Consider the following 144,179-nt stretch of genomic DNA (forward strand, 5'->3'; position numbering starts at 1 on the left):
GGAATGCAGAGGTGTGAAAAAAAGGAGGCAAAAGTAAACAGAGGGCAGAAGCACTGAAAGACACTAACACAAACAGACAAGCATTTTCTCGCTGTTTCAGTGCTGTGGATACCAGCTCATGCAGGAATCAGGAGTTTCTACTTTGTAATCATTATTCACCTGCAGAATGTGAGTTAAATTATTTCACTGCTCTTTAAGAATGTTAATGTTGTTTTGAGTACATTTTTATTTTTATTTATTCATTTATTATTGTATTTTTTTTACAAGAAATAGTATTAAAAAATGTCTTCAATTTTTATGTATAAAAAGTTACATGAGCACCATTTTATCTGAAAAAAATAATAAAATAAATGAAATAAAAAAATATTTTGTAATGTACTGTAAGCTTTTCCCATGAGTGGTTCTTTTTATTATAAGCAAGTGCTAAAATATAGATGATATTATTATGTTGTTACATTTTTAGGCTACAATGGGCTGACATAAACCATGGAACATAAAAGAAACATCTCAGTATTTTTTGTTCATGCAGTGAAAGTCACCTTTCAAAGTACCTTCTTTTATGTTGTGCAAAAGAAAGTAAGTGTTTCAGGTTTGAAACAACATGAAGGTGAATAATGACAGAATTTGTTTATTAATTATTTTATTTTTGGTGAACTATACCTTTAATGTTTTTAATGTATTATTTAATGTAATATTATTATTATTATTATTATTATTATTATTTATAAAAAAATTATACTGTAAAGAAGAAACTAAAACTACCAGAAGGTGGTGGAAAAAAAAAGACTTTATTCATTCAAACTGATTCCTTTAAATGGCTGATTCATACAGAAATAAAGTAAACAGCTCTATCTGTCACAAATGACACCCTAAACCCTCACGGTCTTCTGCCTTGTCCAAATACCCACACTTGCAGTCTTGGCCACTTGAGAGCACGTGTAATGACAGGAAACGAATGTGCAAGACTGTACCAGATCTTTAAAATGGCAAAGCGCACTTTCCTTAACACACACTAAATCTTGAATACCACCCCAGAGCACTATTCAAAGCTAAGTGTATCCCATCATGCAACATGTTCTGGAAATAAATTGTGATACTTTTTGCCGAGTTTTGCATGAGAGCTCACAGAAACCTTTTCAATGTAAGTTAAATATTAAAATAACAGTAAAATATTGCTTATAATTTGGTAGAAAAAAAGTTTTTATGTGTTATTGGCACAAGAGATGAGAAGTGACTGCCGGGTAGAAGTCGGCTGCGTAGCTCACAGGCTTGCTGGCTCAGCAGAAGTGTGCATCGAGGGTGCATAGTGGCCACAAAGGGGTGATCTTGATGTAAGCACCCTTCTGAAAGCTAAAATGACAAACGGGAAACCCTACGATCAATTATAAAGCAAAAGCATGGGCTGACCTGATTAAGTGCAAAGATTTGTCATTGTGAAAAGCACAGTGAATCACATAAGCAAACCCAAGCAGATCTGTTTAATATAAGCAAGTGATAAAATATAGATGTTAGTGTTTGTCCTACATTTTGGAAAATCTGCAGACTGCCACCTGGTCATTTATTTGGGATTCCAAGCAAAGCAGCTAAACACTGACAAAGGTGGCCAGGTGGTACAGTGTGCAGAAATAATTATTAGTTCTCATCATTGTTTAAAGATAGATAAGTTATCATTATCATCTGTTCAGGCTTCACGTCAGCCAACTGAGACTGCACACCTTTAGAAAATGTCCAGCGGTATCATGGCTATAATTTTTTATCACGCTTCAGGCAATGAATATCCTGTGTGTTTATATTTTTAGTTAAGCTTTTTTGTGTAATAGACAGTTTGTTAGTTATTTTGGTGGCTGACAAGATTGACAGCGGGAGTGCAGACTCTCAGCTGCTAATTGCAGCTCCAAGAGTTTGATTCACTGTTAATTTCGGGGAGAATATTGTCATCAACCTCATACTTGCACTCAATTATTTGAGCATGATTCACCACGTGAATATGCAGTGCATGAGCACAGATTTCTGTGCGTGTGATCCTCTCTCAGTAGAGGTTGAAAGAAGGACTTGTATAATGTAATAGATCCAGCTGACCAGTTAATGTTCATGATGTTTAAGGAAGTAAAAGGTCTTTATCAGGTCTAACAGGACAAGAGACAAGTGTATAACTTGCTTGGAATTTTGTCATGGAAACATATTTCAGCTCATGTTTCTACACTGCAGAGAATGCTGAATGAAAGCGCCTTAATTGTGCCGTTGCTATCAGCCGTCTCTCACCTGCATTTATGTTTATGTGCATTCCTTGCAATCTGCCGTTTTTCAGACCTCTGCCATAAAGGTGTGAAATGAAAATGCTTGTTCTTGTGTAAATATGTTCCTGTGGTAACAAACGCGTGGTTAAAAGAGGGAGAGAGATTACAGTCTTAACTACAGGGAGATGCCAAATCAAATATACGCAGAAGAAATTATACAGAGCAAATTGATATTGCCTTATCTTTAGTCACACTTGTATTCAATTTATCTACCTTTGACTAAAAGACATCCTTCCATTACAGATTTCTCCTTCACCTACAACCATATTTTATGTTTGCATGATCATGCATGCATGTTTGATACATTTCTCACATCCTGTTCAACCACTTTGTGCTGTTAACTTCCGTTTAAAAGGGGTCATATGATGTGATTTCAATTTTTCCTTTCTCTGTGGAGTGTAACAAACTCGTGGTGCATAAATAGATCTGTAAAGTCGCAAAGACTAAAGTATCAAATTCAAAAATATATTCTTTATAAAAGTTAAGAGTCAACCACTCCCCCCTAAAACGGCTTGTTCTAACACGCCACCACATCTCTGTCACTATGTGGGAAGATTTGCATAACACCACTCAGATGTTCACGCAAAGAAAGAAGGCACAATTAATTCTCTCTGTTGCCGCTGCTGCCATGTCGTGGAGTCATTGCATGTTTTGTTGTGAAAGCAAAACTATGTGTTTGACCTTCCAAAAGAGGATACTACTAGAAATCAGTGGTTAAGTTGTATTTCAACACTGTTCCAGAACAGTCCAACCCAAATATTGAGATGTGTGCTGCGCATTTTATGGAGGATAAGGACTGTTTCCTGATCAAGTAGCCTGCGATGCATCTGTGGCACAATGGTTGTTTCTATAAAGTTAGGCAGTTCAAACGTTGCAAGGACAGTCTGGTGCTTCTGACTCACAGCTTGTAAGTACGTCATTTATACAGTATTTAAATTATTTGCCAATGATGATTAAAACGCAAGTTTTGAGCAGTGTAGAGTAGGCTTGTTTCTTGTTTCTCAGATCACAAATGCAGACATGGTTTTATGTTTAAGCAGCGCGATACTCAATGCAATGCTTAAAAAGACAGTCATTATAATCAGTAATTATGTCCCAACTGGATGCAACAAATGCCTTGTTTGTAATGGGTTTTATTGTTTTTTTCTCGTTTAGTGATGTCTGGATCGCAGACTAATCTTTTATTTAACCGGAGCCTCTTAGTGAACCGGTCAAAACCAGTTCATCAAATCAAACTTAATCGTTTGAAATGGTTTATGTCTCCAGTATGCACTAATCCACAAATTACTTAAGTTATTAGGTTTATAAACATGCCTTACACTCCCTCTGACAAATAAACCAATAAAATAAGCCAATATCCCGAATTATTCAGTTACTCCTAACATGACGGGATGAAAATGACCCAAATGGAAAAGAGCTTGCACTCTTCCCAGGAAACTAGAAATCAGTATTCAGAACAAATATACTTTTCTTTTTTCTAATCACACAATTACTAATAAAGATATAAATTTGATTTGATGGTAGTACTAATGTACAAACATCCCAGAGTTTTTACATGAATATCAAAGGAATATGAAATTGTATGGTCTGCTTATTGTTTCTTTCTTTCTTGTGCAAACATGTCAGTTGCTGTAAAAATCTACATGAACACCAATGACACAGTGATAATGTGCTTTTCTCTTTTTGTAAGTATCTGTGTGACCCACTGTCATCTCTTACTGTGATTTTATCTCAACAGTGTTCATCAGTGGCATCTAATGCAGCTTTGAATGCAAAATAAAATAAAAATTAATCAACATCCAAGCACCGCTGTGACTTAAATTCAAAATGAATGTAAAAAAAAAACAAGAGAGAAAAGAAAAAAATAAGCTACAAATGAAAGAGATGACTTATTCTCTGATATCTTGAATAACTCAGGCCTTTTTGTCCTTGGAGTAAACAGGGGCCAAAGTTTTGCATTAAATTTGCATTCAATTTAGATTCAGATTTGCATTACATTTTTTTTTTTTTTGGTGACCTTCCAGAAGACATAATGCCACAGAAAATCAGACAAGCGCATTCATTAACATTTCTTTGTGCCAACACATAAGTTGCAAATTATGTATGGCAAAGAATAACCCAACCCAGACTCATGGAAACACATGCCTGTGGCGACATTTCCTCAAAATGATAATACATTGCTTCTTGCAACAGTTTCAAAGTAAAATGTCCAGTGAGTGAAGTTAAAAGCACATATGAATCTGGCAATGTTCTATCACATTTTATTGTTATAAATAACATGGCAGTTCGGAAAATAAATATCTGGTGTGTGGCATATATATATATATATATATATATATATATATATATATATATATATATATATATGTATATATATATATATATATATATATATATGTATATATATATATATATATATATATATATATATATATATATATATATATATATATATATATATATATGTATATATATATATATATATATATATATATATATATATATATATATATATATATATATATATATATATATATATATATATATATATATATATATATATATATATATATATATATATATATATATATATATATATACATTACAGACCAAAAGTTTGGACACACCTTATCATTCAAAGAGTTTTCTTTATTTTCATGACTATGTAAATTGTAGAGTCACACTGAAGGCATCAAGAGCTATTTGAGCAAGAAGGAGAGTGATGGGGTGCAGCACCAGATGACCTGGCCTCCACAGTCACCGGACCTGAACCCAATCGAGATGGTTTAGGGGTGAGCTGGACCGCAGACTGAAGGCAAAAGGGACAACAAGTGCTAAGCATCTCTCGGGGAACTCCTTCAAGACTGTTGGAAGACCATTTCAGGTGACTACCTCTTGAATCTCATCAAGAGAATGCCAAGAGTGTGCAAAACAGTAATCAATGCAAAAGGTGGCTACTTTGAAGAACCTAGAATATGACATATTTTCAGTTGTTTCGCACTTGTTTTGATGCCGTCAGTGTGAATCTACAATTTTCACAGTAATGAAAATAAAGAAAACTCTTTGAATGAGAAGGTGTGTCTAAACTTTTGGTCTGTATATATATATAATTTATCTTATTTTTTTCTGTAAAAGGGAATCAAAGTTGTTGGTTTTGAATTGTTGTATTGGTTATTCCAGCACTTTTTTTTTTTTTACATCGACCTAGGTTGCTAAAACATCTGATTAATAGGTCTATCATCTAAATTGTCTAAAAATAATGATTGTTTTCAAAAATGGTCTCCAAACAATGCCACCATCTCCTATTGGTAAGTCAAATTTGAGGCTAATCTCAAGCAAATGAGTTTCACATTTCCTAAAGGTTATAAATTATTTATCCAAATTACTGCTTATCAGATTATTATTATTTATATATTTTTTCTGTAACCATGTTCTTTTCTTGTAGGAATGAACATGAGCTGATGACTACAGATGCTAATATTATGGCAGTTTTATAGTACCCAATAGCTGTGACAGACTTGCTGCTAGGTTTGCTGGTACCTCTGGTCACTGCCATGCAGGAATTACGCAATGGGAGATGGCCTCTCTGGGGTTATTTTTGTAACATATACATCTCTCTGGATGTGATGCTCTGCAGTGCTTCAATCCTCACCCTACTGGCCATTAGTGTAGATAGTCACCTTGCCATTTCTAAGCCTCTGTTCTGTCCCAGGAGGGTCACACCTTGTCGGGTGGTGATCACTCTGACTGTGATCTGGACGTGCTCTCTAGCCGTGTCCTTTGTGTCTATTAATCTAGGCTGGAACACACCTGACTTTGGAGTACAGAACCTGGACTGGGACATGTGGGATGAAGGAGAGGAAGGCAGGGCTTGACCTTCCATATGAATGGATTAATAATAATAATAATGTGCTGAAAGCCTTTCTTATCTTCTACCTCCCTCTGCTGGTCATATGTGGAATCGTACATTCTGTGTTGCACGTGAACAAGTATGTTTCTCCATTAAGTCAATGACATGACAATGATTGTGAGGTAGGTAAATTAATAAATAAATACATTAATTAAATTTAGAATGAGGTTTATTATTATCTCATCTGTTCACCCACTACACCTTTTCCCTCAGAAAAGGAAAGATGCAATGTTCCCTTTGTGATTTGTGAAGACTGCAAACACTGTTGCCACTGCACAGGAACACAAAGCCAAGGCTGCAGTGCTTGCTGCCTTTGTCAGTTGCTGGTTTGCCTATTTCACCTTAACACCCAAACAACTGATCCACTCTATTGTTTTTTTGGTTGGGATATTTCAACTGTGATTTCCGTCTGGGATGTGGACAGCTGCTCTTAGACGTGGCAATCAGTTGGAGCTGCCGATTGTCCATCCCTTTTAAATGAACAGATTCAAATCTTTTGCACCAATAATGAAAATTCACCTGGACTCACATAAAAAAACAACGATAAGAATGGCCTGCTGGAGATTGAGCAGTTTTAATGAATAGCAATATCAGACTTAACAATATACAAATGTAACTTAAAATTCCAAAATGTATCATGGGTCAAAATACATAATGCTTTTCTAATAATCTTCAGGACATGACATTTCATTAACCTTTTGAATCTATGGCTATATCATTCTATGTGATGCTTACAAAGTATGTACTGTAAGTAAGGATGTAAAACCATCAGTTTTCAGTTTGAGAATGTCCCTGTTATAATAATGCTATCTATAGAGTATAATTAAATGGTTGCAAATGGTTTGTAAACAGATTACTGTTTATTAAATATAACATTTCCTTGAAAAAGAAAGAAAGTTTGCAGGGAAGTTGTGGCCTAGTGGTTAGAGTTTGACTCCTAACGCTAGGATTGTGGGTTCGAGTCTTGGGCCGGCAATGACTGTGGTGCCCTCCTCAGTGCCCTCCTCCTAAGGCACCAAAATTCCCCAGGCGCTGCAGCATAAATGGCTAACCACTGGTGTGTGTGTGTGCGTGTGTGTGTGTGTGTGTGTGTGCGCGCGTGCGTGTGTGCATGCGTGCATGCTCATTCGTTCACTGCTGTGTGTGTGCACTTTGGATGGGTTAAATGCAGAGCACAAATTCTGAGTATGGGTAACCATACTTTGCTGTATGTCACTTAAGGTTATGTGGAGAAGCCATGGAAGGACTGTTTAAAATAGATCATATATATATATATATATATATATATATATATATATATATATATATATACAGTATTGTTCAAAATAATAGCAGTACAATGTGACTAACCAGAATAATCAAGGTTTTTAGTATATTTTTTATTGCTACGTGGCAAACAAGTTACCAGTAGGTTCAGTAGATTGTCAGAAAACAAACAAGACCCAGCATTCATGATATGCACGCTCTTAAGGCTGTGCAATTGGGCAATTAGTTGAAAGCGGTGTGTTCAAAAAAATAGCAGTGTCTACCTTTGACTGTACAAACTCAAAACTATTTTGTACAAACATTTTTTTTTTTCTGGGATTTAGCAATCCTGTGAATCACTAAACTAATATTTAGTTGTATGACCACAGTTTTTTAAAACTGCTTGACATCTGGGTGGCATGGAGTCAACCAACTTGTGGCACCTCTCAGCTGTTATTCCACTCCATGATTCTTTAACAACATTCCACAATTCATTCACATTTCTTGGTTTTGCTTCAGAAACAGCATTTTTGATATCACCCCACAAGTTCTCAATTGGATTAAGGTCTGGAGATTGGGCTGGCCACTCCATAACATTAATTTTGTTGGTTTGGAACCAAGACTTTGCCCGTTTACTAGTGTGTTTTGGGTCATTGTCTTGTTGAAACAACCATTTCAAGGGCATGTCCTCTTCAGCATAGGGCAACATGACCTCTTCAAGTATTTTAACATATGCAAACTGATCCATGATCCCTGGTATGCGATAAATAGGCCCAACACCATAGTAGGAGAAACATGCCCATATCATGATGCTTGCACCTCCATGCTTCACTGTCTTCACTGTGTACTGTGGCTTGAATTCAGAGTTTGGGGGTCATCTCACAAACTGCCTGTGGCCCTTGGACCCAAAAAGAACAATTTTACTCTCATCAGTCCACAAAATGTTCCTCCATTTCTCTTTAGTCCAGTTGATGTGTTCTTTGGCAAATTGTAACCTCTTCTGCACATGCCTTTTTTTTTAACAGAGGGACTTTGCGGGGGATTCTCGAAAATAGATTAGCTTCACACAGACGTCTTCTAACTGTCACAGTACTTACAGGTAACTCCAGACTGTCTTTGATCATCCTGGAGGTGATCATTGGCTGAGCCTTTGCCATTCTGGTTATTCTTCTATCCATTTTGATGGTTGTCTTCCGTTTTCTTCCACGTCTCTCTGGTTTTGCTCTCCATTTTAAGGCATTGGAGATCATTTTAGCTGAACAGCCTATCATTTTTTGCACCTCTTTATAGGTTTTCCCCTCTCTAATCAACTTTTTAATCAAAGTACGCTGTTCTTCTGAACAATGTCTTGAACGACCCATTTTCCTCAGCTTTCAAATGCATGTTCAACAAGTGTTGGCTTCATCCTTAAATAGGGGCCACCTGATTCACACCTGTTTCTTCACAAAATTGATGACCTCAGTGATTAAATGCCACACTGCTATTTTTTTGAACACACCCCTTTCAACTAATTCAACTAATTGCCCAATTGCACAGCCTTAAGAGCGTGCATATCATGAATGCTGGGTCTCATTTGTTTTCTGAGAATCTACTGAACCTACTGGTAACTTGTTTGCCACGTAGCAATAAAAAAATATACGAAAAACCTTGATTATTCTGGTTAGTCACATTGTACTGCTATTATTTTGAACAATACTGTATATATATATATATATATATAAATACAGTATAGACCAAAAGTTTGGACACACCTTCTCATTCAAAGAGTTTTCTTTATTTTCATGACTATGAAAATTGTAGATTCACACTGAAGGCATCAAAACTATGAATTAACACATGTGGAATTATATATGGAATTATATACATAAAAAAGTGAAAAATATGTCATATTCTAGGTTCTTCAAAGTAGCCACCTTTTGCTTTGATTACTGCGTTGCACACTCTTGGCGATCTCTTGATGAGATTCAAGAGGTAGTCACCTGAAATGGTCTTCCAACAGTCTTGAAGGAGTTCCCGAGAGATGCTTAGCACTTGTTGGCCCTTTTGCCTTCCCTCTGTGGTCCAGCTCACCCCTAAACCATCTTGATTGTGTTCAGGTCCAGTGACTGTGGAGGTCAGGTCATCTGGCGCGGCACCCCATCACTCTCCATCTTGGTCAAATAGCCCTTGATGCCTTCAGTGTGACTCTACGATTTTCATAGTCATGGAAATAAAGAAAACTCTTTGAATGAGAAGGTGTGTCCAAACTTTTGGTCTGTACTGTATATATATTTTATATATTTATGTACATGTACATCTCAGATGCCCTGTGGGTAAGCAGATAAACATCATACTTTCATTTTTACGTGAACTATCTCTTTAAGATTTGGCAAACCAAGTGAACCCAGTAAATTAAAATTTGTCAAATGAAAAGTCACCAACTTACTCACCTCAGCCATTGAAATTCCCACCACTAAAGAGAAAAAAATATTGTTGTTCTGATGTCACTAAAGGATATGGCATTAAAGGGGCGTACTCTATTAAATATATATATATATATATATATAATATATAAATATATAAAATATATATACAGTACAGACCAAAAGTTTGGACACACCTTCTCATTCAAAGAGTTTTCTTTATTTTCATGACTATGAAAATCGTAGAGTCACACTGAACAACCTTGATTATTCTGGTTAGTCACATTGTACTGCTATTATTTTGAACAATACTGTAGGTGACTTTGTTTCTTCAGTAGAACACAAACAGAGATGTTTAGCACAAACTGTTGCAGTCTGTCATTTTTATAATGTAAGTGGATAGGAATCAGGGCTAAAAATGTGTCTGTGCAGGAGCAAGGTTGCAACGCGAATACAATGTGATTCACAATTACACTATCCTTTCTAGACTGGCTTCTAATTGTTTCATTATGTAATTGGCAGGATACAATTTTATCTGACTAACAGTACATTGTTATATTTGATTTATCCTAAACTCTCCTGAAATCATTATGACTATTAGACTGTGAGGAGGCTTTTGCTATCGCAGATTTATGGCTAGGATAGGTCAAACTGAAGGCTCGCTCGAGAATGATATGAGCAGTAGACACATCATCTGAGACCTGATTTCTGTCTATCGCTGATGTTAGCAAGTTGTACAGGAAAAGACTAAATAAACTACACTTTTTGTCATAAGCAAACAGTAAGCGGCAGGCAAAACATGTATTAGTCTACCTACATCCTGTGACTAGCATCAGACTGGATAGTTTGGGATCATAAGATCCACATGAAGCAAGCGTGAGACTTAAAAGAGACATTAGGTCCCCAGTGAATGGATAATTGAAAGTATAGTGAGTCCAGAATAATCTAATATCTAAATTTATACATAGTCAACCTTTTGTGAAGAGTCAGATTGAACACGGAGCTAGACTAAAATTCAAACTAAATCCTGATAAATTCAGAAGTGCAAGTAAAAGACCAAATTCACATTAAACCCTCAACCAGGCTGCTGGATTCCGCTTTTTGGGCCGACAGGTGGACCCTTGCATAAGATAATACGCTAATTGAAGCTGAAAATGTCCACCCTGTCATTGTTCCAAAATGTCCACCCCGTCGGCTTCTTAGACTCATGACACATCTTTAAAAACACATGGTTTACATAAAATATTTTATATATTTATAATTTGAAAGCAACAAATAACCCTGTTTAGGAAAGGGACATCATACCTTTCAGAAAATACAACTTGATGCATACTGTCAAACCAAAATACATTTAACACAAATGTGTGCATTTTATGTGTTTTCTGTTACTACTAGGGGTTTTCCTGGTTAGATGTTTTAGCTTAGAATCTATTAATAAAACTTTAAGGAGTCACACTCACATACATACATAGATATAATACAGTCAGCCTTTTACTGAGTAACTCGGGTCCACATCAAAATATGTACCATTCCCATACATGGCTCCTAAAAACAGGAATAATTCTGTTAATCCTAAATACAAAAAACACTTTTTTTATTCTGAAAAGATTATGGAATGTTAGCTATACCATTTTTGCCAGCGAAGCTGCGATTGAACCCCTGATTGTTGATCTGATCGGTTGTATCAGGGCCAGTGCCATGGAAGAGACGCTTTTCGTTGTTTTTGTGCTTGTTTTTGTCTTCCAGTTCCTCCTTTTTGATCACATAGTTTCTCCAAATTGCGCAGTTCTGGACTCTTTCAATCTGTGCAAAATGCTTGACACAAATTAGTTGGGTCAAATATAAATGTAATAGATGTACTTTAATGATGTTGTTGGATAGTCCAGTTTTTTCCCCAACTCTTTTTCCACATCTGTAAATTCCTGTGAGTCTGCTTTGAGTTCTATAATAACTACTTGCTGTCCTTCCATGTCCTCCCAGTTTAAAGGTAAAGAAGCTGAAAAAATAAAACTAAATATATATTTTTAGTGATCTTTGAATCTATTCATAACTATGATGTTTCATATGCATTTGTATTTCTCACCTTTCAGATGTACTCTCTTCAGTTAGGGGCCAAGTACCGAAGGTGCAAGGCACCTATTGTATCCGTTAGCGTAATTTTTTTCTTCGCCACAAGTCTATGGCAACTCATAGAACCGATTGCGGGAAAGTTGTATAATTTGGCACACTGATAGAGGACATTCCCAACATTAACTATAGCACATTTGAAGTCTCTGACTCCGACTCTCTAGCGCTACCACTTGTCCAAAATTTCAATATTTTTATGCTAAAAAAAAATACTATTTTCAATTTTTCGAAAAAACCTACTTTTTTGAACTCGTCCTAGATGGTTAGTCTGATTTTCACGAAAATTGGCTCAGATCATCTTCAGACCATGCTGACAAAAAAGTTATGGTTGATTTGTCCAACTGTTCTCAAATGAAACGTGATCAAATTTGATGAAAACCACGCAAAAATGCATGTGAGGCTATATCTCGGCAACGGTTTGGCATATTGAGACCAAACTTGGAGTGTGATATAATAACCATGACCTGAGATTACCTGCAGTGTTTCGACATAGCACCACCTAGTGGTCAGGAGATATGAAAAATGCATACTTTGGCTCATAACTTCTGAATGGTTTGGCCAAAAATCACACAAATGGTCTCTTTAGATTCAGTGAGTCATGTTGAGTCAAATGATATCCAGATTTCCTGTGTCAGCCATTTTAGGTGTCGGCCATTTTGAATTATGTTCTAAAATGCTGTATTTTTTTAATGTTATCATATCATTATGAAAATAATTTAAAAATATAAATCTCCGTGCCCTGAAGGTACTCAAAAATTTGGTGGCAGTTATAATGAAATATCTAAAAAAATGCTAATAACTTTTGAATCGATTAGACTATTGAAATGTAAATAGTCTCCCTATATTCTTCGAGTCCTGCCGAGAACATCGATTCCATTTATGCCAAAATTGGCCATACTTCCTGCACGCCATTTTGATTAATGTTGAAAATCTACTTTTTCGAACTCCTCCTTGACCGTTAGTCTGATTTCCACCGAATTTGACGCAGATCATCTGCACACCCCACTGGCCAAAAGTTATGGATTTCGTGTCGATATACGAAACGGTTCTCGTTTAGCGCATCATCAAATTTGCTGGAAAGATGCCAAAATGCATTTGAGGCTGTATCTCACAAAGCTTCGACATATTTGCACCCAACTTTGTACGTGTCATCGTTACCTCACACTGACCATGCCACATCAATTTGGTAACAGCACCACCTATTGGACAAGAGTAATTAACCATTCATTAACCTTCAATTATGAAATTTCCAAAAATGCTAATAACTTTTGATTGCATTAGGCTATTGTAATGAAACTGATCTCAAAAATATTCCTTACTTAGATTGTGCCAACAATAGACCTACTAATTTTTTAGTAGGAAATCTGAACTCCCTGTCCGCCATTTTGATTAATGGTTAGTCCGATTTTCACCAAATTTGACGTGGATCATCTTCAGACCATGCTGGAAAAAATTATGGATTTTGTGTCGGTATACAAAACGGTTCCCAATTAGCACATCAACGAATTTGCTGGAAGGGTGCCAAAATGCATTTGAGGCTGTATCTCTGCAAAGCTTTGACATATCTGCACCAAACATTGTATGTTTCACCTCACACTGACCCTGCCGCATAAATTTGGTAACACCACCTATTAGTCAAGAGTAATAAACCATTCATTAACCATGAATAGTTACACTTATAAAAATGCTAATAACTTTTTACTGCATTTGCCTATTGCAATGAAACTGGTCTCATAATATTCTCTGCCATGTTGTTTTATGTTGTAAACCTACTTTTTCGAACTCCTCGTCAACTGATAGTCTTATTTTCACCAAAATTGAATCAGATGATCTTTAGACTATGCTGACAAAATGTTATGGATTTTGTATCAATACACAAAACCGTTTTTGCATAACACTGCAACGAAAATGAGGCATCATGCCAAAATGACACTTCAGGCTGTATCTCTGCAATGCTTTAACATACTGACACTAAACGTTTTGTATGTTATTGTCATATCACACAGAACACACCGAAATGATTTGATTACAGCGCCACCTGTTGGTCAAAAGTGATAGGCCATTTAATCGTATTACAAGTGGTTGTATGTATGATTATTTTAGCCATTTCAATTACAATCATCCTAAAATTGGTTTAATTGCTCATTGATGCACTTCATGTGATCCTCCATGCCATGTTTAGCTCCTCAACTTTCCGCTGGAGTGCTTGGCCCCGTAATTGCTGCTTGCAGCTATATTTCAACTTGTTTTCCTCCTCTTGTTGCCTTTTTGCAAACTATGTCTACATTATACACTTCACTGTTAATCTTGATTAGCACAGAAGTATTTTGGAGGTTGAAGGCTTCTTCCAAGTCGCAGTTGGTGTAAGGATCAAATGGTTTACATTTACGACCACTTCATTATTGCCACTCAACTGTGCTGCTGTTCAATATTGCCACCCTTTTTCGGTTTTCAATCTTTTCCACTTTGCGGATAATGTGCGGAATGCGACTTTCTGCAGTGTAAACAATTGATGTCATGCCCTTTACAGTGATGAAGGAGTCTTGTTCTTTCTTCTCAATTATGACATTTACTTTGACCTCCTTTTTCATTTTCTTTAGCATTTTTAATTCCTTTTTGCTGAAACGAGCAATGGCTGGATCACGGATTGTTTAATTCATTTGCTTCTTGTTAATCATGTCGTTGATGATGGTACTGGCCTTACTCAAACACTCTGTTGTCTCACTACATAGCTGAAACACAGCAGGCTGGATTTCTTTAAACACAATGTTTTCACCTTTTGTTCAAAATAAATAAATATTAGATAAATATTAGATCTTAATAAAAAACATTTCATATTAATTTCTTTTTTATTTACTGACCTTTAATTCTGCTGCTCAAGCTTTTCTTTGACTTGGTGATTTTTAGCATGCTTTGATGAAAGTCAGCCAACATACTTGATTGGAATATAAGGAACTCCACATTTTTGACATGATCAGTTTTTTTGCTTGCAAATTCAACTACTGCGCTGATCATTGCTTCTGCAACATCAGCTGGATTAAGACCACCTTGACCTTAAGGATCAATTAAAAAAAAATAGTGATTTGAATTTCTCACACTGAAACAGATTTAAATTATATTAAATATTAATTACAGCAAGATGTCCACAAGCACAACATTTAGCTAGGTATAATAAAAATTAAAAAAAAGCATCACCTGTGCCTAGAGCAGGGAAGGCAACAGAGGTCAATTTCCGATTCTCACATAGCATCAGAACGGACAAAACTTTTAGCTGAATATCAGCTGGACTTCTACTTCCAACAATGTGTATGATTTCTTCACATGGGAGATTGCCAGAAGAGGTCACAATCTCTCTTTGCTGATCATTTGCTTTTCCAGCTGTGGAAAAATACACATACTAATGATCACATGTTTAATAGACCACTCTTGAGCAATGTATTGAAACATTAAAAGTTTGTAAATTAGGCGAATAGTTGACGCACACTTTTCTAATAATTCCTGTTCTACTTGTAATCCAGCACCATCTAAAATTGCCTTGGATACCCCTAGATAGCAAAAAAAAAAACATGGGCAGTTGCAGTAGTGTCCCAGTAAAAGCATGGTTATAAATAATTTGAATTCATAGTAAATTCTCAATTGAACTTAAATTAACTGAAATTAATATATTAAGTTGGTTTAACCTGATTTTAAAGTAAATTCCTTATTTGAGGAGTTGACAATTGCATCTGTGTTTTCTTTGGTTATGTCCCCCGATGAAACATTCAGAGTCAGATGATGTATTTGCATAGTGTACACCTTGAAACAGGAACTGGAGACTCCACTCTCTGACTCTAAATATAAAGCAACAAAGATAGATCTCAGTTTTTTTTTTCTTTTGTCAATACTGCCAAAACATCTGGTTTTATAGATTTAATGATTTTTTTTTTTTTTTTTTTTTTTTTTTTTGTGTAGTCAGTATGTGTACCTTGAGCAATCTCATCCTTCTCCTCTTCCAGCATGCCATCATCCTGGAGCACTGCCACAAATCCATTTTCCCTCGCAAACCTTGAGAGCATCATTTTACCCTGCTCCATGAAGTACTTCTGTGCTCCTGCCTTTTTAATGATCAGTGTGTCCGTATAGAGATCATCTGCCAAACTTTTAAAGAAAGTCACAGCTGACTGGACTACTGCACGCTCTCCAGACAGTTTGATCAAGGGTTTCTTTGGGTCAAAACTCACTTTCACCTCATCAGACTTCATAAAATCCTGCCAGTCTTGGGATTTTCTGTCTTTTATAAATTGAGCCACTGCATGTGATTTGACATGCACATTTTCTTCAGTTGTGGTTTGTGATTTATTGCTTTTTTTCAATCTGTTTAAAATTTTACAAAATATTAATTAGTCAAAACACTAAACAAGACCACTGACAGATATTTTACCAAAAAAAAAAAAAAAAAAATGTTGCACTGATAATATGTATAACTGTATGGGCACAACAATGCACCTCAAGCTATCAAATTCATCTGCACCGTATGGCAGAACAAATGTCATGTTATTACCGAAACAATGTTCCCATACAAGCTTCTATGCTTCAATCACCAAAAGTTACATAGTTTAAAAGATTTGTGCAAATCACCAAATAAGTGAGCAGACCTGGAATGTGTTTCCCAGACAATGACATAACTCACTCCTCAGTACAATGCATCATTGGAACAAATTAGAAATGACTGTGTGTGTGTGTGATCTACAGTATATCTATCTATCTATCTATCTATCTATCTATCTATCTATCTATCTATCTATCTATATATATATATATATATATATATATATATATATATATATATATATATATATATATATATATATCCTCCATTGACAAGGAATTTTCGAATCTTGCTGATATCAAGCAAGACAAGTCAAGTCAGACATCCTACAGTCATAATAATTACTGATGTTAACACACTAGGAAAATGTGTAACAAATGCCTCGCAGATACAAACGGGTAAATAATGTTTTTATGTTTTGATTAAAAGATAGTTAACACTAAACGTCAGCTAAACCCTAAAAATACACAATTTTTACAATAGTGCTCTCATTAGCCTATAACATTAGTCTAAAATGTTAGCAGTTAATATTCTGCATTTCTGTTTTAAAGCTGCGCGTGCTGAAGATGACCAGTACAGTGACATATTTGATAGCAAGCTTTTAATCAATGAGATTCAACTCATAATTTCATGTAGAATACACTTAGTTATTTATACAACATAACGATAATATTAAGACTTATAGGCTATCTGCAGAGCCCAAATGCACATAAACATATCTGCATGGCTCTGAATGAACGCATTTTGTGGACACGTTCTTCACGAAACAATGTGCAGAAAAACAGCAGCTTAACTCTAAAAATGCACAGCCTTTTAATATAATGGTGTTCTCATTATAATGGTATGGGTGTGACAGTCCAGTTATAGTTATTAATACTCTGCATTGTAGTTTGACTTGCCTCATTGACGAACATATTTCGTCTCGTCTTGTCTGACGAAATTAACACTAATACACCAGCTGAAATGTTTTGAAATCACTTGTACCCTAGCTGTTCGAAAACATCCAGTCTGTACCTGTGTCAGTTTGAGTCTTTAAATCCCTGCCGCCAAGATGCTCCTTTGTCGGCCACATATTATGGAAAGTGAAACATAAATCTTTAGGGGTGATTGGATTTATTCACGCACTTTAAAATATAAATTTGAAGCTTATTTCTTTTCAGATTCGTACAGCTTTATCATAATAGGCTGCATATTAACTTATTTGGAGAAAACTGCAAGTTCTATATGAAATTAGACATTTGAGCCCCCCATATAGTCAGAATGGCATAATCATAACAGCCCGCGAATATTCTACTGTGAGATTGGTAGTCAAATCAGGCTCCTCGAGTCGAAGCATCGAATAGTCGACTATTTGGGGTCACCCCTAATATATATATATATATATATATATATATATATATATATATATATATATATATATATATATATATATATATATATATATATATAAATGACCACTTCCAGTCTAAACCAATGAGTTCACAACAGACCAGTATATATTCTACCCATGGACGTTCTTTCAGTCAGTAGAGTGTTCGATGTCAGAGCAGGAAAAGCTGCCAGATTATCAAAGTTTGATAAAAGTCAAATTGTGATGGCACACTGCCTCAGGACTTCAATCTTGGAAATGGTGTGCCTTGTGTGTTGTTTACATGCAGCTAGGGAGTACGTATCAAAAGTGGTGCACGGATCTCCAAATAATGAACTGTCATCCAACCGTGTTTCGCCTGCAGCTCACTGATGCCAGAGAGGAGCACATACTGGGCCACTCTGCAACAAATCACTACCAGCTACAACTGTGGTAACCATGGCAATGTGTCACATCAAACAGCTCATCACAGCCTTCTACGTATGTGTCTGCATAGCTGATGCCCATGCAAACTGTCTGCCATTGCCAGTAATGCATGAAATGAGCAAAAGATCATTGAGATTGGACCATGGATAATTGGAAGAAAGTGGTCAGTTCTGACGAATAAAGATTCCTGGTGCATCACATTGACAAACAAGCATCAGATGTGTAAAGTACTTGAGTAATTTTACTTGATTACTGTACTTAAGTATTATTTTGGGGGATTTGTACTTTACTCAACTATAATTTTAAATGACTACTTGTAATTTTATTTGATTACATTTCATAAGACAATTTGTTACTTTTTACTCCTTATAATTGTATTTATTCTTGAAAAGTACACTATATTTTTTTTATTTTATCTCATGCACATTAAATATGTTAAACAGAAGCTCAAACATGTGCCTGACATGAGAACTAATGATCATTGTTTTCATGCATCAAACACACACATTTCTACTTCAATTATGACTTGCATCAGGTAAATGTCTAGGTTCAAAAGTTCACCGTCAAATCTGAGGAAGCATATTGAGCAAAGTTGCATTTTCCCGCCCAAAAAAGTTTGTTCATTATTTGTTCTGTTTTGATAGAGCCATTGGCTATGTAATATATTAGCTGAATGCACAAAATTGTGTGCAAATAAAACCAGTGATGAGATTTTAAATACAATTAATTTCTTTGTTGCATTTTTTTTATTTTATTACATGTTACAAATCTCCCAAAAAGTGTTTAAATAAACATATATGCTAAATTAATTGTAATTAATGTTTAGTGATGTTCTTACCAGGTGGTGGATATTATTATTAGTATTAATATAATAGGATAGTATTATATTAATGTGTCATTATATGAATCATTAAGAAGGAATTAAGACTGTCAGTGAATAAAAAAAAAAAAAAAAAAAAAAAAAAACTTAATAATTGCATGCTTTCCTCATTAATTAATCTAATTAGTTACAAATAATTATCAATATTTGCTAAGAAACAAACTCTAAATGCCCCAAATAAACATTTAAAAGATTAATTGTTCTTTTAGACATTGACGTTAAATAGACAACACAAATAAAGTGGCCTTTAAAAACATTATCGTTTTATGTTTTAATTCCATGACTCTCCTCATTAATTCAACACATTCTTGTATTTAGTCTGGAATATATTTCTAGCCTCTCCAACACATCTTGCTCTTCAAAGGGATAGTTCACCCAAAACTGAAAATTATCTCACCGTTTACTGAACCTCTGTCTTCACAGATGTTTATGACTTTCTTTCTTCACATGAACACAAGCAAAGATTTTTAGTCCATACATATAATGCAAGGGAATAGGACCACTTCAGAAACCACACAAAGTGAACATGACGGTGTCAGGGTTCTGTAACTTCAGTCTAGCGTTATTCATGGTTTTGTGACAGAGCCCTGACACTCTCCTCATGTCATTGTTTTCATGTGAGCGTGCGGCTTCGAGACTGCTCGAGCCGTGCACTCTTGTCTGCATGTCCTGTTTCATGTTGGAGCGTGGTGTTCGGTACTCATGTTTTGCTGAGTTTCGATTTCGTGTCGGGGACTGGACACTCGCGCTCCATGTTCTGTCTTGTTGTAGTAGCGTGCAGTCTCAAGTGTTGTCTTGTATTGTTGCACGCAGCTCGAGTTATCGGCTGCGTGCAACAGCACAAGACAAAATAGACAAAATAGAACACAGCATAAGACAAAATAGAACAAGAAAGCACGCAGCCGATAACTTAGTTTTCGCTGGCTGCGTGCTGTCTTGTGTGAACACTCTGGCTTATGATTTTGTTCATTAGCTGCAAGTTTGTCTAATTCAAGCACATGGCTTGTGATTGGTTTGCTGGCCATGTGCTTGTGTTTTTGTTTTGTGTGAGCACATGGCTTTTGTCTTAGTTCCAATGTGCCATGTGCTTTTGTCAATTGTCTTGATCCCACCCATCTTGTTACCTGATTATTGATGTAATATTCCCCACGTGTTCCCTCGTTACCCTCCTCGTTAGCTCCCTATTTATTGTCCTTGTGTTGGCATTTTGGTTGCTAGTTCGTTGGAACTATAAGACATACTGTTGACATTATGATTACAGATACCCCGTGTGATGAATCAGCTTATGTATTAATTCATGATTTACATAAGTACACGTCATAACAAGAAACTATGCTTCGAACCACTGGTTTAGGGTTGTATTTCCAACCATGCAGGCTTGCAATGCTATTTGCGGATGTTTGTTTGAACTATAGTTTTGGGAAAAACCGAATCATTGATCAATGTTGGTACGACAGAATTATTTTGCAATCCCACCGGTCCTGGATTATCACTTGATATGAATTATAGTCAAGTAAAGTCACTTTTTTTATTTTACACTTTATATAAACTGGCTGTTTCAAAGCATCTTTACAGTGATAAACAGGAAAGGAATTCTGCTGTAAAGCAGCTCCAAAATGACAAAAGTAAAAACATTTTTCAGTTGAAATCATTTGTTTATATGAAACCGTTTAAGTAATACAGTTATTATTTTTGAAAACCTTTCTCAATAATTCTGTGGAATGCATAATAATTACAATTATGTATTCATTATGATTTATTAAATTGATGAATACAAGTATTAATATCTTTCTTTAAAAAGAAATATTGTATTTTAAAAATTGTACTCACCCCAAACACTGGAACATTGTGTATATAAAAACAACTCTCGTCTCTCTGAATAGTCTACTAAAGTTTATGAGGAAGTGTCACTGGTGCACCCTCACAGAAAGCTTTTGTACACCAAGACCTGTTGGACAGGATTTCAGTCAGTCATTTGGAACTCTTTCCTTAGAATTATTTTTGATAAAAAAATAAAATAAAATAAAAACTTTTGAGTTTCTATCCTATCACCATCCCTTTTAAGAGACAAACTTCAAGTTTCTCTATACAAATATATAGGAGTTTTAGTTGGTACTGCATAAAAACAGTTAATTTGAGTATAAAAAGATAAATTAATCTACCATATAAATATATATATATATATATATATATTAACTCATATTCTGTCTTTCATCCTTATGTTTTTATACTGCAGTGTAACAACCCACCATATATAGATGCTCCCACTAAGTATCTTAATACAATTTATTATGAAATAATATACTACATGTGATCTATAACATAGATCAGTGGTTGAGGTGACACTCTCCAAAATAACCTGATTTAAAATTCCCAGTTGCAGGCCACACACACTCTCTTATGTCTGCGATATTTATCGATATTCATGTATGCCTCGCCCACAAAATTACAGGGAATGTAACTGAAAGTGTCATAACACTGGAACCCCTGGAACTTTACCACAGTACTAGACTGATCTGAACATGAGAATATGATAAAAAATAAAGTCATATTTACTTTGAAAGAGAAGACTATATCCTGTAAGATTATGTTCAAATAATAAGTACAGTAAAAATCAAGTACAGACAATAGTTGTTTAAAGGGATAGGTCACCCAAAGATAAAAATTTGATGTTTATCTGCTTAACCCCAGGGCAGTTTGATCGCGTTGATCACAGCGTGAGTATAAGAAGGCAGCAGGTGCAATGCATACCAGGTTTTTGCTGAGGAGCCAAGCCAGAGACCTGGCAGCTCAGCGGCGGTACAGCAACTGTGTTGATCAGATGTGACCGCTCCGTTTCCTCCTACAGGGAACGAGGGTTACCATAAGTAACCAAGTGATTCCCTTTCAATTAGTAACTCTCGACGTCAGGTCAGTGACCAACGAATTGGGATTCCTACCAAAGTAGCATGGGTGCTGCCCCTTCCAGTGCCGTGAGTGCCCATGATTTCAGGAGTAAATAATGGGTAGTGTTATGTTTAGGGGTAGGGATTGGGTTACGTCTATATTTTTAGACAATAATGTTGATCCAGGATCATCAAAATATTTGATTCAGGAACATGTCTTACTTGGCAAAATCAAAGTGACTACATAAGTACACAAGTCACAATAACAAGAAACTGTGCTTCTAACCACAGGTTTAGAGCTGTAGTTCCAACCATGTAGGCTTGCTATACTGGGGTTTTGGGAAATACTAAATCATTGATCGAAGTTGGTATGATAGAATTTTGCAATCCCACAGGTACTGGATTATCACTTAAGATGAATAGTAGTCAAGTCATATCACTTTATTTATTTATTTTATTATTTATTTTTATTTTTTATTTTTACAAAATTATAAGTGTTAGGTGTTTATTAATTATAATTTATTTAATTGATGAATAAAAGTATTAATTATTTTCATTAAAAAATAGATTGTACTACCTCCAAACATTGGAACATGGTGTATATAAAAACAACTCTTGACTTAGTCTCTCTGAATGGGTGTAGACAATTTTTATTAATGAAAAGATGAATTAATCAAGTATAATCAAAGTGAATCTAGCATCTATATATCCAAATGTTGTTCCAATTTAATCATACAGGCTTGTGTGTAAAAGGCAGAAAGAGCCCACCTGGCAGAAATGTACAGACCCTCAGATAAGAAGCATCAGGAGAAACACAAGTGGGCCTTGTTATTTACCATAACAAGTCTTGGGGGCCCCTTCTCTCTAGGAAGGAATGGAATTGTATGTATATGGAAACCTAAATGATACATAAACACGCCTTATCTTGTGTAAAAAGAAAAACTCTATAAAAAGAAAAGCAGAATAACAAACAAGGTATATTCTTTGCAAAGAACTCTTGGCTTTATTCTCCTTAAAATAAAGTCTTCTGGAAACAAAACCCCTATTCTGAGTGTGATTCGTCAGATCAGCATCAGATGACACTACATAAAGTAGGCTACTAAGGTTTATGAGGAAGTGTCACTGGTGCACCCTCAGCAGATTACTTTTGTACACCAAGACCTGTTGGACAGGATTTCAGTGAGTCATTTGGAATGTTTATTTAGAATGTTTTTGATAAAAAAAAAAAAAATCGCTATCAGTATCAAACTTCAAGTTTGTCTGTACAAATATAAAGGAGTTTTGCTTGGTACTACATTAAAAACGGGTAATTTGATTATAAAAAGATAAATGAATCATTAACATTAACACACACACACACACACACACATTATTTCTCCACTATCAAATCACTTAACTTTCAAATCAAATAAAATTATATAATTTATATATAACAATTAGATGGTACCATTAAATATCTTAAATAACTATTTTCTGTACTTGATTATCGCAGTACTTATTGTTATTTGAGAATCTTTTAGGAAGTAGTATTCTCATTAAAAACAAATAAGAAGGATATTTCTAACCATATTCAGGTTAGTTTAGCCTGTGTCGCCTCAACCACTGATCTATGTTGTAGATCGCATTTAGTATATTATTTCATAGAAGTAACAGAAGAAAAACTTATGTCTGTGTACATTGTCATAACAATTTATAATGTTTTATTAACATGCATGTTATGTATAGTATATGATTGAATGACAGGTATTAAATCTGTCTACTGTTAGGTTACAACAGAGTTACCTGAAACTGAAACTACATTCATTTCAGTTCGTTTTTGCAACCACTGTGAAACATCAGTCATTTCATTTTGTTAATATCTCTGCTGCTACATGTGGAGTCTGTGCTGATACATAAATAACTGTCATCTGCATATACTGTAACTGACATTTAGTTTCCTTACAACAATTAAATCGTAAAATACTAAAAAAAAAAAAAAAAATAGTAAACTACAAAAAAAATTAATGTTAATTTTTTTTCCACCAGACATTATAATGGTTTAGATCATATTGGCAAAACCACCATCTAAAGCTTCTATAATAAATTCTGTGAAATAACAGTTTGCTATTTCTGTTAAATACTTGGGTCTAAAACAAAACTGATTAGAGTGAAGTAAATATTTTTTTCTCTAGATAATGGATAAGTTGTTCTGCCACCAACTTTTGATATTACAGGGAGTTTAGCAATTGGTCTATAATTGTGAACCTCATTAAATTGGTCCAGCCTTAAAATTTGGATTTACAATAGAGGTTTTCCAATATGATGGGACTCTATTTTCTTTAATAGACAGATTTATCAAATTGACCAATGGCATAAAAAATGTAGCACTATATACACACACATACAAACCTGATTCCAAAAAAGTTGGGACACTGTACAAATTGTGAATAAAAACAGAATGCAATGTGGAAGTTTCAAATTTCAATATTTTATTCAGAATAGAACAGATGACATATCAAAATGTTTAAACTGAGAATTAAAAAAAAATTTTTGTTAAGGGAAATTGATTTTAAAGTTCATGGCATCAACGTATCTCAAAAAAGTTTGGACAAGGCCATGTTTACCACTGTGTGGCATCCCCTCTTCTTTTTATAACAGTCAGCAAACATCTGTGGACTGAGGAGACAAGTTGCTCACCTTTAGGAATAGGAATGTTGTCCCTTTCTTGTCTAATACAGGCTTCTAGTTGGTCAACTGTCTCTTTGTCACATATTTCTTTATGATGCACCAAATGTTCTCTATGGATGAAAGATCTGGACTGCAGGCTGGCCATTTCAGTACCCGGATCCTACACAGCCATTATGTTGTAATGGATGCAGTATGTGGTTTGGCATTGTCATGTTGGAAAATGCAAGGTCTTCTCTGAAAGAGACGATGTCTGAATGGGAGCATATGTTGTTCTAGAACTTGGATATACCTTTCAGCATTGATGGTGCCTTTCCAGATGTGTAAGCTGCCCATGCAACTCATGCAACCCCATACCATCATAGATTCAGGCTTCTGAACTGAGAGCTGATTGTTCTTGTCCTCTTTAGTCCGGATGACATGGCATCCCAGTTTTCCAAAAAGAACTTGATTCATCTGACCACGTAACAGTTTTCTACTTTGCCACAGTCCATTTTAAATGAGCCTTGGCCCAGAGAAAACACCTGCGCTTCTGGATCACCTTTAGATATGGCTTCTTTTTTTACTTCTTCTTTTACTTCTTCTTTTTTTTACCTGAGTTTTAGCCGGCAACAGCAAATGGCACACTGGATTGTGTTCACTGACATTCCTGTATGTGATACAGCACCGTCTAAGGGCCTGAAGATCAGGTGGAGCATAAGTAATGTAATGTCATCTTGCTTAGAGAATCAATGCCAAAATGGCATGCCTAGCGAGACTGATTTGATTTAATAGGGATTAAATAATAAGGAGTGGTAGGCATTTTATCACTTTAGGGTGGTTGTGTTCACACTGCCAACAAATGCTTATGGCCAAATACCATTTAAAAGAGGATTTTGCATAATAAGTGCCCTTTAAAATTTGAGTTTTATTAGTTGTTATCATGTGTTGAATACATGACTGAAATAAACTGAACAACTGCTTTGCTTTTTGAATTGTTCAAAAACTGTTTCAATGTGTTTCTCAAACAGAAGGAAATAAATGAGTGGTTTTACAATTATGATCAACCAAAAGGCAATAGAAACAGTTTGTTATTTTACATTTTAAGTGTTATTTTGGATTCTCAATTAAAATTTGATGTGGATGTAAAGAGGCGTTAGTCAAAAAGGCTTAAATATAATCATGTAAAATATAAGGCCATAAAAAGTCTTAAATCATACACGAGTGACTTAAATTTTTGAGGCAAAGACAATAATTGCGGTACGGCTTAATGTGACAATTAAACTGTAAAAGTCTATAATTCATTGAATATGAGCACTGCGCACTCCGGATTCTAGAGAGCATTTGAGAGAAGATTTGATGAGAATGTACGCTGTGACATCCAAAAAAAACTGTTGAGCCATTTTGGCGTAAGTGATGAACTCAGTTACCTCACTAAATACAGTAATTTGTAACTTTGCTGTATTTTTCAAATGGCTGTGCAAATAGTATATAGTGCTGTCTTGAGAATTTTCAGGTATCACCAAGATCTGACTTTTTTTGCATTGGAAAACATTGACAGAGTAAACTGTCATAATAAAAACATGACAAAACCATTTGACTATCTTGTTCATAAACAATGGTGTCAGGACTTTTCATCTTGATGACACTGACACTTTCATTGACATGAATACTTGCTTTTGAGGAATGACTTATCCATTTTGAGCAAGTGACACACTTTTTTGCAGCTTATCAACTAGGTTTTGCCGTTTGTACTAATTGTTTTGAGCACTGCATTATCTGTTGTGCAAATGTAAATAGTTATGTGGGAAATGCACCAAAGCGACTGAGAAAAACTATAATAATGTGCTGCTGAAAGCCTTTCTAATCTTCTACCTCCCTCTGCTGGTAATGTGTGGAATATACCTTCGTATATTCTGTGCTGCACATGAACAGGAACGTTTCTTACGACGGCGTTTGCCACGTTGAAAATAATAATAATAATAATAATAATAATAATAATAATAATAATAATAATAATAATAATAATAATAATATCACGAGATTAAATTCGTAATATTTCGAGAATAAAGTCAATATTACGTGAGTAAAGTCGAAATATTACCAGAATAAAGTCGAAATGTTTCGAGAATAAAGTCGAAATGTTTCGAGAATAAAGTCGTTACTACGAGAAAAAAATTCGAATAGGCCTACTACGAGAATAAAGTCGAAATATTACGAGAATAAAGTCGAAATATTACGAGATAAAAGTCAAAATATTAGGAAAAAAGTAATTTTCACATAGCCAATTTGGAATTTTTACAAAGAAAACAGTTTAATTTAATGAATTGTTTCACATAAATACAGCGATCTGATAATTAAAGTGTTTAAAAACCACATTATTTTAAAACACATAATTTGTGTTTCGCTATAAAACTGATTTTGAAAGCTGAGACATTAAAAGTAGTTCTATCAAAAGCACGAATCTTATTGCTATTGGGTGGCTGTCGCACTACAAATAACGAATGCAATGGAAGATACGAAATATTATTTCCAAGCAAACTGTCCCAGCTGGTATGACACATGGTATGAGTTCTGCTAATAATCCCACATATATTTGTAGTTTATAAAAATAAAAAATTAAAATATAAAAAAATAAATTAAAATTAAAGCTGCAAGCAGCGATGAACGGGCCCTCGCACCCGGGCTCACCGCTATCGTGTGGCTTTAGTAAAAAGGTGAACGTTGAGAAATATGCATTTAAACTCATAAATATAAGTGCAATATCAAAGTTTATTCCATATGTGTGCCAATCTTCCTGTTGCCAGCAGGTGGCGCTATCGTTATAATGGAATATTGGCCTTCAGATGTGTTCAAGCCAGGACCCTTGTCACACATGTGAAGTTTGGGCAAGATCTGACATTTTATGCCGGAGTTATAACATCTTTTATTCCCATGGCGAGACATCGAACTTCGTCATGGCGCCATGGACACGCCTTTTAACAAAAACTCAAGATCTTCACAACTAAACATCACACTGGTCTTTAGATTAGACTGACCACAAAAAGACATTGATGTCATAAAATTTCTAGGAGTAGTTTGTCACAGTGTAAAATATGTCACTTCCTGTTTCCAATAGGTGGCGCTATGACTATAACTGAATATTGGCATGTAGATCTGTTCAGGTCAAGAGTCTTATCAAACATGTGAAGTTTGGGTCAGATTGGACATTGTATGTCTGAGTTATAGCACCATCATTTTTCATGGCGAATCATCAAAATTTGTCAGGCCGCCAAGGACACGCCCTTTAACGAAACCTCAATTCCTTCGCAATTTAACATCGCAAAGGGCTTTAGATTACACTGACCAAGTTTGGTGCTGATCTGAATAAATCTCTAGGAGGAGTTCATTAAAATACAACCCCTGAAAATGACAAAAACAACACCAATTTTGCAGGGAAAATTAAAAATAACCGACTTCCTGTTTGGATTCGGATTTTGTACCAAGAGACTTTTTTGTAGGTATTGGTGAGTTACATGTGTGTACCAATTTTTGTACATGTAGGTGAAACATAGCTTGAGGCGCACTCCGTTGAAAGGGTATAGGTGGCGCTATTGAGCCATTCTGCCACACACGGTGGAATATTGGCCTGCAGATCTGTTCAGGTCAGGACTCTTATCACACATGTGAAGTTTGGGGAAGATCGGACATTTTATGCCTGAGTTATAACATCTTTTATTCCAATGGCGAGACATCGAACATCGTCATGGCGCCATGGATACGCCTTTTAACAAAAACTCAAGATCTTCACAACTGAACATCGCACAGGCCTTTAGACTAGACTGGCCTCAAAAAAGACATTGATGTCAAAAAATTTCTAGGAGTAGTTCGTCGCAGCGTAAAATATGTCACTTCCTGTTGCCAATAGGTGGCGCTATGATTATAACTGAATATGGGCATGTCAATCTGTTTAGGTTCGGAATCTCATCAAACATGTGAAGTTTGGGGCAGATTGGACATTGTATGTGTGAGTTATAGCAACTTCATTTTTCATGGCGAATCATCGAAATTCGCCAGACCGCCACGGACACGCCCTTCAACGAAAACTCAAGATCTTCGCAATTTAACATCGCAAAGGCCTTTAGATTAGGCATACCAAATTTGGTGTTGATTTGAAGAAATCTCTAGGAGGAGTTCGTTAAAATACAACACATGGAAATGACCAAAATTACACAAAATATGCTCATAATATTAAAAATAACCGACTTCCTGTTGGGTTTAGAATTTCGCTCCAAGAGTCTTTTTTGTAGGTATTGGTGTGTTACATATGTATGCCAATTTTCATGCATGTACGTGAAACATAGCTGGAAGGCTGTTGATTTTCTTGGTATAGGTGGCGCTGTCGAGCCATTTTGCCACACCCTCTTCTGAATCCTATATCAGACGAAAATTTTCACCAGGTTTGACGCGTGTGCAAAGTTTCATGACTTTTTGAGCATGTTAAAGCCCTCAAAAATGCGATTCATTCGGGAGAAGAAGAAGAAGAAGAATAATAATAAATATAGCTGCAAGCAGCGATGTCGGGCTCAAGCCATCAGTGCAACGCCACCCCGGTGGCATCAGGATAACTGTGCCCAGCGGGCATAAGCATTTACAGTAACCCTCTGACAATCAGTTTTAAGGGATGCGGCAGTTAAAGGGTTAATCCGACCAATCTAGACTTTGAAATCACATACACAGAACAATATATATAACTTTAGTAACACTTTATTTTAATATTTATAAAAAATGTATAAGGTGTGCATTGTAGCTGACACCTATATGAACACATTACAATTGCTTTGTGACTGCAAGTCTTTCTTCTCAAATGCTATTGAGCTTCAAATTTGCATTTGAGCCCATGTGAAAAAGTTGCATAATTTACATATGACTTACAGTTTGTTGTAATAAATATCAAACATTCAATTTAATTGTGCATTATAGCTGTCACCTAGATGAACAATTACAGTTGTTTTTATGACTGTAAGTCATTCTCTTCAAATGCTACTGACGTTAGAAAAGTGTATAACAATATCACATGTAACTTTAGAGACCTTCCCTAAATTTGAGACTCTAGAAAGTCCAATGTCAAGACAACTTTATGCCTGTTTTATTTTCTTTAGTTTTCTTTTCTCTGTGCCGGATTGCTGATGTCCTATACCCAGGCATAGATGTCCATCCATCAATTACGAACATTCAGCCGCAAACATGAGGTGTGAGCGGTCGCGAGCGCGGACGGGAGAATGACGCATGTTTTTTTTTTTTTTTTTTTTTTTTTTGAGCAACTGGGATGGTGCCCCCTCTGGGAGTTGGTGCCCTACGAAGACTGCATACTATGTTATACTGCATAATGTTAACAAATTAGACATTATTTTACAGTGTTACCAAATCCTTAAATAATGTATTAGTGTTTTGTAATGATTTTAATGACCTATAAGCATTTGTGAAATAGTTTTGCTTGCATTACAGCTTTATCTGTCAGTTGAAGAGTTTTACTGTTACATCCATGAGATTAATAAATGTCATGTCACGTCACAGGTTGTCATAGGTCAGTATCAAATGAGTTTGAAATTATTATTTGCAGCACAAATTAGGGTTCTTAGGATGTTTTTAAATCCCTAAAACTGTCAGAAAAGGATAAGGCCTAAGAGATTTCTTAACCTGTAATGAAAGGAAAAAACACCACCATTAGCAACAACAAAAACAATAACAATTTAAAATACAGATTTTTTTTTTCCTGATTATTAAAGGGATGATTAGGTCTCTCTGTCTCTCTCTCTGCCAGACAGCCCCTCCCTACAGTCCACACACACTGTCACAGTCACCAACCCCCTCACACTCCCCCTCCCTCTCCCCCTCCCTTCCCTCACACAGACAGGGTGGCCAGAGTGAGATCATGTCAGTTGAGAAGTCTGACAGTTTTTTAATTTTCTTTTATCCATACAGTGTTGTAAAGTCGTGAAACTATGCATATTTCCTCAAAATGATTTGATCTTTGTATAAAAAAATGCTTTGAAGTGTTTGGAAGCTGCAATTTAAACATACAAGGCAATTAATGTTTCCCTTTTTACTGTCATTTCAAAAATTCACCACGACAAAACCGTTCAAGCTAACCAAAATCCGTTCGCAATTTAAGTTCCTCAATGGTTTTTCTTCATGTAGACAAAGTTTGGTGTGTATAGTGTACTTCCCCTGTGAGGAGTATGCATTAAATCAGAGCTCAATTTAAATATTCAAATCAAAATAGCCGACTTCCTGTTGGTCGTAGCTGATGACTGTGAATTAGAAAGTTGTCCGTCTTGAAAAGAACAATTTATGTACCAAGTTTGGTGTCTGTAGCTAAAACTAACCCCCCCACTTTTGACAAAAGGTGGCGCTATAGAGTGCCTCCTTCACGCCCTTTTAAAAGCTTTTGCCATTGTCTAGCTATCACTAATACTGATATGTGTTTTGAGTTTTATGTAAATCTGAGCTTGTTGTCTGCCTCAAACTCACCATAACAGAACATTCAAGTTTGACACGTTGCCATGGCAACACTATATCAGATATCAATATCCCCACAACAGATTTACATCGGCCGTGTTTTGTCATTATTCTGATGAAGTTTTAAGTAAATAGAGTAAAAATAAGATGCTGAATTCAAAGCATTTGGAAAATGGCACACTTCCTGCTGCCAGTTGGTGGCGCTATAATGTTGACTCTTAATAGTCACATATATACGATCAGTATCATACAACGAACAAACCAATGAAGTTTGATCAAATTCAGGAAATGTATGTGGATGTTATTAGACATTTCCTGTTTCTCATATCTCGCCATAATTTCAACGCCTCGCCACGGGCAAACCGTTCGAGATATCAAAAATCCCCTCGCAATTTTCCATCCCCAATGTCTTGAGATCATGTTGACCGAGTTTGGTGGCAATCAAGTAAAAGACCTATGACAAGTATATCAAATTCCAGAGCATGCTTTTTATAAACAGCCCTAAATAGCTGACTTCCTGTTGGGCGGAGCCTATGACATAGAGTGCGAAAGTTGCTCGGCTCAATGAGATCTATAAGTGTACTGAGTTTCATATAAATACATGAAAGTGTGTGTGAGCTATGGTTCAAGATTTCTGACTGTGTTCCAGGGGGCGCTGTAGAGTCCCTGTGCCACGCCCGGGGCCCAGTCTCTGTGGCGTCCTGATGGCCGCAGATTCCAATGTGTGTGCCAATTTTCAAGAGTTTTTGAGCATGTTAAGGCCTCCAAAAACCCCCGGAAGGTTTAATAAAAAATAAAAAAAATAATAATAAATATAGCTGCAAGCAGCGATGGCGGGCTCAAGCCACCAATGCCATAGCCACCCCGGTGGCATCAGGTAAACTGTACCCAGCAGGCACATGCATTCACAATATCCCTCTGGCAGTGAGGTTTTAAAGGATACGGCAGTTAAAGGGTTAATCCGAATCATCTAGACTTTAAAATCACATTCACAGAACAATATATATATATATAACTTTAGTAACACTTTACAATAAGATTTCATTTATAAACATTATGTTAACATGAACAATATTTATATAGCATTCATTCATGTCAGTTAATATTCCAAACTTAAACATTAAAACATTGTTTTATTGTGATTTTTTTCCAAGCACATTTTACCAATTCCAAACCATATCAATCTTAATAACTACCATTATTTTTTATTTAATCATTTATGAGTGCTATACAATAGTCCAGGAAAGCTGGAAGAGAAAAACTCCTTATATTCATGTGTGCAGAATTATTGGGCATGTTTTCTTTTGCAGATGAAATGCGCTAAAAAAGAGTTTTAACTCAAACTGTAAAGCCCATGAGAAATATCAAACACAAATGCAATACAGAAATGGATAAGTTAAGACTTGACCATTGTACAAAAAATGCTGACTGGGTCATGAGGTCAGAAAAGAAGAAGAAAAAAACAGGTCAAGAAGAACTGACAAAAAGAATTGCAAAATAATTAGGAATTAATGTGAAGATTAATTTTTAGTCAATTCTGCAAGACAGACTTTCAGGAAAGGAGGTGGAATAAAAAAGAGCTCCTAAATCTTAATCCCGGATTCTGGAAGATATATTCTTTAAACCATTGGACAAGAGGAGGTGGTGCTGGTCCTTCACGAGTCACTCTAATCTGTTCATGAAGCCTATATATAAAGTCTTAATATATAGTATTTCACAATACTTCATGGTATTCTAATTAAATCATTTTTTTGAATCTTAGATATCTCAGAACCTGACACAGAGTAATTCTGGAGACTCCAGGAAAGTGGCAGTTCTGTAAAATGTTGGCGCTGGAGACTAAATGCTCCCTGATAGTTTCACACCTAATTCACTTACACACACACACACACACACACATTACCCACAGTGACAGAGGGACAGAGTTACATCCGATGTTTGATAGTTTTTTAATTTTCTATCATCCATATAGTGTTGTATAGTCATGAAACTATGCATATTTCCTCAGAATGACTTGTCTTCTATGTGTACATTTTTTTGAAGTGTTTAGAAGCTGCACTTTAAAAAAATAAAAAGACATTTACTGGTTACTTTTTTACTGTTATTTCAATAAATCACCACGACAAAACCATTCAAGCTATCCAAAATTCATTCGCACCTGTTCTGTAAGATAAATTCTTTAAACAGTGGTAAAAGAGGATGTGGGGCTGAACCTTCAAGAGTCACTCAAAACTTATCTGTCCATAAAGCCTATAAAGAATTATTTCTTAATATACAGTTCACAATACTTCAGCTTGTTATTCTAATTAAGTGAGGGTCATTTTATCAGTAAATACATAAAATTCATATTATTTTTCTTTGAAAGATTTCTATAAATGATTTAAATCATACTCGTTTCTACAATAATTATTTAAAAGTAATCATATAGCTCCATCTGGTGGCCATTATTGGTACTAAGAATTGCAAGCTTGATTTATAAGTTATGATAGTTTTAATTTTATGCTGGCTCTTGAAAATGATAAAGCTATGAAACTTACTGTGCTTCCTTCAAATGATGACTTCTACATATATAAAAAAATTATGAAGAGTTGAAATGAAAAATTTTAAAGATATCGTAAAATAACTATTGTATTTTTTTATGTTACTTTAATAAATCGCTTTAAACATCTTCAGTATATTAGCATCATGTTGAAAAAGTTTGGTGTGAACTACTTATGTCTTCTCGGAGGAGTATGAATTCATTTTTACATGCTGATTTTATCATAAATCCACAATAAAATTTCTGAGTTCTGTATCAATCTGTGTTGTTGTTTGTTTATTTTTATTTTTTTTATCTTTCATAGGAAGATAACTGAAAAGATTACTCTCCTTTTTAATAAATGTGCTTATAAACCAAGAACAAGCTATTTATAGCTGTATTTATAAACTGCTTACTACTGACTATTAATATTGGGACAAGGCTTTATAAAGCATAAACTGACTATTTACTAATGAGTGCAGTTATTATAAAGTGTTACCAATGCATTTACTAATGTTAACAAATTAGACATTATTTTACAGTGTTATTAAATCCTTTAATGACTTATAAGCATTTGTGAAAGAAGCTTAGTCTTGATCTGTGAACTGAACAGTTTTACTGTTACATCCATGAGATTTTAAAAATGTAGATACATGTCATGTCACTGGATGGAATAGGTCAGTATCAAATGAGTTGAAATTATTATTTGCAGCACAAATAAGTATTTTTAGAATTTTGTTTTTAATTCCTGAAACTGTCAGAAAAGGATAAGGCCTAAGAGATTTCTTAAGCTGTAATGAAAACAGCAATGTTAGCAACAGCAACAAAAAATAACAATTTAAAATACATTTTTTTTCTGGTGATTAAACAGATGATTAAGTCTCTCTCTCTCTCTCTCATTGTGTCTGCCACTCAGCTCATGCCCATCCCCCACTCACACACACACACTCACACACACACATGCACTCAGTCAGCACACATACATTGCTCAAACAGAGGGACAGAGTGAGTTGAGATGTCTGACAGTTTTTTTTAATTTTCTTTTAATCATACAGTGTTGTAAGGTCATGAAACTATGCATATGTCCTCAGAATGATTTGATCTCTGTATGAAGATGTATTTTTTTTAAGTGTTTGGAAGCTGCAATTTAAAAATACAAGACAATTAATGATTCCCTTTTTACTGTCATTTCAAAAAATCACCACGACAAAACGGTTCAAGCTAACCAAAATCCGTTCGCAATTTAAGTTCCTCAATGTTTTTTCAACATGTAGACAAAGTTTGGTGAGTATAGTGAACATTTCCTCTGAGGAGAATGCATTAAATCAGAGCTCAATTTAAATATTCAAATCAAAATAGCCGACTTCCTGTTGGTCGTAGCTGATGACTGTGAATTAGAAAGTTGTCCGTCTTGATAAGAACAATTTATGTACCAAGTTTGGTGTCTGTAGCTAAAATTAAACCCCCCACTTTTGACAAAAGGTGGCGCTATAGCATGCCTCCTTCACGCCCTTTTAAAAGCTTTTCCCATTGTCTAGCTATCACTAATACTGATATGTGTTTTTAGTTTCATGTAAATCTGAGGTTGGTGTCTGCCTCAAACTCATCATAACAGAACATTCAAGTTTGACACGTTGCCATGGCAACGCCATATCAGATATCAATATCCCCACAACAGATTTACATCGGCCGTGTTTTGTCATTATTCTGATGAAGTTTTATGTAAATCGAGTAAAAATAAGATGCTGAATTCAAAACATTTTGAAAATGACTCACTTCCTGCTGCCAGTTGGTGGCGCTATAACGTTGACTCTTAATAGTCACATATATACGATCGGTATCATACAACGAACAAACCAATGAAGTTTGATCAAATTCAGGAAATGTATGTGGATGTTATTAGACATTTCCTGTTTCTCATTTCTCGCCATAATTTCCACGCCTCGCTACGGGCAAACCGTTCAAGATATCAAAAATCCCCTCGCAATTTTTCGTCCCCAATGTCTTGAGATCATGTTCACCGAGTTTCGTGGCGAACGGGTTGAAAACCTCAGAGGAGTATTTCAAATTCCAGAGCATGCTTTTTTTAAACAGCCCTGAATAGCTGACTTCCTGTTGGGCGGAGCCTATGACATAAAGTGTGAAAGTTGTTCGGCTCAATGAGATCTATAAGTGTACCGAGTTTCATATAAATACATGTAAGTCTGTGTGAGCTATGGTTCAAGATTTCTGAAGGTGTTCCAGGGGGCGCTGTAGAGTCCCTGTGCCACGCCCGGGTCCCAGCCTCTGCGGCATCCTGATGGCCGCAGATTCCAATGTGTGTGCCAATTTTCAAGAGTTTTTGAGCATGTTAAGGCCCCTAAAAACCCCCGGAAGGTTAAATAAAAAATAAAAAAAATAATAAGAAATATAGCTGCAAGAAGCGATGGCGGGCTCAAGCCGTCAGTGCAACACCACCCCGGTGGCATCGGGAAAACTGTGCCCAGTGGGCATAAGCATTTACAGTAACCCTCTGGCAATCAAATTTTAAGGGATATGGCAGTTAAAGGGTTAATCCGACCCGTCTAGACTTTGAAATCACATACACAGAACAATATATATAACTTTAGTAACACTTTATTTTAATATATATAAAAAATGTATAAGTTGTGCATCGTAGCTGACACCTAAATGAACACATTACAATTGGTTTATGACTGCAAGTCTTTCTCCTCAAATGCTATTGAGCTTCAAATTTGCTTTTGAGCCCATGTGAAAAAGTAGCATAATTTACATATGACTTACAGTTTGTTTTAATAAATATCAAACATTCAATTTAATGGTGCATTATAGCTGTCACCTAGATGAACAATTACAGTTGTTTTTATGACTGTAAGTCATTCTCTTCAAATGCTACTGACGTTAGAAAAGTGTATAACAATATCACATGTAACTTTAGAGACGGCCCCTAAATTTGAGACTCTCGAATGTCCAATGCCAAGCCAACTTTATGCCTGTTTTTGTTTTGTTTTTTACTTTATTTTTCTTTTCTCTGTGCCGGATTGCTGATATCTTTTACCCGGGCATAGATGTCCATCCATCAATTACGAACATTCATCCGCAAATGTCCGAGCGGTCGCGAGCGCGGATGGGAGAATGGCGCATGTTTTATTTTTTTTTAGCTACTGGGATGGTGCCCCCTCTGGGAGTTGGTGCCCTACGAAGACTGCGTATTCTGCATATAGGGAGCGGCGGTACTATCTGGAAAATATATTCCTCAAACCGTCGTACAAGAGGAGGTGATGCTAGTACTTCAAGAATCTCTCAAAACCTATCTGTTCATAAAGCCTATATATAAAGTCTTAATATAGTATTCCACAATATGTTGTGCTATTCTAATATTATTGTGTTTTTTTACTGACATTGTTATTTGCTGTTATTTTTTGTTTTAATATTGTTACTGTTGTTACTTTTTGTACGGTGACCTTGAGTGGTTTGAAAGGCGCCTTAAATAAAATGCATTATTATTATTATTATTATTATTAGCTGTACACTTGATAAAAAAAAAAAAAAAAACTTATGCAATTGTATATATATATATATATATATATATATAGTGTACAGTTTTCTTTTATTGCATCTTGAAATAAATGTTTCTGAGTTCTGTGTTTGTTTGTTTTTTTTTTTTTTTTTGTTTTTTTTTTTAGGAAGATTACAGCCTTTAATCTCCTCAAAATAAATATGCATATAAACCATGAACAATTTAATTATAGCTGTATTTATAAAATGCTTACTAATGACTATTAATTTTGGGAGTAGGCTAGCAACAGTTGATGTTGAGGCCTAAGATATTTCTTAAGCTGTAATGATGAAAAAACAACAACAACACAAAATTGCTTTTTTTTCTGCTGGTGATTAAAGAGATGATTAAGTCTCCCTCCCTCTCTCTCTCTCTCTCTCTCTCTCTCTCTGACACCAAGCCCATCCCCTCTCCCACACATTCACACAAACTCAGCACACACACTTAACACACACACACTTAACACACAAAAAAACACACACACACACACACACACATTACCCAGAGGGACAGAGTGACATCAGATGTATGGTAGTTTTTTTAATTTTCTATCATCCATATAGTGTTGTATAGTCATGAAACTATGCATATTTCCTCAGAATGACTTGTCTTCTATGTGTACATTTTGTTGAAGTGTTTAGAAGCTGCACTTAAAAAAATAAAAGACATTTACTGGTTCCTTTTTTACTGTTATTTCAAAAAATCACCATGACAAAACCATTCAAGCTATCCAAAATTCATTCGCACCTGTTCTGTAAGATAAATTCTTTAAGCAGTGGTAAAAGAGGATGTGGTGCTGATCCTTCAAGAGTCACTCCAAACTTATCTGTCCATAAAGCCTATAAAGAATTATTCTTAATACACAGTATTTCACAATACTTCAGCATATTATTCTAATTAAGTGAGGGTCATTTTATCAGTAAAATACATATTATTTTTCTTTGAAAGATTTCTATAAATGATTTAAATCATACGTGTTTCTACAATAATTATTTAAAAGTAATCATATATCGCCATCTGGTGGCCATTATTGGTACTAAGAATTGCAAGCTTGATTTATATGTTATGATAGTTTTAATTTTAAGCTGGCTCTTGAAAATGATAAAGCTATGAAACTTGCTGTGCTTCTTTCAAATGATGACTTCTACGTATATAAAAAATTATGAAGAGTTGGAATGAAGAATGTTAAAGATATAGTAAAATAACTATTGTATTTTTTTATGTTACTTTAATAAATCGGTATGGCCACACCATTTAAGGTATCCTAAACCCATTCACAATTTAACATCTTCAGTATATTGGCATCATGTTGAAAAAGTTTGGTGTGAACTACTTGTGTCTTCTTGGAGGAGTATGATTCATTTACAGGCTGAGTTTATCATAAATCCACAATAAAATTTCTGAGTTCTGTATCAATCTGTGTTGTTGTTTTTTTATTTTTATTTTTTTATTTTTCATAGGAAGATAACTGACCCTTTGCTCTCCTTTTTAATAAATGTGCTTATAAACCAAGAACAAGCTATTTATAGCTGTATTTATAAACTGCTTACTACTGACTATTAATATTGGGACAAGGCTTTATAAAGCATGAACTGACTATTTACTAATGAGTGCAGTTATTATAAAGTGTTACCAATGCATTTACTAATGTTAACAAATTAGACATTATTTTACAGTGTTATAAAATCCTTTAATGACTTATAAGCATTTGTGAAAGTTCTGCTTGCATTACAGCTTAGTCTTCATCTGTGAGCTGAACAGTTTTACTGTTACATCCATGAGATTATGTAAATTAAGATAAATGTCATGTCACAGGATGGAATAGGTCAGTATCAAATGAGATTTAAATTATTATTTGCAGCACAAATAAGTATTTTTAGAATTCTGTTTTTAATTCCTGAAACTGTCAGAAAAGGATAAGGCCTAAGAGATTTCTTAAGCTGTAATGAAAACAGCAATGTTAGCAAAAGCAACAAAAAATAACAATTTAAAATATTTTTTTTTCTGGTGATTAAAGAGATGATTAAGTCTCTCTCTCTCTCTCTTTCTCTCTCTCATTGTGTCTGCCACTCAGCTCATGCCCATCCCCCAATCACAGACACACACACACACACACTCAGTCAGCACACATACATTCCTCAAACAGAGGGACAGAGTGAGTTGAGATGTCTGACAGTTTTTTAATTTTCTTTTAATCATACAGTGTTGTAAAGTCATGAAACTATGCATATGTCCTCAGAATGATTTGATCTCTGTATGATTTTTTTTTTAAGTGTTTGGAAGCTGCAATTTAAAAATACAAGACAATTAATGATTCCCTTTTTACTGTCATTTCAAAAAATCACCACGACAAAACCGTTCAAGCTAACCAAAATCCGTTCGCAATTTAAGTTCCTCAATGTTTTTTCAACATGTAGACAAAGTTTGGTGAGTATAGTGAACATTTCCTGTGAGGAGTATGCATTAAATCAGAGCTCAATTTAAATATTCAAATCAAAATAGCCGACTTCCTGTTGGTCGTAGCTGATGACTGTGAATTAGAAAGTTGTCCGTCTTGAAAAGAACAATTTATGTACCAAGTTTGGTGTCTGTAGCTAAAACTAACCCCCCCACTTTTGACAAAAGGTGGCGCTATAGAGTGCCTCCTTCACGCCCTTTTAAAAGCTTTTGCCATTGTCTAGCTATCACTAATACTGATATGTGTTTTGAGTTTCATGTAAATCTGAGCTTGCTGTCTGCCTCAAACTCACCATAACAGAACATTCAAGTTTGACACGTTGCCATGGCAACACTATATCAGAAATCAATATCCCCACAACAGATTTACATCGGCCGTGTTTTGTCATTATTCTGATGAAGTTTTAAGTAAATAGAGTAAAAATAAGATGCTGAATTCAAAGCATTTGGAAAATGACACACTTCCTGCTGCCAGTTGGTGGCGCTATAATGTTGACTCTTAATAGTCACATATATACGATCGGTATCATACAACGAACAAACCAATGAAGTTTGATCAAATTCAGGAAATGTATGTGGATGTTATTAGACACTTTCTGTTTCTCATTTCTCGCCATAATTTCAACGCCTCGCCACGGGCAAACCGTTCGAGATATCAAAAATCCCCTCGCAATTTTCCATCCCCAATGTCTTGAGATCATGTTGACCGAGTTTGGTGGCAATCAAGTAAAAGACCTATGACAAGTACATCAAATTCCAGAGCATGCTTTTTATAAACAGCCCTAAATAGCTGACTTCCTGTTGGGCGGAGCCTATGACATAGAGTGCGAAAGTTGTTCGGCTCAATGAGATCTATAAGTGTACTGAGTTTCATATAAATACATGAAAGTGTGTGTGAGCTATGGTTCAAGATTTCTGACTGTGTTCCAGGGGGCGCTGTAGAGTCCCTGTGCCACGCCCGGGTCCCAGTCTCTGTGGCGTCCTGATGGCCGCAGATTCCAATGTGTGTGCCAATTTTCAAGAGTTTTTGAGCATGTTAAGGCTTCCAAAAACCCCCGGAAGGTTTAATAAAAAATAAAAAAAATAATAATAAGAAGAAGAAATATAGCTGCAAGCAGCGATGGCGGGCTCAAGCCGTCAGTGCAACGCCACCCCCGGTGGCATCGGGAAAACTGTGCACAGCGGGCATAAGCATTTACAATAACCCTCTGACAATCAAGTTTTAAGGGATGCGGCAGTTAAAGGGTTAATCTGACCAATCTAGACTTTGAAATCACATACACAGAACAATATATATAACTTTAGTAACACTTTATTTTAATATATATATAAATGTATAAGGTGTGCATTGTAGCTGACACCTAAATTAACACATTAAAATTGTTTTATGACTGCAAGTCTTTCTCCTCAAATGCTATTGAGTCCATGTGAAAAAGTAGCATAATTTATATATGACTTACAGTTTGTTTTAATAAATATCAAACATTCAATTTAATTGTGCATTATAGCTGTCACGTAGATGAACAATTACAGTTGTTTTTATGACTGTAAGTAATTCTCTTCAAATGCTACTGATGTTAGAAAAGTGTATAACAATATCACATGTAACTTTAGAGAAGGTCCCTAAAATTGAGACTCTCGAATGTCCAATGTCAAGCCAAATTTATGCCTGTTTTTGTTTTGTTTTTTACTTTATTTTTCTTTTCTCTGTGCCGGATTGCTGATGTCTTTTACCCGGGCATAGATGTCCATCCATCAATTACAAACATTCATCCGCAAATGTCCGAGCGGTCGGGAGCGCGGATGGGAGAATGGCGCATGTTTTATTTTTTTTTGAGCTACTGGGATGGTGCCCCCTCTGGGAGTTGGTGCCCTACGAAGACTGCGTATTCTGCATATAGGGAGCGGCGGTACTATCTGGAAGATATTTTCCTCAAACCGTCGTACAAGAGGAGGTGATGCTAGTACTTCAAGAATCTCTCAAAACCTATCTGTTCATAAAGCCTATATATAAAGTCTTAATATAGTATTCCACAATATGTTGTGCTATTCTAATATTATTGCGGTTTTTTATTGACATTTTTATTTGCTGTTATTTTTTGTTTTAATATTGTTACTGTTGTTACTTGTTGTACTGTACGGTGACCCTGAGTGGTTTGAAAGGCTCCTTAAATAAAATGCATTATTATTATTATTATAATTATTATTATTATTATTATTATTAGCTGTACACTTGATAAAAAAATTAATATAAACTTATGCAATTGTATATATATATATATATATATATATATATATATATATATATATATATATATATATATATATATATATATATATAGTGTACAGTTTTCTTTTATTGCATCTTGAAATAAATGTTTCTGAGTTCTGTGTTTATTTATTTATTTATTTTATTATTATTTTTTTAGTTAGATTACAGCCTTTAATCTCCTCAAAATAAATGTGCATATAAACCATGAACAATTTAATTATAGCTGTATTTATTAAATGCTTACTAATGACTATTAATTTTGGGAGAAGGCTATATAAAGCAGCAACAGTTGATGTTGAGGCCTAAGATATTTCTTAAGCTGTAATGATGAAAAAACAACAACAACAACAACAACACAAAATTGCTTATTTTTTTTCTGCTGGTGATTAAAGAGATGATTAAGTCTCCCTCCCTCTCTCTCTCTCTCTCTCTCTCTCTCTCTCTCTGACACCAAGCCCATCCCCTCTCCCACACATTCACACAAACTCAGCACACACACTTAACACACACACACTTAACACACAAACACTTAACACACAAACACACACACACACACATTACAGTGACAGAGGGACAGAGTGACATCAGATGTATGGTAGTTTTTTAATTTTCTCTCATCCATATAGTTTTGTATAGTCATGAAACTATGCATATTTCCTCAGCATGACTTGTCTTCTATGTGTACATTTTGTTGAAGTGTTTAGAAGCTGCACTTAAAAAAAATAAAAGACATTTACTGGTTCCTTTTTTACTGTTATTTCAAAAAATCACCATCCAAAATTCATTCGCACCTGTTCTGTAAGATAAATTATTTAAACAGTGGTAAAAGAGGATGTGGTACTGATCCTTCAAGAGTCACTCGAAACTTATCTGTCCATAAAGCCTATAAAGAATTATTCTTAATACACAGTATTTCACAATACTTCAGCATATTATTCTAATTAAGTGAGGGTAATTTTATCAGTAAAATACATATTTTTCTTTGAAAGATTTCTATAAATGATTTAAATCATATTCGTTTCTACAATAATTATTTAAAAGTAATCCTATAGCTCCATCTGGTGGCCATTATTGGTACTAAGAATTGCAAGCTTGATTTATATGTTATGATAGTTTTAATTTTATGCTGGCTCCTGGACATGATAAAGCTATGAAACTTACTGTGCTTCTTTCAAATGATGACTTCTACGTATATAAAAAATTATGAAGAGTTGGAATGAAGAATGTTAAAGATATAGTAAAATAACTATTGTATTTTTTTATGTTACTTTAATAAATCGGTATGGCCACACCATTTAAGGTATCTTAAACCCATTCGCAATTTAACATCTTCAGTATATTGGCATCATGTTGAAAAAGTTTGGTGTGAACTACTTGTGTCTTCTTGGAGGAGTATGATTCATTTACAGGCTGATTTGATCATAAATCCACAATAACATTTCTGAGTTCTGTATCAATCTGTGTTGTTGTTTGTTTATTTTCATTTTTTTATTTTTCATAGGAAGATAACTGACCCTTTACTCTCCTTTTTAATAAATGTGCTTATAAACCAAGATCAAGCTATTTATAGCTGTATTTATAAGCTGCTTATTAATGACCATTTAAGTTGGGACAAGACTTTATAAAGCATGAACTGACTATTTACTAATGAGTGCAGTTATTATAAAGTGTTACCAATGCATTTACTAATGTTAACAAATTAGACATTATTTTACAGTGTTATCAAATCCCTTAAATGATTAACAAGCATTTGTGAAAGTTCTGCTTGCATTACAGCTTAGTCTTCATCTGCGAGCTGAACAGTTTTACTGTTACATCCATGAGATTATGTAAATTAAGATAAATGTCATGTCACAGGATGGAATAGGTCAGTATCAAATGAGATTGAAATTATTATTTGCAGCACAAATAAGTATTTTTAGAATTTTGTTTTTAATTCCTGAAACTGTCAGAAAAGGATAAGGCCTAAGAGATTTCTTAAGCTGTAATGAAAACAGCAATGTTAGCAACAGCAACAAAAAATAATTTAAAATACTTTTTTTTTTTCTGGTGATTAAAGAGATGATTAAGTCTCTCTCTCTATCGCTTTCTCTCTCTCATTGTGTCTGCCACTCAGCTCATGCCCATCCCCCATTCACAGACACACACACACACACACACACACACACACACTCATTCAGCACACATACATTCCTCAAACAGAGGGACAGAGTGAGTTGAGATGTCTGACAGTTTTTTAATTTTCTTTTAATCATACAGTGTTGTAAAGTCATGAAACTATGCATATGTCCTCAGAATGATCTGATCTCTGTATGAATTTTTTTTTTTTTTAAGTGTTTGGAAGCTGCAATTTAAAAATACAAGACAATTAATGATTCCCTTTTTACTGTCATTTAAAAAAATCACCACGACAAAACCGTTCAAGCTAACCAAAATCCGTTCGCAATTTAAGTTCCTCAATGTTTTTTCAACATGTAGACAAAGTTTGGTGAGTATAGTGAACATTTCCTGTGAGGAGTATGCATTAAATCAGAGCTCAATTTAAATATTCAAATCAAAATAGCCGACTTCCTGTTGGTCGTAGCTGATGACTGTGAATTAGAAAGTTGTCCGTCTTGAAAAGAACAATTTATGTACCAAGTTTGGCGTCTGTAGCTAAAACTAACCCCCCCACTTTTGACAAAAGGTGGCGCTATAGAGTGCCTCCTTCACGCCCTTTTAAAAGCTTTTGCCATTGTCTAGCTATCACTAATACTGATATGTGTTTTGAGTTTCATGTAAATCTGAGCTTGTTGTCTGCCTCAAACTCACCATAACAGAATATTCAAGTTTGACATGTTGCTATGGCAACACTATTTTAGATATCAATATCCCCACAACAGATTTTCATCGGCCGTGTTTTGTCATTATTCTGATGAAGTTTGCAGCAAATCGAGTAAAAATAAGATGCTGAATTCAAAGCATTTGGAAAATGACACACTTCCTGTTGCCAGTTGGTGGCGCTATAACGTTGACTCTTAATAGTCACATATATACGATTGGTATTATACAACGAACAAACCAATGAAGTTTGATCAAACTCAGGCAATGTATGTGGATGTTATTAGGCATTTCCTGTTTCTCATTTATTGCTCTAATTTCAACGCCTCGCCACGAGCAAACCGTTCGAGATATCAAAAATCCCCTCGCAATTTTTCATCCCCAATGTCTTGAGATCATGTTGACCGAGTTTCGTGGCAATCAAGTAAAAAACCTATGACAAGTATATTAAATTCCAGAGCATGCTTTTTTTAAACAGCCCTGAATAGCTGACTTCCTGTTGGGCGGAGCCTATGACATAGAGCGCGAAAGTTGTTCGGCTCAATGAGATCTAGAAGTGTACTGAGTTTCATATAAATACATGCAAGTGTGTGTGAGCTATGGTTCAAGATTTCTGAAGGTGTTCCAGGGGGCGCTGTAGAGCCCCTGTGCCACGCCCGGGTCCCAGTCTCTGTGGCGTCCTGATGGCCGCAGATTCCAATGTGTGTGCCAATTTTCAAGAGTTTTTGAGCATGTTAAGGCCCCCAAAAATGCCCGGAAGGTTTAAAAAAAAATAAAAAAAATAATAATAAGAAGAATAATCCTTAGGGGAACAATAGGGCTCTTCGCCCCTTCGGGCTTGAGCCCTAATAATCCTTAGAAGAACAATAGGGCTCTTCGCCCCTTCGGGCTTGAGCCCTAATAAGAAGAAGAATAATCCTTAGAAGAACAATAGGGCTCTTCGCCCCTTCGGGCTTGAGCCCTAATAAAAAACAAAGCAGATACAAGAGGGTCCTCGCACCTCGGTGCTCGGGCCCTAAAAATAAAAATAAGACAGCCACAGCGCCCGAAGGAATCTCAATTGGGTGTGTGAGCTGTTGATAAAATAAAAAGTTGTTCCTGTTCAGTCTGTTAATGAATATAATATTCTTGATATTAAGCTGTTTCAGCAAGTCCTTAAAATGGACTCTTCCTGGTGCCCTTGTCATTTCATTTCTTTATTTTAGGACAGTGCACATTAATCAACATTACTGTAAATGTGCCAGTGTTCGCCAGCAGGCTAATTTTTAACTGTAGTCCATTGGCAAGATGTTATACTAGGCACAAGATAACTAAAAAATAACATATTAAGTCACACAACAATTGATATACAACAATAAAACATAATGCCATATATAGCACTGGCTACATTAAAACATAAAATCATAAAACAAAAATATATAAATTTATAAAGAACCATCTATCCATCTATCTATCATACATATACCATAGGTTATAGGACAGTTAAAGTTTTCGAGTCAATTATTATGAGAGGTGCTCACATTTTTGTATGCTCAAAAGCCAGTCCTTAAGATGGTGTGTAAATTTATGGTGTGAGGTGGAATTTCTAATGTCCACTGGCAATTGGTTCCATAATTTAGAGGCTCACACAGAAAAGCATAATTGGCCAAAGGAACTGGACCTAAGAGGGCCTACACAGTCCCCTCTCAAGGCAGACCTTGTGGTTCTGCTGCCTAGATGACCTCAGTTGTACAAAAATGCAGAGTGGTGGGGGAGCCTTTCCATTAATAATCTTAAAAAGTGATAAAATAGGCCTTAGTGTTGTGCTACATACCTGGGTCCAGCTTGTTATACAATATGTTAGGTGAGGAATTATCATAGTATTCATGTATAGCTTTGCTACAGGTGTCGTCAAACAGTTCCTTAAATACCTAAAATTCGCTAGGTTATATTTGGTTATTTGCATCTTTCTCACTTAAGGTTTAAATGATAGAGTACAGTCAAGAATAATGCCTAGATACTTAAAATTTGAATATCAAGTGACATACAGCCAAGTATGGTGACCCATATTCGGAATTCGTGTTCTGCATTTAATCTAACCAAAGTACACACACACAGCAGGGAACACACACACACACACACACAAACACACACACACACACACACCGTGAACACACACCCGCAGCAGTGGGCAGGCATTTACGCTGCGGCACCTAGGGAGCAGTTGGGGGTTCGGTGCCTTAATCAAGTGCACCTCAGTCGTGGTATTGAAGGAGGGAGAGAGTGCTGTACATTCACTCCCTGCACCGACAATCCTATTAAGCCATGACTTTTCACATGCATAGGTATGTGGGTAAGAGACCCATCCAAACAAACTGACCCACTCTATTGTTCTTTGGTTGGGATACTTCAAATCTGCTCTGAAACATTTTCTTTACCCAGGTCCTTAACCGGGATTTCTGTAGGACATGCGTACAGCTGTTCTGCTGTAGACGTAGAAATCAGGGAACTGCCCTGTATTTAAATGAACAGATTTTAATCTTTTTGCATCAGTAATGAAAACTCACCTGGACTCACTTGAACTCATCTCATATATTGTTGAGTCTGGTATCAATAATTCATCAAGTATGCTAATATATATTTAAAAAAAAGCACGCAGTAAGAATTACAAAGTATAGTGATACGTATCGAAACGTCCTCCTTTTATAATTTATTATAGTGAATTTGTTCCTATTTTTGTTGTCTAAATACCAGTATATTGTTTGTGATATGACTATCAATTTATGGATGGAGTAGATTTAAAGAATGGCCCGAGGCTGTGTTAAATATTTTGTTCCCATTATTTAACCCTTTACAATATTTTATTATTTTCAAATTTATTTTCTGTCATAGCAGCAAATATTATTAATAATTATTCTTATGAATCAGAAAACTTTCAGTGGTTACCACGGCAACAATACTTCAAGTTACGCACCGTAACGCACGCTTCTTACCCATAATCACTTTTACCACTCACTTCACCCGCCAGTTGACTACATTAAGTATCTCAGCCCAATGGGTGTTTGTTTGTTAAAAAGCACGCAAACATTTACTGTTATTTCTTTAGTTGTAGTCTGATCTGTGTAGTGTTCATCCCTGGAGATTAGGTTCAATATGTTAGTGTTGGATCGTCATTTAAATGGCTACTCGCCGCTATCCAGCAAAATGACAGCTGTCCCTGGCACAGTTGGATATTGGCACTGCTAACCACAGCTACCAAAATCAGTTTAAACTCAAGTATTTGTCCATGTGTTGTGAAGACAACAATTAACAACGTGTTGTTGCAGTGGTTAAAGTTGTATTCAAAGTGCAAAGTAAATGTCAGAAGTGTAACTAAGGGGAAATACCGAAATCGGGGACGGACTGGAATAAAAAAGTGGACCTGGAGTCTTTCCAGAGGATTTGAGGTCAATGTCAATGACCGTTCCGTTAACAGGTTTTTACTTTTTTGTGGCCTTTTATTGTTCAAATCATTATCATTTTTTCATTGTAGGAGTTCTGCTCAAACCTAATGGAATTAAACTTTACAATTTAATTTGTTCCGGAATGTGATTAAGTATTCTGGGTAAGCTTGTACATCATTGAAGATCACAAACATGGATGGGTTGTTAGTTTTATCTGTCACACTGTCATAAAGATCAACACTTTGTAAACTCTTTTTTGGAGGAGTACGAATGCCTTTTCTTCCTTGAGTAAAGTCCCCAACGAGCACCCTGGCGAGGTACATGCGTTTATGACCTTTGACATCAGGTGTAGAGTAGCCTTGGGCAGAGTAACTCGGATCAACAGCAAAATATGTGCCATTCCCATACGTGGCTCCTAAAACATAATAAAATAATGTTAATCCTAAATGCAAATACAACACCTTTAAATCATAAAAGATTATGGTACATGTTAGGTAGTACCATGCATGCCAGCGAAGCTGCGATTGAAGCCCTGATTGTTGATCTGATCGGTCTTATAAGTGTCAGTGCCATGGAACAGAAGCTTTTCATTGTTTTTATGCTTGTTTTTAACTTCCATTTCCTCCTTTTTGATCAAGTAGTTTCTCCAAAGTGCACTGTTCTGGACTCTTTCAATCTGTGCAGAAGACAAGAATAACATCATAGTACAAAATTAGAAGCTTTCGAAACGAATAACTTTACACAGATTGGGACAGTTGTAGAAGTTCAAATATAAATTGATTTACTTTAATGATATTGCTGGATAGTCCAGTTTTTTTAAACTCTTCTTCCACATCTGCATATTCCTTTGAGTCTGCGCTGAGTTTTACAAGAACAACCGGCTGTCCTTTCATGTCCTCCCAGTGTGAAGGCAGAGAACTTTGAACTGCAGCTGGAGAAAAAGATGAAAAAAATATAAATCTTTTTTGTTGACTTTCTGATCTATTCATAAATGTAGTGTTTAACCTGCAATATTGTTTCTCACCTTTCAGTTCTACTCTCTTTAATTCAACACGTTTTTTTCCCTTTGTGGCAACTTTGTGAAATATGTCTGCATTATACACTTTACTGTCAATCTTGATTTGCACAGAGGTTGTTTGTTGGTTAAAGGCCTCTTCCAAGTCACAATTGGTGAAAATATCAAATCCTTTAAAGTCATGACCACTTAGATATTGCCATTCAACTATACTGCTGGTCAAAGTTGCCAGTCTTTTATGGTGTTCATTCCTTTCCACTTTGCGGATAATATCCCGAATACGACTCTCTGCAGTTTGGACAAATCCTGTCAGGCCCTTCAGTGTGATGACAGAGTCTTGGCCCTTCTTCTCAGTTATGACACTTACTTTGAGTTCCTTTTCCATTTTGCTCAGTATATTTAAATCCTCATTGGTGAAATAAGCGATGGCTGGATCATGGATTGTGATGTTCATATGTTCCTGGTTAATCAAGCTGTTGATCAGGGCACTGGCTTTATTCAAATCCGCTGGTGTCGCCCCACACAATTGAAACACAACTGGCTTGATTTCATCAAACAATATCTTTTTACCTTTTGTCCAGTTACATGTTAGAGAGAGAAACAAAGATGTTGTTAAAAGTATAATATAGTCATTTTGGACCTTAGTACTAAAGACGGTCACCATGATTTTTTTTCCTAGTAAGACATGTTCCTGGATCAACATCCTTTGATGATCCTGGATCAACATTATTGTCCAAAATAAAGACTTAACCCAATCCCTACCCCTAAACCTAACCCTACCCATCATTCATTCCTAAAATCAGTGGGTTATAATAGCTGATTAACAAGGGTGTAGAAGCGCCTAACCCTGATATTTCCTGAAAAGTTATATCTAAATTCTGATTGGTTGATTAGAATGTTGTTCCAGGATCAACATGGATGTTGATCCAGGAACATGTTGTACTTGGTGTAATCACACTCACCTACTAAAGACACCTAATATAAAGTAGGATACAAATCTGTGCATGTACCATTTGCATTTTGCATATGCGAACTAATAAAATGTTAATCTATCTAGAAGGAATGTGAGCAGACTTCATTTTTGCCTGTGTGGTTTCACTTTTTCTTTTCCTATTCTATTTGTAGAACTGCTGAAATATGATTATTGTAGTTCTAATCATCATTAAAGTAAGGTATAGCTTACAATATTGTATTTTATGTCCACTCCTTAGGTTCTTTTTTACAACATGATTTTTGCAGCACTGAATATTGTAAGTTATATTAACAAGTTATTTTGGTAGCTTGGTTTCAATAAAAGCTGTTTTTAGACTTGTCAATTTTCCTTCATTTCTATAATGCTTTATACATTACAGATTGTTTCAAAGCAGCTTCACTATAGTAATATACATATTTATATTCATGGCAGGGCCGTAGCTGGTATTTGTGTGGCCCTAGTGCAGGTTGTACCAGTGGGCCCTGTTTGAAATTGTTTGAAAAAGTGTCTTCTTTTCTCAAAGATGTCAGAGGTGTTTGGGCTCCCAAGAGTGACCCCTAGTGTCATACACTAAACAGAACCCATCAGAGAATGAAGGTTGCCACACACACACACACACACGCACACACGCACACACACACACACACACACACACACACACACACACACATATATATATTGTTATATATTGTTATAACTTTTCACAGTCTATGGTATTCTAAATGGTTTTCCCTGTCGGAATGATAAGTACAGTGCAAAACACTACAATAATTTTAACAGCAATATCATCCATATTTGAGTTCAGTTCAGTTTAGTGGCATTGTTTACATTTAGTGTCTCCAATATGGTGGACTTCCAGATTGATGATGTCATGTGAAAACGATTAATTTAATGTATGAACCAATCATAGCAGATCATAACCAATCATATCCTATCATATCGTGATGGAATTGCCCCCCAAATTCATTCTCAATTATTCCCCATCAAACCAACCGCATGCTTTAGTGGCGTCTGTTAAAACTCACTGGGCTCAGAAGAAGTGAGAGATATGCAGACTCCCACAGTTGCTTTACCCGTTGGTGTTGATGTAGTTTTGACTCAGAAAAAGTTGTGATTTATAAGCTGTTTTTAATATTTGCTTTTTTGTAATATTTGCAAGTTTGCAAGGTTTTTATTGTTTTTTACATCCAATTTTTCAAGGAGGCACTTCCTCCACTGCTTCCTCTGAGGAAATGCCTCTGGTGTAAAATTTGTTAATTAAGCAAAAAATGCAAATATGTTATAAAGCAACTGTATAGAAGACAAACATTTCATCATCCAGCTTAATTCAAGTTTTGTTCTCAGCTGCACACTCTCAGAAATAAAGGCACTGTACAAAAGCTGTTATTATTAGTATTATTATTATTAAATAACTGTACAGTGCCCTCCATTATTATTAGAACGCTTGGTCAATATAAGCAAAGGCATCAGTGAAAATGAATATGCATTTTTTTTTTGTCCTTCTGATCTTTCATTCAAATAAAATAAAATAATAATAATAATAACCAAGTTTGGGGGTGGAGGCGTGGTTTAGCGAAGTGTACAACGGGAGAGCGAGTGAGGAGATGAGCGGCGGTAAGTGGATCAGGTGAAAGACAATTAACACCTGGGTCTCGTTACAGTGATTGGCGTGGGGAACCGGCATTTAAGCCGGTGGAGGACACGCAGAGGACGAGAGAGACGGGGACTCGTGGGAGTGACGAGCTGGAGAGTCGCCGAGCGCGAGAAACAAAGACTGCCAGAGTGAAATGCCGAAAGAGACTGTGAAGTGCGCGCACCTGCCGCGTTTGTTTATTTATTTTTTAATTAGAGTAAATAAAATATCCCACGAGCCCAGTATGCCGACTCCGGTCTGAAATCACTACATTGGTGCCAAAACCCGGGAGGAAGGAGAACAATACCGCCATGCAGACTACGTCAGGATCATCGACATCACCATTCGCGGACATCATAACATCGCTCGCGGGCCTGCATTAGGAACAACACAAAGCCCTGCTGGATCCACGGGCCGACCATGACCGCTGGTTTCAGGCCATGATGCAGGCCCAGCAGGAGGACCGCGAGCTGTTCCTGAGCTTGCTGGACTGGGAAGGTCGGATGAGGATGGCCTCCCCTAGTGCCGGCCCCTCCCCCCACATGCCGCTCACGAAGATGGGGCCAACTGATGACCCGGAGGCATTCCTTGACCTCTTTGGGAAGACGGCGGAGGCATGTGGGTGGCCAATGGACAGCTGGCCCGTCCGGGTGATCCCACTGCTGTCGGGGGAGGCCCAGAAGGCTGCCCAACAACTGCCCTTCCCGAACCTCCTGGTCTATGCCGATCTTAGAAGAGCCATCCTCCAGAGGGTCGGCCTCAGCCCCGAACAACATCGTCAGCGCTTCCGGTCGCTGGAGCTGACCAAAGCGGGCCGACCCTTTGTCTTGGCACAGCAACTCCGGGAATCGTGCCTCAAATGGCTGTTGGCCGGAGGAAGCGACGCAGAGACCATCATCAACACGGTGGTGCTGGAACAGTTCATCTCCCGTCTCCCGAAGAAGACTGCCCAGTGGTTGCTGGTGGCATGCTCCGGGGTCGGCGAGCCCCTTCCTTCTGTCTCTCTCTCTCTCTCTCTTCCCCTGTCTCCCCTTCCCCCCTGCCCCGAAATCTGTCCCTCTCCCTAGGTCCTGTTGGGCGGGGCCACCGAGGCCCGCCCCCCGCTGGAGGATGGGGATAGAGCCTGCAGCCGGGGCGCGAGGCCCTGCACAGGGAATGGCTGCACCTCAACGTGAGGGGTGTGAGGAGCCTTCTGCTGCTTGTTGGGCATTAAAGCGGTGCGTACCAGCGTCTATCACCCACAAACGGACGGCCTGGTCGAACGGTTTAATCGCACATTAAAAACCATGATCCGGAAGTTTGTACAAGAAAACGCGAAAAATTTGGACCGTTGGCTAGAACCCCTCTTATTCACTCTGCGCAAGGTCCCCCAAGCTGCCACAGGGTTTTCCCCCTTCGAGCTTCTTTACGGACATCAGCCCCAGGGGGCTCCATACACTAGGGGGCCCCCTATGGAGAATTTGCTTCAGGCCCAGGACAGACAAAGCCAGCTGTATAACCGGGGGACTAAGCTGTGAGAATTTTCACCGGGAGATAAAGTGCTCGTATTACTGCCAACCTCTAGCTCCAAATTACTAGCAAAGTGGCAAGGACCCTTTGAGGTCACACGGCGGATAGTAGATCTCAATTATGAGGTAGTACGAACAGATAGAGGCGACTCACAGCAAATCTACCACTTCAACCTCCTTAAAAAATGGAGCACGGAGGAGTCAGTGCTGCTAGCGATGGCAGTGAGTGAGGAGGAGGATCTCGGGCCGGAAGCGATTACTAAAGAGAAATCCCTTGCACTGGCCCTAGGAGGGGATCACCTCTCGCCCTCACAGCTCACTGACATTGCGCGTTTGCAGGTAGAATTTGCGGACGTGTTTTCGCCCCTACCTGCTCGTACGGACCTGTTTCAGCACCCCATTGAGACAGAGCCGGGTGTCGTAGTTCGCAGCCGGCCATATAAATTGCCTGAACACAAGAAGAAAGTAGTTCAGACTGAATTAGAGGCCATGCTGGGGATGGGAGTAATCAAGGAGTCACACAGTAATTGGGCGAGCCCGATAGTTTTGGTGCATAAAATGGACGGCTCGCAGCTATTGCAGGGTGAATGCAGTTTCCAAGTTTGATGCTTATCCAATGCCGCGGATTGACGAGTTGCTCGATCGGTTAGGTACGGCTCGCTTTTACTCGACACTGGACTTGACAAAGGGATATTGGCAGATCCCCTTACCTCCCATGTCCAAAGAAAAAACATCCTTCACCATGCCATTTGGATTACACCAATTTGTTACACTTTCTTTCGGCTTGTTTGGGGCCCCAGCTACGTTTCAGCGCCTCATGGATCGAGTGCTGCGGCCCCATGCTGCATATACTGCGGACTTCCTGGATGATATTATCATCTATAGTGGGGACTGGCAGGGGCATATGGAGCATGTGAGGGCGGTCCTCAGGGCGCTAAGACAGGTGGGGCTAACGGCCAACCCGAAGAAGTGCGCAGTTGGCCGGGTGGAGGTAAAGTGTCTGGGCTTCCACTTGGGTCACGGGCAGGTGGGTCCCCAAATTGATAAGACGGCAGCAATTGCGACCTGCCCCAGGCCCAAGACCAAAAAGGAGGTGAGGCAGTTCTTGGGGCTGGCAGGATATTACAGGAGGTTTATTCCCCGTCATTCGGACCTCACCAGCCCTTTGACTGACCTCACTAAAAAGGAGGTACCGGATACGGTCCAGTGGATGGAGCAGTGCCAACACGCCTTTAACCGAGTTAAGGTTGCCCTGTGTGGTGGGCCGCTCCTGCACTCTCCTAATTTTTCTCTCCCTTTTTTTTTTTGCAGACTGACTGTGAAGTACACGCACTTGCCACGTTTGTTTATTTTTGTTTTATTAGAGTAAATAAAATATCCCACGAGCCCCGTACGCCGACTCTGGTCTCCTTCCTCTTTATTGAACTGAAATCACTACAAATAATCACAAAATTATAAATATTCTTGAAGTTAAACAATTGAAAGTGGCGGGAAAATCTCATTGTGAAATAAATGTTTTCTCTAGTTCATGTTGGCCACAATTATTGGCACCCAATTATTGCAACATCCTTTTCCAAAGATAACGGCTCTGAGTTTTCTCCTATAAAGGCCGAAGAGTTTGGAGAACACCTGATAAGATATCAGAGACCATTTCTTCAAGCAGAATCTCTCCAGATCCTTCAGATTCACAGGTCTACAGTATGTTGAAGATTCTACTCTTCAGTTCACCCTACTCAATTTCTATAGGGTTCAGGTCAGAGGACTGGGCCAGCCATGGCAGAAGCTTCATTTTATGCTCAGTGACCCATTTGTGTGTTAATTTAAATATTTGTTTTGGATTATTGTCCTGATGGAAGATCCAACCATCAGGATTTCTAACGGAGACAGTCAGGTTTCGTTTTTTTATCTTTTGGTATCTGATTGAACACATGCCATTTATCTATTTTTATTAATTTGGTCTGACCATAGAAGCCAGTGCCACTTGAAGTTCCAGTCGAGTCTGACAACTGAGTTTGTTTGTTTTTTTCTTGAAACCCTCCCAAACAACATGTGGTGATGTAAGGGGCTCTTCTATGATTGTTATTATTTATTTATGTTAGGCTTTCTGACCCCAGGTCTCAACTAAACTCTGGAGTTCTCCAGCTGTGATCCTTGGAGAGTCTTAAGCCACTCAAACTCTCCTCCTCACCTTGCATTAGGATGATATAGACACACATTGTTATGTGGAGGGGTTGGGATGAACTCAGATGCAGACAGGAAGTACCAAACACAGGATTTATTAACACAAAAAGGGGAAAACAAAACCCACGAGGGGGAAAACAACGACTAGGGTAGACACTAAATAACTTTACAAGACACGATAAACAAGATAAACAAAGACTCTGAACACTAACTACAAACAAACACTCACGGTTACACAAAGACTTCTTAAAGGGGGTTACAAGGATAAACTCTCTCACGAGGCTGACATGTAGAAACACATATGTGGAACAATGAACCGACAAAAGACAAAGCACACTAGGGGATCTAAATAGGGGAACTAATTAAGACACAACAGGTGGCACAGATAAGGCAATCACGACAAGACTAGGATAACAAGGGGGGCGGGGCAAGGGAACGAGACAACACAAGCACATGGCCCAAAGACAAGGCCATGTGCTTGTACACAAAACACGGGTCTGTCATGATCCTGCCTCAAGACTAGAGAAAAGTCAGGACATGAAGGCAGAATCATGACACACATCCTCTTCCAGGCAGATTTGTAACATCTTTGGTTGATTTGAACCCCTTTATTGTTGTCCTGATATTGGAAATTGGGATTCTCAATGCTTTAGTTCTTTTCTTACAGCCACTTTCTATTTTGCGAAGTTCAACAATCTTTTTCTGCACATCAGAACTATATTCTTTGGTTTTACTCCTTGTGATGGATGATTAAGGGGAATTTGGCCTTTGTGTTGCTCATATTTATAATCCTGTGAAACAGGAAGCCATGGCTGGATAATTTAATGCTGGTCAGCCTGGTGTACTAAAACATGTATATATAAATGGTAATATACTTCAGAGATATTTTACTCAAAATAATTTCTATGGGTACCAGTAATTGTGGCCAACATGCATTGAAGACAAACAATAATTTCATCGTGAGATTTTCTCCCCACTTTGAATTGTTTTAAACCCCCAGGGAGATGAAAAGCATTCTCTATTAGAAAATTTAGACTATATTTCCTTAATTGTGTTTGCAGGTTTATCTTTATTGTATATGTGTGTGTGTGTGTGTGTGTGTGTGTGTGTGTGTGTGTGTGTGTGTGTGTGTGTGTGTGTGCGTCTGTATGTACATTCCGGTGAAATGTACATACAGTAGTAACATTACAAGCATGAAAGCTAATACTTTTTAAATTACTGTACCTTTACTTCTGCTAATTATGCCTTTCTTCGGCTTCATGGCTCTTTGTTGCATTTTTTGATGAAAGTCAGCCAACATGCTTGTCTGGAATATAATAAACTCCACACTTTTAACATGTACTGGTTCATTTTTTATCGCAAATTCACTCACTGCACTGATCATTGCATCAGCAACATCAGATGGATTAGCTCCACCTTGACCTAAAGGGTCAATTTGAAAAAAAAAAATAATAATTAAAAGAGAGAGAGAAAAAAAAGATAAGGGGATTTTAATTTGGTAAAATAGTAACTATTGTAAGATGTCAAGAAGAACAAAATTTTAGCTGAGTAATCAATATATAAATGAATAAATAAATGAAAAAAAAGAAGAAATAAAGAAAGGAATTACCTGTGCCTAAAGCTGGGAAGGCAACAGAAGTATATTTGTGAGTCTCACATAACTTTAGAACAGACAAAACTTTAAGCTGAATATCAGATGGTTTAGTACATCCAACAATGTGTATTATTTCTTTACATGGGAGATTGCCAGATGAGGTCACAATCTCTGTTATCTGAAAATTTGTATCTTTAGCTGTGGAAAAATACACATACTAATGATAAAAGTTTTAATAGATCTCTCTCAAACAAAAAATCAAAACAATTTCAACTGAAACTTCACCTAGGCAAATGGTTAACACACCCATTTGTAATAATTCCTGTTCTACTTGTAATCCAGCACCATCTAAAATCGCCTTGGATACCCCTAGATAGCAATGAGACATTGACAGTTGCATTAGCGTCTCAATAAAAGTATGATTATAATAACTGTAATTATAATAACTGTAAATGCATATATATATATATATATTTTTTTTTATGCAAACTCATCTGAATGCATTTACATGCATATATATATATGAAATTAAATGTATAAATATTGAACCTGATTTGCAAGAAAATGTCTGATTTGAAGAGTTGACAATCGCATCAGTTTTTTCTTTGGTTATGTCCCCTGATGAAACCTCAAGGGTCAGATGACCTATTTTCAGAATGTGCACGTTAAAACAGGAACTGGAGACTCTGCCTAGAGGCCCTAAATATAAAGGAACAAAGACAAGAGATTTCAAATTGTATCTTGCCAAATCATATATTTTGTGTGTTCATCAACTGTACCTTGAGAAAAATCATTCTCTTCCTCCAGCATATCATCTTCCTGAAGTACCACCATAAACCCATCTTCTCTCACAAACATTGAGAGCATCATTTTACCCTGCTCCGTGAAGTACTTTTTTGCTCCTGCCTTTTTAATGATCAGTGTGTCCGTGTAGAGACCATCTGCCAAACTTTTAAAGAAAGTCAAAGCTGGCTGGACAAATGCACGCTCTCCAGACAGTTTAATACAGGGTCCTTTTGGATCAAAACTCACTTTCACTTTATCAGACTTAATAAAATGCTGCCATTCTTTTGATTTTCTGTCTTTTATAAATTCAACCACAGCGTGTGATTTGACACAAACTGTTTCTTCAATTCTAGTGTGTTTCTCAATGAAACATTCAATACTCTCACTAACCTCCTTCACAGAATCTCTGAAACCACTCACTATTAGCTTGTCTCTATTCACTGACCAGTCTACAAGCAAAGTCCCCATTTTGGCAGTGTTGTGTAAACATTCTAGGCTCCTGATGAGATCCAACCATTGCAGCACTTGAAGGACACCCCGATCTTCTACAGTGATGCTTTTGGATGTAAGAACAATATTCACCCTTTTCTCTGCCTCAGCAAGTGCCCTTTCTGTGCTTCCAATCACAACAACATCTCCATTTTCGATTGTGTAGACAGCAGTTATTCCATGAGATATGAAGAGATCTCTGGACATTTCATCACAGTCCACTGATCTCAGGAACTCCACGACTGAACGGTCAATCTGTAAGGGCTTCCGTTTCATGTTTATTTGCTTCTCAAGGACCCAATTCTTGAAGATAATAGTATTCATTTTAGAACTTGAAAATACTAATTTGCTCGTGTCTTTTTTGTATTCAATTTGCAGGAGTGGAGGAACAGCACTTTTCAGACCATCTTGTTCAAGCAAAGAGTACATGGCCGGAGAAATCTCCATGTACTCCGTCACACTGTTTGTCTCACTCTCCATAGTTTTGTTGATTTTTGTCTGTTCAAAATGTTACAAAATATGAATTAGTCGAAACAAGAACTCAGATTTTTTGTAAGCTGACTTCCTCACAGATAAGATGAATACCTGTAACTATATGGGCACAGAAGTGCACCTCAAACTGTCAGATTTGTCTGTGTAGAATAGCATGATGCAACTACCAAAACAACTTTCCTCATCAAGTAATTTGCCAAAAGTTTGGGACAGTCTTTAATGAGGCCATGTGCAATTCTGCTAATTAATTGATTTAATAGTTTATTTACATCAAACAACAGACAACTCTTTATCTTTTTTTAATCACATTAACATGCATGTATATAATTTTACTCTCAAAAGATATGGGGCTCGTTAAAGAAGCAGTTTTAAGCTTAAAAAGGTTTTTTTTTTTTTTTTTTTTTTTTTTTTTTTACATCCGGGGACTACAGGTCACTATTTTTTTCTTTATATGACAGTTATTTCATCACAGCTCCCTCCTGCATCATACATTATGTTTCCCTAAGACATTTAAGCATATGCACACAAAAATGGTGCTACACACAGTATATAATTGTTAGATTAAACTGAACCTTAGCTTGCCTTTTGTGCGCAAGTCCACGAGTCTTACTAGCAAACTCTAAAAAGACAAAAGTAAACAGTTATTATTCATTAAAATTCAGTTCATTGTTGATTATATGAAAACGGGTGAAATTAAACTATAATTTATATAGAAAACCATTGTGTTTCTTTATAATATTTCATAAATTTGTGAAATATTTTTTTTCTGGATTTTTTCATAAAACAGTATCTATTTGAAATATAAATATTTTGTAACATTTTAAACACCTTTATGCAATGAAAAAAAAAAAAAAGATAAAAATGTGTCATACTGACCACAGAATTTAACAAATCATGACTTTGTCACTTTAGGCTATATTGTATGAGGAAGTGTTACTGGTGCAAACACCAAGACCTGTTTAACAGGATTTCAGATTCCTTCTTTAGATTGTTTTTGCTAAATAAATAAAACTTTCTTGAATTTATCTCACTATCCCATGGAGATGTCACTCTTAAAGTTTCAGTCTAAACACATAAAGGTGTTTGAGTTGGGACTGTTTTTAAAAAAAAGTTTTGGTAAAAATTTGGTTAAATAAAGGAAACAAACAAAATTAAAATCTTCTGTTTTCCATTATCATGTTTTTGATAGTGTCACCCACCAAAACCTGTTACAACTCATTACTCTTTGTACTTCACATTAATTTGGAAAATTTAAGGTGAATATATATATATATATATATATATATATATATATATATATATATATATATATATATATATATAATTTATTTATTTATTCTTTTTTTTTCAACTATCAAATCACTTACTTTCAAAACATAGAATACAGTATGATACAATCATAACAACTACTGCTAAATAACTTAAACAAACAGCTATTTTCCATAATCAATTATTACTTACTCTTATTTAAATAGAATCATGCAGGATATAGTCTTCTCTTTAAATCTAAGCCTGAAGGTTATTTATTAAACATATTCTAATATTCCAGAGCAGTCTAATACATTGAAGTTCCAGGGACTCCAGTGCTATGAGACTTTCAGTTTCTGAGATTTTAGATTTTGTGGGCAAGGCATACATGAATATTCATAAGTATCCTAGATATACAAGAGTGTTTATGGCATGTGACTTGGAATTTTACTTCAGGTAAGTTCAGCCTCTGTCTTCTTAACAACTGATAATTTTATTTTATTTTTTATAAAGAATAGAATTACAATAGAGAGTACTAGAGTTAGAGGGCCAAATAAAGAAGGAAGAGATGCGTTTTAGAGATTCAATTCTTGAAGATGGCTAAGGATTCCAATTGAGTTGGGCAGGTCATTCCACTAGGAGGGAACATTTAATTTAAAAGTCTGTGAAAGTGAATGTGCCTTTTTGGGATGGCACAATAAAGTGACATTCACTTGTAGACAGCAGGCTTCTATAGGGAACATAAGTCTGAAGTAATGAATTTAGGTAAAGGGGTGCAGAGACAGTGTGTTTTTTTAGGCAAACATTAAGATTTAATTTAATTATTTTTGGCTCGTTAAATATTAATATTTCTGCCGCATTCTGGATTAATTGTAAATGTTTGAAAGAACTGGCTGGAAGACTTGTCAAGAGGGCATTGAAATAGTCCAGCCTGGACAGAACAAGAGCTTGAATAAGAGTTGTGTAGCATGTTCTGAAATAAAGGGCCTGATCTTCTTGATGTTGAATAAAGCAAATCTGGCAGGACTGGCCAGTTTTAGCAATGTGGTCTGAGAAAGTCAGCTGATCATCAATCATAAGTCCAAGGTTTCTAGTTGTATTTGAAGGAGCTATGGTTGATATGCCTAACTGGATGGTGAAACTGTGATGAAACAGGAGCACCAGCACCTATCAAGGGGGGTGTGAGCATCTATTAATTCAGAGGCATACCCTGCATTAGCCTATTAATGAATACGAGCTAGCAAATCTTTAATCATCTTCTAGGGGGCAATATGATTAGTCCCACTGCTAATCAGCCAAAAGTTAGAGCAGAGTTGGCTCGAGTATCAGTCATTCTTATTGACAGTGAAGATCCACAAAGATCGGGATTCCAACCACGTATTGGCACGAGTCCATCAGAAAGGAGCTCAGCCATCACATTATCAGGTAATATATATATTATCAGGTTCTATATTTGTTTCATTGTAAATACACAAACTATACCAGGGTATGTCCTTAACAAAAAATGCCCACAGACCTATTAATAGAAGTTTATTTTAGTTTATATTATAGCAAAATAGCAAAACTTCAACAATGTACCTGATTACAACTCATTTTTCAGACCAACATGCCCATGGGAAAACAGATGAGTGCAAGTAAGTGAATTTGCTATTTAAAGGGGTCCTATTATTCTCTATTTCAAAGTCCTGATTTAGTTTATTAGAACAGGATCTCATACTAGGTTGTAAAAAAAACACATTATGTTCCACATATTTTACATTATTGCAACACCTCTCTCCCCAGTCTGGCATGAATGGCTCGAATAGTTCCTGTATCAAATGAAGGCCTTCTGAAATACAAAATGTGCTGTGATTGGTTAGCTGGGCCAGTGTTTGTTGTGACTGGCACAACTCAGCGCCTGGTCAGGAAATGTTATGCCCTTACCAAAGCCACCTGCTGTGAGCTTCAGTGTAAATACTGTCAAAATCAAAACAATTTGAGCGCGATTTAAACCCTGATAATTGTAACCACTCTTAAGTTCATCTGCCTTGGGAAAGCTAGCGTGTCTCTGACATAGTGACAACACTCGTTGCCTTTTCTAGTGCTCTTCCAGGCCTTGTCTCATTCATCAATATTTGTGATATTACAAATCCCGGAAAATATGCGTTGTAGTCCAAACGAGTCATTTATTGTAGTTGCTGAAAAGTAGTTTATGTTAAATAAAATATCTCCTTTTGAATTGGACTTTGAGCTTTGTAGTTTTGCAGACCGTTTTTGTGCTCAAACAGCAACATTACAGATTATCTAAAGTTGAAAAAATGAAAAAGCATAATAGCACCCCTTCAAGGAAAGGAAATGATGTGTGGCCAAGTATGGTGTCCCATATTTGGAAGTTGTGCTTTGCATTTAACCTATCCAAGTGCACACACACAGCAGTGAGTAGTGGACAAACACACACACAGTTCTGAGACTGGAACCAGTGACCTTTGGGTTATAAGTCAGACTATCTGTCCATTAAGCCATGACTGCCCCGTGTATGATAGGACCCCTTTATCTGCCACCTATTGCTTGCTTTTGATAAAAAGTGGAGTTCACTTAGGGTGTCCAGACACTAGATGATTTTTAAATCTTAACCGATTTTGAAACCATGTGAGACCAAAGACATGAAGACAGTTTCAACCAATTTTTAGCTTTATAATCCTCTGAACACACACACTAGACAATTCGACCAGACCCAGACCACACACTTGTTGATCATAGAACATACCTGTCAACCCTCCTGTTTTTCCCAGGATTCTATTGTATTTTACCATTCTATCCCGCTATCATCCCATTTAAATATTTTCCTGTATTTTCCTCATATATTCTATCTAATTAAAGATCTAAATGTCAATATGAATTAAGAGGAATTTATATGTTACTAAATTAATATATGTGTTTGATAATAATTGTTTAAATTGATATAATACATTAATATAATAATAATATGATAAAATAATAAAGACACAATATCTTTTGAAGACGCATAAGACCAAAGGTGATGTGACAAAAAAAAAAGAGAACAATGGTTATCAGCTGATTCTCCAAGCATGCATTCTGTTTCACAGTAAAACACAAAGTATTAAAAAAGAATATGGGTGATGTTCTTTCTCAATACTCTGATTTTGTGTCATGTTTGTGCTGCCAAGTTTCAGCCATAGATGCATGCAAAATTAAGAGTCCTAAATATTAAACATGTTTGATATCAAACCATTTTGATTTGAGTTTGGGGATGCTCCATCTCAATCGGGAGCAATTAATTAATTATAATTACACAACACCATAGAGGATTTTTGGAAATAAAAATTGTTTGCGATAAATTTTGAATCAGGCCATGCAAATCGGGCTTAAATCTTCTAGTGTGCGGCCAGCCAGTCGTTTCCCATACAACTTGCTAAACTGGTGATAGACAGAGATCAAAAGTCACTGATGAAGTGCCAACTGCTCCATTCATCCAGGCGCCTTCAGTTTGATCTACCCTGGCCAAATATTTGAGGCAACATCAGCATCCACAGGAACTACTAGTGATAATGTTTCACGAGAGTTCAGAAATCAAATATAACATTTTATTTGCTGGTAAGAATGCATAATGCCAATTGCATAATTAAACAATTCACAAAGAGCAAAGGACAATGCATTGTGACTTACATTGTAGCCACATGGCATGGCATATAACCTGTCACTGCAAAGAGCTGTAAACAGACCAGTGAACTCCTGTACATGCCACCGATTTTCCTGGTATCTGGAAGTATTACTGACCACCAGACACAGGAAATTACATTCTTCAGTGAGACTCACAGGCACTGTGTGGGGGTTTTCAGGTTACAGAATCCCAAGATGTTTTGTCATTTCACTTTTATATCCAGACCAGAACTGTTTCCAGTCTTCCTCATAACACAAGTGACTGCTGTGAAATTTTGACTATTTTTAACAATTGCACGGAGACCGACACTAATCATGAAGGGAAAAACAACAGATTCACAAGATACATCATATCTTCTCCAGATTATTTTTTATTGAATTGTTGCGTGGCATGTTTTAGGTTTAGGTCATCAGACGAGTCAGGGAAGACGGGCACAGAGTCCTCCTAGTGGCCCCACTCTGGAGAACCCAAGTTTGGTCCTCAGAGATTTTCAGGCTTTCCATGAAAGCCCCATGGCCGATCCCCCTGAGGCGGGACCTCCTCTCTCAGGCGAACAGGACAATCTGGCATCCACAGTAAAAACTCTGGGCTCTGCATGTATGGTCCCTCAAGCCTCCCAGGGGATGTGCTACACACCATTAGCACAAAACAAAGACCCTGTTGAGTGTGATGTATCTCCGATACTGTCATTTCTCCAAGAGCGTCTAGAAAAGGGTCTCACCCCTTCCACGCTCAAGGTTTACGTAGCAGCCATCGCAGCATTTCATGCTCCTATTGCTGGCCAAACAGTGGGTCGAAACATCCTCATTGTGCGTTTCCTGAGAGGTGCTAGGCGGTTGAAGCCCCCACGTACTCTCACTGTTCCCACTTGGGACCTTCACACGGTCCTTGGAGCACTCAAAGGACCCCCCTTTGAACCCCTGCGGTCAGCTGACCTTCGGCCCCTAACGCTCAAAACCTCTCTGCTACTTGCTCTAGCATCAGTCAAGCGTGTTGGCGATTTGCAGGCCCTCTCGGTGAGCCCTGCATGCCTTGAGTTTGGGCCCAATGACTCTAAGGTCATTTTAAAACCCAGGCATGGCTACGTACCTAAAGTGCTCTCGACGCCATTCAGAGCACAGGTAATTTCCCTCTCAGCTCTGCCTCCGTTGTCTGGTGAGCGAGAGCTGGATTTACTCTGCCCAGTGAGGGCTTTGAGGATATACATTGAGCAGTCACAGCCGTTCAGGCAATCTGACCAGCTTTTTGTCTGCTTTGGTGGCCGCACCAAGGGGTCTTCGGTCTCAAAGCAACGCCTCTCGTGTTGGATAGTTGAAGCTATCGCTCTATGTTACTCCTCTATGGGCCTTGAGTGCCCCATAGGAGTAAGAGCCCACTCTACTAGAGGGATGACCTCTTCATGGGCCTGGTCTAGTGGTGTCTCTATCAAGGACATCTGTGAGGTGGCTGGCTGGTCCTCGCCGTCCACTTTTGTCAGATTCTATATCTTGGATATCCCGACCTTGCATGCTTGGGTTCTTTCGGTTTGAAATGACGGCCTCTAGCAGACTCCGTCATCATACCACCTCCAGGGAGCTAGCTCCCTCTTAGCAGTGTAGCGTCAAGGGTCCGATGGCTCCGGCCCTCTCACTTATCCTCTGGACCGCAGGGTGTTCAAGATAAGTCTTGTCGTTCCCTACCGTGGTACGGCGTGGTTGAATTCATTCCCCATACGCAGTATGAGTGAAGTATCTAAAGGGAACGTACTCGGTTACGAACGTAACCTCGGTTCCCTGAGATACATAATGAGTACTGCGTTATATGCCGTGCCACGAGGCTGCGGGTTCAGTTTCGTCGCTTCAGTCATATGACCTGATTTCCTCTGGCGATTGCCTGCTTATATAATCATTCGCCCCACCCATTTTGGCGGGCTTTGGCATGCTGCATCGCCGCAGCGCTTTCATTGGTTTAAAAAAGTTTACAGATTAAACCAATGGCAGTGCAGTTGCACTGCGTTATTGAAAAAAGGCTTCAGTATCGAGGAAAAAAAGGAGCTTTTCCCCATAAGCAGTACTCGTTCCGTATCCCAGGGAACCGAGATTACGTTCGTAACCGAGTACGTTTTCCTTTTAGGTGGGGGTGCAATTTGACATCATTAGAGATAAATAGTGATCATCGCTCTGATAAACTGATCACATCGTACTTAAACTTAAGTATAAATCCATACTCGTATCAATGCATGCTGAAAAGCTGAACTGACTGATATAATCACCAAAAAAAAAAAAAAAAAAAACTTGTACAGTTACAATTTTGTAAAGAAAACATTTTTTATTTATCAAATACTCTTTACATGAACACACACACACAAAAAAATGTCATAATAGCAGTTAACAGCAACATTATAGAGAAAAGTTTATTGAAGTAGGTTTCAAAGAATGGTTTTATGTTTCATCAGACTTTAATCCCCTGTAAAGCAGAAATGCTCAGCTTGAACCCATTTTTTAGTAGGCTTTTACTCAATATGTTAAATTAGCAGGATAAAACCCATCGCTGATCAACCCTATAAGGTTAAAAGAGAATTATAAGATTAAACCCCTAAAGTAGGAAATAGGATTATGGTTCTCTCATATTTATAAAAAAATATATATATATCTACACACATATATATATATATATATATATATATATATATATATATATATATATATATATATATATATATATATATATATATGTTTAAACAGAAAAGATTATTCTAAAAACTTATTCTGTAATTCCTCCAAGTATATCAAAAATAACAAAAACCCTAGCTGACAGAAACTTATCTCATAATCATTACTGGAAAGTGATCAGGTATTCTGGGTAAGCCTGTACATCATTGAAGATCACAAACATGGTTGGGTTGTTAATTTTATCAGTCACACTGTTAAAGAGATCAGCACTACTGGAGCTCTTCGCAGGAGGAACAGGAAGGCCTGGTTTTCCTTGAGTGAAATCACCAACAAGAACCCTGGCGAGGTACATGCGTTTGTGTCCGTTGACATCAGGTTTAGAGTAACCTCGGGCTGAGTAACTTGGGTCCACAGCAAAATATGTTCCATTCCCATACATGGCTCCTAAAAACAGAACAACAATAGTCAGTTGATTTAAAATACAAATAAATGCAAGTGAAAAAGTTTATACTGAATCTGACTGATACCATGCATGCCAGCGAAGCTGCGATTGAAGCCGTGATTGTTGATCTGATCGGTCTTATCAGGGCCAGTTCCATGAAAGAGACGCCTTTCATTGTTTGTGTGTTTGTTTTTGTCTTCCAGTTCCTCCTTTTTGATCATGTAATTTCTCCAAAGTGCAACGTTTTGGACTCTTTCAATCTACAGACAAATTAAAATGAACAAAACAGTATCACAACATTATACTAAATATAGACAAAAGGGCTTTTTAAAACTCCCTCTCAGTAGTGTCTTACTGTAATGATACTGTTACTGGATAGTCCTGTGCTTGTGAAATCTTTCTCCACTTCTGCATATTCTGTTGAGCCTGCTGTGAGTTTTACAAGAACAACTGACTGTCCTTTCATGTCCTCCCAGTGTGAAGGCAAAGATCTTTGAGCTGCAGCTGTAGAAAAAAAAATAAAAACAAGACCAAAATCGTATCTTTAATGGCCTTCTAACAAACAACTATATCCAGCTAATAACTAATTGTTCTGTTTTTTTATTACTAAAATCATCTCACCTTCCAGATCTACTCTGTTCAGTTCAATCCTCAGTCTCCCCCTTGTGGCCACTTTGCGAAACACATCGGCTTCATATTCAACATTATTAATCTTGATTTTCACTGAAAGCTGTTGCTTCTGAAACCCCTGTTCCAGGTCATAATTGGTCAATATATCAAAGTTTTTATTGCTCCGTCCATTTTCCTGATATTGCCATTGAATCACACTGCTAATGAAAAAGGCCTCACGCCTTCGGTTTTCATTCCTTTCCACCTTTCTGATCATGTTTCGAATACGACTGTCTGCAGTGTGAACGTCTCTTGTCAGACCCTCCAATGTGATGACAGAGTCTTGGCCTTTCTTCTCAAGCCGGACACTGACTGTGAGCTCCCTCTGCATGGCGTTCAGTGTTTCTCCATCCTCTTTGGTGAAATGAGCAATGGCTGGATCATGGATTGGGATGCTCACATGCTCCTGTAATATCATGCTGTTGATCATGTCCTTGGCTTCACTTAAGTCCTTTAGTGTCTCCCCACAGAGCTGAAATACAGCTGGCTCCATTACTTCACCAACAATTACAAACTCTTCATTAGCAGGAGAATCTGAACTTCCGGACCAGAAGAAGTCTACAGGTTTGATAGAAGTAAAAAGGGATCAATTATTGTTTATTAAACTTATTCATATGAAAAGATGTAAAAATCATAAAGTTTCTTTACTGACCTTTAAGTTTGTTCAGAAAACCTTTATCCTCCTCTACTTTCTCACCAGATCTTCTGATCATGCTTTGGTGGAAGTCTGCCACCATGTTCGTCTGGAATATAAGAAACTTCACAAGCTTTACATGCACCGGTTTCTTTTTCTTTACAAAGTCGACAACTGCATCAACCATTGCATCTGCAACATCAGCTGGTTTTGCACCTCCCTGACCTAAAGGGTTAGAGTAAATATTTACCCAAAAAAGTACAAATAAATAAATACATCATCAATGTACTGCAACCACTAGGTGTAGAAAAGTAGGAATCCACAAGGTTACTCACCAGTGCCAAGAGCTGGGAAGGCAACAGAAGTAAGTTTGCGTGCCTCACATAACTTCAGAACAGACAAAACAACATCCTTAATTTCAGATGGACTTTTACGTCCAATAACGTGGATGATGTTTCCACATGGAAGCTGCCCGGCTGAGGTCACAATCTCTGTCTGCTGCATGTTTGACGATCCCACTATTGGAAAAACATGTGTACTCATAGCATTTTTAAGTTTAATAGATCTCTTTTTCGATATAAATTAGAATAAATGGCTATTTTGAAGGTATACAAACCCATCAGTGAACATTCTAGTTCAACTTGTACCCCAGCAGCATCTAAAATGGCCTTGGATACTCCTACATTACAAATGAAAAGTGGCACTTATATTGCAATTCTCTTTGAATGTGAAATTAATTTTAAATGAAATCAAAATTAGTAACCGTGTATGTAAAGTTGTATTGACCTGCTTTCAGAGAAAATGTCTGATTTGAGGAGTTGACAATGGCATCAGTTTTTTCTTTAGTTATGTCTCCTGATGAAACATCTAGAGTCACTTGACCCAGCTGCATAATGTGCACTCCAAGAGAGGGAGAGGAGACTTTGCCAGCAGCCCCTAATTATAAGAAAATAATATATTAATAATAATGTTAAATTTGATTTCTGTGACAAAAAAAAGAAGGTAATGGACTTCAGATAAGAAAGTGTTACCAGAAGTTGATTTGGCAAAAAGATTCATTTTAGACTTGAGATGTTGATGTGATCCTTTTGTGAAGGGACCCTGAATCCCATGTCTAAAGATGCTAGTAAAGCACTAATACATAAAGCACAGAAATATACAAGATAACATTAACATAAACAACTATGTTAGAATATCTAAATTAAATCTAAATTTATTTCACCCACCTCTACACTCTCCTTGTCAGAAGGGTGTACAATCACAGTTACCTCTTGAAGGTTAGTAAAATTAGATTTCTGGACTTCTGTCAGCATTATTCTGGCCACCAAATCTTTAGGAAAGCCAAGATTCCCAGTCCCAATGGCCGGGAAGACGACTGAAGACATTCCTTGCGTTTCCGCTTTTCTCAGGCAATCTCTTATGATCTGAATAAGTACCTTTAAAATGTAGATAAATACATCTATTATCTATTATCTTTTAAGAAAGCACCATCTAAATATGTAGATAACATATGGGACATATTTGCATTATCCAATTTAATAAATTCTACATAAAAATTATTAATTGAAAAACAAGGATACATTTGACTGAGGTTGATTAAATGTATGTCTCACCTTATCTGCTGAGTTTTGTCCACCATGCCAAAATGGACAAACAACATGGAAGACCTTGGAACATTTCAGTTTATAACCATCTGTGATGAGCATTTCACCATAATTCAGACTGTTTGAGCGAGCAGCTCTGGTGATTTCTGACTGGAGCTGATGACCAGCAGTCTGGAGGAGAGCGTTGGAGACGGCACCTTTACTGAGGTCCAAGTCCTCCGATATAGTGTTTACAATGACATCGGCCTGCAGAAGAAACAAATGATATACTTGTAAAAGGAGAGGAATTTTTCAAAGGGCTCCTTCTCTGGTAGATATTTCTTATTATTAAGGTTTTTAGGATTCTTTTTACTGGCATTCAGACAAAAAAAAAAAAAATCTAATCTTTATGTTTCTATAATAAAAAAGTAATCTCATATATTCACTTACACTTGCATCCTGGATATTCCCTTTGCTCAGAATGATGTTTAGTCCCTCTTGTGTAGTTTTGGTCTCAAGAATACTCAATCCTTCAGATATATCTGGTCTGCCACCATAGCTTGAAGCTTCTCTTCTCCTGTGTTCTTCGCCTTCAAAGTCTCTATTATCACGAACTTTGACAACTTCAACATCTTGGTCTATTTGACCATAGTTTCTACGACCATTTCCACGATAGCCTTGGCCATAGTCACTATGCCCATGGGGTTTGGCTTGAGGGGAAGTCATTTCGGGGTTATAAGCAGCAAACACCTTTCTGACAGCTTGAGTCATGGCATTCACAGTTCTGTCATTATTGTCAACCAAGTGAATCTTAGTTAATGTGCTATTGGAGGCTCTGCGGTTATGATCATCAATGTAGTCACACACCTCCATAGCGATCGATTCAGTGCAAAGATCAAGAGGACAACCAAATATCCCTGAGCTAATAACTGGAATTGCAATAGAGGAGCAGTTTTTCATTGACGCTTGGTTCAGACTTTCCCTCACAGCACGTCTCAGGCGTTGCACAGTGGTACGTCTGTCTGAATCACTGAAGCGAGGTCCAACAGCGTGCACCACATATTTACAGGGAAGACGACCAGCGTCAGTGATGAAGGCATCTCCAGGCTTCAAAGGCCCATTTACTTTTATGTGTTGGTCACAGATTTGCTGCAGACTTGGTCCAGCAGCTTGAAGAAGTGCTAAAGCTACACCACCAGTGTGCTTCAGATCTCCATTAGCAGCATTGACCACAGCATCAACACTGATCTTGCAAATGTCTGCCTTCCTGACAGTAACAGTTAGTCCACCTGGTATTTTAACCTCACAAGAGACCTGGCCAATATTTGAAAAACTACCTTCAGTAATTTCATTTTCCTCCTCTTCCAGCATGTCATCTTCCTGAAGAACCACCACAAATCTTTTTTCCTTCAACCACATCGAGAGCATCATTTTACCCTTCTCCATGAAGTACTTCTTTGCTCCTGCCTTTTTAATTATCAGTGTGTCCGTGCAGAGACCATCTGTCAACTTTTTAAACAGAGTCATAGCTGGCTGAACAAATGTACGCTCTCCAGACAGTTTGATCCGGGGTCTCTTTGAATCAAAAAGGACTTTCACCTCATCAGATTTAATAAGGTGCTGCCAGTCTTGTGACTTTTTAACTTGTATGAATACAGCCGCTGCATGTGATTTGACACTAACAGTTTCTTCAATTCTAGTGTGTTTCTCAATGAAACATCTTAAATTTTCACTGACCTCCATCACTGGTTCTCTGAATCCAGTCACCATAACTTTGTCTCTCCGTTTAGATAAATATATAATGACAGATGTCTTTTTGGAAGTATTGAACAATTCTTGCAATTGTTTTTTGAGATCCTGCCACGCTGGCATTTGAAGGACACCCTGATCTTCTACGGTGAGGTCTTTAGTTGTGAGAACTGTATTCGCCCTTTTCTCTGCCTCAGCAAGGGCTCTTTCAGTGCTCCCAATCACAACAACATCTTCATTTGCGATTGTGTAGACAGCAATTATTCCATGAGATATGAAGAGATCTCTGGACATTTCATCACAGTCCACTGATTTCAAGAACTCCAGGATTGAACGATCAATCTGTAAGAACTTCTGTTTCATATTTATTTTCTTCTCAAGGACCCAGTTCTTGAAAGTGAGAATTTCTGTATGAAGACCTGCTAAATCGAATCTGTTATTTTTTTTGTTGTAGTCAATGTGCAGGTCTGGAGAAACAGCCTTAGCACTTTTCAGGCCATCTTGTTCAAGCAGAGAGTACATGGCAGGAGAAATTTCCACGTTCTCTGTCACACTGTTCTGCTCTCTCTCTATTTGGTTTGTTGCTCTCTCTAAAATTTTCTCCATTATGGATTTCAGTCCAATTATCTCATGGGCCATTCCTGCCAGTGTCAGCACCCCTTTAGATGCATCTAAATCTATGAAAACTTGATCTTTCACTAATTCCTTAACATCACTTTCCACTTTTGACCACAAGGCGTGTGACATGGACCACTCAGATGTTGTGTAGCTTGAGGTGATTTTCATGAAGGCATCAATTGCATTCTTACTCCAGCAATCAATGTGTCTTCTGGTAATTCCTTTCTGTTTCTGTAATGCTGGATCAGGACTGAGCAAGACTTCAGGTTTGTCCATGTTTATTTGGCAGAAGTGTGAGCTCATCTGGTCTTTAATGGAGGAAATCTGCCCTTTCTTGAGGATGAACTCTCTGATGGCAGAATCTACACTGACTGTAATGGGTTCAGGCAGCTTCAAATGGGGTCTCTTGCCACCATACAAGACTGTATCCAGTGATTTAAAATAGGGATATATCTTGACTAGAACATTACAGATGTTATTGTCTTGCTTTAAAACTCTTTCTTTAACTGAAAAAAAGAAATATGAGGCATAGTGAATCAATGCATTGATATTGACAAGTTTTACTTAGTTGAAGAAGTTTGACTTAGTCTATCTTAACTATCATAGCAAAGACTTTCAGCAGCTGTAGATGTATTTACCTTCTTCCTCCTTAAAAATAATAATGGCTGCTTGTTCTGCTGGAATTGTGATAACGTCCTCTACTGCACCGCCCCATTTCTCAAAATACAGTTCCAGCAGCATCTTGTTGTTGTTGGCCTCAGCTGGAAGATCCTCCACTCGCACACATGTGCTTCTCTCCAGTGCACGGGCTCTCAGATTATTCTTCTTGAACTTTTCATGTGTCCTGCTGTCCTCAAGGAACTTTTCTGCAGCTGTTAAATAACATTTGTTTCTCAATTAAATTGTTTAAATTATGATTTAAAAAGATGAATATTTTATGGGATAATTTACCACTGGGATTTTTAAAGGTCACAACTGCTTTTCTTAATTCTGGTATTAATTCCATGCTAAAATCATTTTCAGAAAGACCGCTGATGTTCTCCACCAAAAGAGTCAAAACATCTTGGTTAACATCTTCTGGAAGGTTCTCCAGGACCACAGCACTTGTCTCTTGAGGCTTCTTCACATCTGCATCAGTCTGAGAGGCACTTTGATCTTAAGGCAAAATAAAAGCTACAGTTAACAAACAAAATAATATTTTGTATCAATTATTAACTACCGGTACATAACTTATATCTGTACTATAAAAAATGAATGTTATTTAGTACTTTCTGCAATAACATTACAATAACTTAACCAATAAAGATTACATAGGGGTAAACAACCAGAGACCAAAGTTCAGATGATTTACTTACTGGGTTCCTGATATCCACATGCCTGCTCTTTCTGAAATCACACAAATGTAAAGCATTTACAATTATGGAGAACTAAACAAGTAGGTTTAGTTAACTGGTCTCTTTGCTCCAGCCTTTTCAACAATATGAAGAAATGACAACCATCTTCTTAGAGAAACTCTAAAATACAGATATATTGCAACCATAAAACAGAATTAATCGTAATTTATCTTATGATAGACCATTCTGTTCATGTATAGTGACTTCATGCAATCTAAAGGGTTTGATTTACAGAGCCACTCATCTGAGGTTTGATTGTTAAAGCATTGTGGTATTAATTCTGCATTTTGTAACAAGTATACTCACTTGTTGTGCAGTGCTGTCTGCCTGTTCCTCTGCATCACTGGGTTTGTACACTTTCAACTTGATTTTCTGATTGTCAATAGTAATAACGTGTTCTGCCTTTGAGAGCACGCTATCTTGGACTTAAACACAAACAATCATACTTAGTCAGATACTGTATATCACAACACTTAGAAAACATCACAGTAAGGAATAATGTAGATCATGTTATGTGATATTAGCCAATGTGATTATGGATGTTTAACCATGATGTGACATTGGCCTAAATTATAGTTTCGAAAAAGTTTTCCTCATAATTTGTCTCAAAGGCAAGTTTATTTATCACAGATTTATTTATTTAAACAGAACACATGAAATTAGATTTTGTCCGTTTTGTCCATGCTAATGTGACAACACACATAGCAGCCAGTGAAATAACTGTATTTGAGACAACGACTGTACATTGGTATATACCTCAGACATCATGTTTATTCATGAAGGACATCTTAATGGTACACTGTTATTCAAGTATGCAAACACCAGATGTTTTATTTGTTCATGAGGGATAATGCATTCGTATGTGTGATGTCAGTCTAATGTCATCATTTGTCATGGCCTTTGTAGTTGTTTAGTTCAACGATCAGGTAGAAAAATCTTAAAGGGGTCATATGATGCTGCTAAAAAGAACATTATTTGGTGTATTTGGTGTAATGAAATGTGTTGATGTGCATTAAGGTAAAAAAAAAACACATTATTTTCCACACTGTACATTATTGTTTCTCCTCTATGCCCTGCCTTCTGAAAAGCGTTGATTTTGACTAGGCTCACCGATCTAAAAAAAGGGAAGTGTGCTGTGATTGGCCGGCTCTCCAGCACATTGTGACTGGCTGAATACCTCAAGCATGTGACAGAAATTACCCCCTTATAAACTTGACATAAACATGATTTCTAGTTGTGTCCTCTTTTGGAAGGCCAAACAAAGGAGCTTCGCTTTCTCAATGAAACAGCATCAGACACAGTGGCCTTGAGTTAGCGGATGCCGGAGGCCTAGAGTGAGCCTAGCTAGAGTGAGCAGAGTCCGGCTTGAGTGAGCAAGATTGAAAAAAATTGTAAATCACATCATATGACCCCTTTAGCTTACACTGCAATATTAATTAATTTACTCTAACACAGCATATCATGCAGTGAATTAAATAAAGGATTATAATATGGGTAAATCTATTGTTATATTTGCTTTGAAAAGTGTTACATGTTTGAACATGGCCAGAATGTGTGTGAGTTCAGAGACATGTTTACATTTTTTGTCTTAACAAGGCATTAAGAGCTAAGAAATTAAGAAAACTTTTGGAATTTGAAGATCAATGTAAATTGTACTTAATTTGTGTACTGGGAAACATACAAGTATCTTCTGTTGCTTATGAAGGGCAGAACTAAATGGAAAACAATTATATTTCAACAAAATAAGACAAATTTGGCCATCTTCATCGTGTTCAAAAGTTTTCACCCCCCAGCTCTTAATGCATCTTGTTTCCTTCTGGAGCATCAGTCAATGTTTGAATCTTTTTAAATAGTTGTGTTTGAGTCCCTCAAATGTCCTCAGTCTGAAAAGATGTATCTCAAAATCATACAGTCACTGCTGGAAAGGGTTCAAATATGCAAAGATGCTGGAAAACTGAAGAATCTGCAGGACCTTAAAGATTTTTCTGAAGAACCCTGCTCAGTTTAACTGTTCAGAACAAACAAGGGACTCATGCACAACCATCACAAAACAGAAAGACAGTCGAGGATCATCAGGTAACAGAACACAGTACTAAGAACCAAGGGTTCCAAAATTTTTGAGTGGGGTTATTTTAATAATTTCAGCATTTATTTTGTCTTGTGGACTAAATGTTAATATCTTTTATGTACAATATCTTACTCAGGACAGTACTAAATAAAAAATAACATGCATTTAGTATGATCTCTCTTATTTTTTGAAAATTACTCATATTTTCACAGATTCTGCAAGGGGTGCCCAAACTTTCGATCCCCACTGTAATTTATTTAGGTTTACTGTATATAGGTGTATATTGTTTTATATTGTAGGTAAATGTTTTATATATATATATATATATATATATATATATATATATATATATATATATATATGCATCAATTATATATTATTTTTGTCACACCTTATTTTAATGTGTTCTTGTTATATGTACAGTACATTTATTTTAAGGTTTCCTTATTACAGCGATTGCTGTTACATTACTGCTGTAATATTATTGTAACTACATAACAAGGACACATTAAAATATAGTGTTGTCAATGTTTTTACTGTTTTCATATTAGGCTATTTGTATTTATTTATTTAACCCAAGGGCTTGTTTCTTAATGTAACTTTAATATAACCTGACATTGTTTTGACACGAATATTTAATGTTTACATCTGTCTAACTTTTGTCTAACTTTGCCATTGGTCCGCTGGCCTTGTTAGTTATGACAGGCCAATTTTAACGTTAAAATTCACAGATTAAATGCTAACTTCGAGAGAGTTTGTCGCACTTTGTATTGGAGCCCTTAGTTATCTCAGACGTCTGGAAAGCTTAATGACAAAAATTCAGTTTGTCAACATGTGCTTTTGTGTTCAGTACTTACTGTCAGACGATTTGAACAGAATCGTGGCGGAGTTATTTCCGTCATCATATTGCACGACGCAGTCTCCTCCTTGAGACTTCTTCTTACTCTGGAAGTAAATCTGAAGTTTATTTTTCACACTTTTAACGTGTTCAGGCCCCCAGTCTCCCTCTACAATAATGGGAAAATATCCATCCATCGCGATCCTTCCGAACAACTAGGAAATGGCTTGTTGCGAGTCAGAGTTTATATAGCTGATCACGCCCTCACTTTCACTTTTGTTTCTGCGTAAGTTTACTGTGAAACTGGGTCTCTCTCTCTCTCTCTCTCTCTCTCTCTCTCTCTCTCTCTCTCTCTCAGGCACGACACCAGTGCGATTATTATATAAACGTTGACCCTTAAACAGCTGATAAACACAGTAGTGTATAGGCTTAAGACAAAACAGCCTGCTACTTGGCTCTTGCCAAGTCAGTTTTTAGCAAATTTATTTTGTTTCTAAACGTTGCTAAATGAAATTGTAATGCCATTGCGTGATGACGTCATTACATAACTGTGACACAACACAGCGTTTTTACGTAGAATACGCAACGAGATTACTCAAATCTAATTGAAAAACATATTTGTTCCTAAAAATATGATAAGCATAAAATATTTTAAATTGTAAAAGTAACATAAGTAACATCTTTATGATCAGACTTTTTACAACATTGAATTATTGAACAGTTACACACTTTTTGCATTTTCTTATCAACTAGTAAAACTGCACATTCTGAGAAATTATAGTTTTAAGCAGTGTACTGGTAGTTAGTGTGTTACAAAAAAAGTCTGTAAAATAGGACTCAATGTGAATGAACAATCCGTATTTATTTTTTTTGCAAGTTTTTTTATTTTTTATTTTACCTGTGCTTTTAAATTCCACACTGCATTTTGTGTTTTAAGGTTACAGGGTTACAACTTAATGGATAACATCCTAGCAGAAAATGACTAGTACCTTTTCAGGTTTTAACTGAACAATAGTTATATATACAAGCTTATAACATGCTGTATCATAAATGTGCATTTATTATTGACCAATTGGAACTATAGCAGCTTAATGCACATTTAATGCTTCCTCTTTTCGTGTAATTAAAATGAAAATATGTGCCTTTTCATAATTTGAGTTACTTTAAAAAAGTTGCTAAAAGTTGCCAAAAAAAAAAGCTAAATTTGTTACTAGGTGCTTTATGAAAGAAAAAAAAATTGCTAGGGTAGTCTCAAATTTTGCTAAACATAGGCTATCAACAAAATTTCTAAGTTGGCTAAGTTGCTTCAAGTTCACCTGTGGAAACTCGTAACTCCAAATCAAGCATTTGTTATGGACATCCCAGATTAAAGTCGTGGACATAAGGAGGAAATTGCCTAAACCATTCAAAAGAATTATAAACAACAAATCCAAATAACATCGGTAGGCCTATTAAATTATTTTTTTAATACGTGGTATTACAACTACAGTAAATAATGGTGTTACATAAATCAAAGAAAAATACACAATGTTGTTGTTTCATTCAAGCCATTATTGGCTTGAATTGTTGTATTTACGCTGTCTTGACCAGTAGGTGTCTTCAGCATTGTTTTCAATTATCATGCTATTGATCATGTCTCTGGCTTCACTCAGGTCCTTTGGTGTCTCACCACAGAGATGAAACACAGCTGGCTCAATATCTTCTCCCACCATCACAAACTCTTCATTTCTGGGAGATTCTGAATTTCCACCCAAAGAAAAAAAAAAAAAAACAGAATGATGAATTACTGTATTTTACAAAAGATAAGAATGGATGAAATTATCCTACTTTAAAAAAATAATCTTGGTAAACAGACTTTTATCCTCTTCTATTTTCTCACCAGATTGTCTGATCATGCTTAGGTGAAAGTCTTCCACCATATTCGTCTGGAATATAAGAAACTTCACAAATTTTACATGCACTGGTTTCTTTTTCTTCACAAATTCAGCAACTGCAACAACCATTGCATCTGCAATATTAGCTGGATTTGCACCTCCCTGGCCTAAAAAATAGAGACAAAAGGAAAAAAGTAGTGAACAATTCACATAAAATATCAGTAATAATTTTTAATGCTGTCAATCATTAAAAAAAAAAAAAATCAATAAAAAAAATCAATTACAGAGCTGCAGCAGGTGTTGTTGACTGACACAGTCTTTTAGGACTTTTTAATTTATGAGGTAACTCAGCAAAAATGGGCACTTAGACAGAATTTAGTGTTTATTTTATTTTATTTTACTTTATTTAAAGACTACTGGCGCACTAAAGCGGTTTTCTGTGCTCATGTCAGATGCCTTTGTTCAAAGAGAGCTGCAAAGACACAGAGAGTGAGTCAAAGGCAATATGACATTAAAAAGCACTGGGGATATATTTACTTGCAATTTACAATCTCAAACCAAAGCCTTCGCTCTCTGTGTAATGATGGCCAAATGTGCCAAGCTGCTGTTTTGGGTTGCCACAGCTGCTTCTCAGATATACAGCGGTTCACTCTGAGGTTAATTTAGGTTAATATGCGCTGTATACATGCATATCAAGTGTTTATGAGAAGTATGAGAGTATTATTGCGCTTACTGCATGACATGTAGGAGCCTGCACAAAACCTTGTATTTTCTTCCTGCGGAATATACTGTACTTAAAATAATCTGTCATTTTTGGTCATTCAGATAAGAGTAGCCTAATAGTCTACATCATTCAGAAAAATACATATTTTTGCTTTTATTTATGTAAATTAAAAAAATAAAAATTAAATTAAATTTATGCATTCAGTAGACGCTTTTATTCAAAGCAACTTTCAGTGCATTTAGGCTAACAGTTTTTACCTAGCGTGTTCCCTGGGAATCAAACCCACAACCTTGTGCTGCTAACACAATGCTCTACCACTTGAGCCACGGGAACACTATGTACACTTACAATAACACCAAAATGTTGTGCTTTTGTAAAATAGAGAAAATAAACAGGATGACTTGCCTCACACAGACATAAGAAAGAAATCTATAGAAAGCTTGAAATGACTGCCGTTATTTTGGAACAATTCGAGTAAAAATAAATATTCTCTTATTATGTAGTCTGCATGACAAGGTGCATTTATTAATTAAAGGTGAAGATCAGTATCAGCTTCTGCATTTGGCAACTATTAACAAAAAATTAAAAGGTTTTCTTTTTCCCCAGTTCCGTTACTGATACAAAGAAGGACAGTTCTTTGTATCAGTATATTCCCTATTAAACTATGGTTTATTAGGTTATTGTATTAATATAAACATACAAAGTTTTGACTAGAAAATCTTTTGTAGGGGGGCAGGGCTACTTGGCACAAGGCATGGATCCTTTTTTTTAAATAAAATACTATCACATTATATATATATATATATATATATATATATATATATATATATATATATATATATATATATATATAAATGGTAATCACATAATGTTATATTGCATTGCATGAGTTATGTATAGTGTATGTAATTAGTTTTTTTTTTCACACTTTGGTCTTTCTTGGCAGTGCTGAAGCATAAAATATTTTTTTATGTATTAAACTCAATAAATAAAGAAATAATCACACAATTAACATTCATTTTATTTAATTATACAATAAGTAACAAAACCAAACTCATTACTGTTATGTGTAACGTATTAGACCTGAACCAGACAAATTAAAGGTTCAGTCGGGAACATGGTTGAAACATGAGGAGCCAAATTCCACAGAAAGACAACAGGATGTTATAAAAAAAAAATTTATACTCAGCACTCAGAACCAAGTCCACTAACTAGCAGCTTGAACAGCTTTCAACATTGGAACAAAAGAACAATTATGGACAATTCCAATTCAAAAGAGATTGTCAAATTTGGAGCAAGTAATCAAGATTGATGGTCAAAGAGATGCACAGTATGACCATCACATGTAAACCCATGAAAGCAATCATGATCACAAGATCTTTGGATTGACTTCCCCCACCTAGAAGAAAAGACCCAGACTGAAATTCCTAAGGGGACCTTTCAACATCTGGTCTCCACAAAACATCCTTGTGTCAAAGAATGGCACAGGAACGGTCTTTTACAGATGTAGATTCACCAAAATTAACTCAAAAAGACTTATAAATGAATATCCGTCTATTTCTGAACTCCATATCATATATGTAACCCACACATTTGACCATCATGTTTCTAATCGCTCATTGTGTATGTATTTTTAATAACTACTGAATAGCTTAAGGATTCATATTCATGTTTAGTATGTGTGTGTTTGAATATTCTTGCTTGAAATTTTTCTGACCATCAGTTATTTGTCAAATGTATCATATTCTTGTTATTGGAATCATGTCCAAAATTATACCCTACAAGAGTGGGAAAATTCGGATGTCCATCCATGTGCAGAGTTGATGTTATAAGGCTCATTCAATGAATCGCTGGCCATCTCAGTAATCAGCCGTATAACAGTGATTCTGTTCAAATTCCCTTTAAAATCTTAAAGATTTCCCTATGAGCTAAATTGACCTGTTTCCCTTACATATGTAAAAAAAAAAAAAAAAAATTCACACAACGTGTCTTACCAGTGCCAAGAGCTGGGAAGGCAACAGAAGTAATTTGGCGTGCCTCACATATCTTCAGAACAGAAAAAACAACATCCTTAATTTCAAATGGACTGTTGCGTCCAATAACATGGATGATGTTTCTACATGGAAGTCGCCCGGCTGAAGTCACAATCTCTGTTAGCCGCCTGTTTGATGATCTCACTATTGAAACATGTGCACTACATTTACAAAAGCATCTAAAATTCATTAGATCTCTCTTGAAGTATATGCAAAAAATATATATATAATAATATCGTCAATAAATAAATAAATAAAAGTCCATCAACTAAAAGAAAGAGTAAATTTAAAAGAATACAAACCAATCTGTGAACATTCTTTTTCCACTTGTACTCCAGCAGCATCTAAAATGGCCTTGGATACTCCTGGATTGCAAAGAGAAATAGAACAATTCTCTTCAAATGTGACAGAAATTATAAATTTTTCACTGAAACATGTAAGTTGTATTAACCTGCTTTCAGTGAAAATGTCTGATTTGAGGAGTTGACAGTGGCATCAGTTTTTTCTTTAGTTATGTCTCCTGATGAAACCATCAGAGTCACCTGATCCAGCTGCATAACATGGACCCCAAGAGAGGGAGAGAAGACTTTGCAACCAAACTCTAAAGAAAAACATAAAAAATGCATGGAAAATCTATAGAATTTTCTGCTTGAATTTCTCTTGTCACTATTTTATATATATATATATATATTGTTACATACCTTTGTTATTAGAATAAATATTTAAACAAAATGTTTTTTTTTTTTTTTTATAAGTTTGATGGACATCAGAAAGTGTTACCAGATCTCTGAGCTGATTTACCAGAAATTGTATTTTTAGGCAGGTCATGTCGATGTGTTTGACCCTGAATCCCATGTCTAAAGATGCTAATAAAGCACTAATAGGTAAAGCACAGAAATATTTAAGATAACATAAGCAAGTTTAGAGTTTAAAGAATAAAAGTGCAAACATTGGTCATACTCTTTGTGTTTTTATGGTTCATGAATCTATTTTTGACACTCACCTCTACACTCTCCTTGTCAGAAGGGTGTACAATCACGGCTACCTCTCGAAGATTTGTAGGCTTAAGTCCCTGGACTTCTGTCAGCATGATTCTGGCCACCAGATCTTTAGGAAAACCAAGATTCCCAGTCCCAATAGCCGGGAAGACGACTGAAGCCATTCTACAGCTTTCTGCATTTTTCAGGCAATCTTTAATGATCTGAGTGAGTACCTTTTAAAATGTAAATAAATATATATATTTTAATATTTAAAGAAAATAAGTGAAGCCTACATATCAGGTACATTTGCAATATAATTGAATCCTAAAAACAGTCAGCAGTAACCGGGTTATTGACAACTTTGTTATATTTCAACTGCAATTTTATATTTTATTGTTTTTCTCACCTTATGTTCTGAGCCTTGTTTCCAAAATGGGCAAACTACATGGAAGACTTTTTGACATTTCAGTTTATAACCATTTGTGATGAGCATTTCACCATAATTCACATTCTTTGAGCGAGCAGCTCTGGTGATTTCTGACTGGAGATGATGACCAGCAGTCTGGAGGAGAGCTCTGGAGACAGCACCTTTTCTGAGATCCAAGTCCTCCGATATAGTGTTTACAATGACATCAGCCTGTAGAAGAAACAAATCAGACACTTCTTTTTCAGAAACTGGTCATCCTTTGATTCTCATATTTCACTGTACTTATACCGGTATACTTTATAAGCCTTTTATCAAAGACTGTGTCTTTAAATAGTTTATAGATCAGGATAGTTGAGAAAAATAAAAATTGAAATTCTCTTTTTGAATAACATGAGTGTGAGTAAATGATGGACTTTTGATTATGAATAAACTATCCTTTTAAATATATTTTATTTTACTGTATTTCTTGCCATTACTATCATTCACTTACATGTGCATCCTGGATATTCCCTTTACTAAGATTGATTTTTAGTCCCTCTTGTGTAGTTTTGGTCTCAAGAACACTTAACATTGAGTGTGGTTTTTCTTCAAAGTCTCCATGGCTTTTGGGACGTTCAAACTGTTGGTTAATTTGGTTGTAGTTTCCAGGACCATGGTCATGATACCCTTGTACATAGTTACTATAACCATGAAGTTTATCTTGATTAAGGAAAGTTATTTTAGGGTTATTGTGATAACTTCTTCTACTGGACCGCCCCATTTCTCAAAATACAGTTCCAGCAGCATCTTGTTGTTGTTGGCCTCAGCTGGAAGATCCTCCACTCGCACACATGTGCTTCTCTCCAGTGCGCAGGCCCTCAGATTCTTCTTCTTGAACTTTTCATGTGTCCTGCTGTCCTGAAGAAAATGTTCTGCAGCTGTAAAAAAATCATAATAATAAAAAAGAGTTTCCAGATATGTTTAATAAAGTCACAACAACAACATGTACTGTAACTGTAAGTTGTAATGTTATCAAAAATCGTCTAAGGTTACGTATGTAACCCTGGTTCCTCGAAGGAACGAGACGCTGCGTCGAGAACGATTGGGGAACGCGTCCAGCGTGACGTCTCTGAATAATATGTATAATCAGTCCAAAGGAAGGGCGAGACGTCATAGGCGGGTGACGTCAGAGACCAGGAAGCATAAAAGCAGGAGAGGCACAGCCGGCCCCAGCCTCAAAGGATGAAGCAAGCGCCAGCCAGAGATGCCGGAAGTGTGGCACTGCGACGCAGCGTCTCGTTCCTTCGAGGAACCAGGGTTACATACGTAACCTTAGACGTTCCTCTTCAGGAACTCGAGCTGCGTCGAGAACGATTGGGGAACGAGAATGCCCACGCCGCCAGACTTACAAATCTCTGCCAGTGTGGGAAACTGCACAGCTAGGACGAGAGAACAGAGGGGCCTGGAGCGGCTCGTAAATCTAGTCCGTAAAATCTTACGAAGGTCAAGGGCGTGGACCACCCCGAAGCCTCGCAGATGTCACGCATAGAGACACCTGCTAGGAAGGCCTTGGAGGCCGCCACACTTCTAGTGGAGTGAGCCTTGACCCCCAGGAGAGGGGAGATCAGAGGACTCGAGGCTTAGGACAGCATCCTGATCACCGCTTAGCATAAGCTTCTTCTGGTCGGAGGCCTCAGCCTCAGCGCACCATGGAGGAAACATGTAACCAGAGGGTTTCTGCTCACTGATTGGCCACCGAGAGAGGCGTGGTAGGCCACCATGGCCGCCACGTAGACCTTCAAGGTGGAGTGGGTCAACCCTGCGGTGAGCCTGCAGGAACTCCAGCACTGTACCATCCGGGCAGTTAACTGGGTCGAGCTGGCGGACTCCGCACCAAGAAGTGAAAAGCTTCCACTTCAAGGCATACAGTTTCCTCATTGAGGGAGCTCTGGATTGGAGAACGGTCATACAACCTCGGTTGCGAGACCGGAAGCTAAGAGTCGTGCCTCCTCAGAGACAACACCTACAGCCTCTAAGCTCCATGCGGGGGCGCACCCTCCGCCTGCGAGAGAAATCAGGCCCAGGAACCATACCCGGCCCGACCAGAACGGGGCTACTAACAGCAGCCGGACTCCGTCCCGGCACACTCTCTCCAGAACTCCCAAGAGCAGAGCAATCAGGGGAAAATGTACAGATGACCTCGGCCATGTCGTGTACCATGGCGTCCAGCCCCAGTGGAGCTGGATGAGTCAGAGGAAGCCAGAGGGGACAGTGCGATGTCTCTCGAGTCGCAAACAGATCCACCCGAGTCTGGCCAACATTTCCAACTCTGCTTCATCACCTCAGTGTGAAGCCTCCATTCCCCGGGCCTCGGCCCCTGCTCAACAGGATGTCTGCTCCCATATTAAGATGCCCAGGAATGTGAACTGCTCTTAGCAAGAGGAATTCGTCCTGGGCCCACACAAGGATCTGGTACGCTAGTTGTATAAACGGGGTGAGTGCAGACCTCCTTGGTGGTTGATGTAAGAGACCATCGCTGTGTGGTCGGTGCGCACCAACACATGGTGATCTCTTAGGTCTGGGAGAAATTAACGAAGTACACGAAGCACGGCCAGCATCTCCAGGCAGTTGATGTGCCATGTCAGATGGCGACCACTCCACAGACCACGGGCAGGGTGGCCACTCATGACCACACCCCAGCGGGTGAGGGACGCATCCGTCGCTAGCATCACGCGGCGACAAGGAGCTCCCAGCACCAGGCCCTGGGACAAGAACCAAGGATTCCTCCACATTTCCAAGGCACGTAGGCAGCGCCGCGTGACCTTTAGCATGCGAAGTTGGTTTCCCCTCAGGGAGAACCCCTTGGTCTTGAGCCACCACTGTAGGGGTCTCATGTACAGCAGGCCAATAGTATTCACGTTGGACACAGCTGCCATCAGACCCAGCAATCTCTGTGACTGCTTGACAGTGAGTGACCGGCCTTCTCACACTCTCGCGACTGCAGTGAGGTTCGACTCGATCCGAGCAGGTGACATACGTGCCTGCATCGTGGTCAAATCCCACACCATGCCAAGATAAGTGGTTCTCTGAACTGGAGAAAGCACACTTTCCTTGGCGTTAAGTCTTAACCCCAGCTCTTTCATGTGAGCGAGAACGACACCTCGGTGCCGAACCGTCATCTGCTCAAATTGAGCTGATATCAACCAAACGTCAATGTGGTTGAGTCGTGAAAGTGTGGGGTGAGAGTGCAAGGCCAGTGGAAGATCCTTATTGGTAGGCTTTTGCCCCCAAAAGCAAACCTCAGGAACTTCCGATGAAGAAGGATGGAGATAAGTGCATCTTTTGATAGATCGTGACACACGAGTCCTCGGACTTGGCCTGTGCAGGCGTGCTAAACTTCAGTCCCCTGACTGAGAGGTTCAAAGCACAGATCTAGAAAAGGACACAACATCTCATCCTTCCTCGGAACAGTGAAGCACCGGCTGTAGGATCCGGACTCTGCAACCCAAGGAGGGACCACCTTGATGGTCTCCATCCTCAGAGAGAGTCTACTTCTGTTCCATTACCAGAGCCTGCTTGGGGCCCACCAGAACTGGATTCTGTGGCCTCTCACTACAGTGTGCAGGACCCACTGAGACACATTTGGCAGTAGTTTTCACACTGCAATATAGTCTACTAAGGGAATCAGCCTCTCAAGACTGATCTCTGGTTGCATCAGAGCAATTAGCTCGGTGCCCTGAAGCGGCGCACCGGCAGGAGACGGCCGAACTAGCTGCTCTGGAAACCTCCCAGGAGGTCGCGAGCCTCTTAGCACCGCTACGTTTCCGGGCGGTAACTGAGAGAAGCGCTCGCTGGAGACCACTGCGCCCTGGAACACCGGCAGGGTTGGCAGATCGATCTCCCGAGGGCACTGAGGAGAGACGGGCACCGTGTAATGCGGTGTACTCCGCTCTTCCCCAGAGGGGCCTGCCCTCTGAGGTCCTGAGCCGCAGCATCAGGACTATCATAGCTGAAGTCTCCTAAAAACGACGGTCCTCAGACCCGTATCGTCTGTCAGGAAGACTAGACCAGAGCCTGCTCGGGGCAGGACCCCGTGAAGTACACTTGGCAGGGGCTCCCACACCGCCATGTGACCTCCTAAGGGAACCAGTCTCGCAAGACTGGCCTCTGGTGCGCCTAGAGCCACTAGCTCGGTGCCTTGAAGCCGTGGACCGGCAGGGGATGACCGTACTAGCTGCTCTAGAGACCTCCGTAGAGGTAGCGAGCCTCTCAGCACCGCTACGTTTCCGGGCGGTAACTGAGAGAAGCGCTCGCCGGGGAGATCGCTGCGCCCTGGAACAACGGCAGGGTTGGCAGAATGATCTCCTGAGGGCACTGGGGAGAGACGGGCACCGTGTAATGCGGTGTACACCACTCTTCCCCAGAGGGAGCTGGCCCTCAAAACGTCCTAGGCGTCAGGACGTTATGATGAAGGCTATCCAGCGAAAACAACAGTCCGTAGAACTGCTTTCCACTAGAAGCCTTCGGCCTGGGAGCGCCACTTTGACTCTAGCGTCTGCGGAGTACAAAAGTGACACCCCCGGCACGTGGGGCTGGAACACTTTGGGACTGCTCCGCCCAGCAGCCCCTGACCGCCTCAACCTCCTCAGAGGAAGAGCGGTACACACGTGTTCTCACAAAAGAAATCACATCCCTAGAGCCCCTGTACATCTAACTTCACATAGTCAGATAAATATGACATTTTATTCCTTAGAATTAAATGTAGTCAGCAACCAGACTAGTCAACGCGATCTGGTGTAGAAAAAATCACATAAAAATGAAACCATGTAATACACGCGTTGCCTCGGCAGCGCTCATGTCTTTTTTTATATGCTACTCAGCCACACAAATAACATAAATCTCCTCAGAGAAATATGGATGCTGCAGCGAGCTGTCTCAGAGGGCGAAAGAACCACAGCGCTGGTTTCCAGGCCTCGAGCACGAGCTCTAGATCTAGTGAACACGGGTGGAGATAGGACGAACCGTCTCCAACCCGTTCGCCAGATCATGTGCGATTCCTGCTATCGCGGTCGCCGCCGTGCCTCAGCAACAGCGAGACTGCGACCGCAAGATCGCATGCACGGACACACTCCTCAGAGCGTGCCCGGCGAGAGAGCATGCAGCAGCAGCAGCGAGCTGTCTCAGAGGGCGAAAGAACCGCAGCGCTGGTTTCCAGGCCTCGAGCACGAGCTCTAGATCTAGTGAACACGGGCGGAGATAGGACGAACCGTCTCCAACCCGTTCGCCAGATCATGTGCGATTCCTGCTGTCGCGGTCGCCGCCGTGCCTCAGCAACAGCGAGACTGCGACCGCAAGATCGCATGCACGGACACACTCCTCAGAGCGTGCCCGGCGAGAGCGGAGCGCTTAACAGTGAGAAAAAGCACAGTCAGCCCCCCGAGAGCTGACTGCGCGAGCTCCACTCTTCATTAATGCTGCTTATGTTAATATTAGGCATAACATGCTTGTGTAACTGGTGCTTGTGTGACTGGCGAGCTCGTCGACGCCTATCCACATCAATCTCCTCAGAGAAAGACAGGCAGCGCCGTCGCGCCCTCTCATCGGGGAGAAAGTACCGCAAACGCGGGCTTCCGACCACCGAGAGCGGGCGCCGGATCTGGTGGCTAAGAAAGAAGATAGGGGCTTGGCCGTCTTACATTCCTTCAAGCAGATCCGAAAGCGAGTCCCGCGAGCACAACCACCGTTTTGCCTCGGCGAAAACGGGACTGCCACCGCGAGAAACGCCAGCGAAAGCTCTCTCCTCAAAGAGAGCCTTCTGAGAGTGAAGCAAAGGCTCGCATCGCAGCCGTCAACTCCCTCGAGAGCTGACACTGCGCGCTTCACTCTCAAGCAGACAACACACGAGCTGCGTGTGTCCCTACCCTTTTTTTTTTTTTTTTTTTTTGGCAGGGAAAAACACACAGCCTGAGCGCTGCCTGCTCTCGCCCAAAACTTATCTTGATTGAAGCTTTGACAATGGAGTTTATCAGTGGACAAACGACACTAAATAAGACTCACAAACAAATAGCGGCTGACACACACACACAGAGCGCTTGCTGAAGACACAAGGCTGGGGCCGGCTGTGCCTCTCCTGCTTTTATGCTTCCTGGTCTCTGACGTCACCCGCCTATGACGTCTCGCCCTTCCTTTGGACTGATTATACATATTATTCAGAGACGTCACGCTGGACGCGTTCCCCAATCGTTCTCGACGCAGCTCGAGTTCCTGAAGAGGAACTAATTTTTACATGCAAACTGTTTCCCCCATCCAACAAAGATTATCATGTGCCATGTAATCAACATTAAGCTAAATTAACTTTTAATGCAATAAAGCTAAACATGTAAAACATGTTTAAATTATGATAAAACAAATAAATAAATGCATACTTTACAGTAGAACTTACCATTGGTATTTTTAAAGGTCACAACTGCTTTTCTTAATTCTGGTATAAATTCCATGCTAAAGTCATTCTCAGGAAGTCTGCTGATGTTCTCCACCAAAAGAGTCAAAACGTCTTGGTTAACATCATCGGGAAGGTTCTCCAGGACCACAGCACTTGACTCTTGAGGCTTCTTCACATCCAACTCAGTCTGAGAGGCACTTTGAACTTTAGGCAACATTAATGTTACACATATTTATTCAATCTCAATGCAAATTATTCGTTGTAAAGTCACTTAGCAGTACAGTTTACAGGCATGCATGTAAGCAGCAAGACACCAAAGTCCAGATCATTTACTTACTTGGTTCCTTATATCCACACCCCCGGGCAATCTAAAACCACACAAGCATAAAATATTGACAATTATTTAAATGGAGAACTAAAGAAGTAAGATTATTGGACTCTCCAGCCATTTTCAACAATTTGGAAAAAATGACAAACATCTTTTTAGAGGAACTAAAATGTATATACTGTATGTCTTAACCTTAAAATTTAATTAATATTTTTTTCTGATAGACCATTCTGTTCATGTATAGTGCCTTCAATGGTTTGTTCACCCAAAAATGAAAATTAGCCTGTGTTTTACTCACCCTCGAGACATCCTAGTGTAGGTGTATACGACTTCTTTTTTCAGACAAATCCATTCTGAGTTATATAAAAAATTGTCCTTGCTTGCTCTTCAATTCATTATAAATGAAGTTGGTGGATGTTTTTTTTTTTTTTTTTCAATAGTCCACAAGATGTCAAATAAAGTGCATGCATCCATAATAAAACGTGCCGTGTCTTTCTCCACATTTGTCATCTCCGACATCCTACGTCATCCGCTGGAACGGCTTCCACGTACCACAGTTAGATGAAGTGAGAGAGAAGAGTTTATTACATTTGAAATATGGATCTTTTCCTTACAAAAAAGCATTGATTCGCTACAGGAGGTATTCAACCTCAGAGCTGTGTGAGGCATATTTTATTATGGATGTGTGCACTTTATTTGGTGCCTTGTGGACAGTTGAAAAAAAAAAACACCCACCCACTGCAATAATATCCCTTGTAAGAGCCAGGACCATTTTTAATTTAATTCCGATTGAATTCTTCTTAAAGAAGAAAGTCATATGCACCGAGTAAAACACAATTTAAAAAGTGAGTGAAGTGACATTCAGCCAAGTATGGTGACTCATACTCAGAATTCTTGCTCTGCATTTAACACATCCAAAGTGCACACACACAGCAGTGAAGACACACCCAGAGCAATAGGCAGCCATTTATGCTGCAGCTCAAGGGCACCTAAATCATGGTTTTGCCGGCCCAAGATTCGAACCCACAACCCTAGGATTAAGAGTCAAACTCTCTGACCACTAGGCCACGACTCCCCTATTTCGGGTGAACTAACCCTTTATTGAAATCTAATTGCATTAAAATGTCGATCACTGCTCCGGGTGTGTGTTCACGGTGTGTGTGCACTTTGGATGGGTTAAATGCCGAGCACGAATTCCGAGTATGGGTCACCATACTTTGCTGTATGTCACGTCACTTTCACTTTCACTTTAATGGTTTTATTTACAGAGCATGGTTTGCCTAAAAGTAGTGTGGTCTTATTCATTTTACTAACTCTAACAAGTCTACTCACTTGTTGTCCAGTGTTGTCTATCTGTTCCTCTACATTGCTGGGTTTGTACACTTTCAGCTTGATTTGTTGATTGTCAATGGTAATAATGTGTTCTGCCTTTGAGAGCACGTCATCTCGAACTTAAAATCAAACAATCAGATTTATTCAGATACATCACACAAACAAGGACAACACAAAACAGTACAATAAATGTATTAATGATTGAGGAGGCTATAGGCTATAGTAGCCTTCTAACTTACACTGTGTCTACACAGGACGCGACAAAATTAAATCTAAACCACTGTAATCAGTTTCAGGGGCGATTCTAAGATTTTCATTTCAGGGGGGCTCAGCCCCCAATAAGGGTATGATAAAAAAATTCTATTTGACTATTAGGGTAGGGTTGTATACTACTAACCTTATTGCAATCCACTATTCCATTGTATTCCCTGTATTTCATATATGGGAGTAGGAGTACTGACTGAGCCATATACAACACTGTAAAAAAAAACTAATACAGTTTTTTAGATGTGACCAGTCACTGGAAAATTTTGAATTGGGAATGTAGATTTTTACAATAAAGACTTTCTGATTCAGTATTAGGACATTCATGTTTATCCTTTGATGATACCACAGCTTTTTCTTATGAAATGTACGTGGAAATTAAAACAACATAAGGGTTCAATGACTGCAACGAATCTTGGGAATACAGTGGTATTGTGTGTGTGAGGCTGTCTGTTCTATTCTCACCTGACTGTTGCTCATTTGCAGACCTACTCCCGCACGACAAAAAAATGTTGAATATCCATCTACAATGAAAAATAAATTATTATATTTTATTATTATTATTAATTTTTAGCTTTTTAGCCTTTATAATCAACAATACGGTTGGTTATACATCAAGTCAGCCCCTGGAAATTTATTTCATTTCAAATCATTTAACTAACCAGCTAATATTCATTAAGAATATAGACAAAACATGTAATGTAATTGTCTATTGGCAATATGTTTAATCTGTTCTATATTTATTTATATTTATTAAAAATAACACCATTATCAATTTGCCACTTCTATAAATCAATTACTTAAAAAAAAAAAAAAATCACAGATCCCTTTACTCTTACTCTAATATATGTATCATGATACACTAATGATTCATTATTACTTAATACAAAATCATATTTAATAATACAAAACAAAATAACTCCACATGATGTTTCTCTCTCTGTGCCATTTAGTGCTTTCAGACAATGATGTGTGTCGTTAATCATTTCTGTGAATGGCTGCATAATGTAATGCCAAAATACACAATAATATGTTTTGAATTTTGAAAAGTAAATTAAAATAAATCATGATCGTTTTCTAAAGTATGTTTTCATGGGTGTTAATCGCTTCATTTTTGTTGGAAGAAAAAACAACTGTCACACCGTGATAAAGGCTGAAGGTGAACGCAGCGAAGACGTATTGGTATTGGATGCGAGAACACACACACACGCACACACACACACACACACCTTGTACTCTCTGATGTTCGCTCTGCTCGGCGCCCCTGTGGATTGAAAAACGCGCTGAATCCGTGCAGACTCAGATCAGGGGAGGAGCCGGAACTTGATGCAGCTTGATGCGGCTGAAGCCCCCCTAAAAAGGGCCTAGCGACGCCCCTGTGTCAGTAATGCTGTCTAAACTGGACACGACGAATCCCTGACATTACTGACACCAAGTTTAAATGATTTGCAACGGTCGCTTAACGTGTCTGGTTTAGACACGGTGTTCTTGAGAGAGTTTGTCGCGATTTGTATTTAAAGTGTCTCTCCACATATTGATTGCATTACTAGATAAATAAAAAAATAAATACTATAAAAAATATGTTATTTGTTAACATAAAATGCTTTTGTTTTCAGCACTTACTGTCAGACGATTTGAACAGAATCGTAGCAGAGTTGCTCTTGTCATTATATTTCACAACGCAGTCTCCTCCCTGCGATTTCTTTTTACTCTGAAAATGAATCTGAAGTTTATTTTTCAAACTTTTAACGTGTTCAAACTCCCAGTTTCCCTCTACAATGATGGGGTATTCGTCCATCGTGATCATTGTCAACGAGGAAATGAATTTGGTGTCAGTGTAGTTGATCATGCGCATCTTATTAGGGCCCGAGCACCGAGGTGCGAGGACCCTCTTGTATCTGCTTTGTTTTTTATTAGGGCTCAAGCCCGAAGGGGCGAAGAGCCCTATTGTTCTTCTAAGGATTATTAGGGCTCAAGCCCGAAGGGGCGAAGAGCCCTATTGTTCTTCTAAGGATTATTAGGGCTCAAGCCCGAAGGGGCGAAGAGCCCTATTGTTCCCCTAAGGATTATTCTTATTAGGGCTCAAGCCCGAAGGGGCGAAGAGCCCTATTGTTCTTCTAAGGATTATTAGGGCCCGAGCACCGATGGTGTGAGGACCCTCTTGGAATTGCTCCGTTTATTATTAGGGCCCGAGCACCGATGGTGTGAGGACCCTATTGGAATTGCTTCGTTTATTATTAGGGCTCAAGCCCGAAGGGGCGAAGAGCCCTATTGTTCTTCTAAGGATTATTCTTCTTATTATTATTAGGGCCCGAGCCAATGGGCGCAGGGCCCTATTGTTCCCCTAAGGATTATTAGGGCCCGAGCACCGATGGTGTGAGGACCCTCTTGGAATTGCTCCGTTTATTATTATTATTATTATTAGGGCTCAAGCCTGGAGGGCGAGAGCCCTATTGTTTTCCTTAGGATTATTATTTTTTTTTTTTTTTTTCTTTATTCTTCTAATTTTTTTCCAAGGTTTCGGGGGCTTTTGGGGTCCTTAACATACTCAAAAACTCTTGAAAATTGGCACACACCTTGGAACCTGCGGCCATTAGGGCCGGGCAGAGTCTGATACACGGGCGTGGCACAGGGGCTCTACAGCGCCCCCTGTAGTACTGAGGGCCATATATCATGCATACTTGCACGTATACATATGAAACTTGGTACATATATATAACTCATCAAACCAAACAACTTTCACACTGCATGTCATAAGCTCCGCCCAACAGGAAGTTGGCTATTTAGGGTTTTATGAAAAACACATGCTCTGGAATTTGATATACTCCTCTGAGGAACTCCACCCGTTCACCACAAAACTCGGTGAACACGATCTCAAGACATTGGGGATGCTAAATTGCGAAGAGATTTTTGATATCTCGAACGGTTTGCCCGTGGCGAGGCGTTGAAATTATGGCGAGAAATGAGAAACAGGAAATGTCTAATAACATCCACATACATTTCCTGAATTTGATCAAACTTAATTTGTTTGTTCGTTGTATGATACCGATCGTATATATGTGACTATTAGGAGTCAAAGTTATAGCGCCACCAACTGGCAGCAGGAAGTGAATCATTTTCAAAATGCTTTGAATTCAGCATCTTATTTTTACTTGATTTGCTTCAAACTTCATCAGAATAATGACAAAACACGGCCGAAGAAAATCTGTTGTGGGGATATTGATATCTAATATAGTGTTGCCATGGCAACGTGTCAAACTTGAATGTTCTGTTCTGGTGATTTTTAGGCAGACAACAAGCTCAGATTTACATGAAACTCGAAACAGATATCAGTATTAAAGATAGCTAAACCATGGCAAAAGCTTTGAAAAGGGCGTGGAAGAGGCACTCTATAGCGCCACCTTTTGTCAAAAGTGGGGGGGTTAGTTTTAGCTACAGACACCAAACTTGGTACATAAATTGTTCTTATCAAGACGGACAACTTTCTAATTCACAGTCATAAGCTACGATCAACAGGAAGTCGGCTATTTTGATTTGAATGTGTATTTTTGAGATTTTACAGTTGTAAAATTAATGAATACTCCTCACAGGGGAAGTACACTATACACACAAAACTTTGTCTACATGAAGAAAAAACATCGAGGAACTTAAATTGCGAACAGATTTTGGTTAGCTTGAACGGTTTTGTCGTGGTGATTTTTTGAAATGACAGTAAAAAGTGAAACATTAATCGTCTTCTATTTTTAAATTGCAGCTTCCAAACCTTTAAAAAACATTTTTCATTTAGAAAACCAGTGATTCTGAGGAAATATGCATAGTTTCATGACTTTACAGCACTGTATGATTAAAAGAAAATTAAAAAACTGTCAGACATCTGATCTCACTCTGTCACTCTGTTTGAGGAATGTATGAGTGCTGACTGTGTGTGTGTGTGAGTGTGAGTGGGGGAGGGGTGTGAGCTGAGTGGCAGACAGACAGACAGAGAGAGAGAGAGAGAGAGAGAGAGACTTAAACATCTCTTTAATCACCAGAAAAAAAAACTGTTTTTTAAATTGTTATTTTTTTGTTGTTGTTGTTAATTGTGCTGTTTTGATTACAGCTTAAGAAATATCTTAGGCCTTATCCTTTTCTGACAGTTTCAGGGATTAAAAAAAATCCTAAAAAACCTTATTTGTGCTGCAAATAATAATTTCAAACTCATTTGATACTGACCTCTGACACCCTGTGACATGACATTTATTTGAATTTACATAATCTCAAGGATGTAACAGTAAAACTGTTCAGCTCACAGATGAAGACTAAGCTGTAATGCAAGCAGAACTATTTCACAAATGCTTATAGGTTAATGAAATCATAACAAAACACTTTTAAATTATTTAAGGATTTGGTAACACTTTAAAATAATGTCTCAATTGTTAACATTAGTAAATGCATTGGTAACACTTCATAATAGCTGCAATTCTTAGCTAAGCATTAGTAAATAGTCAGTTCATGCTTTATATAGCCTTCTCCCAAAATTAATATTTTAGTAAGCATTTTATAAATACAGCTATAATTAAATTGTTCATGGTTTATATGCACATTTATTTTGAGGAGATTAAAGGCTGTAATCTTCCTAAAAAAATGTAAAATAAAAAATAAAATAAATAAAATAAACAAACACAGAACTCATAAATATTTATTTCAAGATGCAATAAAAGAAAACTGTACACTTGAATTTTTATATATATATATATATATATTAGGGGTGTAACGGTTCACAAAATTCACGGTTCAGTTCGATACGATACACTGATGTCACGGTTCGGTTCGGTTCGGTACGTTTTAGATACAGCAAAATGTAAAAACATCTCAACTTTTCAGAATGCCGCAAGCGCACCGCGGGTCATGTGACAAGAACTAACCAATCAGCTTCATCCTTTCCCGTAACAACGTTGAAAACTCAGCCAAGATGAAGGAACAGCTGTTCACAGTTGTATATGGATTGCAATTTTGAAATAAATTTAGTAGCAGAGCTACTGCAAGCGATTTTTAGAGCTGCAAATCCATTTATCATTCGCTGAAATTTCCGCGTCTCATGGAGAGAGCACGTCATTGTTGCTTAGCAAAGACAGACGCCTTATGAGCGCTTCTGCCCGAGCGCTTTGGAAAGGAGGAGAAAGATGCGCTTAGCGTTTTCCATGCGTTTTTAGGCGCGATATGTGAACGGCCTCTAAGGCGCTCGCTCACTCAGCACGCGCTGAAGGCTCGTTGCAAAATGTCTAATGCATTTAACAGACCAGAAATATAAGATCCTAAAATAACCAACAGGTCTGGTGTGGGTGCACTTTGGATTCCCTGTAAGCTATAATACCGGTGTCTAAATGCTGGAGGGATAGTTTGTTGCGTGCTTGTTTCTCCTTTTTTTTCGTCTTTTCCCAGATACTGACACAATAAGGTGATGTCAGCGTAAATGAGTTGACATGTTTCAAGTATTCCCGCTGGTGTTTTTTTTTTTTTTTTTTTTTTTTGTATTCCCGCTGGTGTACCCTGTCATGTTGCAGATGCGACATACCGTTGTTTTTTTATCCACCACTCTCTTGCCATCACCATTATAGTTTAAAGGGAATCCAAAGTGCACCCAAACACCAGACCTGTTGGTTACTGGAGGATCTTCTTTTTTCTGGTCTGTTAAACGCATTGGCCGTTTTGCAACGAGCCTTCAGCGCGTACTGAGTGAGCGAGCGCCTGACTGAGTCGCCCAACATAAACATATAAGTTGGTGTTTTTTTCTTCTTCGGGAGTGTCAGGGGCGTTGCCTGTTACGTCGTTTGGGTTATTGGGCTACCTTGTTGAACGCATATCATTATATTTCTACCAGAAAGACTCGGGAGATAGAGGAATGTACGAAGCATACATTTATTGACAGCTCAGCGAGCACAAATATAAATTTCTTTGGCGGAAGGCCCCGTCCATGGTTCGTAATCCGAGGGTAGCGAATCTGCATTTCCTGCCTGAAGACGAAGGCAGGGGCGCAGCAGACCCCCCCCCCCGGAAGGTAAGGACAGGACCATCCTGGTGGTGGGTGGGGGTTGGTGACTGTGAATTTTTGGTGATTGACAGTGTGTGTGGATTGTAGGGAGGGGCTGTCTGGCAGAGAGAGAGAGAGAGAGAGAGAGAGAGAGAGAGAGAGAGACCTAATCATCCCTTTAATAATCAGGAAAAAAAAATCTGTATTTTAAATTGTTATTGTTTTTGTTGTTGCTAATGGTGGCGTTTTTTTTCCTTTCATTACAGGTTAAGAAATCTCTTAGGCCTTATCCTTTTCTGACAGTTTTAGGGATTTAAAAACATCCTAATAATCCTTATTTGTGCTGCAAATAATAATTTCAAACTCATTTGATACTGACCTATGACATTCTGTGACATGACATGTATTAATCTCATGGATGTAACAGTAAAACTCTTCAACTGACAGATAAAGCTGCAATGCAAGCAAAACTATTTCACAAATGCTTATAGGTAATTAAAATCATTACAAAACACTAATAAATTATTTAAGGATTTGGTAACACTGTAAAATAATGTCTAATTTGTTAACATTAGTAAATGCATTGGTAACACTTTATAATAACTGCACTCATTAGCTAAGCATTAGTAAATATTTCATGATTATAAAGCCTTTTCCCTTAATAATAGTCATTATTAAGCAGTAATACATCTATAAATAAATTGTTCTTGGTTTAATTAAAAGCACATATATTACAAAGGAGATTAAAGTCTCAGTTGTCTCATAAAATAAATAAATAAACCCAACCCAGTTTGATTCAGAATTCAGAAATATTTATTTAAAGATGCAATAAAAGGAAACTGTACACTTAGCTTTTGAGCGATTCTTCAAGGATTAGCATCACCTCCTCTTGTACGATGGTTTGAGGAATATATCTTCCAGATAGTACCACCACTCCCTATATGCAGAGTATGCAGTCTTCGTAGGGCACCAACTCCCAGAGGGGGCACCATCCCAGTTGCTCAAAAAAAAAAAAAAAAAAAAAAAAAAAAACATGCGCCATTCTCCCATCCGTTCGTAATTGATGGATGGACATCTATGCCTGGGTATAGGACATCAGCAATCCGACACAGAGAAAAGAAAACTAAAGAAAAAAAAAAAAAAGGCATAAAGCTGTCTTGACATTGGACATTCAAGAGTCTCAAATTTAGGGACGGTCTCTAAAGTTACATGTGATATTGTTATACACTTTTCTAACGTCAGTAGCATTTGAAGAGAATTACTTACAAAAACAACTGTAATTGTTCATCTAGGTGACAGCTATAATGCACAATTAATTTGAATGTTTGATATTTATTACAACAAACTGTAAGTCATATGTAAATTTGCTACTTTTTCACATGGGCTCAAATGCAAATTTGAAGCTCAATAGCATTTGAGAAGAAAGACTTGCAGTCACAAAACAATTGTAATGTGTTCATATAGGTGTCAGCTATAATGCACACCTTATACATTTTTTTATAAATATAAAAATAATGTGTTACTAAAGTTATATATATTGTTCTGTGTATGTGATTTCAAAGTCTAGATTGGTCGGATTAACCCTTTAACTGCCGCATTCCTTAAAACTTGATTGTCAGAGGGTTACTGTAAATGCTTATGCCCGCTGGGCACAGTTTTCCCGATGCCACCGGGATGGCGTTGCACTGATGGCTTGAGCCCGACATCGCTGCTTGCAGCTATATTTATTATTATTCTTCTTCTCTAAGATGAATCGCATTTTTGAGGGCCTAAACATGATCGAAAAGTCATGAAACTTTGCACACACCTCAGAACTGGCGAAAATTTACGTCTGATATGGGTTTCAGAAGTGGGTGTGGCAAAATGGCTCAACAGCGCCACCTATACACGTTCAACGGTGTGCGCCTCGAGCTACGTTTCATGTACATGTATGAAAATCGGTATACACATGTAACTCTCCAATACCTACAAAAAAGTCTCTTGGAGCAAAATCCGAAACCCAACAGGAAGTCGGTTATTTCTAATATTATGAGCAAATTTTGTGTCATTTTTGTCATTTCCATGCGTTGTATTTTAACGAACTCCTCCTAGAGATTAATTCAGATCAACACCAAATTTGGTATGCCTAATCTAAAGGCCTTTGCGATGTTAAATTGCGAAGCTTTTGAGTTTTCGTTGAAGGGCCTGTGTGTGGCGGCCTGGCGAATTTCGATGATTCGCCATGAAACAGGAAGTTGCTATAACTCAGACATACAATGACCAATCTGCCCCAAACTTCACATGGTTGATGAGACTCCTGTCCTGAACAGTTTGACATGCCCATATTCAGTTATAGTCATAGCGCCACCTATTGGCAACAGGAAGTGACATATTTTACGCTGCGACAAACTACTCCTAGAAATTTTTGACATCAATGTCTTTTTTGTCGTCAGTCTAATCTAAAGGCCTGTACGATGTTAAATTGAGAAGATCTTGAGTTTTCGTTAAAGGGCGTGTCCATGGCGCCATGTCAAAGTTCGATGTCTCGCCATGGGAGTAGAAGTTGTTGTAACTCAGTCATAAAATATCAGATCTTGCCCAAACTTCAAATGTTTGATAAGAGTACTGACCTGAACACATCTGGAGGCTAATATTCCATTGGGTGTGGCAAAATGGCTCGATAGCGCCACCTATAAATTTTGAATGGAGTGCGCCTCGAGCTACATGTCATATACATGTACGAAAATCGGTAAACATATGTAACACACCAATAGCTACAAAAAAGTCTCTTGGTACGAAACCCGAATCCCAACAGGAAGTCGGTTATTTTTAATTTTCCCTGCAAAATTGGTGTTGTTTTTGTCATTTTCAGGGGTTGTATTTTAACGAACTCCTCCTAGAGATTTATTCAGATCAACACCAAACTTGGTCAGTGTAATCTAAAGCCCTTTGCCATGTTAAATTGCGAAGGAATTGAGGTTTCGTTAAAGGGCATGTCCATGGCGGCCTGACAAATTTCGATGATTCGCCATGAAAAATGATGGTGCTATAACTCACACATACAATGTCCAATCCGCCCCAAACTTCACATTTTTGATAAGACTCTACACCTGAACAGATCTACATGCCAATATTCAGTTATAGTCATAGCGCCACCTATTGGCAACTGGAAGTGACATATTTTACACTGTGACAAACTACTCCTAGAAATTTTATGACATCAATGTCTTTTTTGTGGTCAGTCTAATCTAAAGACCTGTGTGATGTTCAGTTGTGAAGATCTTGAGTTTTTGTTAAAAGGCATGTCCATGTCGCCATGACGAAGTTCGATGTCTTGCCATGGGAATAAAAGATGTTATTACTCAGGCATAAAATGTCCGATCTTGCCCAAACTTCACATGTGTGATAAGGGTCCTGGCTTGAACACATCTGAAGGCCAATATTCCATTATAACGATAGCGCCACCTGCTGGCAACAGGAAGATTGGCACACATATGGAATAAACTTTGATATATTGCACTTATATTTATGAGTTTAAATGCATATTTCTCAACGTTCACCTTTTTACTAAAGCCACACGATGGCGGTGAGCCCGGGTGCGAGGGCCCGTTCATCGCTGCTTGCAGCTTTAATTAGGGCTCAAGCCCGAAGGGGCGAAGAGCCCTATTGTTCCCCTAAGGATTATTCTTTTTCTTATTATTATTATTATTTTTTTTATTTTTTATTAAACCTTCCGGGGGTTTTTGGGGGCCTTAACATGCTCAAAAACTCTTGAAAATTGGCACACACATTGGAATCTGCGGCCATCAGGACGCCACAGAGACTGGGACCCGGGCGTGGCACAGGGGCTCTACAGCGCCCCCTGGAACACAGTCAGAAATCTTGAACCATAGCTCACACACACTTGCATATATTTATATGAAACTCAGTACACTTGTAGATCTCATTGAGCTGAACAACTTTCGCGCTCTATGTCAAAGGCTCCGCCCAACAGGAAGTCAGCTATTCATGGCTGTTTAAAAAAAGCATGTTCTGGAATTTGATATACTTGTCATAGGTTTTTTACATGATTGCCACCAAACTCGGTGAACATGATCTCAAGACATTGGGGATGAAAAATTGCGAGGGGATTTTTTATATCTCGAACGGTTTGCCCGTGGCGAGGCGTTGAAATTAGGGCAAAAAGTGAGAAACAGGAAATGCCTAATAACATCCACATACATTGCCTGAGTTTGATCAAACTTCATCGGTTTGTTCGATGTATGATACCGATCGTATATATGTGATTATTAAGAGTCAACGTTATAGCGCCACCAACTGGCAGCAGGAAGTGAGTCATTTTCAAAATGCTTTGAATTCAGCATCTTATTTTTACTCGATTTGCTTCAAACTTCATCAGAATAATGACAAAACATGGCCGATGTAAATCTGTTGTGGGGATATTGATATCTTATATATTGTTGCCATGGCAACGTGTCAAACTTGAATATTCTGTTATGGTGATTTTGAGGCAGATAACAACCTCAGATTTACATGAAACTCAAAACACATATCAGTATTCTTGATAGCTAGACAATGGAAAAAGCTTTTAAAAGGGCGTGGAAGAGGCACTCTATAGCGCCACCTTTTGTCAAAAGTGGGGGGGTTAGTTTTAGCTACAGACACCAAACTCGGTACAAAAATTGTTCTTATCAACACGGACAACTTTCTAATTCACAGTCATCAGCTACGATCAACAGGAAGTCAGCTATTTTGATTTGAATGTGGATTTTTTTTTTACATTTAGCTGTGAATTAATGCATACTGCTCAGAGGAGAGTAACACTATACACACCAAACTTTGTCTACATGATGCCAAAACATTTTAAACAACTTAAATTGCCAATGGATTTTGGATAGCTTGAACGGTTTTGTCATGGTGATTTTTTTAAATGACAATAAAAATGGAATTATTAATTGTCCTGCATTTTTAAATTCCAAACACTTCAAAACCTTTTTTCATACAGAAAAAAAGTCATTCTGAGTAAATATGGATAGTTTCACGACTTTACAACACTGTATGGATAACAGAAAATTAAAAAACTGTCAGACATCTCATCTCACTCTGTCCCTCTGTTTGAGTATATGTGCTTCAGACTTCCATTGTCTGAGAGAAATAGCGCCCCTACAGGTGCAATTACCGGACTTTTACTTTCACTTTTAAATCGGTTAAAAATACAAATACATACTTAGATTTAATTCACACTGACAAGCTAAACCAACATATCTGATTATTACCGGTTCAGGGCTCATGGATAAATAATTTCTGGCCAGAGATACGTGAGAAATAGGAGAGATGAATCACCGCTCTGATCAAGAGCGTCTGGAGTAAAGAGCTCAGAAAAAACGAATTTATTCCTGTTTTAAAGCTTTTAAAAATAAATTATTACAGCGATATCACACAATCAACCAATTAGAACACACCAAGAGCTAAATTCAGATGTTTTTGAACTGTTTGTGTGAAAATTAAATATTTGTGGCTGCCTATCTGAAATCACCGCTCCGATCAGCGCTTACAGTGTCGAGCTCAAAACAAACGAATTTATTCTTGTTTAAGAGCTTTTTTAAATAAAATATTACCACAAATGCACACAATAAACCCATTGTAACACTGCAAGAGCTAAATGCAGGTGTTTGTGACTCGTTTAAGTGTGAAAGACTATTTGACACCGCCACTGGCAGAATAACATGTATCTCTCGAGCTGCAGGATTCTGCCTTTCGTCGTACGAACGAACACATCATGGACAAGATTATTTCAAAATAGCTTGGCGAATATGAACGAAAACAGCCAATTGAACATAAACTGTTGAGAAATAAATCTGAAGTGGATCTACTGGATTTGAATATTAAGTGACCGCATATACCAGCTGCTTCTGTCTTCAATTTGAATCTATAAAAAAAATGAAACTCATTCATCTTGGCTGCTTTTTTAATGTGTGTACGTATGTATTTATTATTTTGCTCTAACAAGAATTAATCTATATTTAATTAAATCAATTACATTTTATTTTACATTTTATTTGTCCATTTCTGCATCTAAACGCCTAAAAACATAAAACATGATCTATTATACTATTGTTAGCAATTTCTTTATCGTCCAATTTTTCTGGTGTACACACTTTTATTTTCATAATAAACTTGTTTGTTAGATTATACACAGTTACAGTGGTCTATAATAAATATTGACAGGTTTTATTCAAGCTGTTTAGAATGATTGCAGTAGGCTAATTTTTTTAAATGTAAATCCAAAAAAAAAAAAAAAAGAAAAATTAATAAAAAACATCGGAAAACAATAACTGTTGTACTTTTTTTTATACATTTTGTATAATTTCATAGTTTATGCATTATAGTTATAAAAACAAATAAATGTAGCCACTCACATAGAAATAGGCCTTATCCTTTTCTGACAGTTTTAGGGATTTTTAAAAATCCTAAAAAACCTTATTTGTGCTGCAAATAATAATTTCAAACTCAAAAAGTAAATAGTCAGTTCATGCTTTATAAAGCCTTGTCCCAATATTAATAGTCAGTAGTAAGCAGTTTATAAATAAAGCTATAAATAGCTTGTTTTTGGTTTATAAGCACATTTGTTAAAAAGGAGAGTAAAGGGTCAGTTATCTTCCTATGAAAAATAAAAAAATAAAAATAAACAAACAACAACACTGATTGATACAGAACTCAGAAATTCTATTGTGGATTTATGATAAAATCAGCCTGTAAATGATTTCATACTCCTCCAAGAAGACACAAGTAGTTCACACCAAACTTTTTTTAACATGAAGCCAATATACTGAGATGTTAAATTGCAAATGGGTTTAGGATAGCTTAAATGGTGTGGTCATAGCGATTTATTAAAGTAACATAAAAAAAAATACAATAGTTATTTTACTATATCTTTAATTTTTTTCATTCCAAACTCTTCATATTTTTTTATATACGTAGAAGTCATCATTTGAAGGAAGCACAGTAAGTTTAATAGCTTTATCATTTTCAAGAGCCAGCATAAAATTAAAACTATCATAACTTATAAATGAAGCTTGCAATTCTTAGTACCAATAATGGCCACCAGATGGAGGTATAGGATTACTTTTAAATAATTATTGTAGAAACAAGTATGATTTAAATCATTTATAGAAATCTTTCAAAGAAAAATAATATGAATTTTATGTATTTACTGATAAAATGACCCTCACTTTATTAGAATAACAAGCTGAAATATTGTGAACTGTATATTAAGAATAATTCTTTATAGGCTTTATGGACAGACACGTTTTGAGTGACTCTTGAAGGATCAGCACCACATCCTCTTTTACCACTGTTTAAAGAATTTATCTTACAGAACAGATGCAAATTAATTTTGGATAGCTTGAATGGTTTTGCCGTGGTGATTTTTTGAAATAACAGTAAAAAAGTAACCAGTAAATGTCTTTTATTTTTTTAAAGTGCAGCTTCTAAACACTTCAACAAAATGTACACATAGAAGTCATGCTGAGGAAATATGCATAGTTTCATGACTATACAACACTATATGGATGATAGAAAATTAAAAAACTACCATACATCTGATGTCACTCTGTCCCTCTGTCACTGTGGGTAATGTGTGTGTGTGTGTGTTTGTGTGTTAAGTGTGTGTGCTGAGTTTGTGTGAATGTGTGGGAGAGGGGATGGGCTTGGTGTCAGAGAGAGAGAGAGAGAGAGAGGGAGGGAGACTTAATCATCTCTTTAATCACCAGCAGAAAAAAAAAGCAATTTTGTGTTTTTGTTGTTTTTTCATCATTACAGCTTAAGAAATATCTTAGGCCTCAACATCAACTGTTGCTGCTTTATATAGCCATCTCCCAAAATTAATAGTCATTAGTAAGCATTTTATAAATACAGCTATAATTAAATTGTTCATGGTTTATATGCACATTTATTTTGAGGAGATTAAAGGCTGTAATCTTCCTAAAAAAAAAAAAAATAAATAAATAAACAAACACAGAACTCAGAAACATTTATTTCAAGATGCAATAAAAGAAAACTGTACACTATATATACATATATATACAATTGCATAAGTTTATATTTAATTTTTTTTATCAAGTGTACAGCTAATAATAATAATAATAATAATAATAATAATAATAATAATAATAATAATAATAATGCATTTTATTTAAGGCGCCTTTCAAACCACTCAAGGTCACCGTACAACAAGTAACAACAGTAACAATATTAAAACAAAAAATAACAGCAAATAACAATGTCAATAAAAAACCACAATAATATTAGAATAGCACAACATATTGTGGAATACTATATTAAGACTTTATATATAGGCTTTATGAACAGATAGGTTTTGAGAGATGCTTGAAGTACTAGCATCACCTCCTCTTGTACGACGGTTTGAGGAATATATCTTCCAGATAGTACCGCCGCTCCCTATATGCAGAATACGCAGTCTTCGTAGGGCACCAACTCCCAGAGGAGGCACCATCCCAGTAAAATAAAACATGCGCCATTCTCCCATCCGCGCTCGCGACAGCTCGGACATTTGCGGATGAATGTTCGTAATTGATGGATGGACATCTATGCCCGGGTAAAAGTCATCAGCAATCCGGCACAGAGAAAAGAAAAATAAAGTAAAAAACAAAACAAAAACAGGCATAAAGTTGGCTTGACATTGGACATTCGAGAGTCTCAAATTTAGGGACCGTCTCTTAAGTTACATGTGATATTGTTATACAATTTTCTAACGTCAGTAGCATTTGAAGAGAATGACTTACAGTCATAAAAACAACTGTAATTGTTCATCTAGGTGACAGCTATAATGCACCATTAAATTGAATGTTTGATATTTATTAAAACAAACTGTAAGTCATATGTAAATTATGCTACTTTTTCACATGGACTCAAAAGCAAATTTGAAGCTCAATAGCATTTGAGGAGAAAGACTTGCAGTCATAAAACAATTTTAATGTGTTAATTTAGGTGTCAGCTACAATGTACACCTTATACATTTATATATATATTAAAATAAAGTGTTACTAAAGTTATATATATTGTTCTGTGTATGTGATTTCAAAGTCTAGACGGGTCGGATTAACCCTTTAACTGCCATATCCCTTAAAATTTGATTGCCAGAGGGTTACTGTAAATGCTTATGCCCGCTGGGCACAGTTTTCCCGATGCCACCGGGGTGGCGTTGCACTGACGGCTTGAGCCCGCCATCGCTGCTTGCAGCTATATTTCTTATTATTTTTATTTTTTTTTTAACCTTCCGGGGGTTTTTGGGGGCCTTAACATACTCAAAAACTCTTGAAAATTGGCATACACATTGGAAACTGCGGCCATCAGGTCGCCGCAGAGACTGGAACCCGGGCGTGGCACAGGGGCTCTACAGCGCCCCCTGGAACACCGTCAGAAAATCCTGAACCATAGCTCACACATACTTGCATGTATTTATATGAAACTCAGTACACTTATAGATCTCATTGAGCCGAACAACTTTCATGCTCTATGTCATAGGCTCCGCCCAACAGGAAGTCAGCTATTCAGGGCTGTTTAAAAAAAGCATGCTCTGGAATTTGAAATACTCCTCTGAGGTTTTCCACCCGTTCGCAACAAAACTTAGTGAACATGATCTCAAGACATTGAGGATGAAAAATTGCGAGGGGATTTTTGATATCTCGAACGGTTCGCCCGTGGTGAGGCGTTGAAATTAGGGCACAAAATTTGAAACAGGAAGTGCCTAATAACATCCACATACATTTCCTGAGTTTCATCAAACTTCATCGGTTTGTTCATTGTAATATGTTGCTCGCATATATGTAACTATAAGGTGTCAAAGTTACAGCGCCACCAACTGGCAGCAGGAAGTGTGTCATTTTCCAAATGCTTTGAATTCAGTATCTTAGTTTTACTCTATTTGCTTCAAACTTCATCAGAATAATGACAAAACACGGCAGATGAAAATCTGTTGTGGGTATACTGATATCTAATATAGTGTTGCCATGGCAACGTGTCAAACTTGAATATTCTGTTATGGTGATTTTGAGGCAGACAACAAGCTCAGATTTACATGAAACTCAGAACACATATCAGTATTAATGATATCTAGACAATGGCAAAAGCTTTTAAAAGGGCGTGAAGGAGGCACTCTATAGCGCCACCTTTTGTCAAAAATGGGGGGGTTAGTTTTAGCTACAGACACCAAACTTGGTACATTAATTGTTCTTATTAAGACGGACAATTTTCTAATTCACAGTCATAAGCTATGACAAACAGGAAGTCAGCTATTTTTATTTTTATTTTTATTTTTGGGCAAATTCGGCTGTGAATTAATGCATACTCCTCACAGGGGACGTGCACTATACACACCAAACGTTGTCTACATTTTGAAAAAACATTGAGGAACTTAAATTGCAGATGGATTTTGGATAGCTTGAACGGTTTTGCCGTGGGGATTTTTGAAATAATATTAAAAAGGGAAACATTATTTGTCTTGTATATTTAAATTGCAGCTTCTAAACATTTCAAAACCATTTTTTATTTAGAGAACATGCGATTCTGAAGAAATATGCATAGTTGCATGACTTTACAACACTGTATGATTAAAAGAAAATTATAAAACTGCCAGACATCTGATCTCACTCTGAGGCATTCTCTCTGTGTGAGGGAAGGGAGGGGGAGGGGGTGGGGTGCTTGAGGGCCTGCCTGACAGAGAGCGAGAGAGAGAGAGAGAGAGAGAGAGTTAACAACTCTTTAATCACCAGAAAAATAAACAGTAATTGTGTGTTGTTGATTTTTTTCATCATTACAGCTTAAGAAATCTCTCTATCATTTTCTGTCAGTTTTAGGGATGAAAAAAACCTAGTACAATTTGTAGGGTTCAAACAAAATGATTTTATATAATAAGGTTAAGAATTATGTTAATTGCAAGATAAAAAAAAAGATTTTAAAAATACATACACGTTGACTTGTATATATTTTTTTATTCTGATAATAATTTTAAACTTATTTGATACTGACCTATGACAGACATTCTGTGACATGACATGACATGACCTGAATTTACACAATCTTGCTCATTTTACAGTAAAACAGTTCAGCTCACAGATAATGACTAAGCTGTAATGCAGGCAAAAATATTTTACAAATGCTTATAGATCAATAAAATTGTTAAAAATGCTTTTTCACAAAGTGCATAATAATAAGGCACGTTGATATTCTGATGACATTTTTTTTCCACGCACATTTTACCAATTTCAAATCACATCAATCTTAATAAATACTATATATTTGGTATTTCATTATTTATGAGATAAATATATAATTGTCCTCGAAGGCTGGAAGTGAAAAGCTCATATTCAGGAGTGCTGAATTTTTAGGCATGTCTTCTTGTCATGCATTGGTCATAGAGCTCATTGTAGCCATGTTTCAGGTGTTGAAATAGATTTGTAATACATTATACAGGTTCACTGTTTGCACATTGTATACAGTATGTGTATGTCGTTCAGATGCAGCAGCGAGAGCATGTTATTGTAACGCAAAAACACATTAAAATAATGCGCGAGCATGAATCTCTCCGCTTGCATGGACATTTCCTTTACTTTGTCACAAAACGCGTCCTCTGCTCAAACTGTGTCCTGTGCACTCACAACTCTCTCTATGCTCATGCGATAGATATTCATTCTTTTCACACCTTTCTACTTCTAACCTTTTCTGTTCACATCTTTTACCATGTGCAGTGTGAATGCTCTGAAACATTAACATGGGCTCTGAAAAAAATATGCATTACGGATAGAGCTTGTGAACCTGGCCTTGCATAGGCATATGCACAGTCTGTCCTGTTCTCGTGCTCCATTTAGGAATGCTTCATTCGGACTGGTTCAGAAAGAAACGCCAAACGTGCAGTGCGTAATACCTATCATGGCCACCACCAGATGGAGCTATAGGATTACTTTTAAATAATTGTTTTAGAAACGTGTATACAGCATTTAAATCATTTATAAGAATCTTTCAAAGTAAAATAATATGTATTTAAAAAATTTAATGAATTTTAATGGTAATATAGTTTAATATAATAATTTCAGAAATGTTTATAGATCAATAAAAGTATTTTTAAAAATGGTTATAGATCATGAAAAGTGTTTTGCAACAATTTATAATAAGCTCTCTTTGGTTTACATTAACTAACAATGAACAATCTATTTTTCAGATCATTTATTAATCTTTTTTTATGTTAGTTATTCCTATCATTACAAATATTATTGTTTATGTTATTTCACAGTACATAAACTAATCTTAAAATAAAAATGTAATTAAAAAATATTATTAATAATGTATTAAAATATTTTAACTAAGCTTTAATTAACATTTATATAAACACTTATACTGAAAGAGACTGAAATGGAAGCAATTTTTACTTTTAAAAAAACGCTTATAAGACACAGTTAACGAATGCAGTGAGCAGATGAAAGGACAGAACAACAAAGATATATAGTGCACCCTATTGGCAACAGGAAGTGTCATATTTTATGCTGTGGCAAACTACTCCTAGACATTTTTTGTGGTCAGTCTATCTTGAGTTTTTGTTAAAGGTTGTGTCCATGGGGCCATGACAAAATTGATTTCTCGCCATAGGAAGAGAAGTTGTTGTAACTCAGGCATAAAATATTTGATCTTCCCCAAACTTCAAATGTTCGATAATAGTCTTGGGCCTGAACACATCTGAAGGAAAATATTCCATTATAATGATAGCGCCACCTGCTGGCAAAAGGAAGATTGGCACATATAAATGACTTTGACATATTCCGCTTATATTTACGACTTTAAATGCATATTTCTCGCTGTTCGCCTTTTTTTACTAAAGCCGCTTGCTGGCGGTGAGCCCGGGTGCGAGGGCCCGATCATCGCTGCTTGCAGCTTTAATTTTTTTTATTTTTTATTAAACCTTCCGGGGGTTTTTAGGGGCCTTAACATGCTCAAAAACTCTTGAAAATTGGCACACACATTGGAATCTGCGGCCATCAGGACGCTGCAGAGGCTGGGACCCGGGCGTGGCACAGGGACTCTACAGCGCCCCCTGGAACACCTTCAGAAATCTTGAACCATAGCTCACACACACTTGCATGTATTTATATGAAACTCGGTACACTTATAGATCTCATTAAGCCGAACAACTTTCACACTTTATGTCTTAGGCTCCGCCCAACAGGAAGTCAACTATTCAGGGCTGTTTAAAAAAAGCATGCTCTGGAATTTGAAATACTCCTCTGAGGTTTTCAACCCGTTCGTCACGAAACTCGGTGAACATGATCTCAAGACATTGGGGATGAAAAATTGCGAGGGGATTTTTGATATCTCGAACGGTTTGCCCGTGGTGAGGCGTTGAAATTATGGCGAGAAATGAGAAACAGGAAATTTCTAATAACGTCCACATACATTTCCTGAATTTGATCAAACTTCATTGGTTTGTTCGTTGTATGATACAGATCGTATATATGTGACTATTAAGAGTCAACGTTATAGCGCCACCAACTGGCAGCAGGAAGTGAGTCATTTTCAAAATGTTTTGAATTTAGCATCTTATTTTTACTCGATTTCCTTAAAACTTCATCAGAATAATGACAAAACACGGCCAATGTAAATCTGTTGTGGGGATATTGATATCTAATATGGCGTTGCCATGGCAACGTGTCAAACTTGAATGTTCTGTTATGGTGAGTTTGAGGCAGACAACAAGCTCAGACTTACATGAAACTCAAAATACATATCGGTATTATTGATAGCTAGACAATGGCAAAAGCTTTTAAAAGGGCGTGAAGGAGGCACGCTATAGCGCCACCTTTTGTCAAAAGTGGGGGGGTTAGTTTTAGCTACAGACACAAAACTTGGTACATAAATTGTTCTAATCAAGACGGACAACTTTCTAATTCACAGTCATAAGCTACGATCAACAGGAAGTCGGCTATTTTGATTTGAATGTGTATTTTTGAGATTTTACAGTTGTGAATTAATGCATACTCCTCACAGGGGAAGTACACTATACACACCAAACTTTGTCTACATGAAGAAAAACCATTGAGGAACTTAAATTGCGAACGGATTTTGGTTAGCTTGAACGGTTTTGTCGTGGTGAATTTTTGAAATTACAGTAAAAATGGAAACATTAATTGTCTTGTATGTTTAAATTGCAGCTTCCAAACACTTCAAAGCATTTTTTTATACAAAGATCAAATCATTCTGAGGAAATATGCATAGTTTCACGACTTTACAACACTGTATGGATAAAAGAAAATTAAAAAACTGTCAGACTTCTAAACTGACATGATCTCACTCTGGCCACCCTGTCTGTGTGAGGGAAGGGAGGGGGAGAGGGAGGGGGAGTGTGAGGGGGTTGGTGACTGTGACAGTGTGTGTGGACTGTAGGGAGGGGCTGTCTGGCAGAGAGAGAGAGAGGGAGACCTAATCATCCCTTTAATAATCAGGAAAAAAAAATTGTATTTTAAATTGTTATTGTTTTTGTTGTTGCTAATGGTGGTGTTTTTTCCTTACATTACAGGTTAAGAAATATCTTAGGCCTTATCCTTTTCTGTCAGTTTTAAGGATTTAACAACATCCTAAGAACCCTAATTTGTGCTGCAAAAAATAATTTCAAACTCATTTGATACTGACCTATGACAACCTGTGACGTGACATGACATTTATTAATCTCATGGATGTAACAGTAAAACTCTTCAACTGACAGATAAAGCTGCAATGCAAGCAAAACTATTTCACAAATGCTTATAGGTCATTAAAATCATTACAAAACACTAATACATTATTTAAGGATTTGGTAACACTGTAAAATAATGTCTAATTTGTTAACATTATGCAGTATAACATAGTATGCAGTCTTCGTAGGGAACCAACTCCCAGAGGGGGCACCATCCCAGTTGCTCAAAAAAAAAAACAAAAAAAAAAACATGCGCCATTCTCCCATCCGCACTCGCGACCGCTCACACCTCATGTTTGCGGCTGAATGTTCGTAATTGATGGATGGACATCTATGCCTGGATATAGGACATCAGCAATCCGGCACAGAGAAAAGAAAACTAAAGAAAATAAAACAGGCATAAAGTTGTCTTGACATTGGACTTTCTAGAGTCTCAAATTTAGGGCCGGTCTCTAAAGTTACATGTGATATTGTTATACACTTTTCTAACGTCAGTAGCATTTGAAGAGAATGACTTACAGTCATAAAAACAACTGTAATTGTTCATGTAGGTGACAGCTATAATGCACAATTAAATTGAATGTTTGATATTTATTACAACAAACTGTAAGTCATATGTAAATTATGCTACTTTTTCACATGGGCTCAAATGCAAATTTGAAGCTCAATAGCATTTGAGAAGAAAGACTTGCAGTCACAAAACAATTGTAATGTGTTCATATAGGTGTCAGCTACAATGCACACCTTATACATTTTTTATAAATATTAAAATAAAGTGTTACTAAAGTTATATATATTGTTCTGTGTATGTGATTTCAAAGTCTAGATTGGTCGGATTAACCCTTTAACTGCCGCATCCCTTAAAACTGATTGTCAGAGGGTTACTGTAAATGCTTATGCCCGCTGGGCACAGTTATCCTGATGCCACCGGGGTGGCGTTGCACTGATGGCTTGAGCCCGACATCGCTGCTTGCAGCTATATTTAGGGCCCGAGCACCGAGGTGCGAGGACCCTCTTGTATCTGCTTTGTTTTTTATTATTATTATTCTTCTTCTTCTTCTTCTCCCGAATGAATCGCATTTTTGAGGGCTTTAACATGCTCAAAAAGTCATGAAACTTTGCACACGCGTCAAACCTGGTGAAAATTTTCGTCTGATATAGGATTCAGAAGAGGGTGTGGCAAAATGGCTCGACAGCGCCACCTATACCAAGAAAATCAACAGCCTTCCAGCTATGTTTCACGTACATGCACGAAAATTGGCACACATATGTAACACACCAATACCTACAAAAAAGACTCTTGGAGCGAAATTCTAAACCCAACAGGAAGTCGGTTATTTTTAATATTATGAGCATATTTTGTGTAATTTTGGTCATTTCCATGTGTTGTATTTTAACGAACTCCTCCTAGAGAGTTCTTCAAATCAACACCAAATTTGGTATGCCTAATCTAAAGGCCTTTGCGATGTTAAATTGCGAAGATCTTGAGTTTTCGTTGAAGGGCGTGTCCGTGGCGGCCTGGCGAATTTCGATGATTCGCCATGAAAAATGAAGTTGCTATAACTCACACATACAATGTCCAATCTGCCCCAAACTTCACATGTTTGATGAGACTCCGAACCTGAACAGATTGACATGCCCATATTCAGTTATAGTCATAGCGCCACCTATTGGCAACAGGAAGTGACATATTTTACGCTGCGACGAACTACTCCTAGAAATTTTATGACATCAATGTCTTTTTTGTGGTCAGTCTAATCTAAAGGCCTGTGCGATGTTCAGTTGTGAAGATCTTGAGTTTTCGTTAAAAGGCTTGTTCATGGCGCCGCGACGAAGTTCGATGTCTCGCCATGGGAATAAAAGATGTTATAACTCAGGCATAAAATGTCCGATCTTCCCCAAACTTCACATGTGTGATAAGAGTCCTGGCCTGAACAGATCTGCAGGCCAATATTCCACCGGGTGTGGCAGAATGGCTCTATAGCGCCACCTATACACTTTCAACGGAGTGCGCCTCGAGCTATGTTTCACGTACATGTACAAAAATTGGTACACACATGTAACACTCCAATACCTACAAAAAAGTCTCTTGGTACGAAATCCGGATCCCAACAGGAAGTCGGTTATTTTGAATTTTCCCTTCAAAATTGGTGTTGTTTTTGCCATTTTCAGGGGTTGTACTTTAACGAACTCCTCCTAGAGATTTATTCAGATCAACACCAAACTTGGTCAGTGTAATCTAAAGCCCTTTGCGATAATAAATTGTGAAGGACTTGAGGTTTCGTTAAAGGGCGGGTCCATGGCGGCCTGACAAATTTCGATGTTTCGCCATGAAAAAGGAAGTTGCTGTAACTCAGACATACAATGTCCAATCTGCCCCAAACTTCACATGTTGGATAAGACTCTTGACCTGAACAGATCTACATGCCCATATTCAGTTATAGTCATAGCGCCACCTATTGGCAACAGGAAGTGACATATTTTACACTGTGACAGACTATTTCTAGAAATTTTATGACATCAATGTCTTTTTTGTGGTCAGTCTAATCTAAAGACCTGTGTGATGTTTAGTTGTGAAGAACTTGAGTTTTTGTTAAAAGGCGTGTCCATGGCGCCGTGACGAAGTTCGATGTCTCGCCATGGGAATAAAAGATGTTATAACTTACGCATAAAATGTCCGATCTTGATCAAACTTCACATGTGTGATAAGGGTCCTGGCCTGAACAGATCTGAAGGCCAATATTCCATCGGGTGTGGCAAAATGGCTCGATAGCACCAACTATACACTTTCAACGGAGTGCGTATTCACTTTCAACGGAGTGCGTCTCGAGCTATGTTTCATGTACATGTACAAAAATCTGTACACACATGTAACACACCAATATCTACGAAAAAGTCTCTTGGTACGAAATCCGAATCCCAACAGGAAGTCAGTTATTTAGAATTTTCTCTGCAAAATTGGCGTTGTTTTTGCCATTTTCAGGGGTTGTACTTTAACAAACTCCTCCTAGAGATGTATTCAGATCAACACCAAACTTGGTCAGTTAAATCTTAAGGCCTTTGAGATGTTAAATTGTGAAGATCTTGAGGTTTCGTTAAAGGGCGTGTCCATGGTGGCCTGACAAATTTCGATGTTTCGCCATGAAAAAGGAAGTTGCTGTAACTCAGACATACAATGTCCAATCTGCCCCAAACTTCACATCTTAGATAAGACTTCTGCCCTTAACAGATCTACATGCCCATTTTCAGTTATAGTCATAGCGCCACCTGCTGGCAACAGGAAGTGACATGTTTTAGGCTACGACAAACTACTCCTATAATTTTTTTGAGATTAAAGTATTTTTTGTAGTCAGTCTAATCTAAAGGCCTGTGCAATGTTAACTTGTGGAGATCTTGAGTTTTTTTTAAAGGGCGTGTCCATGGCGCCATGACAAATTTTGATGTCTCGCCACAGTAAGAGAAGTTGTGTGAACTCAGGCATAATTTGTTCGATCTTCCCCAAACTTCACATGTTCGATAAGACTCCTGCCCTAAACACAATGAAGGCCAATATTCCATTATAAAGATAGCGCCACCTGCTGGCAACAGGAAGATTGGCACACATATGGAATAAACTTTGATATATTGCACTTATGTTTATGAGTTTAAATGCATATTTCTCAACGTTCACCTTTTTACTAAAGCCACACGATGGCGGTGAGCCCGGGTGCGAGGGCCCGTTCATCGCTGCTTGCAGCTTTAATTATTATTATTATTCTTCTTCTCCAAAATGAATCGCATTTTTGAGGGCCTAAACATACTCAAAAAGTCATGAAACTTTGCACACACCTCAGAACCGGCGAAAATTTACATCTGATATGGGTTTCAGAAGTGGGTGTGGCAAAATGGCTCGACAGCGCCACCTATACACTTTCAACGGTGTGCGCCACGAGCTACGTTTCACGTACATGTATGAAAATCGGTACACATATGTAAAACACCAATAGCTACAAAAAAGTCTCCTGGTACGAAATCCGAATCCCAACATGAAGTCGGTTATTTTTAATAATATGAGCAAATTTTGTGTCATTTTTGCCATTTCCATGAGTTGTATTTTAACGAACTCCTCCTAGAGACTTATTCAGATCAACACCAAATTTGGTATGCCTAATCTAAAGGCCTTTGCGATGTTAAATTGCGAAGATTTTGAGTTTTCATCGAAGGGCGTGTCAGTGGCGGCCTGGCGAATTTCGATGATTCGCCATAAAAAATGAAGTTGCTATAACTCAGACATACAATGTCCAATCTGCCCCAAACTTCACATGGTTGATAAAACTCTGGAACTGAACAGATTGACATGCCCATATTCAGTTATAGTCATAGCGCCACCTATTGGCAACAGGAAGTGTCAAATTTTACGCTGTGACGAACTACTCCTAGATATTTTTTGACATCAATGTCTTTTTTGTGGTTAGTCTAATCTAAAGGCCTGTGCGATGTTCAGTTGTGAAGATCTTGAGTTTTCGTTAAAAGGCGTGTCCACGGCACCATGGCGAAGTTGGATGTCTCGCCATGTGAATAAAAGATGTTATAACTAAGGCATTAAATGTCCGATCTTCCCCAAACTTCACATGTGTGATAAGAGTCCTGACCTGAACAGATCTGGAGGCCAATATTCCACCGGGTGTGGCAGAATGGCTCGATAGCGCCACCTATACACATTCAACGGAGTGTGCCTCGAGCTATGTTTCACGTACATGTACAAAAATTGGTACACACATGTAACTCACCAATATCTACAAAAAAGTCTCTTGGTACGAAATCCGAATCCCAACAGGAAGTCGGTTATTTTGAATTTTCCCTGCAAAATTGGTGTTGTTTTTGCCATTTTCAGGGGTTGTACTTTGACGAACTCCTCCTAGAGATTTATTCAGATCAACACCAAACTTGGTCAGTGTAATCTAAAGCCATTTGCGATGTTAAATTGCGAAGGATTTGAGGTTTCGTTCAAGGGCGTGTCCATGGCGGCCTGACAAATTTCGATGTTTCGCCATGAAAAAGGAAGTTGCTGTAACTCAGACATACAATGTCCAATCTGCCCCAAACTTCACATGTTGGATAAGACTCTTGACCTGAACAGATCTACATGCCCATATTCAGTTATAGTCATAGCGCCACCTATTGGCAACAGGAAGAGACATATTTTACACTGTGACAGACTATTTCTAGAAATTTTATGACATCAATGTCTTTTTTGTGGTCAGTCTAATCTAAAGACCTGTGTGATGTTTAGTTGTGAAGATCTTGAGTTTTTGTTAAAAGGCGTGTCCATGGCGCCGTGACGAAGTTCGATGTCTCGTCATGGGAATAAAAGATGTTATAACTCAGGCATAAAGTGTCCGATCTTGCCCAAACTTCACATGTGTGATAAGGGTCATGGCCTGAACAGATCTGAAGGCCAATATTCCATTGGGTGTGGCAAAATGGCTTGATAGCGCCACCTATAAACTTTCAACCGAGTGCATATGCACATTCAATGGAGTGTGCCTCGAGCTATTTTTCACGTACATGTACAAAAATCGGTACACACATGTAACACACCAATACCTACAAAAAAGTCCAATGTTACGAAATCCGAATCCCATCAGGAAGTCGGTTATTTAGAATTTTCTCTGCAAAATTGGTGTTGTTTTTGCCCTTTTCAAGGGTTGTACTTTAACAAACTACTCCTAGACATTTATTCAGATCAACACCAAACTTGGTCAGTTAAATCTAAAGGCGTTTGCGATGTTAAATTGCGAAGATTTTGAGGTTTCGTTAAAGGGCGTGTCCATGGCGGCCTGACAAAATTCGATGTTTCGCCATGAAAAAGGAAGTTGCTGTTACTCAGACTTACAATGTCCAATCTGCCTCAAACTTCACATGTTAGATAAGACTTCTGCCATTAACAGATCTACATGCCCATATTCAGTCATAGTCATAGCGCCACCTGCTGGCAACAGGAAGTGTCATGTTTTACACTGCAAAGAACTTCTCCAAGAAATTTTATGACATTAACATTTTATTTTGGTCAGATCTTTAGATTTTGTTAAAGGGCGTGTCCATGGCGCCATGACAAAATTTGATGTCTCGCCACAGCAAGAGAAGTTTTTGTAACTCAGGCTTGAAATATTCGATATTCCCCAAACTTCACATGTTCGATAAGACTCCTAGCCTGAACACATCTGAAGACCAATATTCCATTATAATGATTGCGCCACCTATTGGCAACAGGAAAATTGGCACATATATGAAATAAACATTGATATATTCTACTTATATTTAAGAGTTTAAACGCATATTTCTCACCGTTCACCTATTAACTAAAGCCACTCGCTGCCGGTGAGCCCGGGTGCGAGGGCCCGTTCATCGCTGCTTGCAGCTTTAATTATTATTATTATTAGGGCCCGAGCACCGATGGTGTGAGGACCCTCTTGGAATTGCTCCGTTTATTATTATTATTATTAGGGCCCGAGCACCGATGGTGTGAGGACCCTCTTGTATCTGCTTTGTTTTTAGGGCCCGAGCACCGAGGTGCGAGGACCCTCTTGTATCTGCTTTGTTTTTTATTAGGGCCCGAGCACCGAGGTGCGAGGACCCTCTTGTATCTGCTTTGTTTTTTATTATTATTATTCTTCTTCTTCTTCTTCTTCTCCCGAATGAATCACATTTTTGAGGGCTTTAACATGCTCAAAAAGTCATGAAACTTTGCACACTCGTCAAACCTGGTGAAAATTTTCGTCTGATATAGGATTCAGAAGAGGGTGTGGCAAAATGGCTCGACAGCGCCACCTATACCAAGAAAATCAACAGCCTTCCAGCTATGTTTCACGTACATGCACGAAAATTGGCACACATATGTAACACACCAATACCTACAAAAAAGACTCTTGGAGCGAAATTCTAAACCCAACAGGAAGTCGGTTATTTTTAATATTATGAGCATATTTTGTGTAATTTTGGTCATTTCCATGTGTTGTATTTTAACGAACTCCTCCTAGAGAGTTCTTCAAATCAACACCAAATTTGGTATGCCTAATCTAAAGGCCTTTGCGATGTTAAATTGCGAAGATCCTGACTTTTCGTTGAAGGGCGTGTCCGTGGCGGCCTGGCGAATTTCGATGATTCGCCATGAAAAATGAAGTTGCTATAACTCACACATACAATGACCAATCTGCCCCAAACTTCACATGTTTGATGAGACTCCAAACCTGAACAGATTGACATGCCCATATTCAGTTATAGTCATAGCGCCACCTATTGGCAACAGGAAGTGACATATTTTACGCTGCGACGAACTACTCCTAGAAATTTTATGACATCAATGTCTTTTTTGTGGTCAGTCTAATCTAAAGGCCTGTGCGATGTTCAGTTGTGAAGATCTTGAGTTTTCGTTAAAAGGCTTGTTCATGGCGCCGCGACGAAGTTCGATGTCTCGCCATGCGAATAAAAGATGTTATAACTCAGGCATAAGATGTCCGATCTTCCCCAAACTTCACATGTGTGATAAGAGTCCTGGCCTGAACAGATCTTCAGGCCAATATTCCACCGGGTGTGGCAGAATGGCTCTATAGCGCCACCTATACACTTTCAACGGAGTGCGCCTCGAGCTATGTTTCACATACATGTACAAAAATTGGTACACACATGTAACACTCCAATACCTACAAAAAAGTCTCTTGGTACGAAATCCGGATCCCAACAGGAAGTCGGTTATTTTGAATTTTCCCTTCAAAATTGGTGTTGTTTTTGCCATTTTCAGGGGTTGTACTTTAACGAACTCCTGCTAGAGATTTATTCAGATCAACACCAAACTTGGTCAGTGTAATCTAAAGCCCTTTGCGATAATAAATTGCGAAGGACTTGAGGTTTCGTTAAAGGGCGGGTCCATGGCGGCCTGACAAATTTTGATGTTTCGCCATGAAAAAGGAAGTTGCTGTAACTCAGACATACAATGTCCAATCTGCCCCAAACTTCACATGTTGGATAAGACTCTTGACCTGAACAGATCTACATGCCAATATTCAGTTATAGTCATAGCGCCACCTATTGGCAACAGGAAGTTACATATTTTACACTGCGACAAACTACTCCTAGAAATTTTATGACATCAATGTCTTTTTTGTGGTCAGTCTAATCTAAAGACCTGTGTGATGTTCAGTTGTGAAGATCTTGAGTTTTTGTTAAAAGGCGTGTCCATGGCGCCGTGACGAAGTTCGATGTCTCGCCATGGGAATAAAAGATGTTATAACTCAGGCATAAAATGTCCGATCTTCCCCAAACTTCACGTGTGTGATAAGGGTCCTGGCCTGAACACATATGAAGGCAAATATTCCATTGGGTGTGGCAAAATGGCTCGATAGCGCCACCTATACACTTTCAACGGAGTGCATATGCACTTTCAACGGAGTGTGCCTCGAGCTATGTTTCACGTACATGTACAAAAATCGGTACACACATGTAACACACCAATACCTACAAAAAAGTCTCTTGGTACGAAATCCGAATCCCAACAGGAAGTCAGTTATTTAGAATTTTCTCTGCAAAATTGGTGTTGTTTTTGCCATTTTCAGGGTTTGTACTTTAACTAACTCCTCCTAGAGATTTATTCAGATCTTCACCAAACTTGGTCAGTGTAATCTAAAGGCCTTTGCATTGTTAAATTGCAATGATCTTGAGGTTTCGTTAAAGGACGTGTCCATGGCGGCCTGACAAATTTTGATATATTGCGATGAAAAGGAAGTTGCTGTAACTCAGACATACAATGTCCAATCTGCGCCAAACTTCACATGTTAGTTAAGACTTCTGCCCTTAACAGATCTACATGCACATATTCAGTTATAGTAATAGCGCCACCTGCTGGCAACAGGAAGTGACATGTTTTAGGCTGCGACAAACTACTTCTATAATTTTTTTTTGAGATTAACATATATTTTGTGGTCAGTCTAATCTAAACGCCTGTGCAATGTTAACTTTTGGAGATCTTGAGTTTTTGTTAAAGGGTGTTTCCATGGCGCCATGACAAAATTTGATGTCTTGCCACAGCAAGAGAAGTTGTTGTAACTCAGGCATAAAATGTTCAATCTTCCCCAAACTTCACATGTTTGATAAAAGTCCTGGCCTGAACACATCTGAAGGCCAATATTCCATTATAATGATAGCGCCACCTGCTGGCAACAGGAAGATTGGCACATATATGGGATATACTTTGATATATTCAACTTATATTTAGGACATTAAATGCATATTTCTCAACGTTCACCTTTTTACTAAAGCCACACGATGGCGTTGAGCCCGGGTGCGAGGGCCCGTTCATCGCTGCTTGCAGCTTTAATTAGGGCCCGAGCACCGAGGTGCGAGGACCCTCTTGTATCTGCTTTGTTTTTTATTATTATTATTCTTCTTCTTCTTCTTCTTCTTCTCCCGAATGAATCGCATTTTTGAGGGCTTTAACATGCTCAAAAAGTCATGGAACTTTGCACACTCGTCAAACCTGGTGAAAATTTTCGTCTGATATAGGATTCAGAAGAGGGTGTGGCAAAATGGCTCGACAGCGCCACCTATACCAAGAAAATCAACAGCCTTCCAGCTATGTTTCACGTACATGCACGAAAATTGGCACACATATGTACCACACCAATACCTACAAAAAAGACTCTTGGAGCGAAATTCTAAACCCAACAGGAAGTCGGTTATTTTTAATATTATGAGCATATTTTGTGTAATTTTGGTCATTTCCATGTGTTGTATTTTAACGAACTCCTCCTAGAGAGTTCTTCAAATCAACACCAAATTTGGTATGCCTAATCTAAAGGCCTTTGCGATGTTAAATTGCGAAGATCCTGACTTTTCGTTGAAGGGCGGGTCCGTGGCGGCCTGTCGAATTTCGATGATTCGCCATGAAAAATGAAGTTGCTATAACTCACACATACAATGACCAATCTGCCCCAAACTTCACATGTTTGATGAGACTCCGAACCTGAACAGATTGACATGCCCATATTCAGTTATAGTCATAGCGCCACCTATTGGCAACAGGAAGTGACATATTTTACGCTGCGACGAACTACTCCTAGAAATTTTATGACATCAATGTCTTTTTTGTGGTCAGTCTAATCTAAAGGCCTGTGCGATGTTCAGTTGTGAAGATCTTGAGTTTTCGTTAAAAGGCTTGTTCATGGCGCCGCGACGAAGTTCGATGTCTCGCCATGCGAATAAAAGATGTTATAACTCAGGCATAAGATGTCCGATCTTCCCCAAACTTCACATGTGTGATAAGAGTCCTGGCCTGAACAGATCTCCAGGCCAATATTCCACCGGGTGTGGCAGAATGGCTCTATAGCGCCACCTATACACTTTCAACGGAGTGCGCCTCGAGCTATGTTTCACGTACATGTACAAAAATTGGTACACACATGTAACACTCCAATACCTACAAAAAAGTCTGCTGGTACGAAATCCGGATCCCAACAGGAAGTCGGTTATTTTGAATTTTCCCTTCAAAATTGCTGTTGTTTTTGCCATTTTCAGGGGTTGTACTTTAACGAACTCCTCCTAGAGATTTATTCAGATCAACACCAAACTTGGTCAGTGTAATCTAAAGCCCTTTGCGATAATAAATTGCGAAGGACTTGAGGTTTCGTTAAAGGGCGGGTCCATGGCGGCCTGACAAATTTCGATGTTTCGCCATGAAAAAGGAAGTTGCTGTAACTCAGACATACAATGTCCAATCTGCCCCAAACTTCACATGTTAGATAAAACTTCTGCCCTAAACAGATCTACATGCCCACATTCAGTTATAGTCATAGCGCCACCTATTGGCAACAGGAAGTGACATGTTTTACGCTGCGACAAACTACTCCTATAATTTTTTTGAGATTAACATATATTTTGTGGTCAGTCTAATCTAAAGGCCTGTGCAATGTTAACTGGTGGAGATCTTGAGTTTTTGTTGAAGGGCGTTTCCATGGCGCCATGACAAAATTTGATGTCTTGCCACAGCAAGAGAAGTTGTTGTAACTCAAGCATAAAATGTTCAATCTTCCCCAAACTTCACATGTTTGATAAGAGTCATGGCCTGAACACATCTGAAGGCCAATATTCCATTATAATGATAGTGCCACCTGCTGGCAACGGTAAGATTGGCACATATATGGGATATACTTTGATATATTCCACTTATATTTAGGACATTAAATGCATATTTCTCAACGTTCACCTTTTTACTAAAGCCACACGATGGCGGTGAGCCCGGGTGCGAGGGCCCGTTCATCGCTGCTTGCAGCTTTAATTATTATTATTCTTCTTCTTCTTCTTCTTCTCCCGAATGAATCGCATTTTTGAGGGCTTTAACATGCTCAAAAAGTCATGAAACTTTGCACACTCATCAAACCTGGTGAAAATTTTCGTCTGATATAGGATTCAGAAGAGGGTGTGGCAAAATGGCTCGACAGCGCCACCTATACCAAGAAAATCAACAGCCTTCCAGCTATGTTTCACGTACATGCACGAAAATTGGCACACATATGTAACACACCAATACCTACAAAAAAGACTCTTGGAGCGAAATTCTAAACCCAACAGGAAGTCGGTTATTTTTAATATTATGAGCATATTTTGTGTAATTTTGGTCATTTCCATGTGTTGTATTTTAACGAACTCCTCCTAGAGAGTTCTTCAAATCAACACCAAATTTGGTATGCCTAATCTAAAGGCCTTTGCGATGTTAAATTGCGAAGATCCTGACTTTTCGTTGAAGGGCGTGTCTGTGGCGGCCTGGCGAATTTCGATAATTCGCCATGAAAAATGAAGTTGCTGTAACTCACACATACAATGACCAATCTGCCCCAAACTTCACATGTTTGATGAGACTCCGAACCTGAACAGATTGACATGCCCATATTCAGTTATAGTCATAGCGCCACCTATTGGCAACAGGAAGTGACATATTTTACGCTGCGACGAACTACTCCTAGAAATTTTATGACATCAATGTCTTTTTTGTGGTCAGTCTAATCTAAAGGCCTGTGCGATGTTCAGATGTGAAGATCTTGAGTTTTCGTTAAAAGGCTTGTTCATGGCGCCGCGACGAAGTTCGATGTCTCGCCATGCGAATAAAAGATGTTATAACTCAGGCATAAGATGTCCGATCTTCCCCAAACTTCACATGTGTGATAAGAGTCCTGGCCTGAACACATCTGAAGGCCAATATTCCACCGGGTGTGGCAAAATGGCTCGATAGCGCCACCTATACACTTTCAACAGAGTGCGCCTCGAGCTATGTTTCACGTACATGTAAAAAAATCGGTATACACATGTAACACAGCAATACTTACAAAAAAGTCTCTTGGCACGAAATCCGAATCCCAACAGGAAGTCGGTTATTTAGAATTTTCTCTGCAAAATTGGCGTTGTTTTTGCCATTTTCAAGGGTTGTACTTTAACGAACTCCTCCTAGAGATTTATTCAGATCAACAACAAACTTGGTCAGTGTAATCTTAAGCACTTTGCGATGTTAAATTGCAAAGATCTTGAGGTTTCGTTAAAGGGCGTGTCCATGGCGGCCTGACAAATTTCGATGTTTCGCCATGAAAAAGGAAGTTGCTGTAACTCAGACATACAATGTCCAATCTGCCCCAAACTTCACATGTTGGATAAGACTCTTGACCTGAACAGATCTACATGCCCACATTCAGTTATAGTCATAGCGCCACCTGTTGGCAACAGGAAGTGACATATTTTACACTGTGACAGACTATTTCTAGAAATTTTATGACATCAATGTCTTTTTTGTGATCAGTCTAATCTAAAGACCTGTGTGATGTTTAGTTGTGAAGATCTTGAGTTTTTGTTAAAAGGCGTGTCCATGGCGCCGTGACGAAGTTCGATGTCTCGCCATGGGAATAAAAGATGTTATAACTCAGGCATAAAATGTCCGATCTTCCCCAAACTTCACGTGTGTGATAAGGGTCCTGGCCTGAACATATATGAAGGCAAATATTCCATTGGGTGTGGCAAAATGGCTCGATAGCGCCACCTATACACTTTCAACGGAGTGCATATGCACTTTCAACGGAGTGTGCATCGAGCTATGTTTCACGTACATGTACAAAAATCAGTACACACATGTAACACACCAATACCTACAAAAAAGTCTCTTGGTACGAAATCCGAATCCCAACAGGAAGTCAGTTATTTAGAATTTTCTCTGCAAAATTGGTGTTGTTTTTGCCATTTTCAGGGGTTGTACTTTAACTAACTCCTCCTAGAGATTTATTCAGATCTTCACCAAACTTGGTCAGTGTAATCTAAAGGCCTTTGCATTGTTAAATTGCGAAGATCTTGAGGTTTCGTTAAAGGACGTGTCCATGGCGGCCTGACAAATTTTGATATATTGCGATGAAAAGGAAGTTGCTGTAACTCAGACATACAATGTCCAATCTGCGCCAAACTTCACATGTTAGTTAAGACTTCTGCCCTTAACAGATCAACATGCCCATATTCAGTTATAGTAATAGCGCCACCTGCTGGCAACAGGAAGTGACATGTTTTAGGCTGCGACAAACTACTCCTATAATTTTTTTGAGATTAACATATATTTTGTGGTCAGTCTAATCTAAAGGCCTGTGCAATGTTAACTTTTGGAGATCTTGAGTTTTTGTTAAAGGGTGTTTCCATGGCGCCATGACAAAATTTGATGTCTTGCCACAGCAAGAGAAGTTGTTGTAACTCAAGCATAAAATGTTCAATCTTCCCCAAACTTCACATGTTTGATAAAAGTCCTGGCCTGAACACATCTGAAGGCCAATATTCCATTATAATGATAGCGCCACCTGCTGGCAACAGGAAGATTGGCACATATATGGGATATACTTTGATATATTCAACTTATATTTAGGACATTAAATGCATATTTCTCAACGTTCACCTTTTTACTAAAGCCACACGATTGCTGTGAGCCCGGGTGCGAGGGCCCGTTCATCGCTGCTTGCAGCTTTAATTATTAGGGCTCAAGCCTGGAGGGCGAGAGCCCTATTGTTTTCCTTAGGATTATTTTTTATTATTATTATTATTATTATTATTATTTTTTTCTAACGTTACGGGGGCTTTTGGGGTCCTTAACATGCTCGAAAACTCTTGAAAATTGGCACACAGATTGGAACCTGCGGCCATTAGGTTCGGGCAGAGACTGATACACGGGCGTGGCACAGGGGCTCTACAGCGCCCCCTGGAATACTGAGGGCCATATATCATACATACTTGCACGTAGACACATGAAACTCGGTACACATGTAGATCTCATTAAACCAAACAACTTTCGTACTGCATGTCATAGGCTCCGCCCAACAGGAAGTTGGCTATTTAGGGTTTATTATTCATATTTTTGGTCAAAGTTGTGGGGGCTTTTGGGGTCCCTAACATACTCAAAAACTCTTGAAAATTTGCGCACACTTTGGAATCTGTGCCCTTTAGGAGCCTGCAGAGGTTGGGACCCGGGCGTGGCACAGGGGCTCTATGGCGCCCCCTGGAACACAGTCATAAATGTTGATGTATAGCTCACACATACTTGCACATATTCATATGAAACTCAGTACACATATAGATCTCATTGTGCCGAACAATTTTCGTATTGCATGTCATTGGGCTCCGCCCAACAGGAAGTCAGCTATTTAGAGTTATGTAAAAAGCGCATGCTCTGGAATTTGATATACTTGTCATAGGTTTTTTACTCGTTTACCACCAAACTCGGTCAACATGATCTCAAGACATTGGGGATGAAAAATTGCCAGGGGATTTTTGATATCTCGAACGGTTTGCTCGTGGCGAGGCGTTGAAATTATGGCGAGAATTGAGAAACAGGAAGTGTCTAATACCATCCACATACATTTCCTGATTTCAATCAAACTTCATCAGATTATTCATTGTATGATGTCGATCACATATATGTGACTATTAGGAGTCAAAGTTATAGCGCCACCAACTGGCAGCAGGAAGTGTGTCATTTTCAAAATGCTTTGAATTCAGCATCTTATTTTTACTCGATTTGCTTCAAACTTCATCAGAATAATGTTAAAACACAGCCGATATGAATCTGCTGGGGGAAATTGGATAGCTAAAAATATTGTTGCCGTGGCAACATGTCAAACTGGAATACTTCTCAGGTGATTTTGAGGCATATAACATGCTTAGAATTTCATCAAACTCAGAACACATATCAGTATTTATGATAACTAGACACTGGCAAAAGTTCATAAGAGGGCGTGGAAAAGGCACTCTATAGCGCCACCTTTTGTCAAAAGTGGGGGGGTTAGTTTTAGCTACAGACACCAAACTCGGTAAAAAAATTGTTCTTATCAAGACGGACAACTTTCTAATTCACAGTCATCAGCTACGATCAACAGGAAGTTAGCTATTTTGATTTGAATGTGGATTTTTTTTTACATTTAGTTGTGAATTAATGCATACTGCTCAGAGGAGAGTAACACTACACACCAAACTTTGTCTACATGATGCCAAAACATTTTAAACAACTTAAATTGCCAATGGATTTTGGATAGCTTGAACGGTTTTGTCGTGGTGATTTTTTTTAATGACAGTAAAACTGGAATTATTAATTTTCCTGCATTTTTAAATTCCAAACACTTCAAAACCTTTTTTCATACAGACAAAAAGTCATTCTGAGTAAATATGGATAGTTTCACGACTTTACAACACTGTATGGATAATAGAAAATTAAAAAACTGTCAGACATCTCATATCACTCTGTCCCTCTGTTTGAGTATATGTGCTTCAGACTTCCATTGTCTGAGAGAAATTGCGCCCCTACAGGTGCAATTACCGGAGATTTAGTTTCTCTTTTAAATCGGTTAAAATACAAATAAATACTTGGATTTAATTCACACTGACAAGCTAAACCAACATATATGATTATTATCAGGTCAGGGCTCATTAATAATGGATGTGTGGTCAGTGATACGTGAGAAACACGAGAGATGAATCACCGCTCTGAGCATGAGCATCTGGAATGATGAGCTCAGAAAAAACGAGTTTATTCTTGTTTTATAGCTATTAAAAATAAAGTATTGCAGCGATATCACACAATTCACCAATTAGAACACACCAAGAGCTAAATTAAGATGTTTTTGAACTGTTTGTGTGAAAATGAAATATTTGAGGCTGCCTATATGAAATCACGCCTCCGATCAGCGCGTACAGTGTCGAGCTCAAAACAAACGAATTTATTCTTGTTTAAGAGCTTTTTTCAATAAAATATTACCACAAATGCACACAATAAACCCATTGTAACACTACAAGAGCTAAATGCAGGTGTTTGTGACCCGTTTAAGTGTGCAAGACTATTTGAAAGCGCGACTGGCAGAATAACATATATCTCTCGAGCTACAGGATTCTGGCTTTCGTCGTACAAACGAACACATCACGGACAAGATTATTTCAAAATAGCTTGGCGAATATAAACGAAAACAGCCACGTGAACGTAAACCGTTGAGAAATATATCTGAAGTGGATCTACTGGATTTGAATATTAAGTGACCGCGTATACCAGCTGCTTCTGTCTTCAATTTTAATCTATATAAAAAATGTAATTCATTCATCTTGGCTGCGTTTTTAATGTGTGTACGTATTTATTTATTTATTATTTTGCTCTAACAAGAATTAATCTATATTTAATTAAATCAATTACATTTTATTTTACATTTGATTTGTCCATTTCTGCATCTAAACGCCTAAAAACATAAAACATGCTCTATTATACTATTGTTAGCAATTTCTTTATCGTCCAATTTATCTGGTGTACACACTTTTATTTTCATAATAAACTTGTTTGTTAGATTATACACAGTTACAGTGGTCTATAATAAATATTAACAGGTTTTATTCAAGCTGTTTAGAATGATTGCAGTAGGCTAAAAAACATTGGAAAACAATAACTGTTGTACTTTTTTATATATTTTGTATAATTTCATAGTTTATGCATTATAGTTATAAAAACAAATAAATTTAGCCACTCACATAGAAATCTTAGGCCTTATCCTTTTCTTACAGTTTTAGGAATTTTAAAAAATCGTAAAAAACCTTATTTGTGCTGCAAATAATAATTTCAAACTCAAAAAGTAAATAGTCAGTTCATGCTTTATAAAGCCTTGTCCCAATATTAATAGTCAGTAGTAAGCAGTTTATAAATACAGCTATAAATAGCTTGTTTTTGGTTTATAAGCACATTTATTAAAAAGGAGAGTAAAGGATCAGTTATCTTCCTATGAAAAATAAAAAAATAAAAATAAACAAACAACAACACAGATTGATACAGAACTCAGAAATTCTATTGTGGATTTATGATAAAATCAGCCTGTAAATGAATTCATACTCCTCCAAGAAGACACAAGTAGTTCACACCAAACTTTTTTTTTAACATGAATCCAATATACTGAAGATGTTAAATGGTGAATGGGTTTAGGATACCTTAAATGGTGTGGCCATAGTGATTTATTAAAGTAACATAAAAAAATACAATAGTTATTTTACTATATCTTTAAATTTTTTAATTCCAAACTCTTCATAATTTTTTATATACGTAGAAGTCATCATTTGAAGGAACCACAGTAAGTTTCAAAGCTTTATCATTTTCAAGAGCCAGCAAAAAATTAAAACTATCATAACTTATAAATGAAGCTTGCAATTCTTAGTACCAATAATGGCCACCTGATGGAGCTATAGGATCACTTTTAAATAATTATTGTAGAAACAAGTATGATTTAAATCATTTATAGAAATCTTTCAAAGAAAAATAATATGAATTTTATGTATTTTACTGATAAAATGACCCTCACTTAATTAGAATAACAAGCTGAAGTATTGTGAACTGTATATTAAGAATAATTCTTTATAGGCTTTATGGACAGATACGTTTTGAGTGACTCTTGAAGGTTCAGCACCACATCCTCTTTTACCACTGTTTAAAGAATTTATCTTACAGAACAGATGCGAATGAATTTTGGATAGCTTGAATGGTTTTGTCGTGGTGATTTTTTGAAATAACAGTAAAAAAGTAACCAGTAAATGTCTTTTATTTTTTTAAAGTGCAGCTTCTAAACACTTCAAAAAAATGTACACATAGAAGACAAGTCATTCTGAGGAAATATGCATAGTTTCATGACTATACAACACTATATGGATGATAGAAAATTAAAAAACTATCATAAATCTGATGTCACTCAGTCCCACTGTCACTGTGGGTAATGTGTGTGTGTGTGTGTGTGTGTGTGTGTGTGTGTGTGTGTGTGTGTGTGTGTGTGTTAAGTGAATTAGGTGTGAAACTATCAGGGAGCATTTAGTCTCCAGTGCCAACATTTTACAGAACTGCCACTTTCCTGGAGTCTCAGAATTACAATGTGTCAGGTTCTGAGAAATCTAAGATTCCAAAAAATGATTTAATTAGAATACCATGAAGTATTGTAAAATACTATATATTAAGACTTTATATATAGGCTTCATGAACAGATTAGAGTGACTCGTGAAGGACCAGCACCACCTACTCTTGTCCGATGGTTTGAGGAATATATCTTCCAGAATCCGGGATTAAGATTTAGGAGCTCATTTTTATTCCACCTCCTTTCCTGAAAGTCTGTCTTGCAGAATTGACTAAAAATTAATCTTCACATTAATTCCTAATTATTTTGCAATTCTTTTTGTCAGTTCTTCTTGACCTGTTTTTTTCTTCTTCTTTTCTGACCTCATGACCCAGTCAGCATTTTTTGTATAATGGTCAAGTCTTAACTTATCCATTTCTGTATTGCATTTGTGTTTGATATTTCTCATGGGTATTTCATAATTTTCGACTTTACAGTTTGAGTTAAAACTCTTTTTTAGCGCATTCCATCTGCAAAAGAAAACATGCCTAATAATTCTACACACATGAATATAAAGTGTTTTTCTCTTCCAGCTTTCCTGGACTATTGTATAGCACTCATAAATGATTAAATAAAAAATAATGGTAGTTATTAAGATTGATATGGTTTGGAATTGGTAAAATGTACTTGGAAAAAAATCACAATGAAACAATGTTTTCATGTTTAAGTTTGGAATATTAACTGACATGAATGAATGCTATATAAATATTGTTCATAAATGAAATCTTATTGTACAGTGTTACGAAAGTTATATATATATATATATATATATATATATATATATATATATATATATATATATATATATATATATATATATATATATATTGTTCTGTGAATGTGATTTTAAAGTCTAGATGATTCGGATTAACCCTTTAACTGCCGTATCCTTTAAAACCTCACTGCCAGAGGGATATTGTGAATGCATGTGCCCGCTGGGCACAGTTTACCTGATGCCACGGGGGGGTTATGGCATTGGTGGCTTGAGCCCGCCATCGCTGCTTGCAGCTATATTTATTATTCTTCTTCTTCTTCTTCTTCTTCTCCCGAATGAATCGCATTTTTGAGGGCTTTAACATGCTCAAAAAGTCATTAAACTTTGCACACTCGTCAAACCTGGTGAAAATTTTCGTCTGATATAGGATTCAGAAGAGGGTGTGGCAAAATGGCTCGACAGCGCCACCTATACCAAGAAAATCAACAGCCTTCCAGCTATGTTTCACGTACATGCACGAAAATTGGCACACATATGTAACACACCAATACCTACAAAAAAGACTCTTGGAGCGAAATTCTAAACCCAACAGGAAGTCGGTTATTTGTAATAATATGAGCATATTTTGTGTAATTTTGGTCATTTCCATGTGTTGTATTTTAACGAACTCCTCCTAGAGAGTTCTTCAAATCAACACCAAATTTGGTATGCCTAATCTAAAGGCCTTTGCGATGTTAAATTGCGAAGATCCTGACTTTTCGTTGAAGGGCGTGTCCGTGGCGGCCTGGCGAATTTCGATGATTCGCCATGAAAAATGAAGTTGCTATAACTCACACATACAATGACCAATCTGCCCCAAACTTCACATGTTTGATGAGACTCCGAACCTGAACAGATTGACATGCCCATATTCAGTTATAGTCATAGCGCCACCTATTGGCAACAGGAAGTGACATATTTTACGCTGCGACGAACTACTCCTAGAAATTTTATGACATCAATGTCTTTTTTGTGGTCAGTCTAATCTAAAGGCCTGTGCGATGTTCAGTTGTGAAGATCTTGAGTTTTCGTTAAAAGGCTTGTTCATGGCGCCGCGACGAAGTTTGATGTCTCGCCATGCGAATAAAAGATGTTATAACTCAGGCATAAGATGTCCGATCTTCCCCAAACTTCACATGTGTGATAAGAGTCCTGGCCTGAACAGATCTTCAGGCCAATATTCCACCGGGTGTGGCAGAATGGCTCTATAGCGCCACCTATACACTTTCAACGGAGTGCGCCTCGAGCTATGTTTCACGTACATGTACAAAAATTGGTACACACATGTAACACTCCAATACCTACAAAAAAGTCTGTTGGTACGAAATCCGGATCCCAACAGAAAGTCGGTTATTTTGAATTTTCCCTTCAAAATTGCTGTTGTTTTTGCCATTTTCAGGGGTTGTACTTTAACGAACTCCTCCTAGAGATTTATTCAGATCAACACCAAACTTGGTCAGTGTAATCTAAAGCCCTTTGCGATAATGAATTGCGAAGGACTTGACGTTTCGTTAAAGGGCGGGTCCATGGCGGCCTGACAAATTTCGATGTTTCGCCATGAAAAAGGAAGTTGCTGTAACTCAGACATACAATGTCCAATCTGCCCCAAACTTCACATGTTGGATAAGACTCTTGACCTGAACAGATCTACATGCCAATATTCAGTTATAGTCATAGCGCCACCTATTGGCAACAGGAAGTTACATATTTTACACTGCGACAAACTACTCCTAGAAATTTTATGACATCAATGTCTTTTTTGTGGTCAGTCTAATCTAAAGACCTGTGTGATGTTTAGTTGTGAAGATCTTGAGCTTTTGTTCAAAGGTGTGTCCATGGCGCCGTGATGAAGTTCGATGTCTCGCCATGGGAATAAAAGATGTTATAACTCAGGCATAAAATGTCCGATCTTGCCCAAACTTCACTTGTGTGATAAGGGTCCTGGCCTGAACAGATCTGAAGGCCAATATTCCATCGAGTGTGGCAAAATGGCTCAATAGCGCCACCTATTCTCTTTTCAACGGAGTGCGTATACACTTTAAACGGAGTGCGCCTTGAGCTATGTTTCACGTACATGTACAAAAATCGGTACACACATGTAACACACCGATATCTACGAAAAAGTCTCTTGGTACGAAGTCCGAATCCCAACAGGAAGTCAGTTATTTCGAATTTTCTCTGCAAAATTAGTGTTGTTTTGGCCATTTTCAGGGGTTGTACTTTAAAGAACTCCTCCTAGATATTTATTCAGATCAACACCAAACTTGGTCAGTGTAATCTAAAGCCTTTTGCGATCTTAAATTGCGAAGATCTTGAGGTTTCGTTAAACGGCGTGTACATGGCGGCCTGACAAATTTCATTGTTTCGCCATGAAATAGGATGTTGTTGTAACTCAGGCATAAAATGTCCAATCCTCCCCAAACCTCACATGTTCGATAAAAGTCCTGCCCTGAACACATCTGAAGGCCAATATTCCATTATAATGATAGCGCCACCTGCTGGCAACAGGAAGATTGGCACATATATGGAATAAACACTGACATATTCTACTTATATTTATGAGTTTAAGCGCATATTTCTCACCGTTCACCTATTAACTAAAGCCACTCGCTGCCGGTGAGCCCGGGTGCGAGGGCCCGTTCATCGCTGCTTGCAGCTTTAATTAGGGCCCGAGCACCGATGGTGTGAGGACCCTCTTGGAATTGCTCCGTTTATTATTATTATTATTATTATTATTATTATTATTATTATTATTATTATTATTCTTCTTCTCCAAAATGAATCGCATTTTTGAGGGCCTAAACATGCTCGAAAAGTCACGAAACTTTGCACACACCTCAGAACTGGCGAAAATTTATGTCTGATATGGGTTTCAGAAGTGGGTGTGGCAAAATGGCTCAACAGCGCCACCTATACACGTTCAACGGTGTGCGCCTCGAGCTACGTTTCATGTACATGTATGAAAATCGGTATACACATGTAACTCTCCAATACCTACAAAAAAGTCTCTTGGAGCAAAATCCGAAACCCAACAGGAAATCGGTTATTACTAATATTATGAGCAAATTTTGTGTCATTTTTGTCATTTCCATGCGTTGTATTTTAACGAACTCCTCCTAGAGATTCATTCAGATCAACACCAAATTTGGTATGCCTAATCTGAAGGCCTTTGCGATGTTAAATTGCGAAGCTTTTGAGTTTTCGTTAATGGGCGTGTCCGTGGCGGCCTGGCGAATTTCGATGATTCGCCATGAAACAGGAAGTTGCTATAACTCAGACATACAATGACCAATCTGCCCCAAACTTCACATGTTTGATGAGACTCCTGACCTGAACAGATTGACATGCCCATATTCAGTTATAGTCATAGCGCCACCTATTGGCAACAGGAAGTGACATATTTTACACTGCGATGAACTACTCCTAGAAATTTTATGACATCAATGTATTTTTTGTGGTCAGTCTAATCTAAAGGCCTGTGCGATGTTAAGATGTGAAGATCTTGAGTTTTCGTTAAAAGGCGTGTCCATGGCGCGGTCACGAAGTTCGATGTCTCGCCATGGGAATAAAAGATGTTATAACTCAGGCATAAAATGTCCGATCTTCCCCAAACTGCACATGTGTGATAAGAGTCCTGGCCTGAACACATCTGAAGGCCAAAATTCCATCAGGTGTGGCAAAATGGCTCGATAGCGCCACCTATACACTTTCAACAGAGTGCGCCTCGAGCTATGTTTCACGTACATGTACAAAAATCGGTATACACATGTAACACACCAATACCTACAAAAAAGTCTCATGGTATGAAATCCGAATCCCAACAGGAAGTCGGTTTATTTAGAATTTTCTCTGCAAAATTGGCGTTGTTTTTGCCATTTTCAGGGGTTGTACTTTAACGAACTCCTCCTAGAGATTTATTCAGATCAACACCAAACCTGGTCAGTGTAATCTTAAGCCCTTTGCGATGTTAAATTGTGAAGATCTTTAGATTTCGTTAAAGGGCGTGTCCATGGCGGCCTGACAAATTTCGATGTTTCGCCATGAAAAAGGAAGTTGCTGTAACTCAGACATACAATGTCCAATCTGCCCCAAACTTCACATGTTAGATAAAACTTCTGCCCTTAACAGATCTACATGCCCACATTCAGTTATAGTCATAGCGCCACCTATTGGCAACAGGAAGTGACATGTTTTACACTGCGACAAACTACTCCTAGAAATGTTATGACATCAATGTCTTTTTTGTGGTCAGTCTAATCTAAAGACCTGTGTGATGTTTAGTTGTGAAGTTCTTGATTTTTTGTTAAAAGGCGTGTCCATGGCGCCGTGACGAAGTTCGATGTCTCATCATGGGAATAATAGATGTTAAATCTCAGGCATAAAGTGTCCGATCTTGCCCAAACTTCACATGTGTGATAAGGGTCCTGGCCTGAACAGATCTGAAGGCCAATATTCCAGAGGGTGTGGCAAAATGGCTCGATAGCGCCACCTATAAACTTTCAACGGAGTGCATATGCACATTCAATGGAGTGCTCCTCGAGCTATTTTTCACGTAGATGTACAAAAATCAGTACACACATGTAACACACCAATATCTACAAAAAAGCCTCTTGGTACGAAATCCGAATCCCAACAGGAATTCGGTTATTTAGAATTTTCTCTGCAAAATTGGCGCTGTTTTTGACATTTTCAGGGGTTGTACTTTAACGAACTCCTCCTAGAGATTTATTCAGATCTACAGCAAACTTGGTCAATTAAATCTAAAGGCCTTTACGATGTTAAATTGCGAAGATCTTGAGGTTTCGTTAAAGGGCGTGTCCATGGCGGCCTGACAAATTTCGATGTTTCGCCATGAAAAAGAAGTTGCTGTAACTCAGTCATACAATGTCCAATCTGCCCCAAACTTCACATGTTAGATAAGACTTCTGCCCTTAACAGATCTACATGCCCATATTCAGTTATAGTCATAGTGCCACCTGCTGGCAACAGGAAGTGACATGTTTTACGCTGCGACAAACTACTCCTAGAAATAGTATGACATTAATGTTTTTTTTTTTTTTTTTTTTGTGGTCAGTCTAATCTAAAGACCTGTGCAATGCTAAATTATGGAGATCTTGTTTTTTTTTTTAAAAGGCGTGTCCATGGCGCCATGACAAAATTTGTTGTCTCGCCACAGTAAAGGAAGTTGTTGTAACTCAGGCATAAAATGTTGGAACTTCCCCAAACTTCACATGTTCGATAAGAGTCCTGCCCTGAACACAACTGAAGGCCAATATTCCATTATAATGATAGCGCCACCTGCTGGCAACAGGAAGATTGGCACATATATGGAATAACTTTGATATATTCCACTTATATTTATCAGTTGAAATGCATGTTTCTCACCGCTCACCTATTTACTAAAGCCACTCGCTGCCGGTGAGCCCGGGTGCGAGGGCCCGTTCATCGCTGCTTGCAGCTTTAATTTATTATTATTATTCTTCTTCTTCTTCTTCTCCCGAATGAATCGCATTTTTGAGGGCTTTAACATGCTCAAAAAGTCATGAAACTTTGCACACGCGTCAAACCTGGTGAAAATTTTCGTCTGATATAGGATTCAGAAGAGGGTGTGGCAAAATGGCTCGACAGCGCCACCTATACCAAGAAAATCAACAGCCTTCCAGCTATGTTTCACGTGCATGCACGAAAATTGGCACACATATGTAACACACCAATACCTACAAAAAAGACTCTTGGAGCGAAATTCTAAACCCTACAGGAAGTCGGTTATTTTTAATATTATGAGCATATTTTGTGTAATTTTGGTCATTTCCATGTGTTGTATTTTAATGAACTCCTCCTAGAGAGTTCTTCAAATCAACACCAAATTTGGTATGCCTAATCTAAAGGCCTTTGCGATGTTAAATTGCGAAGATCCTGACTTTTCGTTGAAGGGCGTGTCCGTGGCGGCCTGGCGAATTTCGATGATTCGCCATGAAAAATGAAGTTGCTATAACTCACACATACAATGACCAATCTGCCCCAAACTTCACATGTTTGATGAGACTCCGAACCTGAACAGATTGACATGCCCATATTCAGTTATAGTCATAGCGCCACCTATTGGCAACAGGAAGTGACATATTTTACGCTGCGACGAACTACTCCTAGAAATTTTATGACATCAATGTCTTTTTTGTGGTCAGTCTAATCTAAAGGCCTGTGCGATGTTCAGTTGTGAAGATCTTGAGTTTTCGTTAAAAGGCTTGTTCATGGCGCCGCGACGAAGTTCGATGTCTCGCCATGCGAATAAAAGATGTTATAACTCAGGCATAAGATGTCCGATCTTCCCCAAACTTCACATGTGTGATAAGAGTCCTGGCCTGAACAGATCTTCAGGCCAATATTCCACCGGGTGTGGCAGAATGGCTCTATAGCGCCACCTATACACATTCAACGGAGTGCGCCTCGAGCTATGTTTCACGTACATGTACAAAAATTGGTACACACATGTAACACTCCAATACCTACAAAAAAGTCTCTTGGTACGAAATCCGGATCCCAACAGGAAGTCGGTTATTTTGAATTTTCCCTTCAAAATTGCTGTTGTTTTTGCCATTTTCAGGGGTTGTACTTTAACGAACTCCTCCTAGAGATTTATTCAGATCAACACCAAACTTGGTCAGTGTAATCTAAAGCCCTTTGCGATAATAAATTGCGAAGGACTTGAGGTTTCGTTAAAGGGCGGGTCCATGGCGGCCTGACAAATTTCGATGTTTCGCCATGAAAAAGGAAGTTGCTGTAACTCAGACATACAATGTCCAATCTGCCCCAAACTTCACATGTTGGATAAGACTCTTGACCTGAACAGATCTACATGCCAATATTCAGTTATAGTCATAGCGCCACCTATTGGCAACAGGAAGTTACATATTTTACACTGCGACATACTACTCCTAGAAATTTTATGACATCAATGTCTTTTTTGTGGTCAGTCTAATCTAAAGACCTGTGTGATGTTTAGTTGTGAAGATCTTGAGTTTTTGTTAAAAGGTGTGTCCATGGCGCCGTGATGAAGTTCAATGTCTCGCCATGGGAATAAAAGATGTTATAACTCAGGCATAAAATGTCCGATCTTGCCCAAACTTCACTTGTGTGATAAGGGTCCTGGCCTGGACAGATCTGAAGGCCAATATTCCATCGAGTGTGGCAAAATGGCTCAATAGCGCCACCTATACACTTTCAACGGAGTGCGTATACACTTTAAACGGAGTGCGCCTTGAGCTATGTTTCACGTACATGTACAAAAATCGGTACACATATGTAACACACCAATATCTATGAAAAAGTCTCTTGGTACGAAGTCCGAATCCCAACAGGAAGTCAGTTATTTGGAATATTCTCTGCAAAATTAGTGTTGTTTTGGCCATTTTCAGGGGTTGTACTTTAACGAACTCCTCCTAGATATTTATTCAGATCAACACCAAACTTGGTCAGTGTAATCTAAAGCCTTTTGCGATCTTAAATTGCGAAGATCTTGAGGTTTTGTTAAAGGGCGTGTCCATGGCGGCCTGACAAATTTCATTGTTTCGCCATGAAATAGGATGTTGTTGTAACTCAGGCATAAAATGTCCAATCCTCCCCAAACCTCACATGTTCGATAAAAGTCCTGCCCTGAACACATCTGAAGGCCAATATTCCATTATAATGATAGCGCCACCTGCTGGCAACAGGAAGATTGGCACATATATGGAATAAACATTGATATATTCTACTTATATTTATGAGTTTAAACGCATATTTCTCACCGTTCACCTATTAACTAAAGCCACTCGCTGCCGGTGAGCCCGGGTGCGAGGGCCCGTTCATCGCTGCTTGCAGCTTTAATTAGGGCTCAAGCCTGGAGGGCGAGAGCCCTATTGTTTTCCTTAGGATTATTTGTTATTATTATTATTATTATTATTATTATTATTATTAGGGCTCAAGCCCAAAGGGCGAGAGGCCTATTGTTTTCCTTAGGATTATTTTTTATTATTATTATTATTATTATTATTATTTTTTTCCAACGTCTCGGGGGCTTTTGGGGCCCTTAACGTGCTTAAAAAGTCTTGAAAATTGGCACACAGATTGGAACCTGCGGCCATTAGGGCCGGGCAGAGACTGATACACGGGCGTGGCACAGGGGCTCTACAGCGCCCCCTGGAATATGGAGGGCCATATATCATACATTCTTGCTCGTAGACGTATGAAACTCGGTACACATATAAATCTCATCAATCCAAACAACTTTTGTATTGCATATCATAGGCTCCGCCCAACAGGAAGTTGGCTATTTAGGGTTTAGTATTCAAATTTTTCGTCAAAGTTGTGGGGGCTTTTGGGGTCCTTAACATACTCAAAAACTCTTGAAAATTTGCGCACACTTTGGAATCTGTGGCCTTTAGGAGCCTGCAGAGGCTGGGACCCGGGCGTGGCACAGGGGCTCTACGGCGCCCCCTGGAACACAGTCAAAAATTTTGATGTATAGCTCACACATACTTGCACATATTCATATGAAACTCAGTACACATATAGATCTCATCGTGCCGAACAACTTTCGTATTGCATGTCATAGGCTCCACCCAACAGGAAGTCAGCTATTTAGAGTTATGTAAAAAGCGCATGCTCTGGAATTTGAAATACTTGTCATAGGTTTTTTTCTCGATTGCCGCCAAACTCGGTCAACATGATCTCAAGACACTGGGGATGAAAAATTGCCAGGGGATTTTTGATATCTCGAAAGGTTTGCTCGTGGCGAGGCGTTGAAATTATGGCGAGAAATGAGAAACAGGAAGTGTCTAATACCGTCCACATACATTTCCTGATTTTAATCAAACTTCATCAGATTATTCGTTGTATGATGTCGATCGCATATATGTGACTATTAGGAGTCAAAGTTATAGCGCCACCAACTGGCAGAAGGAAGTGTGTCATTTTCAAAATGATTTGAATTCAGCATCTTATTATTACTCGATTTGCTTCAAACTTCATCAGAATAATGTTAAAACACAGCCGATATAAATCTGCAAGGGGGATATTGATATCTAAAAAATTGTTGCCGTGGCAACATGTCAAACTGGAATACTTCTCAGGTGATTTTGAGGCAAATAACATACTTAGAATTTCACAAAACTCTGAACACACATCAGTATTTCTGATAGGAACTTAAATTGTGAATGGATTTTGGATAGCTTGAATGGTTTTGCCGTGGTGATTTTTTTAAATGACCTTACAAAGGGAATCATTATTGTATTTTTAAATTGCAGCTTCCAAACACGTCAAAGAATTTTTTCATACAGATGAAAAAGTCATTCTGAGGAAATATGCATAGTTTCACGACTTTACAACACTGTATGGATAACAGAAAATTAAAAAAACTGTCAGACATCTCATCTCACGCTGTCCCTCTGTTTGAGTATATGTGCTTCAGACTTCCATTGTCTGAGAGAAATTGCGCCCCTACAGGTTCAATTCCCGGACTTTTACTTTCACTTTTAAATCGGTTAAAAATACAAACAAATACTTAGATTTAATTCACACTGACAAGCTAAACCAACATATCTGATTATTACCGGTTCAGGGCTCATGGATAAATTATTTCTGGCCAGAGATACGTGAGAAATAGGAGAGATGAATCACCGCTGTGATCACGAGCGTCTGGAGTAAAGAGCTCAGAGAAAACGAATTTATTCCTGTTTTAAAGCTTTTAAAAATAAATTATTACAGCGATATCACACAATCAACCAATTAGAACACACCAAGAGCTAAATTAAGATGTTTTTGAACTGTTTGTGTGAAAATGAAATATTTGCAGCTGCCTATCTGAAATCACCGCCTCCGATCAGCGCGTACAGTGTCCAGCTCAAAACAAACGAATTTATTCTTGTTTAAGAGCTTTTTTAAATAAAATATTACCACAAATGCACACAATAAACCCATTGTAACACAACAAGAGCTAAATGCAGGTGTTTGTGACCTGTTTAAGTGTGCAAGACTATTTGAAAGCGCGACTGGCAGAATAACATGTATCTCTGGAGCTGCAGGATTCTGCCTTTCGTCGTACGAACGAACACATCACGGACAAGATTATTTTAAAATACATAATAGCTTGGCGAATATAAACGAAAACAGCCACGTGAACATAAACTGGATCTACTGGATCTGAATATTAAAGTGACCACATTTACCACTTGCTTCTGTCTTCAATTTTAATCTATATAAAAAAGGAAACTCATTCGACTTGGCTGCTTTTTTAATGTGTGCGTATTTATTTATTTATCTTTTTATACATTTTGTATAATTTCATAGTTTGTGTATTACAATTATAAAAACAAAAATAAAATTAGCCACTCACATAGAAATAGCTTAGGCCTTAACCTTTTTCTGACAGTTTTAGGGATTTTTAAAAATCCTAAAAAAAACTTATTTGTGCTGCAAATAATAATTTCAAACTCATTTGATACTGACCTATGACATCCTGTGACATTATATTTATTTGAATTTACATAATCTCATGGATGTAACAGTAAATCTGTTCAGCTCACAGATCAATACTAAGCTCTAATGCAAGCAGAACTTTCACAAATGCTTATGAGTCATTTAAGGATTTGATAACACTGTAAAATAATGTCTAATTTGTTAACATTAGCAAATTCATTGATAACACTTTATAATAACTGCACTCATTATTAAATAGTCAGTTCATGCTTTATAAAGCCTTGTCCCAATATTAATAGTCAGTAGTAAGCAGTTTATAAATACAGCTATAAATAGCTTGTCCTTGGTTTATAAGCACATTTATTAAAAATGAGAGTAAGTTATCTTCCTATGAAAAATAAAAGATAAAAATAAACAAACAACAACACAGATTGATACAGAACTCAGAAATTTTATTGTGGATTTATGATAAAGCCTGCAAATAAATTCATACTCCTCCTCATACTACTCCATACTCCTTTTTCAACATGATGCCAATATACTGAGATGTTAAATTGTGAATGGGTTTAGGATAGCTTAAATGGTGTTGCCATAGAGATTTATTAAAGTAACATAAAAAAATACAATAGTTATTTTACTATATCTTTACAATTTTTCATTCTAAATCTTCATAATTTTTTATATAAGTAGAAGTCCTCATTTGAAGGAAGCACAGTAAGTTTCATAGCTTTATCACTTTCAAGAGCCAGCATAAAATTTAAACTATCATAACTTATAAATCAAGCTTGCAATTCTTAGTACCTATAATGGCCACCAGAGGGAGCTATAGGATTACTTTTAAATAATTATTGTAGAAACTAGTATGATTTAAATTATTTATAGAAATCTTTCAAATAAAATAATATGTATTTTAGGAATTTTACTGATAAAATGACCCTCACTTAATTAGAATAACAAGCTGAAGTATTGTGAACTGTATATTAAGAATAATTCTTAATAGGCTTTATGGACAGATACGTTTTAAGTGACTCTTGAAGGTTCAGCACCACATCCTCTTTTACCACTGTTTAAAGAATTAATCTTACAGAACAGGTGTGAATGAATTTTGGATAGCTTGAATGGTTTTGTCGTGGTGATTTTTTGAAATAATAGTAAAAAAGGAACCAGTAAAAAAAAGTGCAGCTTCTAAACACTTCAAAAAAAATGTACACATAGAAGACAAGTCATTCTGAGGAAATATGCATAGTTTCATGACTATACAACATTATATGGAAGACAGAAAATTAAAAAACATACATCTGATGTCACTCTGTCCCTCTGTCACTGTGTGTGTGTGTTTGTGTGTGTTTTAAGTGAATTAGGTGTGAAACTATCAGTGAGCATTTAGTCTCCAGCGCCAACATTTTACAGAACTGCCACTTTCCTGGAGTCTCAGAATTACAATGTGTCAGGTTCTGAGAGATCTAAGATTCCAAAAAAATATTTAATTAGAATACCATGAAGTATTGTGAAATACTATATATTAAGACTTTATATATAGGCTTAATGAACAGATTAGACTGACTCGTGAAGGAACAGCACCACCTCCTCTTGTTTGATGGTTTGAGGAATATATCTTCCAGAATCCGGGATTAAGATTTAGGAGCTCATTTTTATTCCACCTCCTTTCCTGAAAGTCTGTCTTGCAGAATTGACTAAAAATTAATCTTCACATTAATTCCTAATTCTTTTGCAATTCTTTTGTCAGTTCTTCTTGACCTGTTTTTCTCTTCCAGCTTTCCTGGACTATTGTATAGCACTCATAAATGATTAAATAAAAAAAAATGGTAGTTATTAAGATTGATATGGTTTGGAATTGGTAAAATGTGCTTGGAAAAAAATCACAATAAAACAATGTTTTAATGTTTAAGTTTGGAATATTAACTGACATGAATGAATGCTATATAAATATTGTTCATGTTAACATAATGTTTATAAATGAAATCTTATTGTAAAGTGTTACTAAAGTTATATATATATATATATATATATATATATATATATTGTTCTGTGAATGTGATTTTAAAGTCTAGATGATTCGGATTAACCCTTTAACTGCCATATCAAGTTCAAGTTCAAGTTCAAGTTCAATTTATTTGTATAGCGCATTTACAACAGCCTCCTGGCTGACCAAAGTGCTTTAACATAAGAGCAAGAATATTACACATACATAAAAATAGACCAGACAAAAAATTTAAAACCACCCATTTCAAAATGTAGCATAACACAGTAGTCAGTACACTAAGGAAAATAAAAAAGTTTTTAGCAAAGATTTAAAAATAGACAAGGAAGGGGCCAGTCTGATCTCTAAAGGCAGGGTATTCCAGAGTCGTGGCCCAGCCACTGCAAATGCACGCTCCCCTCTACGCTCCCCTCTATCCTTTAAAACCTCACTGCCAGAGGGATATTGTGAATGCATGTGCCCGCTGGGCACAGTTTACCTGATGCCACCGGGGTGGTGATGGCATTGGTGGCTTGAGCCCGCCATCGCTGCTTGCAGCTATATTTATTATTAGGGCTCAAGCCCAAAGGGCGAGAGGCCTATTGTTTTCCTTAGGATTATTTTTTATTATTATTATTATTATTATTATTATTATTATTATTATTTTTTTCCAACGTCTCGGGGGCTTTTGGGGCCCTTAACGTGCTTAAAAAGTCTTGAAAATTGGCACACAGATTGGAACCTGCGGCCATTAGGGCCGGGCAGAGACTGATACACGGGCGTGGCACAGGGGCTCTACAGCGCCCCCTGGAATATGGAGGGCCATATATCATACATTCTTGCTCGTAGACGTATGAAACTCGGTACACATATAAATCTCATCA

General features: G+C 37.7%; 3 protein-coding genes and 1 pseudogene across 9 annotated transcripts; 1 reads left to right on the top strand and 3 right to left on the bottom strand.

Annotated features, from left to right (window-relative positions):
• The first annotated feature begins 5,586 nt into the window (after positions 1-5,586).
• Positions 5,587-47,434, top strand: LOC127966099 (histamine H2 receptor-like; annotated as a pseudogene).
• Positions 14,017-16,336, bottom strand: LOC127966850 (protein mono-ADP-ribosyltransferase PARP15-like). The gene is made up of 6 exons (XM_052568160.1): positions 15,946-16,336; positions 15,662-15,811; positions 15,464-15,526; positions 15,177-15,359; positions 14,843-15,034; positions 14,017-14,757 (listed from the first exon to the last, which is right to left on the bottom strand). Exons 1-6 carry the CDS (start codon positions 16,220-16,222, stop codon positions 14,633-14,635), a joined length of 990 nt encoding a protein of 329 aa, XP_052424120.1. The 5' UTR covers positions 16,223-16,336; the 3' UTR covers positions 14,017-14,632.
• A 1,000-nt stretch (positions 47,435-48,434) lies between the features above and the next one.
• On the bottom strand, positions 48,435-58,980 carry LOC127966100 (protein mono-ADP-ribosyltransferase PARP14-like). The gene is made up of 10 exons (XM_052566942.1): positions 57,996-58,980; positions 57,775-57,924; positions 57,532-57,594; positions 57,241-57,423; positions 56,856-57,053; positions 52,304-53,086; positions 49,346-49,843; positions 49,107-49,252; positions 48,823-48,997; positions 48,435-48,736 (listed from the first exon to the last, which is right to left on the bottom strand). Exons 1-10 carry the CDS (start codon positions 58,978-58,980, stop codon positions 48,435-48,437), a joined length of 3,483 nt encoding a protein of 1,160 aa, XP_052422902.1.
• Positions 58,981-66,188: 7,208 nt separating this feature from the next.
• On the bottom strand, positions 66,189-92,761 carry LOC127966278 (protein mono-ADP-ribosyltransferase PARP14). Of its 7 annotated transcripts, none has more exons than XM_052567169.1 (21): positions 92,554-92,761; positions 91,396-91,454; positions 91,064-91,143; positions 90,667-90,785; positions 89,633-89,875; positions 89,344-89,374; positions 89,007-89,210; positions 83,451-83,502; positions 72,886-73,067; positions 70,331-72,753; positions 69,911-70,147; positions 69,524-69,733; positions 69,329-69,431; positions 69,084-69,233; positions 68,914-68,976; positions 68,633-68,815; positions 68,316-68,522; positions 67,616-68,221; positions 67,350-67,498; positions 67,080-67,254; positions 66,189-66,996 (listed from the first exon to the last, which is right to left on the bottom strand). In XM_052567169.1, exons 7-21 carry the CDS (start codon positions 89,059-89,061, stop codon positions 66,716-66,718), a joined length of 5,076 nt encoding a protein of 1,691 aa, XP_052423129.1. In that variant the 5' UTR covers positions 89,062-89,210; positions 89,344-89,374; positions 89,633-89,875; positions 90,667-90,785; positions 91,064-91,143; positions 91,396-91,454; positions 92,554-92,761; the 3' UTR covers positions 66,189-66,715. The 7 variants fall into 7 exon arrangements, with proteins under 7 accessions (XP_052423129.1, XP_052423128.1, XP_052423130.1 ...); XM_052567168.1 differs by having other exon boundaries at positions 91,064-91,156; XM_052567170.1 differs by lacking the exon at positions 91,064-91,143.
• Between the last annotated feature and the right edge of the window lie 51,418 nt (positions 92,762-144,179).

The sequence above is a fragment of the Carassius gibelio genome, chromosome B10, assembly GCF_023724105.1.
Source record: "Carassius gibelio isolate Cgi1373 ecotype wild population from Czech Republic chromosome B10, carGib1.2-hapl.c, whole genome shotgun sequence".
NCBI lineage: Eukaryota > Metazoa > Chordata > Actinopteri > Cypriniformes > Cyprinidae > Carassius > Carassius gibelio.

Coding starts and splice junctions, on each gene's coding strand:
- LOC127966850 (XM_052568160.1), bottom strand. CDS start 16,222: ATGAAGTCTGATGAGGTGAAAGTGAGTTTTGACCCAAAGAAACCCTTG. Junction 15,527..15,661: donor GGAATTTACTTTAAAATCAG/GTTAAACCAACT, acceptor TTTGCTATCTAG/GGGTATCCAAGGCAATTTTA. Junction 15,360..15,463: donor ACAGGAATTATTAGAAAAGT/GTGCGTCAACTA, acceptor ATTTTTCCACAG/CTGGAAAAGCAAATGATCAG.
- LOC127966100 (XM_052566942.1), bottom strand. CDS start 58,980: ATGGAGAGTGAGACAAACAGTGTGACGGAGTACATGGAGATTTCTCCG. Junction 49,253..49,345: donor AAAGAGAGTAGAACTGAAAG/GTGAGAAACAAT, acceptor CTTTTTCTCCAG/CTGCAGTTCAAAGTTCTCTG. Junction 48,737..48,822: donor CAGCTTCGCTGGCATGCATG/GTACTACCTAAC, acceptor ATTATGTTTTAG/GAGCCACGTATGGGAATGGC.
- LOC127966278 (XM_052567165.1), bottom strand. CDS start 92,737: ATGATCACGATGGACGAATACCCCATCATTGTAGAGGGAAACTGGGAG. Junction 69,432..69,523: donor CTGACAAGGAGAGTGTAGAG/GTGGGTGAAATA, acceptor TTTATGTATTAG/TGCTTTACTAGCATCTTTAG. Junction 68,222..68,315: donor TTTTCTGAACAAACTTAAAG/GTCAGTAAAGAA, acceptor TCAAACCTGTAG/ACTTCTTCTGGTCCGGAAGT.